This window comes from Drosophila mauritiana, chromosome 3R (genome assembly GCF_004382145.1).
Source record: "Drosophila mauritiana strain mau12 chromosome 3R, ASM438214v1, whole genome shotgun sequence".
Lineage (NCBI taxonomy): Eukaryota > Metazoa > Arthropoda > Insecta > Diptera > Drosophilidae > Drosophila > Drosophila mauritiana.
This window is the reverse complement of record NC_046670.1, coordinates 9,114,884-9,223,353: the sequence shown is the minus strand read 5'-3', so window position 1 is coordinate 9,223,353 and position 108,470 is coordinate 9,114,884. Positions and strand designations below refer to the sequence as shown.

Sequence of the window (108,470 nt, the reverse complement as noted above, 5' to 3'; positions counted from 1 at the left end):
AAATTTGATTCTCGAGCATCCTCGACTTTTGCCACTTTTCTTTCAATTTATTGTTCCCTTCGGAAAGACCCCATTCTCGGTCATTCCGGCCTGGACTTCCTCCAACCAACCCAGTGGCCCATTGTCCGTTAAGCAGATTTCGAGCTTACATTGCGTGCGTTGGTATTGGTGGTAAATTGTGAAAAATCATACAAAGGACCTGCTAGCGCCCCCCCTTCCAGCTCGACTTAGTTACGCGACTGAGGGGCGTGGCATGCAAAACAGTGCAAAATACTAGAACAACGCCCCCGCCCTCCTCCTCGAAATCTCCAATCAGCCAGCATGAATTGGTTAATCAAATTTACAGCTGCAGAATATAGGCACTGCTGCAAAATGGCAATTTCGCTTGTGGCCATAAATGTGCGGAAGCTCCACGAACAAATGACCCACTACCCATTGCTGTTGTGGCAACCGCAAAAGCCGCACAAACACTAAATGCGTTGACCACGTACAAAACCAGAGCACTGAAAGCAGAAAAAGCTATTGGAAATTATGAGGCGGGCCGAGAGGAAGCAAGACCCAAGTGGCCCAAAGAGATTTATGCGCATATTAACCAACATTATCTATTTGGGAATTAAAAAACATTCTCAATTAACGGGTGGGAAGGGAACCGAACAAACAAACAAACTACCATACTATACTATACTACTAACTACAATCTTTACACTTAATTTGCTGATTTGTTAAGAAGTTGTAACAGTTGGAAGAAAGCGTTTTAAGCCCTTAAGTCTCTATAGACCTTTTCAAAAACGTATATTAATGAATTTAGTGCAGTTTTGTATCATAAAGGTTTCCTTTTGTAGGTTATAGATCAATTATAGCACTAAAGAATCTAATGTTTTCCATATCCATATACACATGTTAACTTATATGATCAAAATAGAAAGTTAAATGAAAAGCAACAAGGTTAAGTAAAGGCTAAAACCGAAGGCTTTGTAAGTTCTTAACGGCGTAAAAGGATGCATAAGCAGTGAAGGTAATAACTATAAGTATAAGCTCTTTCGCTGCGAATATTTAACGTGCATTAAGGTGAAGTACCATTTAAGTGGGGCCAACCTGGCTCTGGTGGCTGAAATTCCGCCCGACTGGACTGGTGGCGGCCATAAATAATGCCACACGAAGTTTAAAATGCAATAATGAAATTTATTAAGAACTTATGCGGAGTTAAAAAACCGAAGATGGGGACGGCAACCCTGTGTAAACACGGTCGAAAGGAATCACGCCAGTCAAGGAGAGCAGAAGTCCAGATACTCTAGCAAATCGGTAAAGTCCTTAAGTTGGCTCAAAGTTGTGCGAAAGTTGTGGCAACTTTTGCTGGGCGAAAGTTTCGCCCCCTCTGTTTTCCGCTATCCGGAGAAATGGATGTGGCCAGGCGGAACAGTTGACCATATGGAAGGGTATTATGGCAGCGTAATTTACACAGCATGTTGCCACACACATGTGGCCAAGCGTATCGAGATGGCGGCAGCATCATGGCCAGGGGTGAACATAAAGGCACCGCCTGACCCGCTCCTTTCGCCGTCTGAGCGACCTGCTCCGCATCCGCATCCACAGCCGCATCGGCCGCCTACGGATCCCACGAACTCCATGGCCAAGCACTTACGTAAATGCCTTACGGCAAAAGTTTTTCCCCTTTGTTGTTGTTCCGGCTGTTTTAAAAGTCCCGAATAATTGAGTTTTACGCATAATTTGCTTGATTTTATTTTACTTACGGATCCCCTTGTCTCCTGATCCACTGCCTCCTGCCCGCCGGCAAAACCGCCTCGTGTGCAGTCCACCACAAAGGTAAACAAAAAACAATCAATAGTCCCAACTTTGGTTTGGTTTCGTTACGCTCTCCGCCTAAATATGTATCTCTTCTGGCCGGGATTATATGATAATCCAAATCGGATTGGAATCGATAGTGCAACATGCGGCAGAGTCCGCGATTTTGACAAACACTAATTAAAATGAATTATTTAATTGGAGCAAAGAGGGCGTTGCAGGCCCAGGGAATTGGGTAAACCAATTAAAATGGCCACTGGCCACGTCAGTTGGGATATGCATATGCATATTCGGTTAGACACAGATAGGTACAGCATAAATCCATTTATAATTAATTTTTACAAATGAATGCGATAATTAAATATGCGCGCATCTGAATCTACACGCTTATCAGCAACAAAAAGTTGCAAAAGTTAAATATATCCGCCAACTAAATGGCCGGCAGAACAATTATAGTACGAATTATAAATAATTCTGGCTGCATTCTGGATGGACGCATTAGGACATGGAATCTCCAGTGAGTTTGATCGCAATTGAAGCCACATCCCATACTGATAACAATTCGGCTTTTAGTTGGGCTTAAAGATTCCATTTAATATTGTAGATGATACAAACATAATCATAATACATGCTTACACCTCCATACAAGTATATATATATATTTAATTTTTTAACACATTTACAATTTATTATTGAACCTTACAATGCAGCTTGGCAAAAGGGGGGAATTATTGTTTTAGATTCTATTATTACAGCTCGTTTTGGGAGTTCCTCCGGTTTTAGCTCCAGCTCCAGCTCCTGCTCCAGTTCCTGCTCCCGCTCCTGCCATCCTGACCCAGTTTGGGATCCTGCGAGAGCATCACCTCGAGTACAATGTATATAAGTATATATATGTATATATGTATGTTCAACACCTTGGTATTCGTAGAGGTAGGATAACAATTGTCAGATGTTCACTGAATGTGAGAAAATGCATTCAATGCATTTCGTAGGATGCGCTTAGCCACTCAAATAACAGATGAAACCGCTCTCGGTGGTTCGGTGTGTTGTGGTTAAGTGTGTTGTTTTTAAGTGATTTGCTTTTGGGCGGTGGCAAGTGGGTGGTGGATGTGGAAGTGGATTGGTGGATGGTGGTAGGTGGAAGAGCTTAGCATACACTTGAAATACTGCACTGAACATTTAATAACCAACCAGACTATAACATAGAAATATTCATACTTAAATTATTACAATTTTCTACCTTAGACAGACGATCGAGCTTGAGACGCGACCTCCAAATTGTTGGGTCGCTTGAGTTGCTTGATTTTGGGTGCGCACAACTTACAAATAGTATTCAATTAGAAAAAATAGATTTATATTTTTAAGTACGTAGTGTTTAGGTTTAGGTTTAGGCTGGGGACTTGTGAGTGTTTAGTGTCGGTTTAACGTTTTGTACATGCCCAAAAAACTTTAGCAAAAAGTTGAATATCACTCGTATTTATGTTAAAATTTGCAATTTTCAAATTCAATTCTCTTGCATGAAATAGGTTTTACAATAAATTTTATAAACGCCATTTAATCAGTTATCGATATAGTTATTAATATATATGTATATGTATATATTACGCGCGTATGTATACAATAAAAATAGGGAGATGCTTAGACTACGATTTTTACAAAGCCTATCGCATGGGCATGCGTTCTCATTGTTGGAGACACATGCGAACATAAGTGACATGACCCTTGAGTGGTTTGTAGATTATAAATTCGATTAATGCGCTTGGATTGCGGGCGGGGATCGAATCTCAGATGGATTAACTCGTACACCTTACAACACCATGCGTATGTAATGTAAGTCGGTAGTATAACTTCATGATCTATGTTTGACCCGTGTTCGATTCAAACAAACTTAGACGAGAATGGGGGATTTAGATGTACAATTAGTCTGCCTGCTAAGCAATACAAAAATATCTATCGTACTTTGCCGTGGAATCGAGTTCTTTTCCATCTCCATCAGCGGTGCGATCTGTATGTACATTGAAAGTGCCTTCCAAATCGTGATTTGGCGCAGGAGTCGTATAAGTTCTGTTTTTGGCACTGTACTGAGTAGCCAAGTAGTTGGGGTGATGATGGTCTTGAGTCACACAATACATCAGATGCCAAGCCATAAGTCAATCAAAATTCATCTGTACATCCGTCCAGTTTGTCCCTCGGTCCGTTGAGTCCGTCAGCTAATCCTACTAATTTCCAGCTTAGCAGCTGCTGTTGATCTCTGGCGATCTCGACTAATGCTCGGCCCATAAAAACCGCCGGTCACTCCATTCGAACGCTGGCCTCGGACATCCACTGAGGCGATCTCAGTTGTTGTTCTTCCAGCGCGAGAGCAGGAGCCTCCAGCGGTTTTTACGCCTTCTGCTTCAAATTTGCCATATCAATAGATGGTTGGTGCTGTCCTCGCGGCCAGCGATCTCGCTCAGCGAGTTGGCACCGGAGTTGCGGAAGTCCTCATAGCCATCGCCGCCGGAAATGATCAGGGTGTTGTTCGTCTCCGACTTGGATTTGGAGTGCTTGATGGACCTGCAACACATAGGTTTTGTTAATTATATCTCTACTTTCTGTCACATTCTCAAACTTACCCCTGTTTGGTGTACTCATCGCTGTTGGAACTGCCTGCATCGCGACCTCCGCCTGCACCAGGAGCAGCTCCCTCCAAGCCCGTAGTCTCTACAAACGTGAGGAATCGAACGTGTCCAGTGTGACCATGAGGAATGCCTGTGGGCACTATGTTTATGGCACCCTTTTCGTAGCCCTGCGCCGGTATGGTCAGCAAAACACCCGCACTGGTTCCAATCCAAATGAGATCCTTGCAGCATAGCAGCGATGTTACTCGCAGACAGGCCGCCTTGTGCTGGCGGATGATCTCATCGCAATTGGATAGCATCTTGTTTACGGCGGGGGCGAGATTCACTTCAGTGACCAGTTGGTGGCTGCAATTAGAAGGTGTTACCATTAATGACATAAAGCCAGAGGATATAGATTCTACTCACGTATTGGAATGGAAACACTTAATGTGCGCTGAGTTCTGAATGGATATCCAGACATGATTGTTTGAGACTGTCATATTTGTAATCGGCTTCGAGTCCGATGAAATCTGAATTTGATTAACGACCTGTTGGATATAAGAATCATTTGATGAGTTCTTGAATGGGTAAAAATAATGTTTTTCTTACAGTTAATGTCTCAACGTCCAGCACTTTGATGATGCCCTGAATGGAACACCATAGTCGGCCGTTGACGTTCAACAGCTTATTCACCGGACTGGTGACCGTGCCTATGGACAGGCAATGCGATGAGCAAGTATTCCAGGAGGTGGCTAGATGATTAACCAATCGTTAGACTTATTCATGGGTTCTGCAATAATAAACACATACCACCATCCCTCAGGTAAACGCAGATATCACCATTAGCTAATGATACAAACACACGATTGTCCAGGTACCTAATCGAAATAAAACAAAAATAAACATTAAGTTATTAACTTATTTTAGTTCTGCTTACAAAATGGAATAGACGGCCGAATGATGCTCGATCTTGATGCGGTTTTTCTTAATGCGAATATTGTCCGTGCTATTATAGACGTGGATGCAGCCGTCTTCAGTGCCAATCCACATGGTTGATTGATTGCTCTCGCCCTCCTCGGGATTTGAGTCCTGTGGGGCAAATGAAGTAAGTCACTGGAGCATTAGCAGAGTGATTGGCCACCACTCACCTGATGCCCATGATATGAGGGCGCAGGACTGGGTACCCGTTCCGCTAATGTGGATCCCGTGCTCCCGGCGACGTTCAAGGAGGCGGCCGCAGCCTCTGTTTCATCGTCGCTGGAGCTTAGATTCAGTTCCAGCTGAGTATCGCTACTGCCAGTGGTGGCAGCATCCGCGGATTCACCACCAGCCACCGGCGTAGGTGTCGGCGTCAGCTTCTTCTTTTCGGGCGTCGCCGTGGCCGATGCGGAGGCACTTTGGAAACTGGGTGAGATGCTCTTGCGGTAGTCCCTTAACTGCTGGGTATAGCTCTGTGGGGTATTGCGCTTATCCTTCTCCTCCTGGCCGCCGGATCCTGCCGGCTGCTCGCCACTGCTATTGCGACTGGAGGCTGCCGAACTGTACGCCGGCACGGAAGCCACGCACAGGATGCGGGCATTGCACACGCCATTGCAGCTGGTGACATTCGGCTCCGGATGCAGCGACATGATGCACACCTGACCCACATAGCCATCGCTGTTGCACACCCATACGTCCCGATTGTCACTCAGCGTGGCTGCCGCACAGGTGAACTGGAGGCCAGCTCGGGTCTTGCGAATGGGTATGGATGTAAGGAACTCGGGAATTGGATGCCGCTCCAGGGTGGCAGCTGCAGGGAATTGTGACTGTATTACTTATTCAATGTGGATGAGGTGCAGTGAAATTACTTACCCAGCTTCTGCTTGGCCTCGTTGAAGCTCTCCTCCCACTGAGTGCGCTTCTCCGTCTTGCTAAAGACCACTGCCAGCTTTTGGTTACCATTTCTGAAAAATAAGATAGATATGATTAAGAATAGTAACCTAGTATAGGTTTTGCCATTTTCTAATTTAAATCCACTTACGGAGAACTGACTGTCAGCTCGAGCATATTGAGCTGGGTGTCGTTTGTCTGGCGTTCAGAGAGCTGTCTCTGCACCTCGCGGTGAAGCTCGCGGATTACATCCTCCAGATACTGATGCGGGTACTTAAGGGTGACGGTTATGTCGGTGATTTGCTGCAGTTTATTGCAATCTTCGGCCAAAGTCTCGATTTCGCTGACGATGCGCTTGATGTTCTCGTCCTTGGCTGCAAAACAATAAACAATAGTTTGTTATAGATCCCAATATTTAAGTTCATTAACGACACTCACATTTGACAATCTCCAGGCAGTCCAGCGAGATCTTGGTGAGGAACTTGTACTTATTGGTGTCCAAAGTGGTGGCCACAGTGCCCGGGCAGATGCTGCTGTTCGGCTTACGGATGGTACCGCTTCGTTTCTTGATGCTCGTCAGGACGAGTAAATCGTTGAACAGGAAGAAGCCGCGATCCTTGCGTGCTCCTTGTCCCGAAGGCATGGAGACCAGATCAAAGAGCAGAAACTGCCTTTCGGGGGCTATAAGATCGGTGATGCCCTCGATGACGCCTTCCAGTTCCCGGAGCGTGGCCTCCCTCTGTCCATTCTCCATGATCTCGCGCTCCTTGCAGTTGATGTGCACCAGTATATCGTGGACTAGTTTCAGCACATCCTGCAGATGCTTCGTATCTGGATGATCGTGATCCGTGTGCTTAATCAATCGCTGGAAGAGCAGCTCATAGCTGAAAGCAATAGAGTGTCTTAGTGGTTGGTCCTTCTTCAAATTTATAATGTAAATAACTTACTTGGGAAACTTTTGCACGGGTTTTATGAGCAGATTGTCTAAGGTTAGCTTGCCCTTGTGCTCTCGAGCGGTCGTCTCAAGGAACTTGGAAAACGAGGGTCGCTGGTGCTTCATGGAGCGTATGGCATTCTTGGCCCTATTGCAGTTGTTCACAAAGGATGTATAGACCTCTAGGACCTCTAGCTTCGAGAACTGTGAGAAAGAACACCATTATTAGAACAGTTGGCAATATATAAGTATTGTAAACAATGTTAATCTAGTCTAGTATCAAATGATGGGTTTGTTTTTTCAGTTGGTAGCTAAACTGAAAGTAGTCAGATAGACTTTACCGTGTCCATGAAGGCATCACCAACTTTCTGCTGGACATCCCAGTCATCCAAGCGGCTCTTCAGGTCGCTCAGAAACTTCTCGTGAATCTCGAGGATGTCGGGTACCATGAAGAAGATCTCATCCACAGTGCGTGTATCTATCATACCGGCGTGTTCGGGCGCCTTGAGCACTTTCAGATACTTGACAACGACGGTTTGCAGGGACTCCACGTAGGATTGCTCATTCCGATAGATCTCCTGCACCACATAGGTGCGTGTGTCCTGAAGAAAATATACAATGCAAATGAGTTTAATATGGATTATAGATTGGCACTTGGCTAAAAGGTAGTTGGGGGTTAATTGCGACCAGACTTACGCCTTCATAGCCGCCCAGATTCCATTTACTACTAATCTCGAACTGCGCTCGTCGCTCGGAGTCGTCCTCCGAGTCGGAGCAGGTGATCGAAGTCATTTTCTTCAGCCTGTCGCACTTGTCGTTCTGATAGACACTCCCGGCCCCGCCCCCTGAACCGGCAGCCGCCCCGAATCCCGCCTTGCTCAGACGCGCCACCGTTGTGGTGGCCATCGAGACCGCCTGCGAGACACCAGTGTTGATGTTGCTGCTGCTGCCGCACGCGCTAATGTTGCTGCTGCTGTGCGAGTGGGTGTTGCTGCTGCTGTTGCTAATGTTGCTGCTGCTGCCACTCGGCAGCTGTTGCATGTGGGCGGGAGCTTGGGGGAGCAGGGCGGCGGCAACGGTTTGGGAGGGCGCCGTCAGGGTGGCCTGCAGATCTAACAGGCTGAGTCGCAGATTCTCGCGATTGTGCGACATGCTCGGAATGTGTATTAAAGTGTTCCTTCTCCGCTTTCTTTTTTGTTAACTCCGTCACTAGTTTAGGCCACTTTTTGTTTCACTGCCGCAACGATACTGATTTCTTAAAGCAGAGCTGAAGCATTCTGTGTGTTTTATTGTTTTTGTTTGTTCGTATAAAGACAAAAGCGCACGTCTGGCCTGGCTTAAACGCCCAAATAGACTGAAAGTGCAACAAGCGACTGGCTAGAGGCAAATTGCAGCTGGCCGAGGATGTTGCACATCCACAAAACAGACACCCACATTCACTCACTCGCGTGGAGAACAACCTGCGTAGTCGGAAAGTGGGAGAACCACTTGCCCACGTTCCACATGCCCTGCACTTACACTCAGAACATCGAAATACACTACGGATATTTGTTGGCAAATATAAACAAATAAATATGCCGGAATGTATAGAGTAGAAGATGACACACATACAGATTCAGATAGATTTGCGTAACGAGTTCACATACAAATATTACAATCGTGGAGAGCGGATAGTTATATTAATATATATTCAAAAGAAAATTAGTTCATAATTAAGTAATTGGTTGTTCTTAGGAAGCTCTTAACTATTTTGTCAGTGTAAGTAACTATAGAGAGTCACAAGTCACTCACTCACAGGAACAGCCTTGAGCACCCCGCCCCGCCCCTGCACCACCTCCTCCGTTCCAGCCAGCCCACCGCCCACCGCCTGCAGTTCGCGCGTGTGTGCGTGCGTCTGTGTGTGATTTGATAATGACACTGACCATGTTGTTGTTTGCCTTTGCTGACTGAAGGCCAATAAGGCGCAAAGGAAAAACAAAGGAAAAGCGTGGGTTGGGTGCAGGAAAAACACACAGACATTTATGTATGGGTGCGACATTAAAAAAACCAGTTGCGGTCTGTCTGTTTTCTTGTTTTTGCTTTGAATCACGGACTAACTGCTGTTCAGCTGTGTTTTGCTGTTGCGTTTTAATTGCCTGATTAGGGCAACAACAAAAGCCAAGCAAGCAACATGTTATCACACACACATTCGCACGCTCGCTCACACCTTTGCATATGTGTGTATGTGTGTTTATGGGGGAGGTGAGCGTGTTGCACAGTTAGTTATGTAGCCGTACTTTGCAGCATACATTTGTGCGCCGTTTTGATGGCCGTTGCAGTTACCGTTATACGCGATTGGGTATATGTGAAGGTTAGAGCAGTGCAGGCTGCAAAAGCCACACAATTCCATTTTACATTTTACAATCACACACACACTACGCACACATACATTCATGGAGGGCTGACAGGTAATTGATTTGCTCTCTCCACTCCACTCCTCTCCGCTACTCTCCACTGATGCCCTCTCGCTCGCACTCACTTCAGTTACGATGGCTAAGTTGAGAGTTTATATTTGCACTCAATGTATATTATTGGCGTAACGCGGCGCAACAAGAGGTTGGCCTTGTGCACTCAGGTACACATATACATACACACACATGTACAGCGAGAGGAGAAGAAAAATTGAATTTGGAATAAAATGAAAAGTGATTTTCATCTCCGCCTTTTCGCCTTTCGAGACATTTTCCCACGCACATCACCATGCATTCCTTTTTCCACCTATGCAAAACTCACACACACGCAGACACACAAAACACTCCAGCGATAAATTATTTTTATATATTCGGTTACGTTGTTGTTTGGCAATTTACGATTTGTTTTAGTTATTTTTCACGTATTCCGATTTGTTTGTTGCTTTTTACACGCCGTTAGCGGATTCCTCGCTCCACAAAAAATAAATAACAAACGAACGAGCGAACGAAACATGAACAATTCCGCCACACAATGGTCGTAGAAAAGCAAATAAGAATTGAAACACAGCGCACAGTGGTCTCCTTTCAGCCTTTCGCTGCTCTGTCGCTGCTGCTGCTGTGGCTACTGCTGCTGCGACTATTGCTGCTGCTGCTGCTGCGCGGGAGAGCAGCTACAGTGGCACATCCCAAATCCAAAGGCCAACAACAGGAGTGCGCGATTCCGCCACTCGACTCAACCAACACATTCCATTGTGCCATATACACACTTAATTTCCATTTTTCATATTCCAAGCGCACTGAAAAAAGAAGCCAACCCCACCAACCCCACCACCCCCACTCCAAATGGCACCCACCACCCACCGAATGCGGAGAGAGCGATGGATAGTGGAAGAGAGAGAGAGAGAGAGTGCGGAACGCTGGAGAGAATCACGTTTAAAACAAAAATCATACACACACAGCAGCACGAGTATTTGGCAATCAGGAAAACGCGCATAGTAAATTTAAGAATTTCGGTTTATCTGCTCTATGGCCAAACATCAATTATCCATGTGAACCGAAAGCAGATCGTAAACACACTCAAAACATTGTGTAGTGCGCTAGTCTCAGCTGTTAAGGCCCCATTGGAATGCCATGCGTCGCGCTCAGAGAGCGGCTGATATGGGTTTTCCCCCCGATTTGCATGCGACAAGTGTCCGAAAAGATAATGTGAAAGGGTTATTTTTATGCCGGGATTGCTTTATACTTTATACTAATAAATCAGTAAAGTATCCGTTTTCTCCTTCATCCGTTAAAAAGTAGTATCTTTAAGACTAACTTAAGATAAGATAGGTGAAGAGAAGATAAACTTCAAATAAGGCATCAAAAAACATTAAAGCATCCATAATGTCTTCGTTATTGGTAGGAAATTCGGTTAACCAAATGCGTAACTAAAATCGGTTAAACACACACTTTAGGATTTTAAAAACTACTCCTACTAGTTTATAATGATTTCACTTTTTACGCCCAACCCAATTTGCAGCACGCATCACTCAGTCTACTATAACTTGCTGCCAATGTAAAAATAGTATGCTGCAACCACTGTGCCAGGAACGGATCGAAATGGAACGAAGGGACTGAAAGGAAGGAATGAAACAAGACGAAACGGAACGAGACTAACACACTAACACACATTTCCAATGCGCACCGTTTTCTTTATTTTCTGTTTGGAGCATGCGCTTCGAAATTCACATGGCGCCGCTGCCGCTGCTTTCCCTCTGTCGCTGCTTTTTCCTCTGCCCACACCCACAACATGCACTTCCACTTAACAAGCACAACAAAAAAGTGTGAGAATGTCAGAACATGTGAGCGTGTGGGTGAGAGTGTGTGCGACAAGGCGGCTGGAATAAAAAGGGAAGGGGAGAGCGAGAAGAAGCTAACGATCGCTGGGAAGCTTTTGACTGTGAGTGAAAGAGAGAGAGGGAAGGAAGTCTACTTTCTGGAAAGATCCACCATTTTGAAACCTCGCTTAAAGCTGATTATAGCATACTTAACTGGGCCGTTTTCTAAGCTCAGCTGATATCAAATTCAATCTATCATATTATATTTAAAATACCTCCACTTTTAAATCAACTAATATGTTTATTCAATCTAATTTTTCTCGGGACATTAAGTAAGTAAAACGCTAAGCATTGGCAGTGGCACAATAAACAACAAGCAAACAATTCCCTATTCGATTTTGAGTCATTTTAGTGGAAAAGGGTGACTTTCCCTTGAATAGTTGTGTTGAAGTATATTTTTGGAAATAGTCTTCCGAAAACTCTACTCAGAACTGATTCATACAGTTCTGGTTACTTATTGCACTGGGTTACCACATAACCAAATCTGATATCGATAAAATGGACTCACCGCTATCGTTTTCTTCCGCTGTTCGGAAATCATGTTCTCGCTGGAACCCTTTAGTAGTTCGGCCAACAAAGCGGGCGTTGGCTTCAGAACTGCCTTTCCGCCTCCTCCTGATCCCGATCCCGGGGCTCCTCCGGACAGTGGAGCATTTTTGGCAGCCTTGTCGCCAGATCCAGCATCCAAACTGCGCTTGCCACCATGATGATGACCATGGCTATGCCCATGATGGTGATGGTGGTGCTGACTGGGACGCTCCGTGCTCATCGACTGGCTGCGTTTGCTGTGATTAGATTTAGGAGCCGGAGCTTCGGAGGCAGCCCGCTTCATGTGGTGCACCTGGTCATCCAGTTCCGCCTGGCTCAGATTCTTGGCGGACACAGAGATTTGGGCGGTGGCCGCTGAGATGCCCTTGCTGGCGTGCTCCAGCTGCGAGGGCGTGGAAGCCGCACGAGCATGAGATGGCACTGGCAAAAAGGTACTTGTCTTTCTCACCCGCATTGAATTGGAGTACTGTGGCAGATTTCGGGATGGGCCAACCGATCCACCAGCAGCCACACCAGGAGCTGATCCACGCAGGTGCAAGCTGGAAAATGGAGAGAGTTATAGCAAAACTCTATAAGGACGTTAAGGCTTAAACTCACCTGTCCGTCTCTCGCAGCTCCTCTAGAATCTCTTCGAAGTGCATCCGGTTGGGCTTCTTCATCTCAGCCTCCAGCATCTGGCCGTAAGGACCTCTGAGCGGCCGCTTTGAAAACCTCTTGTAGTCGTAGTCGCCGCTGCTGGGCGTGGGACTGGAAGTGATACGCTCCCTTTCCCGCTCCCGGATGGCCCGATCGCATTCGTTGTCCGAGGTGGAATCGGTGCGCAGATAGCTCAGGCTCCGACATGAGGCGTCGTCCTTTTCCTCGCTACTGTGGCAACTAAAGTTGCTAAGCAGCTGCGCCTTGTCGCGTACCAATCCTCCACTGCCCCACGATGGCGAACCCTTCTCCAGTTCGGGAGTATTCAATTCAAAGGAATAGGAGCTCTGCGGACTGCTGATGTACATTTGCGAGGCGCCAGGGGTGTTGGTTTCCGGAGATTCGGGCTTAATGGCATTCAGATTGGCCACACTTATGTCCAGGGCTAGACCACGTTGCGGTGGCTCCGTGGGAGCTTGCCAGTCCGCATTGTCAATGTACATGCCCTTACGTTTGGTCGACTTATCAAGATGCCTGCGTTGCCGCTCATCCGTACTGTGCCGCGGCGTGGCTATGGCCTCCAAGGAGCTCCTCAGATCAACATTGGCCAGGTCCAGATCATCTTGGCTGTACTCCCTGATGTGGCGATCCATTGATGTATTCCTCGCCGTGGTGGCCACCTCTACTTGAGGTTCGTCCTCGATCTTGGCCAGTTCGTCGCCTTCTTCCGAGGAGCGACTCACGGATATGGTGGGCACCAGGTCACTTCTCACGGCTGTGGTCAACGTGGACGGCGTCTGGGAGATTTTGCAGGCTGCATGCGGAATGGGTGGCTGTATGGTCTCCGGGACAATGCCAAATTCCTCGGGCGCCACTTCCACCCATTCCTGGGCGGGTGTCTCCAGCCATTCTTGGGCGGCACACTCATAGACCGGCACTGGGATCTCGCAGGTGGTGGCCGTTTGCAGGAAGTTATCAGGCGGGGCCTCCAGGGGTAACTGCTCCTCCATCAGGGTTGCCAAATTCGGAGCACTGCCACTCACCGACGAGGCGGGTGGTGTTATCTCTACTACTGGCTGCACAGGCGACGGCACCTCCTCCTTGATCAGGCAATCGGTCTCCGACTGAATGGTATCCGTGAGCGATTCCATAGTGGCATGTGCGGCTATCACACTGCTGGCAGTGGCCACCGGGAACAGGATGCCTGAGCTGTCACTCGCTGCCAATTCGTTGCTAAAGATGTCCTCCTCCTGAATGGCGTCGTGATCCAGCGACTTCTCCTGTCCGTAGTTCAGATTGATACTGAGTTCGGTCTTTTTGAGTGGTATTCGCACCCAACCGGGATCCGGAGGAGCAACTTCCTCCTCCCTGGAGTGCGTCGGACTGGGACTGGGCGCCTCGATGGCCTTGTCCCGTTTTAAGCGATCTCTTAGAGCTGATAGAGTGGACTTGCAGTCGATCTGCGAGAACGAAACGGATCGAAATGGGGCTGCCTTGTGCGCGCTGCGTGAATCCGGCCGTGATGCTAGCGCCGTGCTCTCGAAACTGGCACTGCTGCTGGCAGTGGCCGACGCATCTACGCATCTGCTGGCCGCAGGTCTGTGATTCTGCTGCGCAGGTGGGGGCGGGGACTTGGACTTCTCGCGGTTGCTCAACATGAAGGCCTCCAGGTTGGAGAGACTCGTGTTTGGCCGAAGGGAGGCAAATATACGGGCAGCGGTGCTGAGACCACCACCACCTCCACTGTGACGTGTGGTGGTTTCTTCGCTGGGCATCCGGAGGTGAGCGCTGCCCGCTTCCGACTCCGAAGTTTGGCTGGCGCCCGTATCCTGGCGCTCCAGATGCGATGTGCGCGGCTTGCGGGGTGGTGGCACCGGTGGCGGTGGTGGAGTGGGCGTGGACGAGGCGCGGGAACTACTGCCACCGCCGCCTCCTCCCCGCAAAAGTTCCGTTAGCTCGCGCAGACGCTCCGATCGGTCCGACGTCTTGCGCTGCTTCTCCGGACCGGAAGTAGATGACGGCGAGGAGGAGGACGTGGACGCGGAGGCGGCTGCCGCTGGTGATGATTTACGCCCGAAGCCGAGGCGCTGAAAGCGGTCCAGGGTATTACGTCGTTTCTCCATTGTGTGCTAAAAGTGCGAGAGTGCGAGGAGGGATAATTCGAGTTAAACGTTTATTATTCATCGACGGATTGCTCGGCCTGCCCGGGCCCATTATCCATTATCCATTATCCATTCCTCCGTTCCTCCCCAGCCTCATGTCTTTTTATGGACTAGCTGTGGGCGTACTTGTGAACCCACCCCCAGCCCACTGCACCCCGCTCACAAAATAAAAACAAACAAATCGCTGGCAATTCAATTCGATACACTGAAGCGGCAGCAAACATTGAGTCAACGTCAACGCGGCGTATGTGTAATATCGACAAAGAGATTTCGCTTTCCCGCAGGATCGTATGGGATATACGGAATGCTAATTGGAATGAGCATAAGCATTATGTATTTGAATGTCCGGAACCCAGCCAGCATGATTATATTAGGCGCCTTCTCATCCCCAGCGTCATTATATTCGCTGCACAATGACACACATACCAGCCAATCCACGAGAACACAATGTAAGGCAAGCCAACACGGTGCTCTATATATATTAAGCCGATTCGATGTATACATACGCACACAGTGATATTTTTAGTATAAACAACAGATCTCAGCCGCATATATAAGAGTACGTATTCCACATACGTATTTAAATCCAAATACATATAGGTATATGTATGTAGGTGGAATATACAGAAAATACAAGAGATCTTTGGGACTATGACTGGGAATGAATGAGCAGACAGGCCAACTTACAATACACTGCAAGGAAATGGGACAATCAAAAGTTTTAAGATATGTCATACTTGAAAGCCATGATAACAACATATAATATGAAATCATAAAAGTTGCCTTATATTTTATAAATATATTTTCGATTTCAAATTTCCCAGTTATAGCCACCTATTTCTCCCAGTGCACGCATTAAAAAAATTGTACAAACAACACAAAAGTAGAGCAATACTACCAATGAGATCTGTGGTGAGCAGAACTCTCGCAAGAAACACAAATCACTGGCGAAAAGCCCACATTCTCCCGATCTCTCCGATTGAGCAGCAGAACGTGCCGTTCAGGTGGTGTCCATCCATCCAATCGTACATATATGACTTATTCTCTGGCAGAACTACAATCTCCAAGAGATCTATTCTGGCCCATTGAAGGCGAAACAAACGTACGAGTAACTATATGATATATGGGATCAATAAAATCGATCAAAACAAAAGGTTTATGGCTGAAAATTGCGCTCCCTGACAGTTTGGTGATGAATGGTGGCCATCGAGTTGCGGGAAATGCAAATATACATTTATCTACATCTATATCTGTTTAAGGTTGATATTCTCTTGCTCATTTCTTCCATGTTGGTGCTATTTTATCTTAGCTCATCATATGGCTTTCAAATATGCCTATAGCTTATCTCATTTGTTTTAAGACATTTCTGATTTATTTGAAACTTACCCCGTTCTCCTTGTTAACCTCGTATGGAGCATCCACATGGAAATTACAGTGGCAGGGCAGAAGAATATTGTTTAGCTTGACGTGGTTTGTTTGCTGATTGTTGATTTGGCTCGCAGCACTCACTTGGTTCAGTGCATTGCACCCACGATTGTGCTGCAGCGGTAGAGAAAACGAACTATTCCGATCACTAATTTTCTGGTTTATAACATTCGCAGTCACACGCGACAAATCGGTGTACGGATCGTAAGGAACTTTGGGCTCTGCGTAATATTGTACTGGCAAACGCGATTCACTCAGTGACTTGTGCACTCCGTTGCTCTTTCCCACCACCACTTCCGGTTCCGGTTCGGAGTCGAAGGTCAGGCGACCGTGTCGATCATAACAGAGCGATCGCGGCCCCTTCAGCGATCCCCAAGTGCACTCCCCACTCGCTCCAAAGCGGCAATTGTAGTTGATGTTGTTGCTGAAGTTGCCCTCGAAGGCATGGGCCTGGTAGTCCTTGGGGATGCAACAGCTGTTTGCCGGATAGATTCGAGGCGGAAAGTGAGTGGGGTTGGCAGGTGGCTGAGGGTGAGGGTGATGATGATGTTGCTGCTGGCAGACCAAACGGCGGGTCTTCAGAGCGGGTTCGTCGGATGCAGAGGAATCAACGCAGGCACGCGGTTTCGGAGGAACTGGCGGCGGATGGCGATAGCTTCGATAGCTAACGGTGGCACAGGAATTGTAGTGTTGCAGATGCTGTTGCTGCTGCTGCTGCTGTGACAGTTTTTTGTCAATTGTATAACAACAAATGGCTGGTGACTCGTCGCTGATTTCAGATGACAGGGACAACACTGGCGATGACGCGTCTCCCACTGATGTTGCTGCTGCTGCTGTTGCTGTTGCCGCCTCTGTTGATTTTTCCGTTTTCGTTGTTGATGTATTTGGCTGCCGCTTTTCTATTTCTATAACCGGCGGCCGCACAACGTCATCGTCGTCGTCAGCGGCATCCTCATAATGAGCATCGACTAATACGCGCCTCGTCGAATCGACTTCCTCCCCATCGAAGACAAAGCCAAACGACGACAAATCGGACACTGAATCGTAGTCCCCAAACGGCAGCTGCTGTTGCTGCTGCTGCTTCTGCTGGTGCTGCTGATGTTGCTGCTGTTGCCGCTTCTGCTGCTGTGGCTGTTGCTTCTGGCGGTCCATGGAGCTGCCAACTTGTTGCTGCCTCTCGCCACAGCAATTCTCGCAGAGAATCCGTGAGCTTTTCGCAGCGATGCCAGGAGATAGCTTTTGGTGCTGCGTGTTGGCAAAGTATTTGGCAATGGGATCGTACTCCTCGCCATCGTTGTTGTTATTGTTGTTGTTATTATTATTAATATTGTTATTGTTGTGGGTGAGATGCTGGTAGGTGAGCGGCGGATTGGCCCTGGCCTCCTGGCCCCGGGCGATCATTGATCGTTCGCCTGTCTGCCGGCGCGGCTGCTCCTCATTCCATGAGAGCTTCTTGTAGCCCCGTCCGCGCACCACCCGTTGGCCCAATTGCGGTGTGGTTGGCAAGGAGCTGGACAGCTTGAGTGGTGCAAGGTGCGGCACCTGCTGATCGCCTGTGGAAAGGTGGTGAATGTAAGTCGAGTTCGTGTTCTTTTAGCTTCAGATAGATGTACTCCCAATCTTACCAATGATTGCCTCCCCTTCGAGCTGGATGGCTTCGCTATCGACGGTCCGCGTCGAGTGGCGCATGCAACAGCAGGATATGAGGCGACTGCTCTTGCTCCTTCTCCTCACCGCCTGGTCAACTTCAATGGGCTGTGGTGTTCTCGAGCTTGTTCTCAAATCGCTGCAAAAAGAATGCTATTTTTAGTATCGTAAATATTTTAGAAGTCGTTACGGCAAAGTGACAAACATTCAGCTGCATTGGTTATTTTTAGCCTTGGCTTATTTGTATATCTCTTGATAAGCTTAAAATAAACCTGGACAAGCATACAATAGTCTATGTTTGGTTTAACACTTTTGGAGATAACTATAAAGTAAACAAACAACTGCGATGTTAGAATGGTTCAAGGTGAATTGGTAGAGATAATTAATAAACTCATTACAGGCATGCAATGAATAGAAAACTTATTTTGGCCAACAATACAGGCAAATTATGCAAGCAACTAATATGCCCCGCTTGGTTAATTCAATTACAGGATATTGCAAATGTTCGCCCAAAAGCATGCCACAAGCACTGAACTCCCAATTTTCATGCAAATCAGCTGGGAAATCGCTTTGAATTTTCACCTCCGCCAAGTGTTTCCATTCTCATTGCTCAGATAATAGGTTTTCATCGGAAGATCATCAAATTTTCCTCGCGTGGGTAAATCGTATGTAATATATCCCTGACGTGCCTCCGGCATTTCTAGTGATCCAAAAGATATAGAAGGCGATGACAGTCCCAAATCGGTCGAGTGTATTCGCAGTAAAGTTCAGTGCCTCAGATATAGCACATACAGCCCATCTATTTTTATCTGGTGCAGCGCATACTTCATTTCCAATCCGATCGAGGCTAAGATATGATATTATACCATTTCAATGGGTGCCTTGCAATGAAAACATTTCAAAATCTTTATTTTCAATACGTTAAATATTAATTCTAAATACCTTAGTAATTTATGAACTTTAATAATTTAAAACCATAATACTGTAGGAAATATGAAATGAGGTTAACCTTCTACAAGAGCTTTTCAATCAATTTAATTATTATTAAATTCCATGTTTTATATGTGTTTCTGTTTCTATCACATAATTAATGAAGTTGCTGGGGATGACAAGTAATTTCTGAATATATTTTTTAATTACCACCGCTATTTATGATCTCTAATGAAAGCCCCAAAACCGACCGGCAGATAATCACCGCCTTGGCCTCAGCTGCAGATTTGCCACCTTTCGATTTCCTCCAACGGACCCGAGTGTTACGCATGCGAATTTTTAGCACAGAGCTGCTAGTCAAGCCGTGACCATGACATGCCCCTCCTTGTGGCCACACTATCTGTGGCACAGCCACTATCCGTTGCCTGTCATTAAATATGTTTTGGTCGGCGGCTAGCCCGTTTTTGTTGCATCCACTGGCAACCACTGGCATCCACTGTCCATTGTCTTTCGGGGATTGGTTACCCGAGTTGGCCAGGCTTTTGTTTCAGTGGAAGACTTTTTCTCTGCCTGGCTGCTGTTAGCCTTCTTTTTTGTTTTCTTTGCCGAACAAGTGGCTTTCCTATAATCTTAATTGATGTTGAACAAACGGCAGAGCATGTTGCACAAGCCGGAGACGTCTCCACTTTTTGTTCGGGCCACAAAAATCGCCAGCAAGAGTTTACCATCAGCTACACATTGTTTAAGGAGAGATTTGCATGAGCTTCTCAGCTATCTTTAATAATATAAGCAAATCGTTTAAAGCTAATTGACGGAAGAGCTAGCAAAAAATTGTAAATGGATACTGAAACCGTAAATAAAAGGATTTTATCAATATATACACTAACTATGAGTAGGAAAAATCCATAAAAAATGGGAAATTGTAGAGATAAAATCCGAAAATCTTCTTTATCAATCGAAAACTACACACTTTTCGGGTTGTAAATATCACGCTGGTTGGGAGTCACACAATTGTCCCAAAAATATCATTCCGCCAGAAAACCAAAAATATCTTTTCCACCAGAAGAACACCGAAGATACTTTGAGTGAAAGATGCTTGTGGCGAAACAATTGCATATCGTGTATGTAAATACAGTGCGGAACTAAAGTAAAAGTCTGGGAAAGCGCAACGATAATGCAACTAAATTATTATTCCAACTGAAAACAAGTAAAAATAAATGAGGCAATGACTCTTTTATAGATCGTACCACTTTAATGGAATATATTGAAAGCCATTAGAAATGTATTTTTAAAGCTGTCAAAGCTCGAAATGTGTTTATTATTCAACTCATGCACAGTCAACCAATAATTATGAAACTTTCTGTACACATCTCTAGATATAAATGGTTGTGCCCGTGTGTGTACATAGAATTTTGTGTAAGGCATTTTTTAGCCGAGATTTCTGGCGTGTTAGGCCATCGGATACAAATGTATCTTTCGCAGCGTAATCACTCGGGAATGCAGATGCACAGATCTCGCTGCTGAGCGGCCTGGTCTATATTTATAATCCGACCAGATCTGAAGCTGGCTTATCAGCGGCAGCTGGACTTGCACTTGTCAAAACGGCATATACAAATGCACCTAATGTGCATAATCGCACCTGCGACGCGCAATTGGAAGCGCCTCAAGGTCGCCGGAATAATGAGATCCAACTGCGAGCAGCTGATTTAGCTTATCTAGTACTTCCAAAACAACTTTAGCACATAAATACTGTACTGTCCGCTGGCAAATCCGTGAGTTTATTGTGAATTCTTTTTGGTGTACGCCAGCTTCTTGATAAATACCCAAGTTTTTTGAGTGTTTGCCCATGGAATACCTGGGCAGATAAACCACGCACAGATATCAGATCTGGCGACAAGGCAAAACGGGCGTCAGCAATCAGAAGTCAGAGATAAACAAGATGTAAGAATGACAAAAAATAATTAATAAATAAGAACCCTCTTATGCAGAGTGGAAGGGGGAGGGGGAGGGTGGATGATACGTACGTAGATACATTATAAATAGTTTGCCGCCACTCATAAATAAACAAAAATTCAATTAAAATCGCACGCTGGCCAAATCTATATGGAGAACCATTAAAAAACCATAAAAGTTTTGACATGTTGCGAACATTTCGCTGTCAGCTGCAGAAGCGCTCCCATCTCATGGCTTCCATCTCCGAACAATAATAACAATTAAGCCAGCTCCTCAGCCCGCCGGGTAACACCTATTTTTTCGCTCTTTTTCGTAACTATTCCATAGGCCTGCCCTCCGCCGGCAGAGTCATTTTGACTGACACGTGACAGCGGGATCCGTGATCCGTGCCAGATGCCCATACCCATACCCATGCCCCCTGCTGCACAGCACCATTCCAGCATCCCACATCTTCGTCGGCATGCAAAACCTCTTTGTTATGGCCTTTATGATTAATCTGCACAGCTTTTCAGCGGCATATCAGCAACACCTCCAGCTCCACAGTCCAAATGCGTGATGGGATTAGGAGCGCATCTAGCTGGGATCCCTTTCAATACCATTTACATGCACATAGCACACCTCCAGAGGTAGCTATTCCCAAGCCGATGCCCAGTCCCAATCCAGATCGCAAGCTGGAGGCGACAACAGCGCACCTTCCATATCCATAGCTCACCTGAACTTGGACTTGAATTGAATTGAAATCAAGAGTGGCGTGGCCCAGAGACCTTGCCAGTCTCTTTTGCATTGCAAATCAAACGATTCTCCCAGTTCGTATCCACAATCATCATCTTTGGTGCAGGCTGTTGGTGCTCTGTAAAGTGTGAGCTTGAAATCGTATCTTTCGGTTCAAGTTCAGCTCGGTTTGGTTCGGAGCGACAAGGAGGCACGCATTAGAATGAGTCTATTGGACACCCGATACTAAACACACATAGTTGGGGAATGTTCAGACTCTATATGGTTGTTAGAAAAGCGATTACACTGAGAAGAACGTAGCCATTCATAGGTAACGATCTCTAGATACTATCCATCTTGGACCTTAAATACTAACTGCTGCTCAAGAAGTAAAGAGTTAAAACGTTTCTCCCTGAATTCGCTTATCTACATTTAAAAAAGCTTTATCAAAAAGAATGTTGCTTTTAGCCTTATATAGGGGTTTTTCCCGCAGTGTCTTGCATCTGACGAGTGCCCGTAGATCAAACCACAAAATCGTAACCCACACCTCGAGGCAAAGGCGGAGTAAAATTGGCTCTCGGGGCGAGGCGCGTAATACCAGATGCATTCGGCATTCGACTTAGGAACAGGCCAAAAATGCAGCTGGCCAAGATCGAAGATCAAATTATGTCAGTCAGTCGGTTAGTCAGTCAGTTAGTCAACCATAAGCCAAACTGTCCGTCTGTCTGTCTGTCTGTTTGGGCCAGGCATTCGACATTTCACTTTTGATTTTCGATTTCGTACTTTCACGAGCCGAGTTTCTGGGTTTCTGGCGGAGTGACCCCCAGAGTTCAAGCCGCCTGAACCCGACTCAATGTAGAAGCGATGCAGATACAAATGGGATTGGGAATGGGCATGGGCATGGGCATGGAGAGGGAGTTCGAGTTGGAGTTGGAGCGGGAACTGAGCTGCAGTTTGGGGCTGAAGTGGGTCTTTAGCTGGGTCTGCACAACATTCAATTAGTACATATTAAATTTGTTTGCCCGTTGTTGTTGGTTTCTCTTTTTTGTAATTTTGTTGGCATTTTTTTTTTTTTTGATTTCTTTGGCCAGTCCGAACAATGAAGCGGAACTTAACTCGATTTAAGTTTTTATGAGCGGTATTTTGTAGTTTGTATCTGCTGCCTTGTATCAGCAGACAGCGATAAATTGTGTTATGAAAGTGCACTGCAGATGCAGTGCAGGAAGACCCCGACTTGGAGTTCGACTCCAACTCCGATCCCAGATGCGCCAGTCGAGAGTCAAAGTTGAACAGCAACATGGACTTTAAAATCTCCGGCCATTGATTGTTACATCGATTTGGGTGATAACTCGGCGGCAATCAGGCGCAGATCGAAATTCAGCGAAACCGGGGAAAATCACTTTCATAAATTGCTGGCCATTGAGTTCTTTATCTAATCGGTACTTAAGTTGGGCTACATTTAAGACACTTTTTAAAGTGGGTTATTTCCGCATCGAGATTGCCGGAGATGGGTAAGTCATGAAAAGTGAGGTGATTAAATTAAATACAGAGAAACCATCTTTTTGGGTAATAAAATAGATATCTGATTAAATTGGCTTTAATAAAGCAGAAGAAAGTGATATGAAATTCTTTTTTTTTAAGTTTCTAGCTTGTATTTCATAGGAATCCCAGTTTCATTGAAGATTTCAGCTATGCATAGCACTAAATACCTGATATAATCTCTTTCTTAATCTCTTTACTTACTAAGAACTCAGCAACAGAGTTGTTATCTAATCAAATAGTAACTACGCCCTAATGCGAACACCGCATCTGTGAGATACTTTTCCAGATAATTGCGCGGAATGGATGAGCATTTAAATGAACGGGGATCTACATATAAGAGCTGTATCTATTTGATCCCCCAACTATGTTTTCAAATACACAGGTTGCATAACCCGGATGCCCGATTAGCCATCTGATATGAAAGCCATTCTCAGGCGCTTTGATGGATTTCAATTATGTAAGCTCCGTTTCCACATTGATATATGCACAAGGGTCGTTGGAAAGGTGGCCGCAGGAGGAGGTGAGTCCCATCAAAGTTCGATCGTCGTCGTTTCCTAATTTTCGGATTCGGGTTCCGGACGCCAGGTTTTCGCTGCCGGGCCAGCCGCCCAACCAAATGCTAAATGCACGCCGAGATGCAGATGGATAGCGTTTTGGGCGGTGTGGGCGTGGTCGCAGCTAACTACTGACGAGGTCGTGAGTATCACTCAAATTGCCTCGCCGCATTCATCATCGGACAGCGGCCGAAACAGAAACAGTAAATGTAACATGTGAGCATTGGGGTGGTCCCCAGATCTTGGTGAATTATTATGATCTACGGGTTCCCCCATAGGAAAGTCACTCGGAAAGTGAAAGCGGGACTCTTCTAAAGGTTATTTCGAAACCTTGGTCCGTTGTGTGTTATTATCAACACATAGTTAATGGTTATTAAAATATTTGTGAAGATATATCCAGTATGTATAAGTATAAAGATTTTAATATAATAAATGAATCTTACATATGACTTAATAGACTTGTTAGCCTCAAAGTAAAGAGTTACTAACTAATGTTTAATAAAGAGTTGTTTAGCTTATTTACGATTCTTTTAATTTCGTTAAGCACACTTAGTTATTATAATAAAATAAAATTGAGCATCCATAAAAAGTCATAAAGTGGCACAGTTGTGGGTCCACCCTAATTTATAAGACACAGACCGCAGTTAAAGTCGCTTTTGCTGCCCCATTGGAGCTGTTAGTTTAGCCGGCTGGGGGGCGTGGCCGTTCAGCGCTGCACTCCTTTGGCAGAGACGACGTCGTTATATACGAGGCCCCATAATGGGCCGAGCTCTGGCACATATCCGAATATGAGCTTGGAGGGACCACTTGTCCCCAGCGACAGTTTGCCACTTTCTCACCTCCCCCAGGAGCCGGGCGGAGCAGGAGGATTGAAATGGGAATGCGAATGGAAATGGGATGGCGATGGGAATGGGGATGGGGGCTGGGAGCAACCGATTCCCGACCAGGCAATAAAAGTTCACCACAGGTACAGGACGGGAGGGGACAGTCGCCGGGGCGGTGGGAGGTCTGCAGTTGGGCTTAGCTTTTCATTACTTTATTTTCGAGTCTGGGCTCAATCTGAATCTGTCTTGCCAATAACAGCAATGCCACCAAAAACACCAAAAGCAACAACACCAGCCGGCGAGCGGGAAAACTGCACCGGACTCGCGGTGCTCGTTTAAATGCGGCGTCGCAATCGCATTCGTTGTTTGAAAATCCCAAATAGACAGACAGAAAGAAAACAAGAAATAAGTATATTACTTTAAAGGTTATCCAAAGCATTGCGATTCGGGGATACCCTACAAGATTATCATATGGTGCACACAATAAAGCACCACGCCTTTTTGTGGCACGATTGGAATGCAGATCGTATCAAAGTTACTTGTTGCTAATATTAATCATGTATTTTGATTTAATCTTTACTCTAGTGTTCCCATTCACAGCAAAGAATTCAGAATGGGAATATCTTCCTAGCCAAAATGTTAATCAATTAATCAAGATTATTCAATCAGCTAATTTAAGCAACTTCTTCTGGCCATCTGACATTTGATACTTTTTTGGGTGATACAACTTAAACTCATGGATGCTAATATTAAACAGGTTTGCGGTGATGGGGGGCCAATATAATTATTATAATAATAAAGGAATAAAGTAGAAGATCCTCTGCCTCACTGATCAGCTGCTGATAATCCAAATGTGGCATATTCCATACGCCTTGACAAAGGGTATTTATAGGTCTTAGAAGGAAAACCAGGAGCGGAAGGAGCTGGCAGGGGCGCAAAGGAAAACAGAAATCGTTTTTGCGCAATCCTCACAGATCTGATAAGCAGTTAGAGAGCATTAGACCAGCTAGCACACACTCGCAAATGGCGAACGGCGAAAAACAGCCAGCAAACAAACCAATAGACAAACGGAGAAACACATCCACAGCAGGCCCAAAGTGTCTGGGCCAGAGTCTGAGTCTGAGAGTCTGGCTCTGAAGGCCCCAGCATCAGCATCAGCATCAGTACAGCATCAGCATCAGCATACAGCCAGCGTCAAGTCAAAATCCGCAAGCCCCAATCCCCAATCCTCAATCCCAACTGGCCCGACCGGGCTAACTTTTGAGTGTTGCAGCACTGACTGAGCTTAGCTGGCTGGCTGGCTGGCTAGCCCGGCTCCCAAAAGATCTCCTCCGGATCCCCCCAGATCCCCCAGTTGCCCCGGTTCCCCCAAATGCCCAGCAACCCCACCAATCCAATGGCTTGAGAGTCGCGACGTAACATGCAACATTACATGCCTATAATTTGTTTTCACACAGCAGGACGTTTTCACTCCATAAGACATCAGAAAGAGGTCTTAAATGGTCACATTACTGCCATTTCCAACAGCGTTCAAATGTTTAGACTTCGACTGGGAATGGTACGACTACGGTTGCATCTTCTCCACAGTTCCAATGGCCGTGCCTTTTGGCCACATCGCTGCTACACAGCCTGCGGCCAATGCAATAATGTTTGCTAACTGTTATTTAATATAGTCATTATTTGGCCACAACTTGTCCCACTGAGCAAATGGCACTTCATTCCCCAATTTTCCAACGTACGCCCCGCGGCATCATTCTGCCGCATCCTCCGCGTTCATGCACCGTTCGTTGTTGCCCGAACTTTGGCAGTCGCAATATGGGTATAGTGTATACACTTTAAGTAAACCGAGAGGATAAGAAATTTGGAAATTTACAGAGAAAAATATGTACTAAGAATATAGTTGGACTTTGTTAAATATTTATTAAACAATAAACAAGCGTAAGAAATATTTCCAAATCAAATTTTGTGGAAATAATATTTTTTTTGAAAATGATACTAACTCTAAAAGCGCATTGGGATTTCAATCATAATGTCAAAACAATATTAACAATTTAGAGCCATAGTTTCGTTATTAAGGTAACAAATCATCTAAAAATATTTTCACTGTCTAATCTTTGGAGGAAATGGATGATTTTTATAACGCTAAAGATTTGGATTGAAGAACTTCGCTATAAGATTGATATTACATTTTAAAAGTAAATGAAATCGACTTCTTTAATATGTTAACAGCGATTTAATAGTTTTCCTTTTAATTTCCTTTTTATGTGGAATGGGTAGGTAGAGGTAATAAATAAATCGTGAGTTTAGTGTAACAGATACGAATTACTCTTGCATCACTGCACCGATGATCGAATGCACAAGTGCCGGGGCTGGTCATCTCCAGCTCCTCCCCCTGCTCCTCCTCCTGCTTCTTATCCCACTGCATCCCAGTCTATCTGGCGGGGCATACGACCCCACTTCCTCCTGCCCCTGCGCCATCTCTTTTCACAACTGAGGCTAAGCCCCAATTTGGATTATTTGTAGACATTAAATAAGCTGCGGCCACTGCAAATGCTGGTGGAATTAAGTCGCGCCAGAGTTAAAAATATCCGCGAGACGTCTCGGGATTGTCCCATTGCGAGGTTCCTAGATCGAGTTGTGCCGATAAAGGTGCAGCTGCAGATCGGCTACGCTCGGGGGAGCAGAGGAGCAAGGAGCAGGCGAGGATCACGATGGGAGGAGGGTGGTTGAGGTACCAGGTAAGAGGCATCTTTACACAATTCAATTGAGTGGCGGACGGGGCATTTACATATGAGCGCACCAAGTGTCCTTTACCGTTATGGCCAGGTAACAATATAATATGAGAGACAGCAAAACAAACAACGAAACAAAGCCAACTACCAACTACCAACTTCCAACTACCAACTCTGCTGCCCACACTAAACAAGTTAACATTAAGCGTCGGCAGCAGTCAGCAGTCAACACCGAACAATAACAATAACAATAGCAATAAAAATAAGAAACACGAGAGAGGATGTGCGAGGGGGGAGGCGGGGAAAACAAAACACGAAAAAGTATCTTCAAAATACACTTATGCTGTCTTTTTATGGCATATCTTTTACTTATTTGCCCGCACTTAAGTATCGCAGCTCTTTTCTTCAGATTTTTCCCCTTTTTATTTTCTGTTGTTTTTTCCTTCTCAATTTGTATTTGTATTTTTATTTTCGTAAATGAAATGAAATCGAAATATGGGTCGTCGGCGCGCAGTCTGATTCCGATTCCGCTTTAATTTTTCGAGCCTCTCCCCCCCCCAAAAAAACCCCTTCGAAAATCAGAAAAATCAGAGATGAAAAAACTCCTGATCTCGAAACACACTTCCACTTCCAACAAGAGATGCGAGCAAAATTTCGAGAGCATTATTGGCACGAATTATTAACCTTTTCTTTTGCCATGCTTCATTTTTTGCTGGGATCCAAATTGCTTTTTTTGTGGATTTTTTTTCGGTGGTGCACTTTAAGCCCACATCTCTTTGGGGCGAGAAATTGGCCCAAACATTCATACAGCGTACGTATGTGCGGAATGAGCCACAATTCGGCACGAAAGATCGTTCCAATTGGAACATGAGACCGCGACGAGTGCACCTCCATGCATTCGCATTCGCACTCGTATTCATACTTATTCATAAGTCCAAAGAACTTTCACACAACTGGGTTAATGGCTAATCATCGAAAATGTAGGCGCCTTCTGATGTACGTACTTGGTAGAGGAATGGGTTTGGGATCTGGTGTAGCTGACCTTGCCCACGCAGTGTGGTTACTGTGCTATGCCCTTCGATTCAACTCGATGCGATTCGGGTTTTCACCTTTCTACCGTTATGCGGCGATCACTGGGAAGTTGGAGCACTGCGCACTATGTGCGTTTGAATTCCGCGCGAATCGCGCGGTTAATCCCACTGATAACTGATTCACGCAGCGCGAGCGACCTGGGCCTTTTTCGGCTTCTGTTTTGGCGCTTTTATCCGCGGAGACCTCCGAACACGGCCAAATGTAATTGCCAAATGAAGATCACTCCAACAACCGGCCCTGTACTCTGCCGTGTGGTTGTTGTTGCTGCAGTCGCCAGTCGACACATGGTGAATATTCGGATTCGGATTCGGTCAGCTCAGCTGCTCAGTGCTGCACAGTGGGACCGATCGGTGGTCAGATTATTGTTGTTAAAAGCTTGAAGAGTGTAAAACAAATTTTTAAACTAATTTACAATTTAAAAATTAATGCTGTACATTTGCTAGTTAAAAGAATTATAGGAAACAAAATAAATATATTTTAAATACTTACATGTTTCTACTGTATGTGCTCATAATTGCGTTTCCGTTTATAATCGATAGTTAATTAACGACTATTTAGTATAATACATATTTTTTATAATGACAATATTTATTAAAATATTCTCATACTTTAAATTTGCAAACATTCTACTTACTGAAAATGTCTGGAATTTATTACACAGATAATAACTTTTCGCGATATATTCAACTAAATAATTATCGATAATTCCTTTTTTACGCACGCATGGCAACCCTATTGCTCAAGCCGTTGTTGTTTTTTCAATTAAGCGATTATTATTTAAAAAAAGGTACGCCCACGCCCTAGAAACCAAAACAATCTGGACATTTTTGAAGGATATATCCCAGGATAACCCTTAGAAGTAGCTATCAATTGAAAAGCTGAAGAAAATCATACATTTCGACTGCGTTTTCATTGACCAAAATATTTGGGCGTTGACGCTGTCACGCAGGCCAAAGAAGTTTGAGATCGGAGAAAATTGTTCATTGGTGTCTACCGGTCTTTTCCCACAGCAACATGGTAGTGCTGAGCTCCTGCTGGTCGCCCATCATTTGGTCGGATAATGTCCGGACGGGAAGCTACGCCGTGGCCGCCTATACGGCTGCGCTATCCGCCGTAATGATCACGATGATTTCATATATGCTAGCAGGCGGGGAGTCTGCGCAGCTCTATTCCCCACTCTTTGAGACGGACATCCGTTCGTCGATGCCCGTGGCAGGTGGCTTCTTCATCATCTACTTCCTGCTCATCATCCTATCTTCCTATTTGGTCTACTACGGAATTAAGATCAGGTAAGACGGGCTTTGGCTTTCTATATGTATGGATCTAGTCATGCTTGCATCTGTTTCTCAGCACTCGCGGATGGCTACTGCCCTGGCTGGGTCTAATTGGACTGGCCATTCTCTTCCAGTTTTGCTGGAGCCTTTGGCTTATTGGAGGCTACTATATTTATGTGAGTAGCGATTACCTTTTCCATGAGTTATATCTAATGGATTCGTGTTACTCTACCGCCAGCTGGAGCAAACCTTCTCGGCCCTTTTGAACTTCGTTTGGGTAGCCTACAATGTAAGTGGTTGAGATTCAAGGAACAGCAGCACCAACTCCTGGATCATCGTGTTTATAAACCCATTTTACTCATCCACTTAGATCTATTGCTGGCTGGTGGTCTTCTCGCAGTACCAGATATTCCTGGAGATCCAGAATCCGAACATTGAGCTGCTGATGCCATGATGGAAGAACCTCCGTACAAAAGCTCGAATAATCTATTAGAATACTTTTTGACTTGACACGCAACAAGAACTCCCTCCATGCGCATTTTTTACAATAAGAATTCCATACAATTCCACAGATGCCTACCAAATAGTTTTATATAAATTTATATATTTTACACACATTTATACACGATCAATTATACTTATGTGTAATTCGAATGCCTTAGTCTACTAAACGACAATTAAACAAATAGATTCGTAAAACTACTGTTACTGTATACGGGGTTCCTTGGGGCCAAGAAATCATTGCGGGCTTTGAATATCAACGTTTATTACCGTAAAGTAAGTTTAGGTGTACTCTAATTATACGAGTTTGTGTGTGTTTACATTGAGAAAGATATTGTTTGTACAGAAACTTTAAATGAAAACTGACGACCTATAACCATAGAAGCAAGGGACCTAAGCTGGGTAAAAGAGGGGAAAGTCGGAAAGGGATCGGGTCTAAGAAAGTCACTAAATATACATTAAGGTAAATCTTAGGATCGAATATTTTACAGAGCCTGGTGTTAGACACAGAGCAATGGGTTGGATAGGCTGGCCTAATAGACTAGGTCTTCTCCTCCTTTTCCTTGTTGTAGCGCTCCAGTTCCTTGAGGAACTGCGCCTTGGGTTTCATTACATTTGGCCGTTCTCCGCGGCAGTTGGGGCAGAACCACTTGCCCTTTGGTTTCAGCACCAGGGAGACGCACGAAAAATGGAACCACTCGATGGGGCACAGGTCGTTGTCGCACAGGATCATCTCGCCGAAGGAGATCTGCAAGAGAAAACGTGATTAGTGGCCAAGCCTTCCGATAGGAAAAGCACTGCGAACTCACCTGATTGCAGACACAGTAGGTCGGCTCGTCCGGATCAATGGTCTCCGGCGGCGGTGTCTCCTCTCGCGTACTGGCATTGGCATTTGAAGCCCCAGAACCGCGTACCTTGCGTTTCTTCTTCTTTCCGGAATTATTGCCACCGACTACGCCTGCTCCGCTGGCACCACCACCTCCGGCTGCTCCACTGCTCGTGGCTGCAGAGCCGCTAGCCAAACTGCCGGAAGCCGACTGCAGACTGGACTTTCGTCCCTGACCCGCTCCGCTGGCACCGCCCAACGAGGATTTGCGCTCGCCACTGCCACCACCACTGCCACTGGCTTCATTTGCCGAGTTGGACTCGTTGCCGCCCATCTCCAGAGAGCTTCCGTTGTTGACAACACTCTCGTTTCGCCTCCTCGACCGCTTGCTGCCTGTGCGCTGCAGATCTCCGCCTCCTCCGCCGCTGGCATTGCCATTAGACCCGCTGTTGCCACCATTACTGACATGGCTCGAACGCTCCGAGTTGGGCGTTGAGCCGCCACCGTTGCCGGAGTTCATGGCACTGGAACCGGGCACAACACCACCTGCATAGCCGCCCAAGGCGTACAGATCTTTCGCCGAAAGCAGGCCGTTTCCATTCAGGCCACCGTTGCCAGTGCCCGCTTGGTTGCCCTGCTCCCTCATCGGGCTCTGCAGGCGTTGCAGCTTCGAGGGCGCGCCATCGTCCAGAAGCGCATACCGATCGCGGTCCTCCTTCAGGTCCAGGTTCTGCTGGTCGGTGTCCAGCTGGCGCAGCTTGCCGTCGATTATCTCCTGCATATGATTGACGATCTGCATTTTTTCGTCGCCCAGCTCCTGTGCCTGAATGAGACTCTGGTGCATCCTGGAGATGCTTCGAGACCGTCGCCCGGCATCCGCGGAGTTCTGCAGGGACAGATACAGGTCGTAGTAGTGGTCCACGTCGCGAATGAGGCCTGTAAATCGACGGGTTTGGACCAAGAGGCGAGGTTAGGTTTTCCGCTTTTCCAACAGGCGTAATCTCGACCAGAACTCACCTCTGTACTGGACGTCTATGTCGCGGATGCGTGACAACTGGCGCTGCACGTCGTCCGGCAGGTTTTCCACCGAATCGATATAGTTGTCCACATAGGTGGCCGAATTGATGGCCTCCGACTCGGATGCAATGGGGTTTATCATCGTGTTTGGACTGCGAATCGCGCTATTCCCGCCGCGACATTGGCTCGGGGACGTGGGTTCGGATGTGAGCTACTCTTCCGGCGCTCTGGAAGGGATCGGCTGGCTATATAGTACTCCGATTCCACTCAGTTCCAACTTTTTGTATGGCGTTGCGAGTCGCAACTTGCGACTGTACTCGTGTGTGCGTGTATGTGTGAGTAGGTATTATTTATATGTATGTATACAATGGGTGGTGGTCCTTTGCAACACTGGCCGGCTTGTGTTTTGCTACACTGAAATCGGGGTGGTTAACGGCACTGCTATTTCGGTTGACTTTTTAATAAATAAATAAATTGGTTTAAATAGTTTGTGGTTAAATATTTACTTATCATTTCCCTAGGCAATAGAAAGTATTAAAAATACTTTCCAATTAAATAGAAATTAGATTATTACGTTCAGTTCTTTTTTTGTATTCAATTTTTTATAATATAATTAATATAATTACTATTATTATAATAATCGTAATTTTGAAATCAGTTAATGGTTCTGTTTCCTATTACTGTGTTTTATTTCACTTTTGAATAGTCAACGACCAGAGTTGGAAAAAAACATTCAAAACCAACCCCCTTACTGACTTGCCCGGGAAACTGGAGTTATTCAAATAACAGTATCTGCTGGTTTTTGAATTAGGAAAAACAAATAAAAAACTTATTTATATTTAATATTAATAATAATATAAATATTTTTTGTTCCTTTCATGAAACATACGTCTGAACTATTCAGATTGAGTTTATGTTCATTAAGTTTAATGTTATTAAATGCATAATTCTAATCTTATACGGAATATATTTTTAAAATATTGTTCGGGTCATAATCTTCTATATTGGCACTTAACGTGCAATCACCTTATAATTATTACGTACTTCGCCATGAAAGTATATCAATTTTTATAAAAATTATATATATTCAAGAGTTTGAGTCTTTTCATCCTGAGTTCTGGCTCGCACTCAATGTGCATTTGGCTTAAACGCGGTCAAGTGATGTGTTTGAGATTCAAAGTCCATTTTGTTAATATCCTTATCAATATCTTTAAATGCTTGTTGCAGTCCATTAATTTATTCTTTTATAGCTTTCTGCATATTATCCCGATGCAAATCGGTGGTTTTGTGTTTGTTTAGATTATATCTATGGCGGTAGTGAACATCGCAGACCTCGCACCTGGTAAAATAAATCAAAAATAAGTAAACGGACAGCAGTCGGGATTCCCTTTTCAACCCACCGATAAGGACGCATTCCTGTGTGTACATCCTGGTGCTTTATAAGTTGGGAGCGCAGCAGGAATCCCTTTAGGCAGATGTCGCAGCGAATGGGAAACTTGTCGTGCAAAGCTTGATGTCGTTTCATGGCAGATGGGTCTGCGAATTTCATCTGGCAAATCTTGCACTGGAAGGGCCTGCTTCCGTTGTGGAAGTTCATGTGCAGGACTAGTCCGTTCTTGCTGGTGTAACTTTTGGTGCACATGGTGCAGTAATGGCGACTGGGTCCCTCTTCCTTCGATTTCGCCCGCGTGCGAATGCGATTGCCTGCTCCGTGAACATTCCTGGTGAGTCAATCGAAGTGATAAGATGATGGAACCATCAAATAGTTGTGCACTCACCTCTCGTGCCTGTGACGACTGCTTGCGTTTGCGAAGGACTCATTGCAGTGGTTGCAGGGAAAGGGATTTTCGCCCTTGTGCATCGCCCTTACGTGAATGTTGCGCGTATAGAGATCGTAGAACTTCTTCGGGCACTCGGGGCACTCGAAATTCTTGGCCCTATTGTGCCGGAGCAAGTGCATCTCCAGCTGACTGCGTTGGCGAAAGGAGTGCCCGCACTTGTCGCAGACATAGTTCAATGGCTTCGCTTGAATCCTTTCGCGTCGCCTTCGTTTTTTCTCCTCTGGACTCACCCTGAGTTGAGGTCTCTTTGGTAGTGGTAGCGAATACTTTGGTGCAGTTTCCTTCTGGCTATTGTACTCACCGAGCACAACCTTATAGACCTTGGCTCCGTGATCTACCTTACCAATCTCTTCCTTTGTCTTACACTTTCGTATGCTAATTATTTCATTATATGACTTGTTTTGCTCCAAAGCTAACTCTTCTTCTGTATCTCTGTCTAGATCCAACTCCTCTTCACTTAGTGAAAACTGAGTTGGATCTGCATCCAGTGGAAAGTCCTCTTCATCCATGGCACCCTCACTATCCGACCACAACTCTGAACTGACATTTTTTTGTCCTAGGAGTTCCTCTGCCTGCTGGGCGGACTCTTCATAGAGCACATTTTCCAGCTCCGACTCCATTTCCTCGTCACCGATTTGCACATTGCACTTTTTCGTCGTCTGCCTAAGCTTTTTGTCGACCTGCTGGCACTTGGCACGGAATTCCACGGATTTATTCAGAGTTTCCTGGCACGTTGCGCAAATGTGATGCGGTAGCTCCTTCACTCCTTGTTGTATCTGCAATTAAATGTTAGTTTATTAATGCAGCTCTGTTTTAATATTATATAGTGGGCTTATTTTAAATGCATATATTAGACGTACCCACACCCCAGTTATGACCTTTATGTTGTGCAGAAGCGCCACGTTGACCCTCTCATAGAGATCCTGAGCATCCTCATGCCGCGATATGATGCGAAAGCAGGTGCGGCACTGGCTTCCTGGATCGCAGTCCTGGAGCCCAGTGCTCTCCTCGTCGAAATTACTATCAAAAAACGCACTGTCTGCCGTGGTGGTGTCCAGGGCAGTGGATGTGGTGCAGGTAGCGTCACTGTCGTCTGCCTCCGCCAGGAATAGCTTCACAAGCTTTTTGTTAACCTGCCGCGAAGAGCGCATTGTATTTTTGTTGTCGTTTGACTGGCGCTCCTTGAATGCAACAAAAAACGAAGGTATACATAATATACGAGATTAGAATATTAATAAGGGTTCGAGTGACACACCCATTTTGAAACACTGGATGTCCTAGACGACCTCATCTCTGAAAGTTATTCGCAAATACTTGGAGTTCTCCCGATTTTGGCAATGTTGAATCGAAAGTTTTCGGAGAAAAGTTTCGCGGGCAGTTGGGAAAGTCCGGAAAATGCTTTCTTTTTTCACCGAGATGTGCTTGGACTCGCAGAGGAATCTATTGCTGTGGATGTGAACTGCGCACTTCATCCTTTGCCGGCAAACTGCGAATTTCTGCAAAACAGCAAGCACGATTTGCAGGGCTGCATAACCTTGAACTAGGGGTTGAACTCAGGGCTGCATCCATGTGCGTAGCCAAAAGTACTTTTCAGGGGGTAGCGATTATAGTCCGGTGTATATGGCTTTTTTTTTACTTTAAACACTTGTTGAGAATGGATGAATGTACTCGGCACAATAATACACAATTCTTTATTTTTAATTTATATTCTTTATTGAAAATTATTTTCCATTTGATTTTAATGAGAAAATATTATCACCGATGTTAGCAAAACCACTACTATGCAATATCTTTTTAAGAAACAAGGGAGGGGCATTTTGCAAGTCAACAGCAGAACATGCGAAAGGCAAGGATGAATGCTTAATAATCCACACAAGAAACCAACGATTTACCCATCCGGCTGGACAGTAGCATCTCCACCCACAGTGTTTTTTGACTGCTCCTCAACTTTCAGACGATGGTGCTTCGACTTGTAGTGGGTGGCTAGGGCGTTCCTTCTATTAAAGAACGTTTGGCAGAGCTCGCAGCTAAAGAAAATGTATTAGGTAAAGATCCAACAAGTGGCTGTTTGACCGAAACTCACTGGAATGGCTGTTCTCCCGTGTGCACCACGATGTGGTCCTTCAGGGCCGTCGAAGTCTTGAAGGCCTTCTGGCATGTGGAGCACACGTGTGGTCGGTGGACGGGACTCTCCTTGTGGTTGCGCTCGTGGTTCAGACGCTTGAGGCAGTTGTCAAATCGCTTGCCGCAGTACTTGCACACGTAGGGCAGCTCACCACGATGCTTGATCCGCACGTGCAAATTGAGCAGGTGTTGGGTGAACTCCATGCGGTCGCACTCCTGGCACTGGAACTCCTTGGTGCCCTTGTGCCGTCTGAGGTGCACATTGAAGTTGCCCTTCTCGCTAAAAGATTTGCCGCATTGGTCGCAGAAATATAGTCTGTGCTCCAGTGCATAGGCTCTTTTGGCAGCTCCCCATTTGTTTCGTGTGGCATACTTGTCCTCTTTGGTCTTATTGGTAATTGAGTCAATATTCTCTATTCTTGCCATGTCCTTGCCAGGACACTCCTCTAAGCACCCTTTGTTCCTCGGTTTTCTTCGCGTTTTCTGTACTTTCTCGATGACTTGTGGTGTTCTGGGCTCTTCCTTCTTGACTTGGGGCATTTTGGATTCTGCCTCTTCGTGATTCATGGACTCCTCTGGATAATCAGCTGAAAGCAGGGGTTCGCTCTGAATAGGATCCTCGCACCGGAGAGGATCTATGAGATCGGCAGGCGGTATTTCTGGGACAATCAAAGGGTAAATTGGGGTTTCTACTGTTTTAAGAGTCCCTCCATTCACTTTCTTGCTGCGTTGTGGCAGAATCCTCCTCCTTTGCGGCTGTGCAATACTAATGGGCATAACATACACCCTACTTTCTACCCTGTTATTCCCGCCTTCCTTTGCAGTCTCAGTGTCCGAATCCTCTTGTTTGCCCTGCTTTTCGAACCAAGACGAATTGGTTCTGATGCAGCGCTCCCGGAATGCGGTGGCATTGTTCAGATCCAGCAAGCAGGATAAACAGATCCTCGTGGGCACACCCGGCAGGTTCCTCAACTGGAATCGAAGAGGAAATGACTCCTTGGTTACCGGGAATGTTCACCTACCCAAAGGCCCGTCAGCTTGAGGATGTTGCTCAGGACATCTCTGGTCTCTTTGTCGAAAAGTGCCTTGGCGTGCTCCGCCTCCTGGCCACAGGTGCGGCACAGCGTGGTCATCCTTTTTGCAGTTTCAACTCAATTGTTTAGGTTTCACCAAGTAAACAAAGTTGGACTTCTGTTTACAGAATAGTTTATCATTGTTTTGTGTGAATGGCACATTTTAAAGTGAGCTACATGTAATTAGTTCCTCTGGCGCAGAATATTTAAGAGGATGAGATATCCACTTTTAAAACTGATCGATACACCCAAATCACAGTCAGATATATTATGATATTTAATCTTATTAAATTCTTAGAAATAATTTTATGCTATTACAATTTTACAATTGTTAACAGATAAGAACATTAGGTCTCTAAACGGATTACAACACTTAACAACAAAACATTTGTACCTTATTTATTTTTGGAATCTTTTTCGGACTTAGCACTCATTGCGATCTGTCTCCTTTGATGCTGCCCGGAGCGGTAGTGGGTCCTCAAGTTCGAGTTCCGTGTGAAGGACACTTTGCAGACCTCACAGCTGAGGGGAAAGTAGATAAAAACAGAATTAAACATTTGAAAAAGTAACTTTTCAATCAGAAAATAGTTAACATTATTGATGGATACAGTGGATAATAGAAGATAAAGAGTTACAAAGTGGAATTCATAACATTTTTACCAGGAAATAATAAGATCATTGATATTTAAAGGAATATGGTAGTGTTGTAAATAATGGCTTTCCAAATGGCGCATGGAGAAACAAATCTAGCCATATATCTTCATAAGATCTTACTGGAATTTACGCTCGCCAGTGTGGACCACCTCGTGCTTGGCCCTCTGGTAGTTCGACTCGAATCGCTTGTCACAATAGTTGCACTTGAAGTTCTTTGGTGATTTCCTGTTCCGGTGTACCCGGCTGAAAGAATGGGAGTGTTCGTGGGGGCATTTTAGGGATTTAAGGTATGCTATAGACTCACTTTTCGTGGCGCGATCGCATAGTACTGTGCGCGAATTTCTCGTCGCAGAACTGGCAGGCGTATGGCTTCTCTCCGCGATGCTTCACCCGAATGTGAATGTTCAGGATGTACCTGTTGAACTCCTTTTGGCCGCACTCAGGACACTCGAAGGGCTTGACGCCCGAGTGGCGCAGCACGTGCAGGTTAAAGTTGCCCTTGTCGGTGAATTTCTTGCCGCAATGGTCACAGACGTGGACCTTTCGGCTTACGTAGGTTTTTCGTTTTTTCTTCGCAGTTTTCAGAATGTCAGTATCGTCGTTTTTGGGAGATGACCTGTTGGTGTATTTTCGAATAGACTTCTTATCTTCGTCAAGGGCCGGTTGACGCGACGTGGCTTTTCTATCTGACATTGAATCAATTTCTGTATCGCTGTCGCCGTCCTCGTTCTGCCAAAGCTCGTCCTCCTCATCTGGGTGTGACTCCTCATATTCCTGTGACTCCTCGCCAGCATCATGTCCTTTCCTTTTATCCACCATATCCTCACACTCCTGTTTTTGCTCTTGCTCATTATCCTCCTTATTGGAGGGTAATTCGCTGGCAATATCTACAAATTCCTTCTGCTCATCAACCTCGCTTTCTTCCTCCTCCTTAAACAGGTCGTGGTCCTCCTCCAGTCCCTCATTATCCGCATATGACACCTCGTACAACACCTCCTGCTCCACTTCCGCATCGTTGATCTTCAGCACCTCGTGCGCGTCGCTCAGTGGATCATCCCAGCATCCGTCGTCCTTGGCTTCCAGTCTTCGGCGCTGGGTTGTCAGTCGATTGTTGGTATTGATGCAGACTTGCCGGAAGGCAATGGCGCTCTTCAAGCTCAGCAGGCAGCAGGAGCACATATTCCGGGGCATCTTTGAGTGATCGGTGAGCTTGAAAGCCAAAAGAGAATTAGCGGTTTGATTTTGTCAATTTAATTTACACACTCACCCAAAGGCCCGTGACCAATGCGATTTGCCTGACCATTTTGATGCGCTCATCGAATATGTTAACTGGATTTTGCGTGTATATTGAATCTCCACACAACCGGCATTGTGGCGTCATTTCCAAGAGTTATTTTTCGAGCCAAAATTCCTTACTTTATAAAGAGCTGCTTCTTCATTTTGGGCCATTCGCAGGGAACTGTTGTTATGGTCCGCGTCTCTGGTGAATGCGGTGGCGCCAGAATTTGAAAATGGCACCTTTTATTCAAGGGTTGTTATGAAAGTCGTTATGGAATATACTCCAAGCATTTGCTTTTCGTGGTAAATAATTCCTATTTAATGTTTTAAACAAGTATTAAAAAATGACCAAATGACAAAAACGTAATACAAATAAGTTACAGCAAACGAAGGGCAATCCAGTGCCAAAATAATAAGAATACGTTCAAACATTTATGTCTAGATATCCTGAGCCTTAAAATTATTCAAGTCGTGCTTCCAATTGGACTACATAGTCCGCATCTTCCAAGACGGGATTAAAAGCGATCTGAAATTCATAGGCGGATCAGTGCTCTCCTTCGATTTCCAGGATGGCGTTTGCCCTAATCAGGTGAGCAACCGAATCGAAGTGTCTCCTTAGCGCTGCCTTTCGGGCAAAGTTGATTTGGCAAATTACGCAGCTGAGAGGGAAATACACGACTTGTATCGAATATACTCCAGTTTCATATCAGTTCACTTACTCAAAGGGCTTAAGACCTGTGTGCAGGAACTTGTGCTTATTCAAGCAGGTCTTGGTATTGAATCTCTTGGTGCACTGGTCGCATTGGTAGCTCAGATCTCTGATGTGCCGTATTCTGTCATAGTGATAGGGAATGGTTTATGTCAGCGCTTTTAAAATTAAATACAAATGCAGTAAGGACTTACCGCTCATGGCGCGACTTAGCTGAACTTGTAAAAAACGTTTTCGAGCAGAAGTTGCACTTGAACGGCTGTTCGCCCATGTGTCGCACTCGTTCATGTAGACGAACCAGATACTTAGTGACGAACCGCTTGTCGCAGAACGTGCATGGAAAGTTCTTCTCGCCCGTGTGGCGCACCATGTGCGTCTTCAGGTTGTATGGAGTCTTGAAGACCTTTTCGCACTTAGGGCACTCCAGGGATTGAATTTTCCGAGCTCTCCTCTTTGCAGGCGGTACATTCTCAGCTGCCCCACCTTCTGGAAATAATGCAAGAGGCTTTACTACCTTAATAGAGGGACCCGTTTTAAGTAGGCTCAGATCGCTTCCAATTTGTATAAAGTTTCCCTTTTTTGGGCTTTGTGCATCAACTGTTTCAGGCAAGTTTTCTTTTGCCAACGAAGTAGTCTCAATTAATGGATTTTTATACTTAAATATTAAGGGCGATTCCGAATCATTAGGATTATGTGGTCCGTTTCTACTATCTCCATTGTCGAGATTTAGATCAATTTCGAATTCCTCTGCTTTTTTGTCAAATGGATAGTTTTCCAAATCAGATAGTTTTCCTTCTTGGTGCTCCGAATACGAAGTAGTGTGGGACTCCTCCGATTCCAAGTCACTGGAATCCTCTTCTGGCTCTATATCGGATACAGTGCTACTTAGATCTTCATCAAGCCCATATTCCCACCTTAGTGTTGCTTCATCGTGAACTCGTTGAATGCGATTCTTCAACTTAATCGATGTGTTCAAGTCATTCAGACAAGATGGACAAATATGACGCGGCTGGCGTTCATTCTGTTCTAACTGTAAATGGAGTAACTGGGTTATGCCATTCAGACGCCAAAAAAGCCATAAACATACCCATATTCCAGTGAGATCCTTGATCTTGGCCAGAATTTCCAGGCTAAAAATAATCGTGGGATTCAGGCGTCGGAAACACGAGGCACACAAATGGCATTGCGAAGGCTTTTCCATTTCAAGCATTTATCATTTATCCCGGTTGAATTCCCAAAACAATCAGCTGTAGTTTAACTGTTTATGTTGTCAATTATAGAAAAAAAAACGGTAAAAGAGCGTACGCAATGCAAGAATTTCTGTTTACTCCTTAAGCGGCAAAATTAGCTGTTTCATGGCGTTACCAGATAAGTGAAAACTAACTGTTCTCGTTTTCTAGAAACCAGGGACACAACACCGAAAAAGTTTTTTTTAGTTTAAAATGTATATATTATAAGCGAAAGTTTAAATTTTCCCAAAAAGAAAGGTTCAAGCTAAAACACACGTTCGGCTTATTTCTACCGTTTTTAAAATTGGTTCCATATAATTTTTATTAAAAAAATCGCGCAGTGTAATTAGAATAAAATATATTTTATAACAAATTGAAATCCAAGACCGACGTGGAATTCCTTCCACGCTGGTGCTAATCGTACGGTTGGTGGTTCAAAGGAGTTCTCTGAACCACCGAAAAAGTCAAATAGTCTGCATCCCTGGCATTGGCGAGTTTGTGGCGCCAACAGAATCGAATTTTTGTTTGGGCTTAAAGTTAGGTGTACAGCTCCTCTCCCTCCGCCAAGGCTTCATCGTACTCGAAGTCCTCAAAATCCGCGTCCACATCCTGAAGTTCCTCGTGGTCCTCATATTGCTCCTCCTCTATGTTCTCTAGTATTACATCCAGTTCAGCCTGGCTATCCTCCATTTCTGCCTGACCCTCTTCCATATATCCTGGACTCTCCGCCGGATCACCTTCTGACTGGAATTCCTCTTTCGGGTCATTCACCAGCAAGTTGACCCGCTTGCGGTGATACTTTGTGGAGTAGTGCCGATGCAAAAACTGCGCCTCCTTGAACTCCTTGTTGCAGGTGAGGCAGCTGTGAGAGAATGAGCGTTTGTACATCTATTGATATGTATTTTTTAACGATTCTTACATGTGGACATCCGGTTGGTCACTCTTGTGCCCCTCCTCGTGCTTCTGCCTTCCCTTTTCGCTGTTAAATCGTTTGCCGCATATTTTGCACGGGTGGACCAGTTCGTTGGCATGCATTTGACTGTCAAGGTTTTTAAGGTTTATATAGATAAGGACTAGTGATGATTAGGCCAGCACTCACCGTTCATGACGACAGCGGCTGGGACTATTGGCGAATCCCATACCGCAGAACTTGCAGACGTACGGTTTCTCGCCCTTGTGATGGACTCGAATGTGCAATCGGAGCAGTGGCATGGTGTAGAACTTGCGGCCGCACTCGTCGCACGAAAACTTCTCCTCGAAGTGCCGCAGCTTGTGATCCTTCATGTTGCTGTGATCGTTGAACGACCAACCGCACTGGTCGCACACGTATCGCTTTATCGAGCGATCGACCTTGGGTTTCGGTCGCCGCTTTCTGGGCTTTCGGACGAGCTCCCGCGGAGGTGGCGGTGGACTATCTGCCTTCTCGACCACCGGCACACGAAGGCGCTTGACCCTGACTCGTGGAGACTGGCTGTTCGATAAATTTTGGGTCTCAAGCCTGATTTTTTTGGGCGGAGGAAATCTTAAAATCGGCTTTTCGTCCTCCAAGAAATCCTTATCTTCATCCAATAACTCCTTATCATCGTCCAGTAGCTCCTTATCGTCCTCGGTGTCATCCAGCACCTCCCGTTTCAGCAGCGGATCACTATGCACTGGCAAAACCTCCGGGGAGCCTTTTGAGGCGACACCCGTCTTCGAGGAGTTCCTCTGGTGGAGATTTGCGTGCGTATCCAGGCATCGCTGCCTGAAGGCTACGGCTTGGGACAGGTCCAGGAGACAACACGCGCATATGTGCTGGGGCAGCATCTTCTCCAAAACGATCTGGAAATGCATGGATTATGAATAATTCCGGACAACAAATAAAACGGACGCCACCTCTAAGCCCGTGATTTGCTCGATGGCCATCCGAATGCGATGATTGCGCTTCTCGAAGATGTTCTTTGGGTGCGGCGTGAATATCCGCTCGCCGCAGATCCGACACTCGCTGCTCATTGTTACGAAATTAAATAAAATTGATTAATTTTAATTACAAATTATTGTAATTTTTGCGCAGCCGGTTTGGTTTTGCAGTGTGACCGTCGTCCGCAACTAGAGCTGTCCAAACATCGATTTTTTTATTATTTTCCGATACATCGATGTTTATTTCAGACTATCGATGTTGGTGGCCTTTCAAATAAAAAAATCGGCACCGTCACCTTTCCATTTTCTTTTTTAATTAAAAAGATTTTTTTCCTAAGAAATCACGCTTTATAAAAGAAAATATATTTTTGGTAAGTATTTGTATATATGTAAATATACCTTTCTTGTAAGCAATTGTTTTTATCTTTTGTCTACGATTATAAAAATAAAATAAGCATCTTGTATAATCTGCATAAGCAAGTTTTAAGCCCTTTTGTGTAAAGAATTTATAGTAACTAACCTAGGAAAAGCGATTAGCAATCAAAGAAAGTCTCTCATAACGTGTAATTGTCAAATCTTTGTCAAAATGCTCTACAGAAATGCCTCCAGTACGGGTGCCGCGATCTGGAGCCAACTCTCCCGCCATCGCAGCTCCTGGAACTCATGGATTTTGCGCTGAAAACTAGCTCTAGTCTCCTGGATGCTGGGATTCTTTGGAAAATTCTCGAACCATATCCTCAGCTGCTCGGCCAGCTGAACATGGTCGCCAAACACGAAGCCATTCTCGCCGTGCTTCACCAGCTCATCAAGGCTAAAAAGTCATTTGTAGTAGTTAGTATGAAATAATAATAAAGCCAAGAGATGGCAGGGTTATTTACCACTTGAAATCGTAAGCGCAGACAGGCAGCCCGCTGCCGAACATGTCGACCACCTTCATGGGCAGGTCCAGCCCACTGGTGCTCCAGTGCAGGCACACGCCCAGGTCGGCGCTGGCCAGAACAGTGGGGTAGTCCTCGATCTCCAGCCAGGGCGTGATTACCGACACCTTCTGCCATTGCAGCTTCTCGATCTCCGCCACATAGTGCTCCTTTTGTGGCCCCTTTCCGGTGATGATGCACAGCAGGGAAGGATAAATCAACGGCTCCGCTTGCGCAGTCTCCTCGTAAGCTTGCAAAGCCTTAAGGAGTATACCGAAGTCCTCGTCCGGCGTCCAACTGGTGCTGGAAACTAGCACGGCTTGTCGCTGAGGTCTGTACTGCACAATACCGCTGGCCAGCTTCAGGGTAAGAGCGGTGGCCTCCAGAACATCGAATTGTTCGGCGTCCTTGGCCTGGAACTGTGGATAGTCTTTGGCCAGCTTCAGGTACAGCTCGTGCTTGTGAGTCAAGTCGATGGGATGGAATTGCGCGGGCGCACGATCATACAGAACTTTGACAGGCCTGAAATATGAGTCATGGTTTAGTTATTTACATCGTTTAAATGGATGTGATGAGGACTTGCCCAATGCCCCAGTTTTGCTGCAGATCCTCCTGCATGGCCCGCGTCACACAGAAGTGGGTGTGTGCCTTGGAGCCGAAGTATCGCTCCAGTCGCCTAACCAATCGAATTAGAGGACTCTGCTCTCCCTTCGACATTCCCAATGCCAGCACTGTGTACGTGTAGTTGTGCCAATCGATGGCCAGCTTGGTCCGTGTGACCGCACAGTACAGATAGCACACAATCAGCGTGGGAATGCCGGGCGGATTCTGGACGAGTAGGAAGCTGGGACGGCCAATGGAAATGAGAGCCATCAGCAGACTGAGTGTCTGCCAAAAGACCTTGAAGAGCAGGCGCAGTTTGGGCGTTAGGTTCGTCACTGGGACGGCAGTTAGCTCGTGGATTCGGCAACGCGGATGTTGGGTCAGTTCCTCCAGCGGCCTCGTCTCCAGATACCCAATCATGTCCACGTGGTAGTTCTCCTCCAGAAGACTCTGGGCATGGTACTGCATGCGCGGACTGCGTCCAATGTCGCCCAGCACGATGACGCAGGCGTTGCGCTTCTTGGGCGGCACTTCCGTCATCGCTGGGCAGGAAAAATACGCGCTTTATCTGCGATCAAAGGCAATTGCGCGTTTTGTTTGTGATTCGGTTGAATCCTGCGGAATAGTGGGACCGTACTCAGCTGCTGCACAAAGCCACGGAACTCTGCTACTATGGCGCTATGTTAGGGTGGTTCATTTGAATGTTTATTTACTACTTGTTTTAAAACTTGTGATATTTTATCATTTTATCCATCCAATATATGAGCTTATATCTGTTGACTTGCCTTAATACTAATAATCAGAATGTATATGAACAAATTTCTTTTACTATATAGATTTCAGACTTTGAAGTAATAACATAGGTGAACATGAAGTATAACATTCACAATTTTAAGCTACATTATTTCTCTAACATAGCATTTACATTCCTTAACAGTACTGTTAAATAAAATGAGTGCGGTTAACAGGGAAAAAACTTAACAGTTGCAAAGTGACCGTACCTACTTTGCGAATGTATGGTTTTAATTGCAGTAAACGAGACTGGTCGCACCACACCGCTCAAACTGAATTCTCCATTCAAATTCGGATTCGTATGGACGTGACGTCGCGGCTCGTGAGTGCGGCACTTTTCTAGCGGGACTACAAGCTCAGTGTGTGTGTGTGCGCGACATTGCGTCGGTGTGTGTGAGTGTTTACCCACAAAGCTGTTCTACAATTTTCGCAGCAACTAATGCTCAAGTAGAGGAAATATTATTAAATATACTAGTTGGTGATGAAAAACAAGTAGTTGAAACAAAGTTACAAAGCTTAAGACTGCGCAAACGGAAGAATTGCCGGTGAGTAAAATCAGGAAAAGCACTCCAACTGCCGTTATTTTACGCATTTTCGCCGGCACAACAAGCCGGCTTTCCACCCTCCAGTTGGCGCCTGTCTGGTTGTCAATGTGTGGGTGGCTCTACCGATGTCCGCGTGTGTGTGTATCTGTGCCTGTGTGTGTGTGGGGGTATTTCGAGTCATCGAATTTCGATGAAGTGGAAATGCAAATTTCGTACACCACACACTACAATTTCCCGAGCTCCTGCCGGCTTTGTTTTCCATTTATGCATTTTTATGCGCGCAGTATTTTCCTCACTAGTGCCATCATCAAATTTGTCACACGACGTCTGGTGTACAGATGCGGTAGAAATATTAATATCGCTTACAGATTTCTATACGCATATGAATAAGTAATTAAGAGAATACTAACCTATAAGGCCTGCAAATATCCTTTAAGATTTTATTTGCAAATGTCAAAGGAATGTCAAAGATACTGTTATTGTATGTAATTGCTCTTAAAGATAAACAAAGACTTAATTGATGTATGATAATCTTAACAGCTATTTTTAATATTAACAATTTCCCATATAGAAATTAAACATTCACAGACATTTACTTATTTGACTTATAGCTATCAAACTAATATGCCGAGCCAGATTTATTGGTTTTGAATATGATTTTCCGCATGATACAGATATTGTATTATTCTGGACCCAGCTGTGTGTGTGTGTGTGCTCCACGTAGTTTATCCCATTAGGCTCGTCTGCAATTTCTGATCCAGACGCGATACGCTCCGCGCATCGTCCTTCTGCTCCTGCGTCCTTCGTCCTTCCCAGAAGGCAAATAGCCAAGCCAGCGGGCCACCCCCAAACGGTGGGTGGTGAATGCGGGGTGGTGCTTGCACTGCTGCCCGGGTGGCTGGGTGGTTTTCAGTGGGTGGCTGTATTTTCCTGGGGTTGGCCCGCAAGTTTCCACTCTTGATTTTTGATTTCTGTGCGACTTTTTATGGCGCTGCAGAAGTTTCCGCTCAGCCGTCGTCCTTTTGCGCTCTTTTCCATTCTCTTTCCGTATGGCAGCATTTAGCATAGAAAACTTATCCTCGGTCTAGACACGGAATCAAAAGGACATTTTCCTTAACCAGGTTTATGCGGTGGCAATATTGCAAAAATCATATCTCAGGTTAATTCATATATTTGCCCTAAAGCTATTATTTTTAACGATAAATGGACTGAATATATTCAACTATTATATTACTTTAATCGATAAACACCTTTACCTTTATGGTAAGTTAGTAACTAGCAAGAATCGTTGTTGGAATGCTTGAAATCAATTAAAGAATATTGTTAATTCTAAGAAACAACCAATTTTTGCTCACATTTCACAACATATCTATTTCCATGTACCATGCCAAATCTAATCGTATAAACCTGCTTTCATTTTAGTTGCATTTGTCTTTATTTTTGTGCGTGTTTGCTGTCTGCGACATTTTCTGCTTTTGCTTCAGCAGGATTAGCATTAATTTCATGTTGAATTTATGTCACTGAAAATTTATTTCGCCAAAAAAAAAAAAAAATAACTAAAATCTATCCGGAAAATTGCTCTCTTGCAGCTGCACCGGCAAAACATATCAAAGAAGGGATTATTTGGGACTGAAAAATTCACTTTAAAGGCGCTCAAGAGCAAAAACCCGTGACAGGTAAGCTTTTGCAGGCAGTGTGTGTGTGGATTTTGTATGGAATGGGATGGATGTGGGTGATGTGGTTGGATGGATGGATGGGTGGTGAGGTGATTCAGGGAGCTGAGGCAGTCAACCTGAATAGTCGATTATCGCTGCATCTAATTTGTATGCCAAAGTCGTCGAGCTGTGTATGGGCCCGCATGCAGACCGCTCCAAAGGCGGCGCGAGCTATTTGAATAATTCGCATCATGGACTCTCGGATGTTGTGGGGTATTTCGTCTCTGTCTCCAAATGGGGCAGATATTCCAGGCGGGCAGGGACGTGGCAGGAAAGTCAGGGCATCTGAAGAGACGGCGCCGCATGCAGGCAGCTGCATGAGCTTGTAAAATGCCAGCAGACAATGCCAAATATCCTAAACAAACTTCCGCTTCGCAGACGCCGTCGACTTCTCGACGCAGAGGTGGCTATAATTAAAAGCGGTGCGAGCGAGAGGCCACCTCGTGCCGCATGTCAGTGGGAGAGAGCGCGCGATAGCGTGGCAAGTGCAACGCATCCAGGCCCCTTTTTCTATTTTCGCTGGTGCCTCGCTTGCTTGTTTTACAGCCGAGCACTGCAAAGTGAGGAATTCTTAGTTTTCATCTAAAACAATTAGATAAAAATGCTTTCCAGTCAATAAAACCATAAGATATTGACCAGTTTGTATCTTAAGCTGTATACATTTTAGTGTGTATACGTTTTAAATCTGAGGATAATCATCTAGACATGATCATAAAATGATTTAATTTTGTAATTAATCAGTGTCATTATTGAGAAATTAATAACATGATTATTTCATTAAACAAATCCTTTTCGAAGAATAGAAATATATATTTTTTTAATTACCGTCCATTAATTTCTCTCAGCGTATCGCAAGATCTGTACCACGACTGTGATCAATATCAAGTGCCTTTGACATTTTCCACATAACAATCGACAACTGTTCGCTCGTGGAAAGCGGGGAAAATAGCTGCGGAAGTGCTTTTCCCTCACTCTTCTTTTCTCTTTCTCCAATTCTCGCGCTGCACTTCAATTTGTGATAGTTGTTGCCGAGAAGCAGGAGGGGATTTGGATTTGAAGGAGGAGGAGGACGAGCTCGAGGGCAATTGAGTTCAGTCGCCACACGTGACAAACATGTGGAACAACTCAGGTTGAGATAGTGGACTCGGTGTCATCAAAAGGCAAATTATGCGGACCAATTCAGGTAGCAGAAACGGAGGAGAAAGATACGAGATATGTAGAACAGTTTCTTCTTCGGGTCAATGACTAGAGTCTCTTTCCATTGCTAAACGCAATTTTAGTTGTACAGGGAATTTTAAATTAGTTTTTAAGGCTAGTTTATTATTACTGCGTTTTATTGCTAGGCTTAATACAGGTATAATGTTGCTAAACTCCATAAGCAAAAAATAAAGTATGCTGTGTAGATATAATAATAATAATTTGTTAATATTTCTTTTTGTGGTTGAAGCTTGTTCTTTACTGCCCATTACACTAACAATACCTTTTTACGCAATAACCACAATCAGCAAACAAGTTTTTGTTCATAAATGGTCATATAAAATTGAAATCGTTTACAAATTTCCAATATCAAAAGTGCATAGAGGTCACTGAAAAATGGTATCTCAAAGATTCAATTGCCGAGTGTTCCACTGCAAGGAACTAGAGATTCCGTTAAGCTGTCGGATGCAAAAGTCTCGGCAAAGATGCAAGTTTGCCAGCGGGTCATTCGAGTGGAGGCCCGTATCCCCGCACGTGGACACTTCAATGACTGACTGACTGAATGACTGGCAACTTGAATGCCTGACTGACCGAATAAATGACTAGCGGACTAACTGACTGACTGCCTGACGGGGCACGCAACAATTGTGGCAACAACAGAAACGACTCGAAGGAGAAAGGCGAGAAGGAAAGAAGGAAGTGATCAAGTTTTTCCTTCCCAGGTTCTGCCTTCCAAATTTATGCAGTCCCCCTCCAAATGCAGGAGTAGGAGAAGCAGGAGGAGGATGAGGTCATTGGGGTGGATGAGGAAAGTACCGGGTGAGTGCCCTGGGCAGCGACAACTGCAAAGTGTTATTAAGTTGAGTTGTTGTTGTGCCGCTATTACGGTGGCTCTTTTGTTGCAACTCTCTTCTGTAACTACAGTAGAACATCGATAGTTACATCTTATAGATATCATCTTTATATAAAATGCTCCAAATAATTTAGTGAATATTCATAATTACACCCAAATGTTAGTTATCAGAACTTTTAGCCATAAAAAAGTAGCACTTAATTCCCAAACTATCATAATTAGTTAGCTAATAAAACAGACTAAAATCATTCGATTCTGCTTGCTTATCTGTCAACTTTGAGAGTGAAAATTAGTACAAGATACTTAATTAACAGCTGTGAGAATTTCAATCTGAGCAAGTTCAGAGTTCCGGGCAAACGAAAAGTTTGAAATCAACCCGGGCAACTTTGAGTTAGTGAAGTTGGACTGTATGTTTGTGTTGTCACTGCTCTTTCTCATTGTTGGCACTTGCTTTTGCTTTTGCTTGTTGCCTTTGGGCCATATTTTGCACCTTTTACGTTTATTGTGACATTATGCTTTGAATAATGGACGGCACAAAAACAACAACAACTAAGACAAAAACAACGGCGACAGGGCAAACACTTTTTTTTTCTTTTTTTTTTTTTTAGAAGTCCGTGTTCGACGGTCGGGGAGTGAAGGTTGGGATGATGGACTTTGCTGGGTTAGTGCCTGCCACTTTCCTTGTGTATTTTGCATCCTTTTTACATTATGTTTTGATTAAAAACTGAGCCACAGCTTCACCGCAGCAGCTGGAAACGAGGAAAACACGAGGAAAAACGCTGAATACACAGAGAGAGGGAGGGAGAGAAATCAGGAGCAGTGCAAACAAAAGGCAAAGGCAAACAAAACATAACAAAGTGCGGTGTGTACGGACTTTGGTCAAGGAAACGGGGGCGTGGCCAGCCGGTGGGCGGGTAAATAGCTGCCACTGCGGCGGTCACTTTCAGGACATCGGAGCGGGAATATAAAATAAAAAAAATATATATATATTTATATATATATGAAATTCTGCGGCTAAGTGAAAAATGCTGATTAAAATGACCAAGACCAGTGAGCCAGCTTGTGGCGCTCGGAAATTTATTAAAAGGAAAGATGACATAACATGAATTACGCAAAAAAAAAAAGTGGATGGGAAATAATCTGCCATTTCACTTAACATTTCTGACCATTTTCCGCTCCCTGTGCAAATAACTCAGATGTCACTTTCAAATATCTCGATTACAGCTCCAGTGGTTCTTTTATTTGGATTTAATTAAAATGTTCTGTCTTGCATGACGGCCAGGGAAAAGTGGCAGTCGAGTTTAGTGGGCCAGATTTGTTCAGATTTGATAATGTGATGTAATTTCAACTAGATAGTTTTAATGGAATCTCAAAAGCAGTAATTACAAGTGGCCTACGCACAGATAAGTAAAACAAAATACTAGCTGTTGCTAAGCGGACTCTTACATGCTTAAAAATTGTTTAATTTAATAGTAAATATAATCAGGAAAATAGTATATTATTCGAGGTTAAAATTTGTTTTAACTTAATTGATTTTTATCTTTTAATACCTTTATTAATTTCCTGTTTTTGTCATAAGCAACTGCCTTTAATTATTTGTACGTCTTTTTCTTTCCAACAGAAGCTTAAAGTATTATTACTTTTAATTATTATATAAATAATCATGCCTTCGGGCAATTTGTTCGACCATGTTTGTTTTCCATGTCAACCGTGTAAAAGCTGAATCGAATTTTAATGAGACTTTTGTGTTGAACATAATTTTCTTTGTTAACAGCAAAGTTTTCATTTTTCACTTGATGCTTTGGAAACCAATTAAAATTATCCCGGCGAATGGCGAGGGAACACCATGTTACATGTGCCAGGACACGAGACTTGGGATACAGGACACAGGACACAGGACACGCTTACCTCAGCTGAGCCGGTGGCTTGTCACACCTCCAAAAAAATAGGGGAGGTAAAAAACGAAGAAAATCCAGGGAAAAAACAAAATGCGAGCTGGCAAAAGAGCAGCGAAACCCGACTCCTCTGCAGTTGGTAAACTCGGTTGCCACAAAGTGAGTGAGTCATTATGGTGGCAAGCGGAGGGTTTTTGTGGCCGGCATTTGGATGGGGAACCATGGCGGGGGGCAGGGGGCAGGGGACTTGTCCTCGTTGGCGCCTCTCAGTTTTTTTTGTTCTCCCCACAAGGATCGGATGTGTAACTGCGTGTGTTTTCGGGGCAGCTGCATTGTCGGGCAATTAAGCGCTGTCCCCGGCTGAAACTAAGCTCATTGCACTCAGAAAAATTAATTAATTGGAAAGCTAAGTAAGAATGAGAAGAATGTCAACAGCATTTCAAATCGTATCTTGCAGCTAACTAAATAAATTATATGAAATGATTATTTCAATGCACGTTTTCCAATAAATTAACAACGTTAATTAAATGTTTTTAAATTCCATGCCTTTTAATCTATTTTATTACCAATTAGCAAAACTATTGGTTATCATATGAATATAATGGTTTCAGAGATAGATATCTTCTTTAAGATATCTATTTATTTAATTAGAAATAGAATCAACATATTTCTAGTTTTTGGTTTTAAGTTCTCTCTATTTATTTAATCAGATATAAAATTCACCATTTATCAATCTTCACGTGCGCACAATGAGAAGGCAGGGAGTTTGTCGGTGGAGCTTCAACATCTTTATTAGATCGACTTGTTTAAATTAACAAAATGAATGGCCAAATATTTTTCACTCGTGGGGTTTTGGGGTGGTGCCAGGAGGGGATGAGTTCGTGCCCCGCCAGGCGGCACCTGCCCCTCTTTTCACTTTGGCATCTTCAATTTGGGTTCATTGTCGTTGTATCTCGTGGCTTGTAATCAAACAAATGACTGCGCCCAGGTGTTGCCGCAGGCGGTGTGCCGCCACACCAAACCCACCCCCCTCCCTTTTGAGAACTCCACCCACATCCTTACAATACGGAGGTGTATAGCTGGGCTCTTAAAGCTTCTTTCATTGCCTGTCAGTCGTTGGGTTTTTGGCTTCATTTCGCCCTTAACGTCCGTTTGCCTCCATTATTGGCTTTTGGCAGGCAGGCTCCTTTCTGTTGCTCCTCGCAAACGGGCCATATGTATGTATGTCCCACTGTCTGCGTGTTTCTCCCAGGCGTCTCCCTCTTTACTTTTAATGATGCGCAATTTGTCGTTAATTTTTTGGGCATTTTGTTTTATGTTTTATTTTTGCTTCTCATCATGTCCCAGCTGAGACTTGCCTCTATCACTTCCGGGTTCTTGGCTCTTACACCGGGAAAAATAAAGTTAATCCATAGTTCAATAGTGCGACCTACAATAGTGACCTAGAGTATTTATTCGGTTACTAAGAATATTTTCAAAGTTTTGCCAGGATACTATAAAGTTTCTTGCATAAATTTGAGATACATTTTATCGCTGTGTATATTTCCATTCCACTTGCGATTGGATTTTGTTTTCTCCGCTGTGTGACTTTGGGGAATTTTTGTTTTATGTGTTTGGGTCGTGCTAAACTTTCGTCGTTGTCATCATCATTTCATTAATGGCGTTTTTAGTTGTTACTCTATTCCCTATTCATGCTATTGTTGATCTATGTCCTTTTTCGGTTTGGCTATTAAAATCTGATTATGTGCTCCAATGGGATTGCGAATACATACAGATACAGCGAATTGCGGAAGCCCCAACATTTTCCATTACATTTTCCCCAGCACTCTCAACCGGTTTCCGGCCATTGTGTTCATTAAGTTAAGCGCTCGTTGAAACTAAATGGCGCTTAAAGGATTCCGAAAGCGGAGAGAGCAAACAAGGAGAAGCGGGCTAAGGGAAAAGCGAAGGCATTACCAGCCACGTGGCAAACCCTTTTACGACTTCATTTTCATTAGCGCACAGCGAGCAAAGTGCAAAATCTAACCAAAAATCGTCCAACTGCACCCACTATTCATGTCGCCCCTTTTTTGGTGGGGTGGCAAAACTACTGCCAAGCCCAAAAACAAACCAAGTCAGAAGCGAACAGAGCAGACCAGAACCTGCACCAGAAACAGAACCGCCAACCAAAACAAATGCCCCGCGGCATTGTGGCCACTGTGCATCTGTTCATCTGTTCATCTGCTCATCCAATGCAGCTCCAACCGCCGGATGTGCTCCACCTCATCACCTGGTGAAATTGAGGGATGCAGTGTCCTGGCAAAAAGAATATTTAGCTGTTCTCCATAACAAACATTTTTCTTTAATCTTGATAATTCAAAACGGTTAGAATAGAGTTGATATCTTAAGTCCTTTAAAGCTTTTAATCAAATGAAGTTCAGAATGATTGATCATCTGATCACTTAAGTTCACCAGTGCAGCAAAAACAATTGAGGTATTTGTTAAGTAAGTTGATTTCAAGTGGTCAACACTTAATCCGCATCTAAGCAGTTTGTTTCACAAAACTGTAATCTTATTCAAAACTATTAAACTAAATAGCCAATTATAGTCTGTACTATTAATCACCTGCAATTTGTGTTAGATACAACGTCTTTAAACATTTTAGTTGCCATTAGAGGCATGAATATTTAATAATGAACGGATTAGTAAAATTTATAAAAAGTTTGAATATGCTTTAAATTTAAATAAACATTATATGAGTTGAAAATACAATATGCCATGCAATTCCGCGGAATTCATTCTACTTGAAGCTATAATTTGGTTCTTCTGCTTTTTCTGCTGCTTCCTATTGTGATGTTTGCCTGAAAATAGAGCTGAAAATGGTGAAGAAGCTGGAGATGATGTGCTGTACAACTAGCTTTTAGCCAAGAGGCGGCTCATTTCACTCGACGCCTCATGAAGCAACGGGCATTGGCATCCGCCGGCATACATTCCACACACGCACTACCCGCTCGCCATTCCAGTGGTTGAATCCAATTGCCATGCAAATGTGCAACAATTGACAACAGAAACAGGCGCCAGACGAGATGCGATGCCATAGATATAACAACATATAGCAGCAGGAGGAGCTGGCAGATCTGGCGGAGCTGGAGGAGCACACATGACGCACATGGACATGGACAGACAATTAAGTGTCAAGTTTTTCACGAACATTATAATGGTGGGGGCTGGAGCACCATGGCGAGCTGGAACTGAACTGCTACTAGTGACGACGAGTGTTTTATGCTGTTTTACATTTGTCTCGGCATGGAGCGGATGCAAAGCGCGCTAAAGAGGCGTGGCAGGCGTGCACTGCAAGAATATACCCTGTAACAAATCAATGCATACAATATTACGCTAAAAACCAAACAGACTAATTATATAAATATATTATAGATGAATAATACATTCAAATGGATGATTTCTAATATACACTCTCCTGCTTGAATGCAATCAGCATATTTAGCAGTTAGTTAATATTCAATTTGGTTGCAGTGCAGCCAGTGACATTTGTCAACTGGCTGGCGACCAGAACAAAAACGCTGAGATTGAGCGGCTGGGGCTGTGGGGCCATCGCAGACAACGGGGCGTATGTGTAACTTCCGGATTTTCTTGTTGTTATTGTGCTTTTTTTATTTTGGGATGCTGCCTGGGCAAAGTGGATTATGCTAGTGTGTGTGTGTGTGGTTGTAGTGGGGATATTTCATTTGCCCGGCTCCCCTAAAATTTCCCCCCTTTTTTGGGGGGTGGACTCCTCTCGAAAACGGAAAACACTGCAGAAGCCAGGCAGGCAAACAATTGCCTAACAAAAGCGGCTTACGTACAACACTTGAGGCTCGCACAATTCTGGCTGTTGCTCTCTGGTTTTTGCCGCTTTTTGTTGCTTTTTGCCATTTGATGCTGCTGCTGTTGTTGTTGTTGTTGTTGTTGTGCTGCCAACTAGAGTCTGACTGCAGTTAAATTACAATTGTTCGCTTTGTTGCACATTTGTTTTTTCCACCGATTTTTGCGCAATTTGCATTCTACTCGGGGTTTCCTATTCGCCATACTCCGTTCTATTTTAGGGTATTAAAAAGTTGGTTTGTTGACTCCACGAATTGCCTTGAAATTGATATTAACGCCCAATTGAATTCTAATAAATTATAATAGTTTACAACACTGCATGAATTTCCAGTAAGCTTATTATTAATCAATGCATCTCTTTTTTGCAGGTAATAAACATTTAACGCCGGATTGTCACTTAGTAATTTATTTTAGAACGTGAGTTCACAGTTAATAAGGTATTGCATTTATTAAAAAATGATTTACTTCATTGTTTTTAGTGAGGTGTAACTTGTTAGATTTATATTTTTCATGTAATTATGCCTTGAATTTTTTTCGAATTATTTTATGGGCTTGAAGGAAATATATAGTATTAATTTAAATTTATCTAACTGCTGTTTTGCTCATGTATACCCTGTAAAATGGTCGTTACTATATTCTTAACCACTGAGTACCTCCTATTCGAACCCCTTTCGTTTTGCCTCCCAGAACCGTTTCTAACTGTGTGTTCCCTTTTCAAACCTTCATATAAGTAATATGTAATTGTGTCTGGTTTGCTCGAAGGGAGATGCACACATTCAGTGGTAACAGGCAGCTAGAGGGAGACAGGTCGACAGAGGTGGAAAGCGAGGGGATGAGTGGCCCCACCAGCTTTGTCACAACGTTTTCCGCTTTTCCCCGCTGCTTTTTTGCATTGTTTTCCATGTGGTGGTTGTGCGACAGTGTTTAAATGGTATAAAATGCTAATCGCATTTGCTCCACACGCCGTTGATTTATGTCTGTGTGTGTAACGAAAGGATTTCTTTCTGCCATGTGTGTGTGGGCGTAAAGGCTTATGTGGAATTTGGTTGCCACGGCTTAAAATTTCGTGTTAATTGTAACCAAATTCAAAATTAATTCATTAGTCATAAATCAGACGTGTGTGCGCACCAAAAAAAAAATGAAATAATAATCCAGGAGGGCGAGAAAAACGAACGCACAAATTCCTTTGCAGCTGTGAAATGTAAGGCGCACACAAACAAATCTCATTTGCATATGCAAGTTAACTTCATTTGCATGAAATGCAACGTCGCTTACCCCCCAAAAAAAAGAAGGAAAACAGGACCAAAATAGCTGGGAAATTAGGATGCCAGGGTATGGGTTAAGCACTTGCACTTCGTTGACTTGGAGGACCAAGAAAAGCAAAAGCAGTGCGTTCTTCAAGACATTCACACTTAACTGTCGAGCAGCGGAATGAATACAGTCCGTTTCGGTACAATAAGGAAAAGTCGTCCAATAATTGAGGGGAATTTAAACAGGAAAGTGCAAAGTATTCACAAACCAACAATTGCTTATTATTATTATTATAATAGAATTGGAAATGGTCTCTTTAGAGCTCTTATAATTCGTTATGATAATCTTAAATGATTATTTGAAATATTTAATAAATCTTATAAGAGATTTTAGAAATAAATAAAGGATTCGAGTATATTATAGATTTTGTTGAATTTTAAAGTTCTGATAAGGAGTACTATTTAGTTACTATAATGAAATTGTGTGTTGATTGATTTAAGCTTTGCTTAATTGAACGAAATGATTTCATGAAGCTGGAAACTAAATAATTGTTTAATATTATAAAGCGATAAATAAATTGACAAGATAACACAATGTGGTAGAAACTTGAAAACTAATTCGTAATTAATTAAGTAATTTGATCCGCTTGGCCCCATTGGGCTTTGAGTTCTAATACGCACTGTATTTGTGCATCCGGTGCGCTGATGTACATGAAGTACATAATGTGGGTAAATGGAATACACACAAGCAGTCCAAGGAGGAGACGCAGGGTATTCAGCAGAGGATTGGATGTAGGGATTTCGCAGCAAGGACGAAGGACTAAGGGAAAGTTGCGGCTCTGTAGCTGCCTGCGTTCCCATAATGAAGCATCACGAACTTTTGTATTATAACTCATTAAATTTCTGCGGCTGCTGCAGCAGATGTAGTTTCCGAGATGCACTAGCAGAAATTACTTGTATTTTCACTACTTTTAAGGACTTCCTGCTCCTTTGCGCTGCGCATCCTTAACACTTAATTTCGCTCTTCTCACTTCATCTGGCATTCCGCTTAAATTCGTTTAATTACTCGCTACGGTCTGGAGCCAAAGTCCTGTATTCGTTTCGACCTCTTCATTATTATTCTTTTGGCCCCGAATTCATTTTCATTTGTGCAGCTCGTAAGTTTTCCCCATCGCCACATGGCAGCCTGAAGTCATTTTTCGCCGGCTTTCCTCCGTCTGTCCCTATCTCTCGCTCTCTCTCTCTCTCTCTCTGTCTCTTTTTCCCTACTTAATCCTTGTTAGCTTTCGGCGTGAGCTGGTTTTTCTCCGTCTGTCGCGCATTTTATGCAAATTACTTGCTTAAAGCTTAAAGAATAAAAAAATAAATGGCAAGTGCAGATTGGTGCTGGCACAAAGCCAGTCACGTCACATGTGGCTGGGGAAATATGCCATTCGGCTTTCGACTTATCGACTGGGTTGCCTCCATTTAAACCTGGCCCAAGAATATCCTTTTTCTCAAATGCGAGTTGCGTGACTTTTGTGACTTTTTTTATACTTCTTATGGGTTGTCTTGCTCATCAACGAGGCTACTGGCGTGGAGTCATCATCATCAGGGCGCTCAACACCATCATCATCATCATGATCCTTCATCATCATTCGCGTTCCTGTTGACAGTCGAGTATTAAAATGCCACCGAATTACTACCACCGACTTTGCATTTATCTTTCCGGGCTGCTTTTAACTTTTTCTTGAAGTCGCAGCTTTATTAAATGGAGCATAATTTATGTGAGGGATTTCATTTTATTGTACGCAAAAAGGAGACTCATGATATGCATATCTGATGATTACTTCAATGAAAAGTATACTCAGTTATGAGAGCAAAGATGATGGGCAGTGAAATTTGGCTAATTGAAGTCTAATTACTGTAAAGAACTCCCTGTAATCCATACCCAACCACTTAATTCCTTTACACTGCCCCCAAGTGGGTCAGCATTTCGACCCAAATTTCAGTACCCAAACCAATCCAATCCAATGCAATTCAATCCAATCAAACTGGCTCTAAAACCACCCTCGAAACAACTACAACCCTTTGGGTCAACAACTTGGCCGCACCCCGCAATCAAGTTCAAGGCATGCATGTAATAACCAACTCAATTACTCGCCCATGGCAGTTTGCTATCGATTTAATAATTGGCTGATAAAAGTAAAAATACACCGCAATCGATAAAATCCATTAGCCATAAACAAGAGGGATGGAATGTGTGTGTGCTGCGTAGTTTCCTGCCCAAAGAAATCAAAAATCGATTAAGCTCCTGATGAATTTCCCTTTCTCCACTGCAATTGGCAAAAAAAGTTTTAATTACGCGCAAATAAAACGTGTATAGCTGTTAATATGGCAGAAGTTCTTGAAATTTTCATCGCAAATTGCCATTTAAAATGCAATCACATTAAACCCAGACATCCTTTGATCAATTGAGCCAATTGCGGAATGCTTAATTGCTGGTGCTTAATGGGTTTTTTTCGCCATTCTTGTTCCTGTTCTGCAGTTACTTGTATATAATTGGTTAAGTCTGCTGCAGGGAAAAATATATATTTAAATGAACTTTATACAATAATTTGCTATTAATTTCAATTTAACAAGGGTCAAGTATGCTTCATATTATAGCACCCAACTTTGGTTATAATATGACAAATTTCCAGTAAAAGCTACAACTGCAAATTGTGAACATCTCAACCTTGTTGCTTAGTGTAAGCATAACTGCCAAAAATAAAGGAAACACGTTTCATCTTCCCGTTTCGGATGCATCTGAAATCTAACAGCTGCCCCTAAAGCGCAGATGAAACCTCCAACTGCTTCGAATGACTGACCATTAATTTGAACAAAGCTAATGCCGAAAATTATATGGCCAACGGTATCCGCCAAAAAATTTGGGTTACCCTCGAAAACGAGCAAAAAAAAAGACTACAAACAAGGAAACGGGTTTGCCAGCGACTGGTTCGCGAAGTAAGTTCCGCTCCCCTGGGCCCCAAAAAACATAAAAAAACAAATCATTGAGGGACCTGCAACAAGAACAGATGTCGGCGATCGCGGTCGAGTTACCTGAGATCGGAGCGCTTCGCTCTTGTCTGCCACATTATACCATATATGCTGTCTTCTTTGATTTGAGCAGTGGCAGGTGCAAAAATCCAAGCCTGATCAGCGCTTTAGGGTCTCTGTTTCTGGGCACTGAGAGAAATGGGGAGCAGTACTAAAAAGACACAAAAGACAAATCTATATATTATATATATTTATATTTTAATTGGAATTTTTCAAGTATTAACTAGCTTCCAATTTACTATTAGATAAATCTTTATATTGTGAGATACATAGTATTCCTCTATCTTAAGTATAGAAAAGAGCTAATGCTTAAATCTAGAACAAAAATCTGGTTTCGATAATAGCATCATTAATATCCTTGGTAACATGATCACTCAAAATTAGTGTAATTCGTTGGCTTTCTAGCTTGATTTATAGATATTCCTCAGTGCAGGTATATCTGCTCCTTTCCCTGGCTTTTGTGTCCGTTGCCTTAACTGATTTCCTTTGCTGTGGCACACCTGCTGTCCTGTCCTTGTTTGCGATCTTCCCCTGAACTTCGAGTTGCACATGTATGCATATCCCTATATCTCTTCTTTGCACTCTGAATCACGCAGGTAGGCTGACGTGATCCTTTTGTGGCCATAATGGCCTTTTCGCAATTTGTTTGCTTTGGTTGTTGGGCTCTGCGTTAATCGAAAGTGCTTAAGTCTGTATCCTGCGCAGGACCCTCGAAGATTACAATCTGCGGCTTAGGGCGGTCGGGTCTGGAACGACCTCTCATCATTGTCCGTGTCAAAATAATTGCCATAAATTATTCCACTACCTGCTACTGTCTGGAAACGACCTCGTCGAATCACTGGAACAAAAACTAAACTCCTTGAAGATGTGTTAATTTCTGTGACTGTCCTAGGTGTCAATCGAATTAATTTCTTTTGTATGACCCTTGAAACTTTCACTTTGTTTACCGTTTTTCAAATGACATAGAAACTCTGTAAAAATGTGAAAATTCGAAATACTTAAATAATTGTGTCTGCCTTCAATTTTGCATTGCCATTTTCTCGTTCTCTTATTCCAGCCCCCTTGCTCTTATCAACGTTTGATGAAGTGATTCCACTTCAGTTTCACTTGACCAAATAAAATTTCCTTCATTAAAATGAATGAACACCGAAAACTAAACTTGAAATTGCCGAGCCTCGAAGGGGAAGGTCCTTCTGCAAAGGGGGATGAGGACGTTGAATGGAGGCAAGAGGCTTAGCTATCTCTGAGTACATCTATTCCGAGTTCAGCTCGCATTTTGCAGTTTGTCGTGCCGTTGTCGTTCAGATTTACGAAAATTACTACTGCTGTACAGGGGGGCACTTCAACTTGAACTGTCGCGCAGTTGGTGTTTTCCGAGCAGACTTTCCCCAACCACCGAGAATACAGAAGACCGCCCATTTTCACCACCCGCTCTCCGCCTTTCTCCACGGCACTCCCCAAATCCCAACTGCATTTGCCAGTGTTATTCCAACGCCACTCGCCGTCGTATTGTTTGACAGTTCTGTCTCTATTTCCCTTCCATCTGAACCCCCCTCCCCCGAAAACAGCCCAGAAGCAGATAAAAGAAAAACTTTAGTTTCCGACTATACACACCGAAATTGGTGAGAGAAACCAGCCAAAACCAAACTAAACCAAAAATCGATAGCAATAACAGACGAGGGAATGGCAGGGGAATCATTCTTTTGAGGCTTTTGCTAAGCTATATGGTATTTAAAAGGTTTAAAAGAGTTTTGAACAATTCAAGCGCATAAAACATTTTATCGAAGACAGTTATACCATTTCAAAATGAATTATTAGAAATATTTATGAGTTTTCTTCCTTCCTTTTGCTGACAAGCATTAAAATGCCTTAGGGAATGCATCATATTTCAGGTGACAGGTGAAAGTAAAAAGGCAATTAAAAATGGTTTCAAATGTACAGTGTCTGAAAAAAGTATTGACCATCATTGTTATCAACCTTTAGACAAGTGTCGAAACTTTTTAAATAGACTTTTAACGAAGTGCCGGCGCAAAGCCGTCATTTTGCCAATAAATAGAGTGCCTGACGGAAGAGTCCCGCTCTTCCCCGTCCGGCTGACTGTTTTTATTTCAAATTTCCAACCAACCTCCCACGGATGTGGAATGTGGTTCCTCCTCCGGCTGCTGTCTGTTTCCTTCATTTCTGTTTGACAGACGCTGAGAAGTACGTGTTTGGCCGGGGAGGTCCTGAGTCCCCGGAGGAATGGGAATACCTGTCATGGTAGAGACGTCGGAGCAGCTTGAAAATCTTTTTTGATAACCGCAACGAATGTACCGCCTGCTATCCTCCGGAACTGACTCATCCTCCGGCTGCTATCAATTGAGGAAATATCACTTCAAGTGGCCAGGCCATAAAACACAAAAACCCCTCCAAAATGTGGGAGCCCAAAGTGGAGCCCAGTGTGCCACTTGAATCGCCTCGAGTGCAAATGAGAAAAGACGGATGAGTGGCCGGAGATCCTGGGGTCGTCCAGGTTCCAAGAGTGTCCTGCGTCCTCCTGTACTGTCGCTGGAAATTTATCATTTTGCACTCTGGGCTCGACTCGAGTGACAAACGAGTGCAAAGCGAAAGAGATGAACCAATTGGTAAGACAAAAAATGTTAATAAATGATACCAATATACTCTACGGTTTTTGGCCTTCGATTTTGGGATTTATGGTATCTGATAATGCCGGTTTTTTAGTCTTCTTGAGTGAGTTACAAATTAGTAAAAAAATGTCATAATTAATTATGATGGCTTAAAATAAAATTCGCCTTTTCATAGCTTTTATCAATAATTTGCTGTAAAAAGAGCAAAATACACAATGTAGGTAAATGTTTCAACAGATGTTATTTAATCACTGAAGCATTGTGTTTGCATTTCAGTAGATAATGCAATTTTGTTTATTTCCCGAGAGTGTTTAAAAAACATTATTAAAGAGTTAAAGTTGTTAGAACTTTAAGTACTTCACACCATTTATTGGGAATTTTACTCATTTTCCGAATCGAGCATTTCCCTATTGACTTGACCCCATTCCCTAGGTATCATAGATATCATTATTTCAATAAATGTTGCTATCTCGAAGGAATGTTTGTGTTTGTATTAGTGGGTAGTGTGACTATGCTATCTATGTGTGTCAGTTAGTGAACTTTTGTGGTGCCTCCCCGCACAGCACCTCACCTCATTTGAGGCAGTGTGATATTTGCTTTTTAGCCCCACTCCCAACACTTTGTGACTATGTTTAATGATGAAGTCGGGGGCTTCTGGCTTTATCTCAGCTTACTTTGCCACCTCATCGTGGGTGGCACACTCTCACATTCTCCGCTTCATCCTCTGACTTCTCCTCGAAGTTCTCTAGTGCAGATTGCCCGAGTGGCCGTGTCGGAAGTTGCCTAAAACATTTTTGTGATTCTGTCCGCCTGCTTTTTTCGTCCCACTACCCGCACATAAGTTTTTCAAATTTGTGCTCTAGTCCAGATCCTGCTGCTCCTTGAATTCCTCCCTTGAAGTCCTGCCCTCATTGCCTTAGATTTCTGCTTAATTTATGTTTCTATGCCGACTGTTGGTCTGTTTATCTGTCTCCTCTACTTACTATTCCCCTAAACCAGTTCTACATTTCTAGTTTTGTTTTATGCGTTTTAGATTTAGCTACTCGAATTCCCTGAAAAATGTTGTAGTGCGGATTTAAGTATAATTAGAGATAAGTAGACTGAGAATTCCAGACCATTAAATTGCATTTGAGGGGGTCTATTCTATGATTCCCTCATCACTTCAGAAATAAATGCAGTTCAGAATTGTAACGTTACTTTAAGGTACAGGGCACCTACAATTCGTTACCAATTTGTTGGCCCTTTTAGGGCTGCCTTTATGCACAATGCTGGCTTTAAGTCTCATTTACCAGGTGCTCAGGCTACCCCATGCGTACACCTGTCCTCCGCCAGCATAAAAACGCAGCTGAATGCCCTGCCCCACCTACATTTTCACGTCCTGAATTTCCATTTACTGGCAGGAGCAGCTCCATTTGTTGGGGGCTTTAAGTTTTTCGGCCGCATGATAAAGTTGCCCAGATTGCGTCACATCTTAATGAGCAAATGCAGCGGGCAGGAGCAAAAGGACCGATGTTGCAGGATATACATAAATGGGGGACCCAGCTACTTCCGCGACCAGGGCGACGGCCATGATTAATCTCAACACTTTCCGACCCATTAATTTCACTCGGCTGAAGGGAGTCTTGCCATTCGGCGAGGTAATGGATACGGCACAAACACACTGGATTCCGAAGGGGTCTGGTCTGCGAGTTGTCATGCGAGTGCTTCGATTCGCATTACTCCACACTCCTTTAGCAGCTGCCCAGTTTTTCGAGGGGTCCTCCGTTTATCCTTCGCTTTTCATCCACCTGTGGGGATTTCACACTCCCCTAATGTGTCGATGTCCAGCCCTTTTAGCAACACGGTTTCTGTGGATGATGATGATGGGCAGTTGACGATGAGGTGTAAACCAACAACAGAATACCAGATTGAAAGTGCCCTGCCGCATTATAACAACTGCCGACTGAAAATTGCAATTTACTTGGCCAGAAAGGTGGACGCATATGAGCAATGCGTGTCATAAAATGGCTAAAATATTGCCCCAGGCTGAAACTGACATTAGGTGGTGGTGTGGGTGGAACGACCCATTCCGTGGAGTATCGACTGGGGGAGTAGGACATGGACATTAGGACGTGACCCGGTCGGGGGGAGTCTCATTTCCAGCCATCGTCATGGCAGCACCCTAATCTATGTCCTGCCAAAAGCGGGGAGGAAATATATATTTATTTATTTTTCTGCCTTTCTGCTTTTTATTTCCTAATTTCCCGATGCTCTTCACTACTGGCAACAAGAGTTTAGAGGGGCTACGCTTGATCATAAAAAATATTTCTTTTAAACTTGTTAAAATGATTAAATTAGTAAGAAGACAGGTATATATGTTGTATTTTCTTGAAGAAGTAAATTCAGTATTTATATAAGTTATATATTATATTCAAGATTGAATAAAATTGTGTAAGTATATAATAAGTTATAAATTAGTTAGTTCAAATGTATTTTGTAGGGCATTCAAAGCTTCGTCTTAGCCGAATTTCCCATTATTTCCTACTACGTTTTTACGAATTTTCTACCCCTCGTTGTCAGGAAACGAAATTACATTTGTACCTTTAATTTATTGATGTTTGAATGCGTTTGCCTAGTCACAGGACATTCCAGAGTTCACGGGAGTGCTGGTGAGGCATGATATTTTTTTTGCTTTTGGGGGAGGTGTGTCCTGCGTAACAGCTGTGTGTGAAAGGTGCGAGTGTGTTTGAAGGTGCCGATGTGGAGGGATAACCTTGGTGGGCTTAGTTTAAAGGTTCATTTGTTCGGCACCCGTACGGGGCGTGAAAATGGCCAACTAATAGAATGTCTTGACCCGAGAAAAGGGTTGCCAGCAATTTGATTTACAATCCTGCCCTAATGGCCGGAAACGGAAGTGCCATGTGGGACGGCAAACAGAGGCAGAAATTCTTCGGCACGTGACAGCACGAAATGCTAATGAAGTGGGCAATGGCAACCGTTTCATTTGTTTTTAGCACCCACCGCACAAATGCCAGGTGTGGATAGTAATGACGGATGGAGAAATCTCTTTTGGGCAAATTGCTTGCGAGAGATTTCCAAGCGAATCGGGTTCACTCAATGTTAACTGACTCCTTGATGCCGTCATCCAAATGGCCATAAATTATAAGTGACGAAGGATCAGGTCGTTAGTTCTGACGGCAAAATCTTGCAACTTATTTACATGCCACACCATCTGTATATATTTATATATATATATATAGCTGTTCCTTACCAAAATCCCCAATCTGTGCTATCCAGAACTTAGTGCCACGTGCCAGACAACAAAGAAACGCACTCCCCGAAAAATGAAGACACCCTACAGGAAAATGCAAAATGTATCATTTGCAATGCGCTCGAATCCTGGAGCTCTAAAGGAATTTCGTACTTGACATGCCACCAAGGTTTCGCGTTTCTTTGTTGCAGGTTGGATTGAAAAATTGCAAGTGCAAACTAATGAGTTGTTGGTGGTGGCGCAGGCTTATGAGCGGTAATTTCGCACTAATTTTAAATCTTTGAATCAACTTTTGTTCAATACTCAAAAAGGTAAATCATAACCAATTATTCGCACACTCAAACTTTATCCAGAATACCAATAATTTTGCCATAGATTTCAATCTTTTCTTTGTATAATTCTCCAATAAAATGTAGAATTCACACAAGCGGCGACAAAACTTTTGCAGCTTTGACAATAAAAAAGTTTAAAGTCCTTTTGCGCCATTAACCAGACTGAGACAAAGACTCGGTTCACACACACCCATGTCCTGGCAGGACGAAGGAAAAAGTTGAGCCACCCGGGAACCACCCATAAAGTCTGCAGATTGCCAGGACCAAATGTTTGCGTAAATTTCCTGCAACAATTTTGCCAGTGGCCAAAAAGCAGAGGGAGGTGGATTCATTGGTGGTGCAGGATGATGGTGCAAGGTGACACATTCCTTTGCCAGCGAGCAAGTGGCTGCTGCAACCACTCAGTTGCTTGTTGACTTTGCCTTTGTTCTTTCCTTTGCCTTTCACTACTGATGGGATATTTTTCATTTTTAATGCCACAGGACAAAGGACATGGAAACGAAGGACTTTCGTGTCGCACTCTTTCTAGTCGGTGTTCCGCTCGGCAATCATATTGGGATCAGCATTGTAAATTGCCCGACTCGAGTCGCATATTTCTTTATTTCTCCGACTGATTTTGATAAATGAGTCGGGGGAGATGGTGAAAATCTCCCCAGGCACAGCTTGTAGCATTTGATTGCTCCTTGCCCCGGCGAAAGTTAAACATTATTTCCTTATTTATTTCCCTCAACTTTGCAGACTCCGCAGCACAGAACCCTTTTGCACGCATTTCCTTTCGCTTTTCCCGCTTTCCCCACATTTTTTTTTGTCCGAAAACATAAATTTGCTTTGTCGCAGCTTCCGTCTGGTCATGTTTTATTTTCTACTTTTTTTTTTTGTTTGGGGTTTTTCCTCCTCACTTTTCCGTGGCCCGTGTTGAACAGTTTGACAAGCTCTGAACATTGGTAAACTTTTTTCTCCTAACTGCTTTTGCAAATGAGATTTCGTTCAGTTTGCTGTGATAAATTGTTGATGGCGCTGAATGTGCTTACATGGATGGTGTGGGTGGGAATTTGCCAGGGGTTAGATTCCCAATTTTTTGGGGGCATGACTCGAGGAAGGCGTTTGGCATTTCGCTTGTCGAGAAATTTTTGGTTAAGCCGGGTGAGGAATTTCATCGATTTTTTTGATCGCATCCTAGATGCTCCCACCACCTCACGGTTTCCTTTTAATCCAATTCAATGAACCTAATATGGAAATTATTCTTTGGAATTTGCGGTGGTAAGTGATCGAATGACCCCAAATGTGCGCAAGGAAACCCAAAAGAATCTAATCTTAATTTATGTCGGGATTTTCTGGTTACATTTAATAAAGTTAGGCAAGTTATAAACCAGACTTTCTTAACTCAAGCAGATAAATATTCAAAGGTACACAAAATAAAACGGTGAAACTCTAATGAAATATGCAAATGATTAAGGGCTGAAAGATGGGTGTTTACAGTGGTCAGTCAGTGGAAGTAATTGTGGAAATTATGCGCTAATATTTTGCACAGACCAACAACAGCAACATTTCGCCATTAACTAAGCCAAAACTGAAACCCAATTAAAAGTTAAACGCCACAAAGGCAAAACCCATTGAAAAGAGCTGGAAAAGCTATAAAACCACTGAACAAAATCGTATATAAATTAATTAATAATTAAGTCTTTGAATTAAATCAAAGCTTGTGAATTTTTAAAGGCTATCCAGCGATTACTTTATAGCTGAAGAATAAAGCCATGTAGACATTAGTTGTTATTTGAAGAACATGTGCAGTATTTTTTCCAGTGTCATATCTCGAAGTACTGAATATTTTTTCCTTGGTCAAGTTGAAGGCTTCCGGTTAGCTGCAGTCGAGGCCAAAAGGAGGATGCGAGCAGCAAGCTTAGCATATTATAAATAACATCCGAACACGCAAACCGTTTGGCCAGCCAGGTGAAAGCGGAGAAAGGCGGCGACGGGCAGGGAATTCTCAAACGAGTCAACGAAGCCATTGGCCGTAGTGTTGCGTGCCGAAAACTCTTTTCGGCCAAAAGCAAACTGAACCGAGAGAGAAACTTTTGCAGCTGCAGGACAAGGAGCTCGCACTACGTTTGCCGTAAGGAAGTTTGATTAAGTTTTCCATCGACTTAAAGTTCCTGCCCGCGAGGCGTCGAAATTAACTAACCCGGAAAAGAGAAAACCTCGTTCTTCGGCGGCGGATAGAAAGAGAGAAGAGCATGATGGCGAGAAAGGACGTGCCTGGGTTCTCTATGAACGAGAACCCGGATAAGTATGCTATAGATATTCTCGCAGGCACGTAAACGCATTAAGATGAGTGCGACAGAGATGGCCGCGGAGAGCTAGAGAGTGACGGGGCGATGGGATAGAAAGAACCTCCTTTATGATTATTGTCTTAAAATTAATCAAAGTGCGTGCCTGAATTGGCCAAACTTTTTGGATGGTGTCCTAATAGATTTTGGGCCCCCTCCCACTGCCCATCGCTTTTTGTTTGTGTTTTGCATTTAATTGATATCCAAAATTCATGCGGGAACAGTAAAGATTGCCTAAGGAAAACCATAATTAAAGTCACGTAAGGGAAATTTAAAATTTAAAGAAGTCTTTAGTTCTATAAAATATGTTGTGTGACTTTAATCTGCAATATTCACTGCGTTTCTCTGACTTTATTGTGAAAATCAAGAATAGTTTTTCAGCTGCGAAAGTTTACTGTGGTAATCCCCACCACCAGCATTCGCTTCGGGTCAAACTTTAATACTTTGGTGGGAGATTAATTAAATTACAGGCAATATTTGTTATGCAGAGGACAACACCAGTCGAAGGATTTGCCTTCGAAGCGAAACAAATTGTTCTGGCGTGTGGAAAGTTTCCGGGTTGGAGAACTTTCCCACTTGCGGTGTGGTGTTGTATGTTGCAAGTGTATGTGTGCTGGATGCGCTGGGTTGGGGAGGTGGGTCCTTCAGCTGGCTGTTCCAGTGTGACAAGCCACTGAGGTGGCATATTTGACAACGTGTGCGGCCGATTTGTCGTTTGAAATGCCCGACACTTTGCGGCTTGAATGTCACAAGGACACCTGCGGCAATGGTTTCGATTTACTGTTTGATTTTCGGCAGGACGCTTCCACAAAAAAGCACTGCTCAAAGGCCGCGCACGTCATTTGCATACGGCTGAGGCGCCACACTTTGCGAAATGTGAGCCAGCTGCCTTTGTTCGACTGCCTTTCTCCTTAGCCAACAACAAAATGAGGCATTGACAGCATTTCTACACGGGAAGAAAAAATGCCACCTTTTATATAAAATGAAAAAATTGATTATACGCAGAAAAAAACAATATGCTATTAGGAAAGTGTTTGTAGATCTTGGTTAATAAATGAATAAAGCATTATTTTTTTTATTTTAAATTAGGCATTTATATACTCTAAAATATACTCAATAAACTTATAAATTTATTAAGACCATTAAGTTTCACCAAAAGCCATCTTGCGATGTAAACAACATTACTCGAAACTTTTCATCGTGTGCTTTCTGTTATCGAGTTTTTGCCTCCGTCAAATGTCACCCGCCATTTTATGTATTTTTAAATATATACAAAAACAGCCAAGAAAAAATGCAAAAAAAACGGAGTCAAGTGGAAGCACATTTTTCAACTGTCATCAGTTTAAGCTGATGAAATTGCTGACTGGCGGACACAAGCCCACTCCACTGTTTTTCATGCCCCCCCATCAATATTCGTGGTTCATTTGCCATCATCGTCAGTAATATGACATAAGTATACTTGGAAAAATGTTCCACCGAATGCTCCACCAAAGTTTTTCCTTTTCATCTTGGGGAGCCCGCTGTGGCTGAGCTTTGTTGATTTCATAATGTTTGCAGACATTTTTGCTATTTTTTGATTTAGTGCCCGATATTGTTTTGTCCTTTCTTCCTTCGAGAAATAGCTGGATATTTTGTTTGTATTATTTTCCTGCTTTCTGTTTGTATTTTTATTGGATCTGCTGATTATGATGCTATTTTTGACACTCGATAAAGTCAATAAACACACAAAATGAAGCTATAAATGGTTTTATTGGCTGAGACGGGAATTTGAGATTATAAGGTAAAAGTTTACTATCTAGGGAAATATTTTATATGTTGTATAAGTAAAATAAAATATTGTCTTATATTAATATCTTTATATTAATCTTCATCATAATAATCCTTCGGAAGATAAACGCTCAGTCAGACAATTTTTTAAAGAAAAGGTCTATTGGCTTTATTGCTTAACCGTGCATTTGATTCAACGATTTCCTGTGGCCGTCATAAATCAATTTATTTATATTTCCATTTCGATTGTTTTTCAGCATCGACTACAACAAATTGAAGCCAACCAATCGGAACCAACTTTGAGGCAAAAGTGCGTTACGGTTCCGCCAATTAATATCGATGGTGAGTTGATTTTTATTCCGGAATATGTCCACTTGCTTTATTTGCAATGCATTTCCCATTTTTCCATAAATTGCATTTTGCAATAAAATTTCATTTGCCATAAACTCAATTAAGTCTATACGGTGTGTAAATATTTCGAAATATGCAGGCTAATGAAATTTATGGTAGTCCATTTTGATTTGTTTGCACACTATTCGGTATAGGCTATAAATTGTATCGATTTTAAAGAGTGGAATATATGGATATTGGCTATCTTAGAAGTGAATTTAATATTCAACTGAACTTAGACCATTAGGTTTAGCAATAAATATGTATTTGATACTTCTTTTTTTTAGAAACATTAAGTAAGCAATAAAAATTGGCTGCGCCATAATCGCAGTTCAATCCGTTTTTTTCCCACCAGTAAGTGTAGGTTTCGGTTTTTCTTTTTCATTTTTGCTCCATTTAAATGCAGTTTGTTGAACTTTTCCCGTGCAATTTGTATTACTAATGCGAACGGCAAACAAAGATGAGCTGGGGAAAAGTGCAGGGAAAAAATGGCAATGGCAAGCCAATGAGTCGCATGATTCGGGCAATTGCGATTCCAAAGGAGCAAAACTGCTCGTTCGCCTGGCTAGCTGGCCCAGATATCCTTGGGTTTGAGCCGGAAAGATGTCCGTAATAATTCACATCTGGCCAGAAGGGGGCGGAAAGCCCTGGAAAAAGGATTAAATATGCAGCACAAGTCGAGACCAGGAAGACTCTTAGTCACACGGAAGGAGCATCAGAAAATAGCAGTTGAAAAGTTTAGTTTAAGTGTAAGAGCAACAACAACAAGAAGAACAACAAGAACCACATCGACAGGCAGCAGAACTTGGCTTAAATGCGCTCATGTGCAAAAATGCCATTGTTTTGGATTTGGTCGTAAACAAAGCGGTGAAGCGAAGGCAAAAAATTTCCTTTTCCCTTTCCACACCCCCCCAAGAAGCAAAGAAAAACTTGGAAAGGTTGGCACATTTTTCACCTCTCCCTGTCAAAGTTGGGGGAGAAAAAAGAAAACGGAAGGTACTGGCTAGTACAGCAAATAAGTGTAAAAGGTTGGTCAAAACTTTGAGACCTGCTTAATTCCCTGGAAAGTGCACTTAGAGGGATTAGAAAAGTGGTCTTGTTAGTCAGGAAATGGTCAATTTATCAGGTTTCTTGGGTAATTTTTATATTTTCCTTAATTAAGCTAATTTTAAGTTCTTATGAAGTACGAATTTAAAAATCAAATAAAAGCTACTTAATTTTGTATGGTTTCCCAAAGTGTTATCTTTACAAAGGGCTTAATTTCTGTGTTCTCGAAACTCTGAATAATCTGTGGCATTATATGCACCCTGTTTGTTTTTAATAGGGTATGAGCAAGTAACAATAGAAACAGAGACGGCAACAATGCGCGTTCAACACTTAAGGACGCCTGCTCACAAATACACACACACAGAAGGACTTTCGAACACGCAGGATTGAAGGAGGAGGAGGAGGGATGTAGGATAGTATGGCTGTAGTCCCAGAATTCTAGATCCCTTTTAGTTCCATTTCTATTTGAAGAGTGGGTAAAAAAGTGCTATTGGGTTTTTGGGTTCTTGCTGCTTTGCCTTTTATACCCGTTAATCGTAGAGTAAAAGGGTATGCTGGATTTGTTGAAAAGTATGTAACAGGCAAAAGCGTTTCCGACTATATAAAGTATATATATTGCTGATCAGGATCAATACTGTTCCGCCGACTGTCCCCAATTTTTTCTCATTTTATTCCCCAATAGCTATCGATATTCCACAAAAATTAAGAAATTTCGCGTTCGCATTCACACTAGCTAAGTAACGGGTATCTGATAGTCGGCTATAGCATTGTGTCTTGTAGCTTTTTCTTTTCAACGTGCGTAGTTTCCTAGAAAGGGGAAAGCAGAAGGGGGAGAACGGTTGGAACTTTGGCAGACTGTGCCACAAATGGCGTCGCATGCTAAAAACCCAAATAGCAACAGCAACCACCGCTGCAGCAACTACAACAATGTTGCGAATGTTTGCTTGCAATCTCACTGGAAAAACTTTTGAAATGCTGCACAAAAAAAAAAGGCAGAAGCTAGACTACGTGGGCGGAGGCGATGGAGATCTCGAGTGACTACAAGTCATAAAGTACACAGCACAACAGGGCAAACACAGAAAGGACAATAAGCAGACAGCCAAGAATCCGAGTCCTGTGTCCCCCGAAAATGTTCGTGTCCCGTTTCCAGGCAGTCCTGAATTGCAGTCACATTTTTGGCATATGTCACCACACAACCACATATGCAATTACAGGACTCGAGGCAGGCAAGCAGTTACATTGAAAACATTTTAACCAAAATTGAATTTACTCCCCAACTCCAGCCAGCCCAGGAAAACTCGGTAAAGACCGAACAAAGCCGCCCATTAATAATTCCAAATGGTCGCCAGCAAATTGACCATTCGAAGACTGCCATCCATTGGTCCATGTAAGTTTCTTGCAGAAGTGCCAGAAAACAGCAACAGTTTCGTTAAAATGGCTTATAAATTATTATGGCACAAAAGAAGTAAAAGAATTTGTTCGGTCCCTTTCGCCGCGAAGCCGAGTTTATAAATTGGCCATAAAGACCAGAAGCGGACAGAGGAAACTCGGTGGTTTTGGGCTGACAAAAAAAGTTTACGACAAATTGCAGGAAAAAAGTGCACTAAAATATAGGGCTGCCTCGTCGGATGCCCATTTTAATTCGGGTTACTACCAGAAATATTTTTAAGCGATGAATTTATGGCGGCTTCCATGAATTACTTCTGTTTCCAATGTTTATTTGTGAAATAAAACTGCTACTTTAACTTTGTATTTTTCTGCATGTTCCCAAATTCGGAACAGTCGCACATACCCAAAAAATCTGGTGGCAAGTGGTCACTCAACAATGTTGTAAAAGGTTTAGCCAACAATTGGTCTCTCGGTTTATTTGTATAAAATAGATTCTGTCTAAATATTTATGCTTTTAGTTTCGAGTTTACTTTTCAAGCCATTGATATTTTCCCTTTTCCACTCCGTTTGCCGTTTGTTTGGCTTTCATTTTGGCAAATTGATTTGTCCATTTGAATAAATTCATACTGTGTACATTCCAGACGGATACTTTGTTTGTCTAGATGGCATAGATGCCAACAATAACAGTTCAATTTAGTTGATTAATTGTCAATCAGCGGGCATATTTGCTTTTCACGGCCTTTTAACCAAGCCGCAAGGATACGCTCGCGGACTGATTTTTAAATAGATTTTCCTGATTCCGTGGCTCTCCACTTGCTTGGTCCTTTTCTTATATCTCGTTCATCTGGTTTTCCTTCGTCATGTGGCAGCTGCTTTTAGGTTGCAAATAAATATTTTATGGCACTTTGGATGCGCTATCTCGCTTTCTCTCTACCGCTTTCGAATACAATATGGCCGCCGCCATTTTGGCATTCACTAGTTCGCCATTTTTACCATTCCGCCATATTTCATTTCCGCTTCCTCCACGTGCTTGTTGTTTTTGCTCCTGGTGCCTTTGTTTGTTTGCCGCTGCCATGGCGCATTTTGTGAAAAGTCAATTATTTATGCATGTCACGTTATTTTCCGGCAAAAGAGCACAAAAACCTGAAAGAAACGAAAGAAACCCCACCGAACCAAACCAAACCAAACAATCATGAGTTGGGTAGCACAGAAACAAATAGCACGAGCAAAAAAAATAAAGAAATTTGCGCTAAAATGGCCAAAAATTCAAATGTCACCGCCAGCAGTAACCGCATTTTCCCCTTCCTAATTTTTCTCCGCATTACCTCGCTCTCCTCCCTCGCCACGAGTTTTCACCATCAGCATTTTCACAATCGTTAGGTGGCAAGCTGATTATTAGATTTGACTTCTATGTGTGTCCTTGTGCGCTTTTGTATACTTTTTGGGTAAACGTATATATACTTATGACTGACACTGTAAATGTGTGTGTGTGTATTTGAAAGGAGCACATGGGTGTCAAAACAGAGAGGCGCACAGGGATATCAGGACAACACATGCCATTGAAGGCAATGGAATTGTAATTCAATAGAATGAAAAATTTCTTCATTTGCTGCCGAAATAATTTTTCATTTCGTTATGTCAGCACAATATAGGCACCTAAGCTAAGCAGATTAAGTTTGCGGAGTGCAGAAAATTGAATAGATAGGTTATGCCAAATTTAAATCTATTTTCACCCCTATGTTCTAGTAAAGAAAATTTTCTTCTAGAATATGTATTTTTTCTTATTCTAAATTTATTTCTGAGATTTCTCAACTCAAGTGCCATGCCGTCTGGCACTTTTAATTTCCTTAGGCCAGCCCGCCAGTCATTCATCAATCAAACCATCAATCAATCTTGGTTGTCATATTAAAAATTGACAGGTAACCAGACTGGACATTATAAAATATATATATGGTTTTTGCTTTTCAACTGCTTTTTACTGCAATTAAATATATTAAAAGAAAACTCTTGCTGTCCGGCAGACAAAAGAAAATGTAATAAATTGAATGAAATATAAATTAAGTTTTATAGAAAACGCAGTGCTTGAACAAAAAGAGGCAGCAAAATGGTAGAGTGAAAACAAAGGCCAGAGAATCCACCGAGTACTGAGTCCAGTGGGGCGTTAAATTGAATTGTTGTCACCACAATTTACACAGCCACGCCCCCATTTCCGCCATTATTCTGGCTCGCTTTTTTGCAAGCTTTTATTGTTGTTGCTCTTACTGTGTGCATTATCGGGCTTCTTTTCTTCTGTCATATTATTACATTATTTGCCATTTGCCTTAGACCAGCCGGGGCACACACAAGTTTTTCCCGCTTAATTTCCCGGCCATCCGCCGTTTTTCCGACTCGCTCCCTTTGTCAGCGGCCACGGGGCGTATGCGTATTGTAATCAAGTCATAAATTAGCTCAACTGCGAATTGGTCTAAAGCGTTACCAGGCATTTTCCCGGCCCACAAGCAGCTGTAAACTGCCTTTCAAGCCGCACGTGCCAACCAACCCAGCCATTCAGACACATAAAGATTTATCTCCTGGGAGGCCAGGCCAGGAGGCCACTCCTTTTTCCTCGTTTACGGTTTTCAATAAGAAAGGATTAAGTTGAGTAGGAAAACTACAAACGACAGCCGAGCTTTCTACCTTCCTCGCAACCCATGAAAGCCAATAAAAAGCAAAGATCGCATATCTATAAACCCACTTTTATAGAGGCCATCTCCTCTTTTTCCAGCCCCATTTTTGGGCGATAAGTGTTATATTCAACTGCCAGCTGTGATTCTAAACCCGGAGACTCCCCCGCAAAAAGTAGAAAGTTTCATGTTACCAGGAGATGTGCCTCCCCGAACTTTTCTTAGCCAGCTTTTTATCCACTTTTTTGGTAGCTGGTAGCTGCTCGCATTTCGCCAGTGTGCGTGTGTGTCACTTATACATTTTCTTATCTCGACATTAAATTTGTCAGCTTCAATTGGGAAATCTTTAACTTGCGACCAAAGAAAGTTAGATGTAATAAACTTCAAAAAACACTGCAGAGGCAGGACAAAAACGAGAAAGACAGCAGAGTCAAGCCCAACGGCAAATAAACAAGAACGACTGGGAAAAAAAATTGAAAAATGTTCCTTCTGTTTACTGGGAGTTTTCCCGGGGAAACAAATTATGAACAGCTTGCGCCATATGAGAAGCACGCCCACTTAACTCCCTGAAACCTAAATGTTTGTGGCACTTGACTTTTCTCACCCTCGAAACACTGACCCCCATTCCTGCCCCCCATTCACCATTCACTTTCTGTAGGTTCGGAATTTGGAATTTCGGAGCTTTGGCTTCATTTAATTTTCATAAGGCCAAATGGAAATTTCATTCTTCATTCTTCAAGTGGCTTTCGACCTGCAACTTAACCAGCCGAGTACCCAAAAGTGGCTGATGAATCAAAGGGAATTCGAGCTGGCTTTCTGCGGAGTTTTCTACTGCAAGTTGAGGGAGCATAAAAAGCATGGGTCCATAAAGCTTGAAAAAATGTATTTTCTATAATTGGAAATACAAGCACTTGAAGTGCTTCCTACATGACTTATCAACTCTTGAAAATCTTTTATGCTTTCAAATTATAATTACTAACTTAAAAAGTTAAATTTATGGAGCCTAAACAACAAAAGTAAAAATCAACACGTTTTTTACTTCGTTTGTGTGCAGATTCATGTAATAAATTACCTTTTTTGTAAACTAAAACATTAACTTTACAATTAATTGTAAACATCACGTTTTATTTATTCTTTCAGAAAGTGTAAATAATTATACACACTAATTAAAAAGTTTTCATAGTCGTTTTTTTTCTAAGCACTTGTGAAATCATGTTTTATGATTTCTTTGCATTTCGCTTTCCATCTGGCTGTGGAGCAAACTTTTAGCTTTATTTTCAATATACCTAATAATATGTAAAACTAATTTCGAGCTGCGGAAAGGACTGACTTTCTGGTGTTTTCCTCACTCCTGCGCTTATCCGCCGGAGTTTTGTGCAAATTCCTTTTAGAATTTCAATTAAACTTTGCGTCACTTTGTCGCAGAGCTTCCATCGCTTCCATCGCCAGCAGCTGTCAAGGGCGGCGCCTAATGGAGGTGGTGGGAAAATGCGGGGAAATCGGCGGGAAAACCTTGGAAAAATCGGGTAGGGAAAGGGGGATCTCCTCCAGAGAGGCGGAGTTGGCTGCGTTAGCTGTCAACATTTGTTGAACACAAAATTTCAGTTTAGCATTTTACGCTTGACTAATGGTTAGTATGAGTATGAAGAGCAAAAGAGACGGGCTGCACAAACGAAAGAAACAGCGCGATGTGCTAAGAAAGAGAGGCCAGAGGTCGCCTTAAATGAATAATGCATTTTTATCCACAATTTAGCCAACTTTGGCTGTGTGCGTCTTTTATTTTTCGCCTGTTGTGCGCCGGCAAAAGTTGTATTTTCCCAGCCACTAACTAAGTCAGAAACTTAAGCTGCCAGCTAACCTTACGCTTTTTGTATAACTTAATTGCGAGTCCTGCATCGGGGTTTTGGTTTTCCATGACCGAACTATTACTCGATTTCAATGCAAATTGTCTGGGGTTTTTCTTTGCCGCTGCACTTTTGTCTTTTGCCCAACTTCGTTTTCAGCTCATCTTATCCTGGCCTATTGCTTCTATCTTTGTTGTGGGCCACGTTAAGGGCCAAACAACTTCATTCATATGCATAAACTGCAATCAAACGAGAGAAGAAAAACAGCTTTGCGGAAATCCTTTGCTGGGCGGTGAAGTATTTTCCATTTTTAATAATCGTAGCTTATAGAACCTTATAGACTTCGGTGCGCAGATAAAGATGCTGCCAAAGGACACACTCACATACTAACGCAGTGCTTAAAGTATTCTGGGAATATATTTTTGTAATTTTGTTTGTTGTTGTCAGCAGTTTTTATGAGTTTTCTTCAGGCATGAACTTCCACAATTCCCAATAAGTACCAAGTCACAACCCGCCCGCTCCTTTTTTCCTTCATCCTGTGGCCCTCTTTTCTGCATGTTCACCCAAGTTGATCAAGTTTTATGGCAAAATATTTCCTGTCCAACGGCATTATCGATTCTGAAGATAGAGATACTCTAGATTTGCTAGATATTCAGTGCAATGTATCTAGATTCAGAGCTATTTCTAGTTAGTCTAAAAGTATTTATACGGGTTTGATTTTGCATCTATTATGTATTTTTAAAACATATATTCATACTAAGATTTTCTTTGAAAACCTTTTCGACTGCAGCTAAGAAATGCGCACGACAAGGAAACGTCAGCTAAGCCGCATTTCCGATAGGCAATTTCCGTGCGCTCACTTTGCTGATTTCCATCTGGAAATCGAATTTTAGAGAGTGCATAGAGACTTCGTGTTGTCAGAGTGAGCTGTTTTTAATGTCCGTGTTTGAGTTGCTCCACCCATCCACCACTCGGCAGCTGCATCCTTGCAGCGAGTTTTATGCAAATATGCGCAAATGTGTTCATTGCTTGAAAGTTTCGCAGCCTCCCCTTTGGGGCAAGGCCCCACTTCCCCAGGCAGCTGTCTTTGTCTGTCGGTGGGTCCTGCTTGTGGCATTCTCGTGTCATAATCTCTGACAACTATCGGCATTCATGTGGCAGCCAGCTGAACTAACCCCTTGTCCCCATCCGTTTTCCCTCTACGCCCCTGACAATCCTCTTTGCTAACCAAACGCACTTGGCATCCGCATCTGCATGCCATTTGATTTGCTGACTTGGCTTACGTTCTTCTTTTCAAACACTGCTGAAAAATTGAGTTGTCTAAAGTCACGAATAAAATGCATGAATGGCAATTGTAATCTTTAAAGAATTGCTTTCAAGTTGCCTCAAATGCTATACTTTATTTCTCAAAGCACTATTTTCTGTTATTGTTATATAAATCTATTCCTTATAAATTTAAATCGAATGAAGAATCAGCTCTTCTCATATATTTGATATCATTGAATTGAGAGTGAAATGCAACTTAGATTACCTTTTTGTTTCACTTGGCCTTTAAGCCAACTTCTTGAAATAGAATGTCCCTAGAAACATAATTTTGATTACATATTTATTGCTTATTATTATTTCTAGATTGCGTTTCGATTTCTTCTCAGTGGAAGAGCATATTCCGAGCAGCTGTTTGATGGGGCGGTAGGTGGTCTGCAGGAAAAGCAGCTGCCAGCTGCGGTTGCATTTTTCCGCTTTGTATTTCCAGCAGTGGCAACAACTTTGTTGCTCGCTCAAATGTGACCACTGGCCATTTCTCATCTTTCGCAGCTCCTTTTCCTGCTCCATCTCAACTTGGCCCCCTTGCGGTTTTGTTATTAAGTGAAATTGAAACCTCTGGTCTCGACTTTGGCTGCCGTCTCAATTTTACTGGCATGTGCAATTTTTAATAGCTTCTACCAGCGGAGGAGGGATTGGGTCAGGTCAGGTCAGGTTGGCTTCGTTTCGAAATGGTTCGGTTTAGCTCCAGTTTGTCCTGTCACTTGGCTGGCTGATCCTTCATTGCCCTGTGGTTTTGGCCTTTAGCTTGTTTTGTCTCGTCTGTTCACTTTGCTGCGGTTTGATCCTTGAGCAAAATACTTTCGGCTCAAATTTCCTGATTGACGATGGCACTCTGTTGCTAGGCTGTGCATGTTGTTCACCCCCTTCTGCCATTGCCCTTTGGCACTCTGGCAAATAATTGAACTTGTCATATAAATCCCAACATTTGCAATTGTTTTTGTGCGGTTACTACCCCGCTTACTCACACTGAAAATTGCTTCAATTTATTGGTAAAATGTGCAGAAACGTACAGAATAGAGTGTGGATAATTTATTCAATGGCTTACTGATGGCTTTAGTGAAAATGCTTGTAACAGATTTTGCAATTTCCCATACAATACAAAATCAATTAAATCCTGGCCAAGTCACATCATTCTGTTTTCCATATACTCGTATGTGCATAAACGAATATACGAATATACATACATAGATTTGTCTATGATTGTTTGTATAGGCTTAACGTGCCGAAATGTGTTTATGAATCAATATTGCGCATACGCCCCGTTGAGCTGCGGTTTCTGTGCCCATTGAACGACCGTCAGGCGAACATGCCAAAGTTGATTTCAATTGGAATGCAATCATTATGAGCCACGGACTCCGTAGTTTTCCTCCTCCCCGGCCTTTTTCATTTTCAGCCCGAGGCGGCATTTTCCTTTTTTTTCCCGCATTGTTCTCCCTTCTGTTTGTTTACCACTCACATGAGCAGCTCATGGCCGCCAGTTGGTCACTCGGTTAGCTTGTGTAACATGGCTGTTGTCGCTTTTTTTTTTACTGTTTTCTGTGGGTATATCACTACTGAAGCAGCGAGGGAGCTGGAAAATATCGTTGTTCTTGGCTATGGCTTAATTAAAAAACCAATTTTAGCCGCTGAAATTGAAAGGAAATGATTGTCAGGAGCAGCGATTGTGGCTGTGGGAAAATGGTAAGGGATATAAAACGGATAGAAATAAATGGGTTACTGTTTCGCTTAGGGCTAGCAATATTAACAACAAACTAAATAAATAAACGGCAGGGAAATGGCAATGATGTGAATATAAATAAATGAAAGATACGATTCTGAAGGATGAAGATACATGCTTATCTTGAATTTCGAATATAAGTCATAAAAAAAGAAAGAAAAAGTAGAAGAAAAATATAATAATATCTTAAAATAATGTTTGCCGTTTATCTACTTCTTATGTAATAAATAAATAATACTGTAACTTATATACTGCTTATTAATGGTTTCTACTTTGTAAGTTTCCGAAACGTCTGTAAAGTGTTTAAGCAAACATTCTTGAAAATAATTTGTGTAATCTTTTAGTACAAAGCATTACTTTGCTATCTTGTAAACTCTTTCGCTTGCTAAAAGGGTAAATTTTCCGCTCAGCATTTCGTGTACTACTTGTACAACATTTGATGAAAGTGGCTTTCATGTTCTTACTTTCTTGATTTTTTTTCGCATGCCTTTTGTTCAGCCTTTCATTTTTTTTTGCCATGTGCGCAGTTACAGTTTTCCTTTAACCTTTGCCCATTCCAAAAAAAAAACGTTCTTGTTTTGGTTTTTTTGCGGCAAAGTAGGCAGCCCGTAGGAAATGTCAAAACAAAATGCCGCTTAATATGGCGTACCCCCGGGTTTGCGACCCACCTGTGCAGAAAGAGGGTGGATTTTTGAGCACATTGATGTTGTGTTTGGGTGGATTCATCGATTTTCTTAAGCGGCAAAAGTTTTCGCTTTGAATACACTCAGTTTTTTTTGAGTCCACCCAACTCACTCATGCAATGTGCACAGGAACAACAAACCGCTGACTACGTCGATTGCACAATAGCTGGGCCCCCAAAACACCCCCGCCGGAAATTTAGCCTGCGAAAAATCCATTCGAATGCGATAAATTCCCCGGCAGTTTTACGACCCGGAATCAGTCAGGGGGGTGGAGCCAAGTGCTCTACGGGAATGCAAGCGACGGAAAATCCAACTCGAAGGGGGTTGGTTGGTGACCCATCAACCCCCTCGATGTGTAACGCAATTTAAGCGCACCCAGAATTGGTAACATTTCAACGCAATATTTGGCTTAGACCGTCTGCAAGTGGTGGCATGTGGCTCATTTGTTGCTGCCCCCGGTTTTTTTCCTTTCGTGGTTTGGTTTTGGAGTGGTGAGTGGGTGGTGGTGGTGCAGTGAGTGCGCCCACTCGATGCGATAATTTACATGCAGACAATGTGCTCCGCTTTTATTTGGCGTCATTTTATGCGATTCGCATTCTAATTTATATGGTTTATTATGTTTAGTTTTAATTTTATTTTCCAAATGGTAGCGATTTAATTGCAGTCATAAATTTGCCTAGTTCCCTTGTGGCTTTATTTTTGTTGGCTTTTTGTTTATTTTGTCGTTTGTTTCTTTTTTTTTGTGATTTCGGGTTTCCCAGGGCATTTATGACCTAGTTGCGTTCTAATGCTAGGAATAAAAAAAATTGATTTTAATAACAGCTTATGAGCTATGCTTTTGCGTAAGCATAGTTTTTGGGCGCACAGGCTCTATAATAAATCAAAATTAATTGCACCCGTTCTGGGTTAAACATTTTTTGGCGGATTTGCCGGCTGCCCCAGAAAGTCGGCAACACATTTTCAGCTCACTCACGTATTGGTTGCTATAAAGTTGGAAATTGAAAAAAATGTCAACGAGTGATGGGTGGTGGGGGGTGTAACACGTATTAACTCGACACATGTGTAAATCCAATTCAAAACATGCCACGTGCAACCAACCTACCACTCTACCCCGCATTTTCCAAACCCCCCCACCGCTAAGGCAAAAACTTTTTCAAGCCAATGCAGAAAATAAATTCCTCTCCTTTTTTCCTTTGTCCATGTTTGTTGGCAACTCTGACTGAAAATACATATAAGAAATGAGTCACGATGTTGCAGAGATGTGAATAGAAATTTTGGATGCTGCTGCCAGGAAAAGTTGTCTTTAAGTTTGGAAAAAAAAAGATTATTTGCTTCTTTTCAACTTCTTGAAATCTGAAAAGTCATGTTTAAAGTGAAATTTGCTTTATTTCTTTGCAACAATTTAATGCTTAATTTATTCTTTCCTAGTTAGTTGAACTACCGACCAATTTATATTTGCAGTGTGCTCACATTTGTCACGCTTTCGGTAACAAAAAACCCAAGTGCCAAGATGCTGGCGAAGGAAAGCGAGTTTTCATTGTGTTTGATTTTGAATGGAGAGAAAAATGGGAAATGGACGAGAGTAAATGATGCGGCGAGGAAAATGCAACATTTTCATTTATGCAAAATGGCAGAAAAGCCAGAAAGCACAGCTCAATGGAAGCTTAAATAAATATATATATATATGCACCAAGAAAATTGCACAAAGATGAAAATTGCGACTGTTTTTCTTTGTTCAGCTCTTCAGCAATGACCGTTCGTTCGTTCGGCCATCAAAAATAAAAGTGGGATGTTGGTGTGGAATATGGAAAAGGGGTTTTTCCATTCGGAGCGAGATAAATGAAGCAGAAGTGGCAAGAAAAAGAAGCTGCTTGCCCATATAAATTAGCCAGAGTGGCCTACTTGAGCATGCCAAAGGCAATGTGTGAGCCTGGAATTCGAGGGGGGGAAAAGCGGCGGCGGGGAAAAGCGGGAAAATGCGCTGGGGCTGTGGGGTGCCAAGTGCCATTTAGCATATTTTCTTGTATTACTCACCCTCTTGTTTTTTGGGGGCGGAACTGGAGTCTGCGCCCTTACAGCGGCCACACAAGACATTCCAAACGAATGAGTCACTAAGGTTGGAATGAGCTGGTTCTGGGGGCAACCTGAAGAATTTGAAAGTGGCAAGGAAAGTATGACAGACCGACAGACAGAGGGAACTGTGCTAACCAAATAAATGCAGTTAAGTGAAGTTTTTAATTTGCATTAACAACAGCAGTGGAGGGATGGGAATAAGCTGGGCACAGCCAAGCTATCTTTTTCTGCTGCCAGAGCAAAACATTTTAATTTTACGCAGGAATACACAAAGGAAATGCCAGGGACAAACACACATGCACTTAGACAAAAATGGGAAACAAATGTAATGGAAATTTCAGTAAAACCAAAAACTATCTAAACTATATAAATACAGCAAGCTTAGTTGCTTAAAGAAATCAATATTCTTAATATAAAATCCATACATAAATTTTATTGTATGTTAAGGAAAGTTAAAAAACCAGCTAGTGTGACCTTAGAATTTTATGATTCTTGGTTAATTTAGCGTTTAAAGTCCATGTTTTTTTCTGTGTACCCACACTCCTCTCGACGCCCATAAAGTGGCTGTTTCATCTGCGTAAAAGTCGTGCGAACGCGACAAATTGCCCCAAGGACAGGGGCAAAAGTTCTTGGTCTATCTTCTCGACTGCTCCCCGAAAGCACAATGCCACCCGCTTGGACCAACCCCAAAAAACCCAACCACCTGCCCCATCTTCTGCTGCACCGGCAAAAGACAAAGAAAATGCCCCAAAGGAAGCAAGTGAAGACAAGGGGCTGGGAGTGGGAGAAAAGAAATGTAAACATCTGCATTTATGACTTTTGCGGCTGGCTAATCTCATGTTGGGTATGTCAAAACAGGAAGGACGAAGGAACTCGAGGGAGTGGCACTGCCTTGGGTGCACATTAACCACCCTCCACTTATTGCCGGCTACAAAGGCACATGGCTTCCGGAACTCAAACATGAAACAGGACTCGTTGTTCTGGCTGAGCCTGGTGAAGATTGTAATTAACATCAAATTATTACCAATAGGAGTAAACGAAACAGGACTTACAGGATCATGGTCGACACTTGGAGCTTGGAGTTTGTGTGGATAAGGTAGCAGATTGAGGGTAAATGTCGAGTATATTAGGTTTCAGGCGGGGATGTGTTTCATTTGGACCAACAGAAGTTATCGGATGCTTGTAAATGCGCAAATAATATTTAATTGAACAGAAATTTCATTTTTAAACGAATAATTTTTTTAAATTAAAAAGGAATTTATTTGGTTTACTGACAAATACCTGTAAAAATATACTTATCATTGTCGGGGCATTAAAACGCCATGGCTTACTGCCGATGGTGGACTGATATTCTGATATTCTGATTTTACTGCCACTTTGCTGTCGCTTGTAGTCATTATCAATTAAATCGGGTCAATTACTGGGCAGCGCAAAAAACGCGGATAAGGGCACATTCCGGGCCATTTGTTAAATGTGTTGTTGCAACACGTTTAATTGCAAACAACATCGACGCGAACAAATTGCAAACATTTTATTATTTTTGCATGGCAAACGGGGCGCACAAAGGGAATTGTGAAGGAAGGCCAAGGAACTGCGTTTTCCATTTCCCATTTTCCATTTTCCACACTTTTCCCGCGGTTGTGTCGAACAAAACGCAAAATTTGCTGAAAGGCGGCATAAGTGTTAACGGCTCTACACGTGTTAGATTCAACTGCAACACGCAAAGCTGCAAATAGTTTACCTGCCTTGCAGTTAACAAGCTGCAGTAAGTGCAGTGAGAAAAATAATAATAATAATAATATAATATATAAAAATTGCGTTTTTTTTGTTACCAATTCTTCTGAAGAAGAGCTAAGCTTCCAGAAGGCAAAAGGAAGAAAAGGAAGAGTTGAATTTAAATCAAAGCCTTGACATCTTACCTCTTGCTATCATTTGTATTACGCACATAGGTATCTTGATTACTTTTATATTTTACATAAATATATATAGATTTTTTTCGCAAATTAAATGTTTTTGGCTTAGTGTTCCTTTGGCCTATAATTATGCTGCTTCCGATGTGGCAGAATACGAGCCGCGACGCATTTAACAAGGGCCCAGACAAAGGAGGCTCCTCCCTGGAGGTTCTGCCTCTGTCTCGCCATCTCCCGCTCCCCATCCTCCATTCCCCATCGTTGGTCCTTCCGACGCATTTGTCTGTCTGGCAAACGAGGTTTGGCTTAATTATGCGACAGCCAACAGCGCCAGCAACAACAACTACATGCTGCATGCAACACCCAATAGCAACAGCAATATCCACAGCCCGACACCGAAAAGCAGCAGGAACTGTATAGTAACTCTCATGTGCCAAATTGGTTTGCAGACACTGTACGGTCGGTCGGCAATTTCTCCTCCATTTCCCCCAGCGGATTGATTTATAGTTTATCCACCCCTTCGTTCCCCCTTTTGGGAGTTGTAATCTTATTTAAATTGTTACCAATTTGGGCGCGTCAATTTGGCCATGTGTCGTGTAGCAACGGCAACGCCATCCTCGTAGGTTACTAATTAAAATACGGCTCGGATTTGCGCACGACAATTAATTATTTATGGTTTAAGTGGGGTTTAAAAATGTCATGAATATTTAAAGAGTCCCTCTGATTGATAATTGCTTGCCTAATTACATAATCGAATGGTTGATTAAAAAGGTGTAATTACAATAAAAAGGCAGGTGGCGGATGCTCGGGAATTATTTTGATGATTTGACTATTTGATGAAAACTCATACCCTACAGAAATGAAAATAAAGTTGAGGTTATATAGGTTTATAGTTGTATATTATAAAACATTCAGTAAAAGAAAAATTACATTTAGAAGGTAAAGGTTTTTTATATACTATTACCACTCGCAAGTAAAAAATTGTTCATAAAAATCATTACTTATGATATGCCCCGCTAGGTGGAGCTCAAAAGATGCATAACGGATATCAGATAGTTGATAGATAATGTATTTTATAAGTACATAAATGAACTACTAAAGTGTGCTTAAACACTATATTTTCTAAGTTACTTATTTTAGCTAAAAATGTATTGTATTTTCTCTCGCCACAACGAAAATTCACATTTATTTTCCTGCCTGTCATTGCAGTCACAGCAAATCAGTGTCAATCAAAGTGTGGGAAATCGACACGAATTTCCACAAATATGCGCCGGCAAATAGAAACGTCGGACGTTATAATGAGCCATATCAGCGGACAAATATTACCCACTGGAATGGGAAATGGGAAAAACAATGAGCAGCCTCATCATCACGATCATCATCAGCAGCAGCAGCAGCAGCAACAGCAGCACTTGAGTAAATAGAAAATCAGTGTTCAGAATCAATACAAAATCAATATAAATAGTGCGGGGCGATAGACAGAAATTGATTGTCAACATTATTCGCTGTCGCGCAGAGCAATAAAAACCCGACTAGCAACGACAAAAGCCATCGGAGCGTCGAAAGCCAAACAAAGCCCAGTCCACCAACGAAGATGGGTGGCAAGCACCAGGGATCTGGAGCAGGAGCCTCCTCCGGCGGCGGCAGCCTCAACTCCAGCCTCTGCAACTCCGTAATGACGAACGCCACCACGGCGAGCAGCAGCCTCACGCAGCAGCAACAGCAGCTCCAGGCCAAGTATATCAAGTCCAAGCGCCACCAGAGCCGCTACACCAGCCTCCAGCACTCCGGCCACGATTCCGGCAGCTATCTGCACCTCAACTCGCTATGGTCGATCTGGTACGGAGTGCTGCTCACCCTGTTCCAGGGATACTTGGCCATGCACGGAGCCTACAGGTTCTTGGGTAAGTTTTAAGTAATGGTTCATCACAAGCTGGCTAAAGAATTTCTAAACATTTTTAATTTATTTCTCATTCTGTTTGACTTAGCTATTTCACTTGAAAATGTTTAATCATGTTTATTTAAAAAAGTTACTTTAAATATTTATAAACTACAAGATACATACATATGTATGTGGTTGCATCCATATGTCAAAAACTAACATACATAGTGTATCCTAAATATTTCCAAGAAATCATTTCCTTTGTCTTTGCTTCATGTTTTCTGCAAATAAAAATATTTTAAGATACTATAATATATATTTAACTTCCAGGATGCTCTCTGATACCCTGGAAAATCGAGCCTGTGGCCGAACTCAATCTGCAGATTGTCCTCTCTGGAGTGGTGTTCATCCTGCTGCCGGTCTTTTTTACATCTGCCGTATTTAAGGTGAGTGGTTGGCTTATGAGGAGGTGGTAGTGGTGGTGCTGTTGGTGGCGATGGCATTGTTCCAATGGGCTTTTAACCGGGATCATGCCCCTGCGATAATTAACTGTGTATGGCAGTGTCCTCTTACTGCCAGTCTGTGTACTCGGTTGCACTCAATAATTAAATTTTTTGTTCTCTCTGCCGCTGCAGTGCCTCCATTTGCCAGTACGCCGCGGCTCTTTGGGTTTTTGTGAATTATTTTTAGTGGCATTATTCACGTTATTAAATTTATTTGCAAACAAAAACAGCAGCGGCAGCATCGGCAGACCAGTAGGAGCATACGTTGTGGGTCCTTTTCAGTGGATCCGCAAAATGGCTGACAACACAGGACTAACTCACACACACACATACATTCCAAACAAACATTCTATTGGTGTGTGTGTGTGTGAGTCCTCTGTGTGCGAGACCGACCCCGCTTTCACCCCTTTTCCAGTGTCTGTGCTTTTATCAGCATAATAAATGCAATTATGGTTTTCCCTTTCTATTTCCCTTTGGCCAAGCTGCACATATAGTTCCCATAGTTTAGTTAGTGTTTTATTTATCTCATATTTATTAAGTGTGCGGGCAGACGATGATGGCACAAGCTCGATAGGAAAATACAATCACCGACAAACGGCATTTACTCCACCACCATTTACTCCTTTTGCTCCGTGTTTCCGATAAAAGCCACTTAAAATGAAAGACAGATATGGGGAGAGGCACGGGGTGGTAAAGAAAGTGCTGTCTGCACTGGAAAAGTAATTTTTCTTCAATGAAACAATAATTTTTTACACGAGAAATCGAACAAAGTACCGATATTTTCCTTGTTTGCAAACTTGTGTCGACTTAAAATGAATTTCCTGAAGATAATACTCCTTTTAAACTGAAACTAATTGGAATATATGCATATAATAGTATTATATTAGTTATTTATTTGAGTAGCATTTTCCAAAGTATGATATTCCTGATTCCTGCCACTTTTCGCTTGGTGTGGTGTTGTGAGTCTTGGCGATGGAGTTCCTGTCATTCCAGGTCCTCGTCCCAATATATGTATGTATGTACCCCTTTTACCCACTCAAACTGAAAGTTTTCACAAATAATTGGCTTGTTTTTAAAACAAGCGAAATGGAAGGAAGCTGCCGGCATATGGAGTGGGGAATTGGGCGTGGACTGATGTCCATAGTTCGCCACAGACTGTCCATTGGCTGTGACAGCAGACTGACCGTAGATCCTATCACAGGAAGTCGGCCAGCTGCATGTGGCGTCACTTGTCCTCCACTATGCATCATCCCCTTCTGTTCCCAAATACATAATGCCATTAAGTATGGAACCTACAGCCCAGAAAGGGTTGATTTACTCCTTCTGGAGCAGGAGCATCAGTTTGGTACCGGAAATACTGTTGGTTGTATGAAAATGATTTGGTTAACTAGGCTTATGTTGGCAATTCCACCTAATGGTCATTTTATAAAATATATTAAAATCAATATTGTATTTTTGACTTTAAATATTCGTCAATATAAGTTTTTAAAGAAACCCCTCTTAAATTCTGAATCAAATGATTAATTTTCCAATTCTGTTTCCGTCTAATACTCTAAAAAAAAACCAATATTGCTGTGTGACTCTAAATATTTATTTATTTAAATTGACAAAGAAGGAAAATCCGGTTCAAAGCTTTTCAATTTCCCATTGATTTCGGTATTAATATTCATGGAGCCGTCACAAAAATCACTGCGTGGGACTTTCCTCGCCATAAAAGAGTATACAAATTGTATGCAAATATTCCTTTTCACCGCTGGCCAGACAGCCACAAAAGCGGCAGAACAGCATCGACAACAAAAACACAACCAACATCATCAGGAGCCGCCAAAAAATGCAGCCCGGCAAAAGCTGCCTATCAGTCAGCGACCAGACAGAGGGCGATGGAAAGCAAGGAAAATGGGTGGAAAGTGGGTTGGGTAGTAGGGAGAGGTAGAGGTGCAACCCACCGAAAACCAAAAACCGCCAACGAGCTGAATGACAAAGGGAGGGAAAAACACAGACAGCCGTGGGGAAAGGGCTTCATCACACGTCGCCGAACGTTTAATAAAAGGCAACAACAAACGACAACGAACAGAAATTGGTTGCAAACTAAAATCCCAACATTGACCATTGAGGCGTGGCTATCAGGACCCTGGCAGGAACCAGGACTCGTAGTCCCGAAATCAGGACGGGCGACAGGAACAGGGCCAGAAGTTCATAGTTTTGCTTAGTTTTTTTTTAGGTTTTGCCATCGGACCAACAAAACAACAGACCCACAATTACGTTCAACTCCTACGGGTACGAGTATGTGTCGAGCGATAAGACTTGAGGCAATTGGAAAGAGGGAAAAGCGGTGGAAAGCCGGGCAAAGGAGCAGGAGCTGCTGGCAAACTGTCACGGCCATAACAACGAGATGCGAAAACTTTGCGACTTTCATATTTGCACAGCATTCGAAATTAAACGAATGAATAAAACCACTGGGTGGCGGAATAGACCGCACACCGTATGTGGCAAGTGCCCCTAACGAAATGGCTGACCAACGTGAATGGGGAGTTTTCAATGCCGGAAAAACTAAGCATACACTCAGTTTATGGCACATGTTTATGAGTATCGTTAAAGTGATCCTTAAAGTTTGCTAAAATTAAAAACTAAAATTATACATCTGTTGTATATACAAGTATATGTCATAACACCTATGAGATATTCAATTCAGATATTATAAAACCAGTTTCCCTCTGCACCTGCATTTCTAATTAATCCCCGCCAGGACACTTAGGCTTTTCCCACATCTAAGACGTTAATGAACGAGTAATGAGTAATCGCAGTGACACGATTTAGAGATGATTTGCCTGCGGGGAAGGAGCCGCGAAATGTTGGCACATTTAAATGTATTATGCGCCTGGCACTCGGCGCGATTCCCCCAGCCCGCCAGCACTTGGAATACACTTCGCTTTTTGCAAATTGCAATCATTGTTGCTCCTCCGCGGAAGCAAACCAAACCAGACCAAACCAAACCAACGAGACAAAACCAACGAAACCGGAGCGCAGGAAAACAAAGTGAACGAGTCGGTTTCCATTTGCTGTTCATGGTGCTTTTGGCTCAGATCCTTGATTCAGATCCTGCTCCTTCATCATTCTGATGTCTGCTTGTTTTTAATTTAAAAGCCCGAACGCTCGCCTTTATTTATATGTAGATATACACGTGATTTTAATGCTCGTTTATTTTGTTTTTGTGGCTCGTGGAAATAAATGTAGAAGGAGCGTGGGAATATATACTTTATACTTTATGTGGGAAAAATAATAGATGCATATACATATATTGCATGGGTGCGCGTATATAAATATTGCATTTTGCCATTTGTCACGTGCAACGTTTCCTTTATTTGTTGCTCTTGTTTATGCGCCAACGCGTCGTATGCGCAATGCCTTGGTTTGCCTCACTCTGTCGCTCAAATCGCGATGTGTTCGCATTTTGAGCGCATAAAAAATGCATTAAAAACCCAAGCACAAAAGCACTTTTTGTGCGCATTTTTGTTTCTGCTCTACACATGTTCTGTTTCTAGTAGTTTTTTATTTGCGGATAGATTTTTTAATAATGGCCCCGGGCCACAGGGACATGTACACCAAATTGTCCGACATGCAGTTGGACTGGTGTGCGGTCAACCATGGATATCGTCCCTTTTGGCCAGTCGCCTGTTGCAGGCAATTATGAAATGCGAAATGCCAAACCAGTAGATAGATTCACTATTGAGTAATTTATTCAGTGAATATGGTAGGTGCCATTCGGTTGGAGAAAATGTGATATCCCATACCGAATAATTAGCATAAATTAGGTTGAATGTGTAAGTTTGGACATCCTGAAATTCAATTCAAATCATACATACATACATATCGCATTACTTTCATGGAAGGAGTAATATTGTTTTAATCAAAATACTAATTGATTGTGGGTCCAAGTGTGTTTAATATTTGTTATGAATCACGGCAATGAAAAGGCGACAATGTAAAATATCAGTGGATTTATTAATAAGTCCGTGACAAGAAATAAATTACATAAACCATATATAAATACTGTTTCCATATTTTTTTACCCTTGCAGAGTGCTTATTGATTTCAGTCATAAGTTTTAAAATAAACTTACAATTTTTTTTAACAGAATCAATGGATAAAAAGTTGTTATTCCCTTTAAAGTTGTTTAATTGGTGTAATAATACAGAATTCTTTTATTTATATTAAAAAAAGTAACATAGAATTTCGGATTTAAGCTTTGCTTTCTGTATTTTTGACTTATATCTTTCAGTACGCAGAATGCGCTTTTTGCTAGCATTTGTGTTTTACTAAATAATTCCAGCGCAAATAAGAGAAATTTAAATTGCATATGCATGCACATTTCGCAGAAAGTGGAGTGGGTCTAGTGAAATTTTCAATTTCCGCAAGAGGGAAAAGCGAAAGCGAGGTTGAATCAATAAGCATTCATTGCCAAGTCCTTGGCTCTGCTTAGTTAAATCCACCCAAATTTGCATATGTGAACTATATACTCAATTTCCCCTATTCCAGCCCAAAGAGCTTGTCGAAAACCAAATCATATGTAGTGCATTTCATTTTAATAATTCGGCATTTTGTGGACTACTCGACAGGTTGGCAACTTGGCAAACGACGGAATTAAATTGGCCACAGGTGCCAGGGAGCGGCGCTGCACCCTATCGCCGCATGATGGCCTGGAGGAGGAGTCGCGGGGCGGAACCCTTCGAGCCCTTTGGACACACGGCGGACCCACGGCGGCCTTCGTCCACATCCTGATTGCACTCTGCCTGCTGCTGCCGCGTTTGCTGCTCGAGGCTCGCATCATTGAGAACGGATTGCTGCCAAAAGGTGAGCTTAATTAACCAACAGGATTCGCGTTGAATGGGCGAAATCAGAAGCGGATAGGCAACAGAGCAGCGGGGCAAAATGGGGCTGCCGGAAGTGTACGCCATGTTGCTTTATTTGCAGCTGTGCATTTCCGGTGCACGTCTTGCTCTGAGTCAAATATTAAATTTCACTTTTGTCTGTATATGATTATCGAACTTGATTTGTTTTTCCATATCGAGCAACACTTTAGACTTTAATCTTAGTTAATTTTAACGAAATTTGTGTGAAATGAAACAAATCAGCTTTACGGCACTTTTTAGCTTAATCTAACTACTTGAAACAATCTTTGTATAGTTAATAATACTAATTATCTTGTAGCCATTTATATACATTCTCTTCAATGGCAAAACCCATAGGGTAGTAAAACTTTCGATCCCCTTAGATCTACTTTTGTAGCTACTTTTTTATCGCATGTCGATTATGCACTTCCCGCGGAAAAGGAAATTCCGGGGGGCAATGGGGCAGGAGAATAACCCATGCACAATGTTGCCGAGCACGAATCGCGTTTATCCCCGCTTTCATTGTTGTCAAGCATACGCCACGTTGTACATTGTCATATTGATGGTGCGATGACACTGGCGCTGTCGCTGATGACAACTATTAAAATGAACATGAGTGCAGGCAGTTTTTCCTGGCAAAAGAATGGGATTGTGGGTGGGCCTTTTATCAATCATAATTTCCATTGTCGATGCAATCAATTCACAATCGCGTTTGCCATTCCGTGTTTTAATTCAATTTATTGTCCTTAAAACGAACTGAAATTGGCTGCAATTTTCATTCTTCTCGGGGGAAAATCCCGGAGCCGGGTAAATGAGCAGGCCACTTTAAATTCGCTGGCATATGTGTGGGCCAGGACGAAACTGTTTAACCAAGAAGTTTAGGATGCTCTGAAGGACGCTTAACAAAGTGAACTTAGGGGAATATCCGGAGGAAGCTAAACAAAAAATTCCGAGGAGCTGCTGGAGCAGCAGCTTCAAAGGCAATCGCTGGGGAAATCTGCTGGCCAAACATATACAGCCCGACCGCTCGGCAAACAAAAACACAAACGAACGAGCGAGCACACAGGCTAACAACCGCAGGAGCAAACACCACTCACACACACACATGCACAAACACACAGACAGGCGGAGAAGGGCGGGGGTAACAGGTTGACAGTGGCAGGGGAGGAGGTTATTATGGCCTGCAATAAGCCATGTTAATAACAAGGCAGCAGCAATGGCAACGGCATCGCTGCGGAAACGAGTCAAGCGACCCAAAACTGTGCAAATGTTGGCCAACTGTGAGCAGGACACCAGTCGAATGAGTCGAGTCCTGGGCCACGATGCATCGACGGGATCTGTTTGCATACCACATCCTGGGAGCTCCACGTGTGCTGCCGCCTCTGTGTACAGTTGGATCGACGAGTCTCACATGATGCCGCCGACGTCCTGGCAGCCCAGTAAACTAATTCCACAGTTAATGACAGGCTGGCATAAAAAATGACGGTGCAATTACATTCAGCTGCACTAGGAAGGTGACAAGAAACACTTGTTATTACGCGAGATATTTATAAACTGCATTAGAGTAAAACATATCCTGGAGTTACTTTTAAATTATTATTTCCTCAGTTACATTTAGTTAGCCAGAGATAAAGGAATTTTTCTCAGCGACAACTACAAAAGAAGAAAAGATACAAAGTATCTTTGAATGAATTTTCTCGTGATAACAAGATGCGTTTTAAAATCCAAAAATATCTTTATGAACTTCCATTACATTTTAGCTGCTTAATATTAAAAGGTTTGTTCAGCATTTAAAGTTGCTAAGCCGCTTGCCAAAGTACACATACCATTTTCCATCAAAAACTTTCGCTAAATGGCCGACGAATGGCAGCTGCGATTGCAAAAAAAGGGAAAAAATCACGTTGGGCGAAACAATGATGAAAGGCTACAGCTGTAGCTGCACCATCGGCAGGCAAATCAAAATTTACTACATTTAAAGTGGATAGCCGAGCCGGAGTCCAAGTCCCCGGCCAGCAGTTGGTCGAGAGTGGTTGGCCGGTTTATTGAACCAGTGGGAAACGGAGTACAGAACAGAAGTGAATCACTGGACAGGCAGGCAGGACGAAAAGACAATGCCATCGACCAGCGGTGCAGCGGTCCATCGGTCCATCGTTGCCACGCGGACTAAATTAAAAATGTGGCACCGACAGCGGGGCATTGGGTTGTATTGGCATCATAAAAACCATGACGAGATGAGTTTAAATCCTCGCTGACTGACTAACTGAGTGACTTGGATGCTGGATCGCCCCCCGCGCCATTCCTGTGTGATTTTTCAATTAATTTCGATGTCGTTTTTGTTGTTTGTGATGCTCCTGTTTGAGTTTTTTTATACGCTGCTTTTGCTGGTTCAGTGCCACAAAGTCGATCTCTTGTCGCTGACAGACATTCCATCGGCGGTCGATGTGCAATCCATGCTGGGCGGGAAATTGTTTTTCCACCCACACCGCGCTCCTAAATTAGAAAATCATCGGCGCAAATAAAATGTGCAGTCAAAGCTAAAGTTGCACTTGGCCAAAAGGTCGGTGGTGGTGGTGCAAATGGAGTTTATGGATGGAATGGCCCGGGGTCAAGGGGCCAGCTGGTCAAGCTAAGTGCAATGCCTTGTCTCGCGACTCCGTTTTCGCCCTTTTCACGCTCGACTGACTGGCTGGCTGGCTGGCTTTTCACCATTTTTCTTCCATTTCTCCATAGTTTTTTGCTCCTCCTCTTTTCTTGCCCTTTTGTCCCTTGCAATTTGTCAACGCGTTTGACATCCTTAAAGACTTAAGCTGGCCAAGATTGGCCTGTCGGCCCGGTTGATGATGATGCGCTTATGCGAGTAAGTTGGGAATTATGATTTTAGCCGGCAATTAGAGATTTTCTTCAATTTGATTGACGCCCCATGATTGGCTGGCAGAATCTGATGGGTGCGAGGGGATCTGAAGTTTATATTAGCATAATATCGGGACCACAGAAAGATGCTGCAATTAGGCGAGGCGAATCATAAAAAATGCTTTTAAAACTTTCGCCGAACTCGCATAAAAAGCTGCAGGGAAGAAAGCCATCAAAAGGAGTGGCCACAAATGCATTTCATAAAATTCAGCGAGAACTTTAACGACTTTTGAGAAATTACGTATACGCAGTGTTTGTCTTGGAAGCCCTTTAATTATTCACTAATGAAGAACTTCTAAAACTAGGGTGGTAAAGATAAAACAATAAGAGGATAAAGCTAACAAAATATGATAATTCGGTCATTAGATTCGTTTCTGTTTTAAAATTTTGTTCATCGGTCGTGGCTACCATTTAATAGAATTTCACTCTCAAAACAAGCTAAAGATTTTTCCAAGATTTTAATATTTTCTTTTCCTCACTTACCCACTGACCCATCAAAGTGTCTCATTTACATCACAAAGTAAAAGACTTATTAAAATATTATAATAAAAAGTTTCCGGCGGCTTGCAGCTGTTGTCGCCATCAGAAAAGAACACTGAAAAAAAGTTAGGTGCTTGAGGAAAGGGCGACGGAAAGGAAGTGGCCCGCAATTCGTTAATTAATTTCATTAATAGATGACACAAAAATCACTACGACGAACAATTTTATGGCGAAATCACTTATACGCCATCCCGCACTCATAAATAATTAATGCAGACATCTCTGGTGAAAAACAAATGAAAATTCTGATGAGCAAGGTGGGGGGTAGGCGGGAAAAGCGGATGGAAAGCAGTAGGGTCTAGTCCAGTGCCATATTGAGCGCATAAAAGGCTGCTAAACAGCGTGGCTCAGACTACCAGGCGGTTCCTGGTTGGGTGGGTGTGTTTGTGTGGATGGAGAACCAAGTGGTAGTGGATGGCCTGCTCGGCGGGAGCTTCGCAAGTGGCTCAAGACATTGGCCCCTGACTGTCCGTTGGGTGTGAGTTGTAGGCACAACAGCGGTAGAAAATATATACATTTTTTTATGAGACTATATATCAGTGGGAAAAAGAGTAACAAAATATTCAAATTTATACAAAATATTAATTATTATTACTTTTCGGAAATCTAAGCTTGCGAATGAATCAAATATTATGGTTGGCAGTGTAGCTAGTTTTCTAGCCACCACTGTACATGGGCTTAGCTGCATGCAGCGGAGAACTTATCATTATTCATGCTAAAGACTTAACGAGCGCGCGCTGGAGCTGCAGGTGGGGGGTGGTGCTGGGGACTCCAGGATAATGTGGGGCCCGTCTTATCGCAACTATTACCGCAGCTGGAAGTCACCGCCGCCTTCGCCTCCGGTCGACGTGGCCGGAGTTGGATTTGCGCATTTTCATTACTCTTATCCCCAGAGCTGCGGCATCTACGGCATCACCGTCCTTTCGGCCGCTCGTTTTCGTTCTTTTCTCATTGGTGTTATTGTCATTGGCATAATCAAGAGGGAGGATGGGTGGTGGCTGTGGCGGTGGGGAGCTCCGGGTTAATCTTCAGATTTTCGGTGTTGTCGGTTTTACGAGCCACTTGCCGCTTCGCCAGCATCGTCTTTGGCCATTGCAACAACGACAATGGCAGAAGGGACATATTATTATGGCAGCCATTGTTGTAATTCCACATCGGTTCGTGTTTCTTGGCTTTCGAGTTGGTTTCGCCCATCCTTGTCTGACTTCGTCCTTCGCCTTCGTTTCGGGCCATTGTCTTTAATATTTGCTCGGCAATTCCCATTTTTAGTGGCTTTCTTTTATTTCCCACCGCCCGCTGGGTAAACGTCCTTAAAGCAATTCCACTAATAAATTATTTTATGAAAGTGTTAACTTGGCAAATTTTCATTTCTTTCCTGGGCGCTCCTTTATTAAGAGGGCCATTCTATAGGTGCTATGTATGTATATGCCATGAGCGACATCATAAAGTAAACTAATTAGAAAGCTTTCTGGGATCTTTGCAGAGCTCAGCAGCGTCTTAACTGGGCTAAGACAAACAAATTCGTGGCTCCGAGGCGGATTTAATTGGGATTAGGGGCTGTGGTGGTGAGAAAGTATTGAGACTGTGACCGAAAAATAGGTTGGCTTACACTCCTTTGGGGCAGGAAAGTTACCTGTTTTGACCCCAAAGGAATTGCGCTGTCAATAGAAGTGTCTGGATTATTTATTGATCAATTGGCTTTCAAGAAACTGGGTAATTATTTACTTATAGCCATGTTTTTTAGCAGTAAACTTTTAAATGAATTACATTCTTAAGTGTAAAATATATAATTAATGGCTAAACTTGTCTAATTATCAAAGTTTTGGAAACAAAGTCTTGGAAAAAATACCGCTAATTAATTAAACAACAAATGTGTGACTGGAGAGTTTAAAGCATCAGATGGTTAATGACCTTTAAAGTTCATTGAAGAGAACCCAAAACTAAGAACCTAGTTTAGTGCTTATCTGCTCGCCTGATTGGTTTTCGGACTCCACTGGACCACTCCTGAACTGCTGTGGAACAAAGGAACATAGAGTGGCATGCCAGCCCGGATGAAAAGTCCCCAATTCTCGGCTTGCTCCAATAAATCGCATTACCAGGGTCTGACCGTAATAAACATGAATATTAAGCTCCGCCGCTGAGCAGGAGTGAAGCCACTGCAAAGTAGTTATCAGTTCGAAAGTTGGGCAAGTATGCATGATAGCTTAAGGAGATCGGGTGAAATAGTAGGGGGCTCCGGAGGTTCGTATATGTACACATGTTTCCACTGTGCGCCTAATTAGACCTCCGAAACTGACCGGCCATGTTGCCTCGTGGTGGAATTGTGTGCATTGTTTTCCCATTTGGTGCTGAATCGAACGGAAATGGAATCTGGCGGAAAAATAGTTTTCTGTTTTCCTCTTTTGGCTTTCGAACAGAGCGAATACGGCGCAGATTCCCCATTGTCTGGACATTCCAGTTCACGTCGTCATTGATTTGACTTGATTGGTATTCATTGAGATTCAGGCAGAGCAGCGTAGCCCATTGTCCCGCGTCTAATAATCAACGGGGCGTGGATTATAGAAGTCGTGCAAGTATCGATGCCTCATTTAATTAACGATTGCCACACGGCTGAAGGGTGGATTCGAGTGGAAGACAGGAAAGCATCCTGCTTATTACACGAGCTCATGTTTATGCAAGTGGTGTGTGTGTGCTTTCGTCCTTAACAGGTGCTTACCATGTAATCCTGCGTGATGTATTCGAATTAGATGCGAAAGCAACTTGCCTTCCTTACCGAGTTCAAAGCAATTAATTCTATGTACTTGAGCAGCCATCAATCCACAAACCCCCCTTAAATCTTTCTCTTTCGCTCTCTACCATTCCAGAGCAAATTTGGGCCACTGAATTGGACTTTGTTGTGATCAATCGACGCAATTTGATGGCCATGTCGGTGGTGGGAGCCACACCCTTTCCCAGGCACCACCAGCCGTCGAGCCAGCAGCAGTCCCACCACCAGCATGGCAGACTAAACTTGACCGCAAACAGCTTGGAACAGGACGAGGAGGACTACTTCAACGATACCATGTTCACGGCCATCCGTGGAGTGCCAGCCGGGGGCAATAACAATTTGTTCGATCTGCGACCCGATAGGATGGCAAACGGCAGGAAGGCGGCCAAGACGACGGCGACGACCAGGACAACAACCACCGCCAATAAACTGGATGCGGGCAAGGGCCAATACTTTGAAGTGCCCGATTTAATTAATCAAGATATCGACGAGGAGGAGCGCCAAGAGCTGGAGGAGGCGATTCGTGGCGAGGAAGATGATGGAGATGAAGGTGTGGGTGTCGGCGAAGAGGGAACCGTCATCATGCCAGATTTCGATGAGTTGGCGCCAAGAACCGCAGTTGGAACGTCAACCACAACGGCTAAGGCGTCCTCTGACGCCGACAAGTTAAATGTGGAAAATTGGCAACAGCTAGGAACTCTGGGCAAAGCGGACGCATCGAGCAGCTCCAGTAGCACAACATCTACCACAACAACAACTACGACATCGACAACAACCACTGCAGCCACAACAACTAGTACAAGGGGTACCAGCACCACCACCACCACTATTAAACCCACAGAGATAACAACTACCAGACAATCAGCACATCACCATCATGGAAAGTCCCGCAAACACCACAAACATCACAATAAACAGCGTCAACAGCAGCCACCGCGTCGCCATCACGTGGCCTCCCACGAGCAGGCGATCCTCGAGAGCTTTCCAGAGGAGGAAACCACCACGCGCGACAGCAGCATTCATCGCGTAAGACCCGAAGTCCTGCCGGAGCTACCGATTCCCTCGACGCCCGTCTCGGCCTCCAACTCCAAGATCATTGCCATCAAAGCGAAGAACCAGAAGCGCAGGATATCCAAACGGGCTGCCGGTGTTGAAATCGAGCCGGAATATCTGCTCGGCGATGCCAATATAAATTCCAGCGAATTCGTGGCCAAATCGAATGAGGAGGAGCCTGAAGAGAGCGAGGACTTCGAGCTGGAGGATGGTGATTTTCAGGCAGTGCCCGCCCTGACTCCTGCACCTCCTGCTGAACCAATCGGTCCGAAGCCAGGGCAGGATTACGTCCGACTGGATGGCTTTGCCGGAATGCTGCAGCTCTTCTTTGGCATTGATAAACCCATCGATGTGGCAATTTTCTCCCAGCCACCCAGTGCCGAGTTTGTGAACCTACTTTTCGCCCTGTTGGTGTGGTCCGTTCGGTATCCGGCCGTTTTCTGGAATACCTCAAAGGCCTTTGCCTGCGTTTTCAGCCTCCAGATGGTGGTGGCCGCCCTGGACATCATACTGGGTTATGTGGGCATCTCGAATCTGTACAAGCTACAGATCTACGCCGAGGCCATGCCGGTTCATCAGCCGGGACTCATCCTGAATGCAGTGGTCACTTTGGCTTTGTATCTTTTGTCCACCGCTTTGGTGTTGGCCTCTTCAATGGTCATGTACTTGTACGGACACGGACGTCTGGCCACCCGGATGCGGGATCGCTCTATCATCACGTTGAAGACCCACCAAACCTGGATCTACTTCGCCCACTGCGCCTCCTTGTGCTTCGTCCTCGCCTTGGCGGTGGTGAAGGCTCCGCTACTCAACGATCTCAGTGCCACCTACAAGAACAACCTGCACTGCCCCACCTTCCTAGCAGGTGAGTAAAAAAGAGATAAGGGGTAACCTAAAATAGTGCACAACTTGGAAGGCGTCGTAAGAGATTGTTTTCCTCCTTTAGAAAAGCTCATTGGAAAACTCGGCATATATTACGAATAAATCTTTTCTTGGAGTTAATCATTCTCTTGAATAGGAAACGCATTTAAATACTGTGGATTTGCGTGCCCGTTTAAGTCTTTATCAAGATTTGAACACTTAAATGTGAAACAAGACATTTCCATTTCTCAACCCCCTTAAAAGCGATAATTTCAGATAATGATATTTCAGATAGAGCGGTAGCGAGCAAATCGCTGCAGAGTCCGATTCCCCAATCGATTGAGTATGTTAGATTTGCATAATTAGATGACCGGTAATCGGGTGCCGGGGCCGCCTTGAACTCGGTCTTAGGTATGTTTTGTGGTCTAAGCCAATTAGCGGCATTGTTTGGTCTCCGGCTCTGTCGTCGGGTGAGCGGTAATCGGGAGCTAGATAACACGACGAGACAAAGGAGCCGTATTAAGTGTCACTTGGGGCGAGACAATCGAACTGCAGACTCGGTCCAATTAAGCTGTCATACGGCCGATTGCCGCCTTAACCGTATTACGCTTTTACCTGTGCAGCGTTACCATCTCACCTTTCCCCCTTGCACCTTTCGATTTTGCAGCTCTTGTCGGAGTGACACACCTGCTGCTATGGATTGTCATCTGGCTCTGCCTGACCATCAAGCGGCGCTGGCACTTTAAGCTGCCTCCATTGGACAGCACTTACGGCGGACTGCTGGGAAAGTCCAGTGCCCAGCCGCTCCTGATGTCCAGTGGCCAGCGCACGGGGAGCAACTCGAGCAGCAGTGGCTGCAACTCGACCAGCACCACGGTGAATGGTGGTGACTCCAAGCCGGACATGATGAGCACGGCCACCAGCACGGAACTGGGCATGGGAATGGGCATGGGTGGGGGCATCAATGGGGGCATGGGCGGAACGGGCATGGGACTGGCCGCCCAGGAGGACATCTATTGGCCCAAGCTGACGCCCAGTTCGCCCAAGCTGAAGGTCACCTTCAACGAAGTTACGAGTACGTCTGATGATGTCCTACTAATTGGTGACCAAGAACAAACTGATGGCAAGCGGTAAAAAATCGTTTTTTAGCTACCAACAACCAAAACAACAAAAGCATTGCGGGTTTCCAAGCTCCGTACTTGTCCGTTCTCTTAACTCTAACCATAGCAACTAGTTCCATTTGATTTTTCTTCACACACACACACACTGCACCGCCAAAAACCAAAAAAAAAAAAAAAGTAAACCCACCTAGCACTATTTTCCAGGAACTTCATGTGATTTTGTGTTTTCGTTCTTACCTAGACTGCTAATTCATTCATTTTGTACTTTATCGGTGTGTTTCCTCTGCACGTCCCATTTTCGGGAAGAGCCATTATTGAAAACTAATTGCCCAACACTAGTCATTAGTGCAGCGTTTTGCCACACCTAATTTACCCCACATTTACCAGCACTGTACTCTTCAGTTTCGATTCGTGCGTGCTTCTGACATTCGCCCATTTACCATATATAATCACTTTTGTGTTTTCGTTTAGTTTAAGCTTTTGTTTGTCTACTAAAACGATTGTTCAATTAAACATAGCAAAACGATTTATCCATATATGTTCGTATATATCTATAGAGAGACATGTATGTATAGAGGATGAAGGATAATAATGAGAAACTATTTTGTTCCGCTTGTCGCCTGTTTTTTAAAAACGATTCTTATTTATTTTATTTTTAAATTGTTTGATTTACTAGAACTTAATTACTACTAACTCTAGCTAATTGAGTGTGGGCGAATTGCATTTCAATTAACAATTAACTACTACTAAAACAAAGCGTTCGCAGATTACATGTTGTTGTTGTCGATGTCGCCGTGTTGTTGTTGTTGTCCTTGGTAATTTGTTTAACTAACTGGAAAACCATTGAACTAACACAGACAGTGTTTGAACGAATTCAAGGGAAGATAATGCATTTTAGAAATTGTTTTTTTATTATATGTAAGTGTGGTCTTTGGAGGAGCACAATTTACATTTCTGTAGCGGACAATGGGAGAATACTTTAAAATATTCTCTTGCATTCCTTTAAAATACAGAATTTGTAAAATGTTTTCCTTCCTTGGGTTCGTTCTGATCCCTGAGGTGCCTGACAGACCTCGTGGCAAACAACACAAGGCGGCAATTTAATTTGGTAGTATATCATCCACTGACCAGAATCCCATTCTCCTCCAGCCATACGAGCCGTGGAGCCTCGGTATGTTTTGCCAGTGCTACGGGGGAAGTTGACGACGGCGAGTACGCGACATTAAGGGCAGCCACCGCCGGGGCCGTCGTGGGCATCACCATGGGCAGCATGAAGAGGGGCGTCAGCAACACCTCGGTGGGGGTAAGTCTGCTCCACCTTTCCGAGTACGACGAACTTCCTCCGCCGCCGCCGGCCAACCATCATCATCAGCAGCATCAGCAACAGCAGCAGCGGCAGGCCCATTCCTTTGCACATGGACATCCCCACGACTATGCGAACCTGAGCGGATTGGGTGGCATCAGTGACGACAACATCTCCGAGGAGGGCAAGCTGCTGGCCTGTGTGCGCGATGACAGCATCACCTACGCATCCACCAGGGATTTGGAGCCACCACAGCCGTCGGCCCAGGCACCACCACCACCTCCACCGCTGCCCATGAAGGGAGCACCCGTTCCTGAGCCACCAGCGGTAATGCCCCACTCTGCCGGCATCTATGGACGCGCTCCTCAAGCAATGCCCGAGATGATGCAGTTGTCGCCCGAGCACCACCACAATCCACTTCAGCATTCGCTTCAGCATCCACAGCACCATCCTCTCCAGCAGCAGCAGAAGCAGCAGCCACCACAGCATCCTCTCCAGCAGCAGGGCAATCCGCACCAGCATCTAGTCAGCCCCTTGGCTCCGGTCACGGTCGCAGTTCACACCAACGAAGCGCATGTAAGTGGAGGAAGTGGGTATAAGTAAGGCTACAGGTAGATACCCTGATAATATCAAGCTGATTGATAATATTAGTTAATGTTCTTAAGTTGGGAATTATATATATATACTGAATAAGTTTAAAGCTTTTATCTCCGTATCATGCTGCCTTTAAGTTTCCCTTACAATGCAGCGAATTCCCAGACTTTTAGGCATACCCACAGCTAGTGTATTTGCCCTTCAGCATAGTGCATAGTGGATATTTTTGTGCTCTTGTTTGGGTGATTTGCATGTGGGATTGCAGGGAGGCGATGCGTCGTCATGTAGGGGTGTGTAGCATGTCACGCCCCTGGAGCAGCAGCCTGAGATTTATGTTTGCTGTTATGAGACAGCATAAATCAGTGCCAGGGCCACAGACATGGGGGCATGGCCTGGGGACTGGGGATCTATGGTCGGGGGGACAGAGGCAGCGACACTGTCCGAATTAGTGCTCCGGTTTGATGGATGACCTGGAAAAGCAGGATGGGGCGAAGGGAATAAAGGCAGTCTACCCGATTTGATTTGATTTCGTTTTCACTTGCAGGAGGGGCCACACTGAAGCAGAGCCCCTACTGTCATCTCCTAGAATCTCTCATTATCCCAGCAGCTCCTTCACCACTTTCACTGACTCCCCGCTCTCTCTTGCTCTCTCTCTCTATTTTTATGTTTGTGCCCCTTTCCCAGATTGCATCCAGTTCCACACCCCGTTGCCTGCGTCGCGCCGATTCGGGCGTTCCCAACGAGGCGTTGACACCGCGCAGCGACACCACCTCCACCACCGAAAGTACCAACACCACCTCACCGCCGGAACGCGCACCCTCCGAGTCCTCCAGTGGCGTCCACTCGGGCGAGGAGCGTGAGCTGGAGGTCATCATCCGGCCAAGGGCCAACAGCAAGCCGCCGCCTCGCCCGCCACAGCCGCCGATCCAGGAGGAGCCCTACGGCCGCTGCACCAACATGCGCATGTCCAGCTTCAATGCGGATCCCGCCGCCACCTCGTCGGCGGTCATCAATAGTGCCACATTGCCGCCGCAGCGTTCGGTGCCGGAGCAGAAGTTCGACTATACGGCTCACTGCAGCACAATGCCACTGCCGGTGGGCTGTCACAGCCAGCAGCTCGCCGGGAGCGGTAATGGTTATGCCTCCACCTCGGCAATGACCAGTTCCATGGGCGGTGGCGGTATGCCACCACTGCCGCCATCGCAGGTCTCCAGCTTCATGACGCCCAACAGCATGCACTACGCCAATGCCTCAGTGGCCCTGGGAAATGGAAGTGGTCAACAGCAGCCGCACACCACGCTGCCAAATGGAGTGCGCTACTCCAATCCGCACTTCCTGCGCCGCCTGCCGCACGTGACCAAGGCTGCGGAGTCGCCCTACGGACACCTGGGCTACGGAGCTGGTCACCACGCCTTCGCAAAGCTGCCGCACGAGACGCATCCCACGATTCCGGAGGATCGCGACTCCGCCAACTACTCGATGGCCTCCGACCAGGATTGCGGACTGTATGTGACGGCCCAGCTGCACTAGAATGACAAGGGATCCCACTTCATTTATACTATGAACTTAGACTTATTGCAAAGAGCATTGCGCACCATGTATTAGCCCTTAAAATCATAAGTTAAAGTCTGATTGCTCTGCGGCATGGAACACTAAAACTTGTATTGAGTGTCGTGGTGCAATCAGTTTTTAAACCCATAGCCTTACCATCTTGCAATGCCGCAAGTCCCTAGATCCCATATCGCTCTAAGTTAGCTTCTCGGTTTTTGTACAGCTCCGGGCGCCCAGAGAAGCCATACCAAATCCACTAATCTTCCAAAGGATCAGCTGGTTACCGGACCCCAAATGAATTATATTACTCCTCGTTTGCTTTGCCTTGACGATGATCCACTCAAGTGTGTAGCGCTAATTGCCACCCAGATGACCCACTAAAACAATTGAGAATTGAAGCTTAACTATATCTACATCTAAACTACACCTACATCTACGGCTAAATCTAAATCTAATATATATTTATATTTATACATGCTATGCTCGTATACAATGTGTAAGATAATAAGCTAATCGAGTTTAAGTAATCAATGTAAACTAAAGTTTATCATATCATATATGAATGAATATCGATAGCTAACTGTAAGACCCTAAACAAATATTAATGCGAAAAGAATAAAATATCATAGCTCGATCATGTGCAAGCACTCAAAGTATTTTCCCCTAAGCAATTTCTCTTATCAAACAAACGAAAAATGGAATGAACAAAGGCATACGAATTTAAGCAGCAATTCTATGGTTTTTATTGTAAGGTTAAACTGTAAAGTGGTACATCGTAATTTTATGGCACTAACTAGCCAACACGTTATGCTTCAGCTAGTCGGCATAGAGGATAGACACCCAGCAAGGCTTTGGCATATGTATTTTCTATGGTCTCTCAACGCTTACCGTTTAAGATGAATGTAAAATGTAATGTAACAAAGCGACAATATGAATACTATCTAATGTATGATACGAATGAATACTAGCCACGCCCCATACATATCTCACACGCACAAGACTTTTGACCTCATCCCACTGCACCCGCTTACTTTTGATTTTGATTTTAGTGCCCCGCGTAATTAGATAAACGACTCCTATTTTGGATCGGGGTCAATAATTGCTCTGGTATCATATCTAATATAAAGAATGGATTCAGTTGCTGACCCTTTTGGTAGAGCATTACTATAGCCGGTCGTATTTATTTTTGTTGTCAAGACTGATTAGTAATATAATACATTTTGAGAAGCACACCCATTACACAGAACTTGAACGATCCGATGTTGGCTTGAGAAATTCATAGCATTGATACGATAGTGGATAGGCCATAAATATAGTTTAGTACGTCGTCATTAACTTGGTTCCTTTGAGAAACGCACTAAACTACACGAGATATGAACGATTAAGAAAGAACACTTTTGTAAAATAATTTCCAATTAATTAAAGAAGAATTATTCAATTGAAATATCCAAAAGAGATACTAAGTATGCCCTTTAAGAACATTATAAACACTTGAGTTATATACTGGGTCTATTTTTTTGCGCAACAGAGCAAAATCTGTAAATGAAAGTAAGGTTACGCCCAGTATCCCAAGATATGGCGCTTGCATACACAAAACATTTATATTTCACAATATAAATTAATAAATGTTTAAATTATTTATATATACAATATACGAATTAAATGGTTTATCAATGGTAAATAAAGAAATACCACCGCTTTATGTAAAATCCCAAAAACCGTATTTTTACTAAGGGGAGATATTAAATGGTTGCCAATTTTAAAGGAATTCCAAATGGTATCCACTTTCCTGAAAAGTTGTAATAAAACACACATTTTCCTTTATTAGAAAACAATTTTTAATGAATTTTCTTTTGTTTTGTTCTTTAAATGTTTGCTTTTCATTAAATTTTCTCTTTAGTTTTTAGTTTTACACAATTCAAGTTTCTGTGTTCATCAATATTAATAATGCTCCTCTCCGCAAATTTTAGTATAATTTTAGTTTTTGTGTTTTTTTGCTTTTCTGTTTTTTTTTTTTTGTTTTTACATATTCATTTCACAGTTTATTGTCGTTTCTCGACCTTCGATTGTTGTCGAGATATTAAAATACAATATAAGGTGTTCGGGCGCCCAACGAGAGCGCAGTCCTTTGCCTTTTTAATCAATTTTGTTCAACATTTGCAATAAATGATATATTCTCGTGTTGTTGATCTTGTGTATCGTGTATTAACGTCGCCTGTCATTCGAATTGAACTTAGTAAATAGCATTTTGTTTCTTGTATTGGTTGCCTTTGAAATAACTTGCCATAATATATCATTTGCTTCATTAACATTTTCTATATGCTTTTGTCTTTGTTGTGACTTAAATGTAACGAATTCTATAGGAATCCTAATAAGAATTTCTGGTATGACTGTACGGTTGGAATGCCCACTACGAAATATTCTTATAGCACTTTTCTTCAGCAATTTGTATCTGTTTTAAACCAATTGATTCCGGAAAGGGCATTAAAACGTCGACCTGGCCGAAGTTTTGTGTTTCTGTTCGTCCTTTTGCTGGATTGCTGAGTAGTCAAAGCAACTTTAATGTTTTGCTGAAGGAGAGCAGTGGAAACAATATAAAGGTCTAGAGATAGAGAGAGTTTTATCATAGAAAAGTTCGTATGGGGTTCGTGAAGAGCGGAGTTTACAAATCTGATTATCTATAATGTATGTATGTATCTGAATGTATGTTCCTCTGACTTATATATCGTATAATTAGTTGCTGGAAACCTCGCTGGTAGTTTTTTACTTTTCTCAAATATTTAAAGCGCGTTATCCTCCTCATATCCCAAATGCTCGATGCGCGACTTTTTTGTGATTTTTTTGCAGCAACATTTTGAATGCATTGTCCCTGTGTTTCGGCATTTCATTACGTATCTCTAAGTTGTTTAGTTCTGATATAGGAAGCTGCTGCTTGGATGGATATGCACATGTCAATATATTATTTAACTTTACCTCAATCTGTATCTGTATCTGTGTCGGTATCTGTATCTGTATCTGTATCTGTAGTTGCAACTGTGTCTATGTATAGCTAGCTGTGTGTATCTGAATGAATGGACGGAAAGGTTCAACTCAATATCTGTAGCCATGAGTGAAAGCAAAAAAAACTAGCACTAAACAACTGGATAGGAACAATAGCTAGGTGTCTCATAATCCTCCATAGTTATCCCTCTGCACTCTGCCCTATGACCTAATTTGTATTTATAAAAGTTAACTGCTCCCATCCATCATCTGTCTGCAGGCCAGTGATATGTTTGCTTCTCCCAAGGAATGCATTGCAAAATGTTGCCCAAAAGAATGCCAAAAAAATATCTGAAATGAACTCGCAGTAAATTGCAAACTATTTTTGGTATTCCGTTACACTTTTCCATTTTCCATAAATATAAATACGCTAATGTATGTACGTGTACGTGTGTCTTTTTGGCAAGCAGGTAACGATTTTTACAGCTCACACTATTAACTTGAAGGTACTTGATGCGTTTTCGAGGCAAGTTGATTGGAACCAAGGCGGCAAAAGGATGCTAAAGCGACTAGTGAAGCGAGTGGAGCTACAACAAAATCGCGATATAGTTTATTCATATAGAGAAAAAGCCTTCGATTGCTCTAAGTTAAATTAAACGATACTTTCTGCCTCAAATATGTATTCTGCCTCATCGCCGACGTCAAAAACTCACGCATTTTGGGGTGACTGCGTAGTTTTTCAAGGTGGCGC

At 43.3% G+C, this 108,470-nt stretch overlaps 10 protein-coding genes across 20 annotated transcripts; 2 read left to right on the top strand and 8 right to left on the bottom strand.

Moving 5' to 3' along the window:
- Positions 1 to 4,050: 4,050 nt before the first annotated feature.
- LOC117143154 (rho guanine nucleotide exchange factor 17) lies at positions 4,051 to 28,496 on the bottom strand. Of its 4 annotated transcripts, XM_033307656.1 has the most exons (18): positions 18,535 to 18,795; positions 17,931 to 18,091; positions 16,267 to 17,858; positions 12,680 to 14,847; positions 12,531 to 12,621; positions 12,042 to 12,464; positions 7,548 to 7,808; positions 7,220 to 7,410; positions 6,711 to 7,156; positions 6,424 to 6,646; positions 6,255 to 6,346; positions 5,552 to 6,192; positions 5,341 to 5,492; positions 5,214 to 5,281; positions 5,013 to 5,155; positions 4,830 to 4,951; positions 4,419 to 4,769; positions 4,051 to 4,359 (listed from the first exon to the last, which is right to left on the bottom strand). In XM_033307656.1, exons 1-18 carry the CDS (start codon positions 18,648 to 18,650, stop codon positions 4,200 to 4,202), a joined length of 7,401 nt encoding a protein of 2,466 aa, XP_033163547.1. In that variant the 5' UTR covers positions 18,651 to 18,795; the 3' UTR covers positions 4,051 to 4,199. The 4 variants fall into 4 exon arrangements, with proteins under 4 accessions (XP_033163547.1, XP_033163548.1, XP_033163546.1 ...); XM_033307657.1 differs by lacking the exon at positions 18,535 to 18,795 and adding an exon at positions 28,203 to 28,496 and having other exon boundaries at positions 12,042 to 12,621; XM_033307655.1 differs by having other exon boundaries at positions 12,042 to 12,621; positions 18,535 to 18,799.
- A 506-nt stretch (positions 28,497 to 29,002) lies between these two features.
- LOC117144212 lies at positions 29,003 to 30,254 on the top strand. 2 transcript variants are annotated; one of them, XM_033309261.1, is made up of 5 exons: positions 29,003 to 29,077; positions 29,301 to 29,579; positions 29,641 to 29,740; positions 29,803 to 29,853; positions 29,935 to 30,254. In XM_033309261.1, exons 2-5 carry the CDS (start codon positions 29,305 to 29,307, stop codon positions 30,016 to 30,018), a joined length of 510 nt encoding a protein of 169 aa, XP_033165152.1. In that variant the 5' UTR covers positions 29,003 to 29,077; positions 29,301 to 29,304; the 3' UTR covers positions 30,019 to 30,254. The 2 variants fall into 2 exon arrangements, with proteins under 2 accessions (XP_033165152.1, XP_033165153.1); XM_033309262.1 differs by lacking the exon at positions 29,003 to 29,077 and adding an exon at positions 29,131 to 29,149.
- LOC117144210 (inhibitor of growth protein 1) lies at positions 30,149 to 32,251 on the bottom strand. The gene is made up of 3 exons (XM_033309260.1): positions 31,909 to 32,251; positions 30,875 to 31,827; positions 30,149 to 30,813 (listed from the first exon to the last, which is right to left on the bottom strand). Exons 1-3 carry the CDS (start codon positions 32,048 to 32,050, stop codon positions 30,607 to 30,609), a joined length of 1,302 nt encoding a protein of 433 aa, XP_033165151.1. The 5' UTR covers positions 32,051 to 32,251; the 3' UTR covers positions 30,149 to 30,606.
- Positions 32,252 to 32,775: 524 nt separating this feature from the next.
- On the bottom strand, positions 32,776 to 35,250 carry LOC117145128 (zinc finger and SCAN domain-containing protein 12). Its single transcript, XM_033310649.1, has 5 exons — positions 35,005 to 35,250; positions 34,610 to 34,930; positions 33,687 to 34,525; positions 33,309 to 33,629; positions 32,776 to 33,247 (listed from the first exon to the last, which is right to left on the bottom strand). The coding sequence occupies exons 1-5, from the start codon at positions 35,038 to 35,040 to the stop codon at positions 33,145 to 33,147; spliced, it is 1,620 nt and encodes a 539-aa protein (XP_033166540.1). The 5' UTR covers positions 35,041 to 35,250; the 3' UTR covers positions 32,776 to 33,144.
- Positions 35,251 to 35,488: 238 nt separating this feature from the next.
- Positions 35,489 to 37,090, bottom strand: LOC117144294 (zinc finger protein 32). Its single transcript, XM_033309398.1, has 3 exons — positions 36,896 to 37,090; positions 35,833 to 36,845; positions 35,489 to 35,776 (listed from the first exon to the last, which is right to left on the bottom strand). Exons 1-3 carry the CDS (start codon positions 37,004 to 37,006, stop codon positions 35,638 to 35,640), a joined length of 1,263 nt encoding a protein of 420 aa, XP_033165289.1. The 5' UTR covers positions 37,007 to 37,090; the 3' UTR covers positions 35,489 to 35,637.
- Positions 37,091 to 37,199: 109 nt separating this feature from the next.
- Positions 37,200 to 39,077, bottom strand: LOC117144293 (transcription factor Ouib). The gene is made up of 4 exons (XM_033309397.1): positions 38,868 to 39,077; positions 37,905 to 38,809; positions 37,721 to 37,843; positions 37,200 to 37,468 (listed from the first exon to the last, which is right to left on the bottom strand). The coding sequence occupies exons 1-4, from the start codon at positions 38,979 to 38,981 to the stop codon at positions 37,342 to 37,344; spliced, it is 1,269 nt and encodes a 422-aa protein (XP_033165288.1). The 5' UTR covers positions 38,982 to 39,077; the 3' UTR covers positions 37,200 to 37,341.
- Positions 39,078 to 39,231: 154 nt separating this feature from the next.
- On the bottom strand, positions 39,232 to 40,917 carry LOC117144295 (protein krueppel). Of its 2 annotated transcripts, none has more exons than XM_033309399.1 (4): positions 40,675 to 40,917; positions 39,782 to 40,617; positions 39,598 to 39,711; positions 39,232 to 39,537 (listed from the first exon to the last, which is right to left on the bottom strand). In XM_033309399.1, exons 1-4 carry the CDS (start codon positions 40,795 to 40,797, stop codon positions 39,423 to 39,425), a joined length of 1,188 nt encoding a protein of 395 aa, XP_033165290.1. In that variant the 5' UTR covers positions 40,798 to 40,917; the 3' UTR covers positions 39,232 to 39,422. The 2 variants fall into 2 exon arrangements, with proteins under 2 accessions (XP_033165290.1, XP_033165291.1); XM_033309400.1 differs by lacking the exon at positions 40,675 to 40,917 and having other exon boundaries at positions 39,782 to 40,073; positions 40,502 to 40,564.
- Positions 40,918 to 41,157: 240 nt separating this feature from the next.
- LOC117143965 (transcription factor Ouib) lies at positions 41,158 to 42,907 on the bottom strand. The gene is made up of 4 exons (XM_033308899.1): positions 42,692 to 42,907; positions 41,916 to 42,637; positions 41,736 to 41,855; positions 41,158 to 41,678 (listed from the first exon to the last, which is right to left on the bottom strand). The coding sequence occupies exons 1-4, from the start codon at positions 42,806 to 42,808 to the stop codon at positions 41,354 to 41,356; spliced, it is 1,284 nt and encodes a 427-aa protein (XP_033164790.1). The 5' UTR covers positions 42,809 to 42,907; the 3' UTR covers positions 41,158 to 41,353.
- Positions 42,908 to 43,179: 272 nt separating this feature from the next.
- On the bottom strand, positions 43,180 to 44,883 carry LOC117143964 (chitobiosyldiphosphodolichol beta-mannosyltransferase). The gene is made up of 3 exons (XM_033308897.1): positions 44,216 to 44,883; positions 43,594 to 44,154; positions 43,180 to 43,526 (listed from the first exon to the last, which is right to left on the bottom strand). The coding sequence occupies exons 1-3, from the start codon at positions 44,773 to 44,775 to the stop codon at positions 43,307 to 43,309; spliced, it is 1,341 nt and encodes a 446-aa protein (XP_033164788.1). The 5' UTR covers positions 44,776 to 44,883; the 3' UTR covers positions 43,180 to 43,306.
- A 422-nt stretch (positions 44,884 to 45,305) lies between these two features.
- On the top strand, positions 45,306 to 106,197 carry LOC117142860 (protein tincar). Of its 6 annotated transcripts, none has more exons than XM_033307111.1 (10): positions 45,307 to 45,572; positions 55,462 to 55,510; positions 69,982 to 70,066; positions 85,976 to 86,670; positions 86,979 to 87,094; positions 91,768 to 92,002; positions 98,355 to 100,175; positions 100,839 to 101,301; positions 102,442 to 103,171; positions 103,874 to 106,197. In XM_033307111.1, the coding sequence occupies exons 4-10, from the start codon at positions 86,361 to 86,363 to the stop codon at positions 104,717 to 104,719; spliced, it is 4,521 nt and encodes a 1,506-aa protein (XP_033163002.1). In that variant the 5' UTR covers positions 45,307 to 45,572; positions 55,462 to 55,510; positions 69,982 to 70,066; positions 85,976 to 86,360; the 3' UTR covers positions 104,720 to 106,197. The 6 variants fall into 6 exon arrangements, with proteins under 6 accessions (XP_033163005.1, XP_033163002.1, XP_033163001.1 ...); XM_033307110.1 differs by having other exon boundaries at positions 55,462 to 55,530; XM_033307109.1 differs by lacking the exon at positions 55,462 to 55,510 and adding an exon at positions 47,162 to 47,248.
- The last annotated feature ends 2,273 nt before the right edge of the window (positions 106,198 to 108,470 follow it).

Coding starts and splice junctions, on each gene's coding strand:
- LOC117145128 (XM_033310649.1), bottom strand. CDS start 35,040: ATGAGGTCGTCTAGGACATCCAGTGTTTCAAAATGG. Junction 34,526..34,609: donor AGGTCATAACTGGGGTGTGG/GTACGTCTAATA, acceptor ATTTAATTGCAG/ATACAACAAGGAGTGAAGGA. Junction 33,630..33,686: donor AGTCGTCACAGGCACGAGAG/GTGAGTGCACAA, acceptor TTGACTCACCAG/GAATGTTCACGGAGCAGGCA.
- LOC117144295 (XM_033309399.1), bottom strand. CDS start 40,797: ATGCTTGAAATGGAAAAGCCTTCGCAATGCCATTTGTGTGCCTCGTGT. Junction 40,618..40,674: donor AGGATCTCACTGGAATATGG/GTATGTTTATGG, acceptor CTCCATTTACAG/TTAGAACAGAATGAACGCCA. Junction 39,538..39,597: donor ACAGGTCTTAAGCCCTTTGA/GTAAGTGAACTG, acceptor TTTCCCTCTCAG/CTGCGTAATTTGCCAAATCA.
- LOC117143964 (XM_033308897.1), bottom strand. CDS start 44,775: ATGACGGAAGTGCCGCCCAAGAAGCGCAACGCCTGCGTCATCGTGCTG. Junction 44,155..44,215: donor CAGCAAAACTGGGGCATTGG/GCAAGTCCTCAT, acceptor CTCATATTTCAG/GCCTGTCAAAGTTCTGTATG. Junction 43,527..43,593: donor TGCGCTTACGATTTCAAGTG/GTAAATAACCCT, acceptor ATGACTTTTTAG/CCTTGATGAGCTGGTGAAGC.
- LOC117142860 (XM_033307112.1), top strand. CDS start 86,361: ATGGGTGGCAAGCACCAGGGATCTGGAGCAGGAGCCTCCTCCGGCGGC. Junction 92,003..98,354: donor GAACGGATTGCTGCCAAAAG/GTGAGCTTAATT, acceptor CTACCATTCCAG/AGCAAATTTGGGCCACTGAA. Junction 100,176..100,838: donor CTGCCCCACCTTCCTAGCAG/GTGAGTAAAAAA, acceptor TCGATTTTGCAG/CTCTTGTCGGAGTGACACAC.
- LOC117143154 (XM_033307655.1), bottom strand. CDS start 18,650: ATGCCGGAGGCACGTCAGGGATATATTACATACGATTTACCCACGCGA. Junction 17,859..17,930: donor CGAAGGGGAGGCAATCATTG/GTAAGATTGGGA, acceptor ACCTTTCCACAG/GCGATCAGCAGGTGCCGCAC. Junction 12,622..12,679: donor GAGCTGCGAGAGACGGACAG/GTGAGTTTAAGC, acceptor TCCATTTTCCAG/CTTGCACCTGCGTGGATCAG.
- LOC117144210 (XM_033309260.1), bottom strand. CDS start 32,050: ATGATAAACCCCATTGCATCCGAGTCGGAGGCCATCAATTCGGCCACC. Junction 31,828..31,908: donor CATAGACGTCCAGTACAGAG/GTGAGTTCTGGT, acceptor GTCGATTTACAG/GCCTCATTCGCGACGTGGAC. Junction 30,814..30,874: donor CCTACTGTGTCTGCAATCAG/GTGAGTTCGCAG, acceptor TTTCTCTTGCAG/ATCTCCTTCGGCGAGATGAT.
- LOC117144212 (XM_033309261.1), top strand. CDS start 29,305: ATGGTAGTGCTGAGCTCCTGCTGGTCGCCCATCATTTGGTCGGATAAT. Junction 29,580..29,640: donor TACTACGGAATTAAGATCAG/GTAAGACGGGCT, acceptor TCTGTTTCTCAG/CACTCGCGGATGGCTACTGC. Junction 29,854..29,934: donor TCGTTTGGGTAGCCTACAAT/GTAAGTGGTTGA, acceptor TCATCCACTTAG/ATCTATTGCTGGCTGGTGGT.
- LOC117143965 (XM_033308899.1), bottom strand. CDS start 42,808: ATGAGCAGCGAGTGTCGGATCTGCGGCGAGCGGATATTCACGCCGCAC. Junction 41,856..41,915: donor AGCCGCTGTCGTCATGAACG/GTGAGTGCTGGC, acceptor AAACCTTGACAG/TCAAATGCATGCCAACGAAC. Junction 41,679..41,735: donor GACCAACCGGATGTCCACAT/GTAAGAATCGTT, acceptor ATTCTCTCACAG/CTGCCTCACCTGCAACAAGG.
- LOC117144293 (XM_033309397.1), bottom strand. CDS start 38,981: ATGACGCCACAATGCCGGTTGTGTGGAGATTCAATATACACGCAAAAT. Junction 38,810..38,867: donor CATTGGTCACGGGCCTTTGG/GTGAGTGTGTAA, acceptor TTGGCTTTCAAG/CTCACCGATCACTCAAAGAT. Junction 37,844..37,904: donor ATGCGATCGCGCCACGAAAA/GTGAGTCTATAG, acceptor CCATTCTTTCAG/CCGGGTACACCGGAACAGGA.
- LOC117144294 (XM_033309398.1), bottom strand. CDS start 37,006: ATGACCACGCTGTGCCGCACCTGTGGCCAGGAGGCGGAGCACGCCAAG. Junction 36,846..36,895: donor TCAAGCTGACGGGCCTTTGG/GTAGGTGAACAT, acceptor CTTCGATTCCAG/TTGAGGAACCTGCCGGGTGT. Junction 35,777..35,832: donor ACGGGAGAACAGCCATTCCA/GTGAGTTTCGGT, acceptor CATTTTCTTTAG/CTGCGAGCTCTGCCAAACGT.